The sequence below is a fragment of the Enhydra lutris genome, unplaced genomic scaffold (assembly GCF_002288905.1).
Source record: "Enhydra lutris kenyoni isolate GAN:26980312 unplaced genomic scaffold, ASM228890v2 scaffoldscaffold49, whole genome shotgun sequence".
Classification (NCBI taxonomy): Eukaryota; Metazoa; Chordata; class Mammalia; order Carnivora; family Mustelidae; genus Enhydra; species Enhydra lutris.
This window is the reverse complement of record NW_019154133.1, coordinates 9170475-9314653: the sequence shown is the minus strand read 5'-3', so window position 1 is coordinate 9314653 and position 144179 is coordinate 9170475. Positions and strand designations below refer to the sequence as shown.

General features: G+C 41.8%; 2 protein-coding genes across 5 annotated transcripts in view; one reads left to right on the top strand and one right to left on the bottom strand.

Annotated features, from left to right (window-relative positions):
• Nucleotides 1-33541: 33541 nt before the first annotated feature.
• Nucleotides 33542-114584, bottom strand: LOC111156830 (junctophilin 1). Its single transcript, XM_022517924.1, has 6 exons — nucleotides 114007-114584; nucleotides 107505-108264; nucleotides 55971-56089; nucleotides 40172-40821; nucleotides 33907-34002; nucleotides 33542-33733 (listed from the first exon to the last, which is right to left on the bottom strand). Exons 1-5 carry the CDS (start codon nucleotides 114383-114385, stop codon nucleotides 33922-33924), a joined length of 1989 nt encoding a protein of 662 aa, XP_022373632.1. The 5' UTR covers nucleotides 114386-114584; the 3' UTR covers nucleotides 33542-33733; nucleotides 33907-33921.
• A 27520-nt stretch (nucleotides 114585-142104) lies between these two features.
• Nucleotides 142105-144179, top strand: part of LOC111156832 (ganglioside induced differentiation associated protein 1) — a 17531-nt gene continuing 15456 nt past the window's right edge. For 3 of the 4 annotated variants that reach the window (XM_022517927.1, XM_022517928.1, XM_022517926.1), the window contains exons 1-2: nucleotides 142285-142320; nucleotides 143016-143208. In XM_022517927.1, coding sequence (XP_022373635.1) covers nucleotides 143103-143208 — 106 coding nt within the window. In that variant the 5' untranslated portion in view covers nucleotides 142285-142320; nucleotides 143016-143102. Of the gene's footprint in view, nucleotides 142321-143015; nucleotides 143209-144179 lie in introns of all 4 variants that reach the window. The other variant, XM_022517925.1, reaches the window with a different exon arrangement.

Below are 144179 nucleotides of genomic sequence, written 5' to 3'. Positions count from 1 at the left end.
GACTCTACAATGATTTCTACAAAGATAGGATAAGGAATATTGTTTATGTCCCCCGCAAAAGTATCTATCTGCTCTCTGACTTTTCTGATGTTTGGATCAGAATCCATTCCCCCATGTTTTAAGTCCAAGAGTGTTATAGGATATTTTTGTTCCTTTTTACTTTGTTCCTGGAATGAATGGTAAACAACTGTTTTTGAAGTATCTGCATTGTCTTTTAAAATTTCCCCCACCAAACACAGGACTTTTCTAGGTCCTAAGAGGATGAAGAAAACCACATTTGCTAATATTTTGTTGTCTTCAATGTGAAGTGTCCATCTGTCTCTTCATCCAGACATTCATCATCCACAAAGCACTTGTCACACTAAAATGCATAGTTATGAACTGAATGTTTGTGTCTCCCAAAATTCATATACTTAAGCTCTAACTCCCCGTGTGATGGTATCTGGAGGTGCAGACTTTGAGTGTGATTAGGTCCAGATGAGGTCACGAGGGTGAGACCCTCATGATGGGATTAGTGTCCTTATAGAAAAAGGAAGACTCTTTCTATAGAAGACACTAAAGCTCACTCTCTCCCTTTTCAGCCCTCTCCCTCTTTCCCTCTTTCCCTTTCTCTGCCACAGAAGACACAGCCAGGAAGAGTCGCCTCACCAGGAACAGAATCTGCCAGCACCTTGATCTGGCTCCAGAGCTGTGAGAAATAAAAGTCTGTTGTTTAAGCCACCCAGTCTGTGGTATTTCAATATGGCAGCCCAAAGTGACTAAGACAGACATCATTTTCTTATCTTTTCCCCTACTTTATTAGACTTCCTTAAAACAGGAAACATGCTTTACTATGTCTGAACGGATTAATAAGAGATACAAGTAAGCAGGCCAGTGTAATGTAGGAAGTGCTGTGTTAGATGAATATATCATGTTATGGGAACATAGCATAAAAGCCATTTGGCCAAGATGGAATTAAGTCAAACTGAGGAGAATGAAGAAAATGGAACCTTAAGATACTTTCACATACAACTGTTATATTTTTAAATTTCTACTTCCGACTAAAATCATTTGAATATTTTTTCTTGACAGGAAAAAGTAATGAGCTGATTACCTAAATTATTAAATAGGTGTACTACAGGTCATCTCCACCTATGTGGTCCTGTGGTTTGGAGACATTATACAGAATTGCACACTAGATAAGATGAAAGCGTAGCCAAGGCGCAGAAGACTGAGTAGAGAAACAATGTCTCTAAAATAGTTCCCTCTGATCTGGGTGAAGCCCTTGGATTTGGGTGGAAAAGGAAACCCATTCAGATGTTCAACTGAAGACATAATTAAGAAGGGAGAGGGACGTGTCAATGTATGCCAATACATGGGGTACTGTGGTCTGAATGTGTCCCCTCCAAGTTCACGTGTGGACATCCAAATTCCTAAAGACGATGGTATTAGGAGGTGGGGCCTTTGGAAGGTTTTAGGTCACGAAGGTCGAACCTTCATGAGTGGAGTTCATGCCCTTATTAAAGATCCCTTGCCCCTTCCTATGTGAAGAAATAGCATAGGAAGGCACTGGCTATGAACAGGGAAGAAAGTTCTCGCCAGAAGTGACCATACTGGCACTTTGATCTCAGACTTCCAGCCTCCAGAATTATGAGAAATTTCTGTGTCTAAACACTACCCAGGGTGGCATTTTGTTATTGCAGCCGAGACAGCCTAGGACAGAGGGTGACACCACTTATCAGGACCCTTACTGCCCCTCATTTCTGGTGGCTCTTCAGTGGGTGGCAAAGCCCTGTGAGCTGGTCCACCCAAATCCCCCAGAGTGAGGGACCTCCTTTGCAATCTGGCCTCTGTTACTCCTAAAGACATGGAAGGGAGGCTACACTCGATATGATTGACCTCAGCTGGTATTTCCTGCAACCAGTAGGCTTAGAAGAAAGAACTCAAAGAGTGCCAATAAAGTCACAGAAAATGGTCGGCTGCTGGAAGACTAGCTCCACAACTCTTCTCTAGAGCTGATGTGCCCCTGGGCCAAGGCTGCCCCAAGCTGATGGCTTCCCTCACCTGAAATCTTACTGGGATGTGAAGAAGGCTGAGTGAGGACAGCTCAGGGCCTGCTGCAGGATGCCCGTGGTGAGCCCTGTGTTGGGATGTGTGTGCTTTCTGCGAGGCTATTAACTCCCTGCGTTGAGTACGGCAGGGCCGGGCAGAGCTGGTACTCACACACCGAGGGAACCTTGGTGTCTGATTAGGGGATGGATCAGCTTTTAGTTCTCGGAAGCCACACTGGGCCATAGTGTCTCTCTCAGGTTGTTCTGGGTGCTAGCTATTGAAGAATTTCATTCCCGTTTTGGTTCCTTTTGTCTAGTACGTCTATTTGGGGGAGCGGCTTCTATGTGGCAGAGGTGGTCTGAGATGCAGACATCCAGTAGAAATACTCAGGATGCCAAGGGTTGCTCTACACGTGGCAGCTTTGATGAAGGCCCTACCTCGGTGCCTTGATGACTGAAGCAGTGGCTAGGGAGGTGACTTAGTGTCCTGCTCTGGGCTTGCCCCTATTCTTGCCCCTATTTCCTGCTCATTAGTGCTATGCTACCAATCCAGGCCCCCTCTAGGCTGCTTCAGCCAGAAAGGAGGTGAGGACAAGAGCACCATTTTCCAGGGAAGCCTTGTCCAATAATCTCTCCCTTGAGAGGGATGATGATTGACAGCACCTCTGGCCTCCAGAGGCTTCCCATTTCACTCTAAAACCCCGATTTCTTGCCATGGCTTCTGGGGCCCTGGGCGCTTTGGCCCCTGCAGATCTCCTTTTGCCACTGCCTTCATTACGGAATTCATGTCAGCTTTGCTGGCTTCTTTGCTGATCCTGGAAAGGGACTGGTGCAGTTCTGTCTCTGAGCATTTGTGTTTGCTATTCCTTCTGCTTGGGTTTTTGTTTTGTTTTTTGTTTTTTTTTTTTTTTGCAAACCTCTCTCTTTCAAGGGCTTCATTCAAGTGGCTGTTCAAATGTCTCCTCAGAGACCACCCTACCTAAAGTACTACCATTCCTTCTCTCCCCATCACCTCGTACTGTTTACCTGCATTTACCTCCTTTCCTCGCACTTTTCTCGCACTTCCTCGCTGTGTTTGATATAACGTGGCAAGAGCCTCCCTCTCCTCACCGAAATACAAGCTTCTCAAGAGCAGCTACTTGGTATCGCCAGGGCCTAGAACAGTGTGTGGTGCATAATAGGAACAGTCAAAAATATTTTGTAATACTTGTTGAATGGGTAAGGGTGGTTTCCCAAAAAAAAAAAAAAAAAAAAAACGAATGAATCACCGTACCTTCACAGTCTCTGTGTGCTCACCTCTGTTCACTCTCCAGCCCACAGCAATGAAGCTTCCTCCTTGCCTGAACAATGACTTCTTACACTCACCCAGCGATTTCCAGCCTTATTTGACTTGACCTTTCTGAAGAAATTTATGCTATGAAAAGAGTATTACTAACTTTGGAGCCAGATAGGTTTGGCTTTAATCCCATTTCACCGCTGGTAGCTATGTAATCCTAGGCAAGTTTTTTCTCCTCTCTGGGATACAATTTCCATTTTAGTTAAATTGGGAAACTAATACTCACTCGTGGGATTTTTCCAGGCGCATTAAGTGAGAGAACATATGTAAAACTCCTGGTACAAGGTTTGAGTACAGAATCTGAGCTCAAGCAAGGTTCACTCCATTGCCTTCTTCCCTTTTACATTTCTGTACTCTCTCCCACTTCTTAGCACCAGTTACTTCTGTTTCCTTTGCACTTTTCTTTGTTTCTCCAATCCCAGGAACTATTGTTCCCCAAAGCTGTGCTTAGCCTTGTTCTCCTTATCTGCTGCTGTGTGCTCCCTAGGTCGCCTCATTCACACCTGTGACCCCAGCTACTATCTGTATATCAATGATTCCATAATCCATAAGCCCCTTCCCATTCTCTTTCCCGGGCTCCAAACTCCTATCTCTCACCTCCTATCACCTTTCCACCAAGTATCCCACTGGCGTCTCCAACTCAACACATTTTATCCCGTCTCATTAATTCCCTTCCTCCCCCAGCCTCTGCTCCTCCGTTGTAGAGAAAGGCACCTTCTTCCCAGTTGCCCATCAATTGTTAAATCCAATAATTTCTAGTTTCTAAATATCCTTCAAGGATTTTCACCCTCCTCGCTTCTCTCTGAATTCTAGCTCTAACCATTTCTCACCTACTTGGCTGTCATTGTTTTTAACCAGGCTTCCCATGCAGTCTCCCCTCTTTTCTAAACAATCCTCTGTGTAAACTTTCTAAAACAGAAGCTAGATACATCACTTCCATTTAAAAACAACGTCACTGAATATTACATGTCACTTCAAGACCAAGTTCAAACTCTTTAGCATGACAGATGACTTGCCATGCATCGGCCCCTCCTCAGACATGTTGCCCCAACATGTGGTGCCATCACAGGCTTCCCCCCTGCCCCGCCTCTGCCTGTAGCCACTCCCTTTGCCTGGAACACACTCATCTTCCCCTCATCCAGTTGGCAAATTCTGTTCCGCCTCACAGTGCTCACTTTGAACATCACCTTCTCTTTGAAGCTTTGTGGACCTTGCCAGGCTGGGTGGACCTGCCTGTGGAGTCCCTCCCCTCCCGCATACTCTTACTGTGAGACTCACCACGCGGCACTGTAACCCATTGATTCCCCTGTTCCTCCTGGGGTCCTGTGGGCTGGAATGTTGCTGAGGCATTTACCTCCACTACCCCCACAGGGAGCCCAGTGCCTGGCTCTCAGTAAGGAATGGCCGCTGAATGAATGGTGGGGTTAGTGCTAAGCAGACTGGCAGTGGCCTAGCTCGTCCTTTAGAACGTGGAAGCTGTTGGTAAATTCAGCTTTGCCCTACTCCTCAACCACGGTTTCCCAGTCACCTATAGCATGTGTCCTGGTTCTAGACTTGCTTTATGCTTCAGCTTTTTTGTTTTTTAGAATTAGCTCAGGTTTTCTCCTGAATCAAATTTGAAGGAGTATGTTGGGCTAGTTCATCTGCAAATTCCTCTCAAACTCTGATCTGTCCAAATTACTTTTAGTGGGAATAGAAACTAGGAGGCCCAAAGTCATGTTCCACATCTGCCACTACGTGGCTTGGGCAAGCCTCCGTGAGCATCACTTCTCTCCTCTGTAAAGTGGAAGGCTATTCTAAACATTTGAGAATTAAAGTACATGAAAGCACCAAATGCAAGGCAATATCATTAGGGTGGTATGCCACATATTTCTACATCTTATGCCCTCTTGAAATAAAGAGGGACACATGCCACATGGCTGTCTGGTATAGCTATTTTGAATGAGGAGAGACTGTATCAAAAAATCACGGGTGAAGTCGTGAAGAAATAATGCAGTCCTTAAATAACCCAGAGCATTCAGAACATACCAGAAGACTCTCAGAGAAGTGGTCTAAGAATCTCTTTTTTTGAAACCTGGACAAGCTGAAATGGAATTTCCTGGGGTGGAGCTGTGAAGACTGGGATGTGTCTGTCTCGCTGGGCCTCTCTGAGCTCTGTGCTAGACGAGTTCAGGGCGTTGTCCTGGTACATTCTGTCGATGCCCTCTTCTGAAACCATTGGCAATCACCGATGAAGATGTTACTGTTGCAATTTAGAAATCCAGGAAGCCCCAGAGAATGTTCCCAACATAAACCCCCAGAGGTTGTCTGGCTTAATGGTGACAGAAATGAACCGGGAGGCAGGAGGCCGGAGCAGGAATGGAGCCATCTATGGACAGACTAGTCAATTTGAAAAGACTTACCAAGTAACTAGCATGTGTCAGGCCCACTGTCAAGCTCTGGAAATACAAAGATGAATCAGAAATGGCTTGTGCTTACAGTGGAAGAGGTTGGAGAAGGAGCTTGGCCATCACTAGGGTCTATAGGAAGACATCCACAAGGAGATGTCGCACTTCCCTCAATGGCTGAACACCATTAAACACTGCAGAAAGGGAACAAGGCTGCTCCGGGATATGTCTGAGGATGTCTGGCTTGGGACCCTCTCTCTGCAGCCCCTTCCCAATCACTGTGTGAGTGACAGGATACCTATTCTTCCATCTCTATACCATGGTGGCCTGCCTGAGTCCCAGACGTTCTCCCAGCAGCAAAACTACCGGTATGGTCTGAGCTTTGAGCGCCCTGAGAGGATTCTTGTTCACATATATGGTTCTATTTGGTAGGCACCAAAGCCCCTCCCACTTAGAAGAGAGATTTGTACCGCCTGAACTTCTACTATTACAAATTCATTCCTTCAGATTCTCAATGAACAATCATTTAGAATATGAATAGTTTTGCAAATAATAGCTAACACCTACTGATATTTCCTCCATGAAACTCTGGTGTAAAGGTTTTATGACTATTAACTCATTTAATTCTCATAGCAACCTAATGAGGTCAGTATTTTTTATTATCCCCATTTTCCACATGAGGAAATAGAAGCACAGGAGCAATTAAGCAACTTGTCCAAAGCAGGTCACACAACTCGAAAGTGGTGGAGGCAAGATTCGAGTCCAGGCAGACTGGCTCCAAATTCATACTATTAATCACTATTCTATTCCAGAAATAGCAGCATCAAGCTTTATTAATTTGTTCCTTAATATAAATTCTAGTAGTCAATCTTTTTTTTAAAATAAAGATTTTATTTATTTGACAGAGACCACAAGTAGGCAGAGAAGCAGGTAGAGAGGGGGAAGCAGGCTCCCCGCTGAGCAGAGAGCCCGATGCAAGGCTCGATCCCAGGGCCCTGGGATCATGACCTGAGCTAAAGGCAGAGGCTTAACCCACTGAGCCACACAGGAACCCCTAGTAGTCAATCTTTAATGAATATTTGTAGTGTTCATGAACCACACTAAGTGATTTTTGTTTATTCCATTTTTTTTGTGAATAAAACCCAATAGGGTAGATATCATTAGCATTAGTATTTTACAGATGAAGAAAATAAAGACAAGTTAAGGTCACATTAGCAGGAAATATAGAGACAGGACTTAAAATCAGGCAGTTTAATTTCCAAATCCATGTGTCCAGCAATACATTGGACTGTGGTGTATAATTTGGTGAGAATAGACACCTGTGAACTGGAATGCTTGTGGGAACGTTTTCTCAAGGAGAGAGCGGTTCCTGTGGGGAAGGCTAGTTCAAGAGCCTTGTGGCACTCTTGGGAATAAGGGCGGGGGAAAAACCTCTTTTACCCCTCATTTGCACTTGGGACTAACTCTGCTCTATGTACAACTCAGAATTGGGGGGATTACCTTTATTTACTGAAGGCTTACTTAATAGGCCAAGCATTTTATCACTGAACTTTAAGATTTTATTTGTTTATTTGACAGTCAGAGATCACAAGTACGCAGAGAGTCAGGTAGAGAGAGAGAGGGAAGCAGGCTGTCTACTGAGCAGAGAGTCCAACATGAGGCTTGATCCCAGGACCCTGAGACCATGACCTGAGCCAAAGGCAGTGGCTTAACCCACTGAGCCACCCAGGCGCCCCTATCACTGAACTTTAAAATTGGAAATGTTAAGGATCTTCTCTCCCACATCCCATCCAAGGCCATATAAGTCCCCTGATAGGTACTAGCTATCTCTCTACTTGTACATTCTCATTCACAGGGACTCACGGCTTCTCAAGACAACCACTGCTTTGTGAGAGCTCTCTGTCACTGCCAAATCATTAAGCTGAAATCTGCCTCCCTCTAACTCCCCACTTGGAACTAGACAAACTAGGCCCTCCTGTTTTGCATCCATCACTTTGTCCCATCTCACACCAGGCTCCCCCACTCTGAGGCTCCCAGGAGGCAATCAAAAGAGCTTTGCTTTCTGCTGCCACAGGACTTTTGCTCATGCTGTTTCCTCTGCCTCTCTCTTCTGTCTTCCAATCGACTTTATGGATTTTGACTTTTTCTTTCACTTCAACTCAGTCATTTCCTGGGGAAAGCGTTCCCTATCCCCCTCTGACTTGATGAAATCTCCCAGTTTTATACTTTCAGAATATCCTCGCTTAGATTAGGTTCTCTAAAAGCAGAGCCTGAGGTGGGAATGTGTGTGCTTATAATTTATTGAGGGAGTGTCCTTAGGAAAACTCTAAGGGAAAGAAGGAAGCAAGATAGGGCGGGATGCTGCACAAGAATGTGATTTTGGGCAAAATCTTGATTCAGCCCAATCTGGAGAGGAGATCTGTAGGGCACACTGAACTTCAGTCTGTCCTGCTTTGCGGCAAACATGGAGGCATCTGTACTGCACTAAGTCAGTGATTGGCCATGCACTCCTGGGGTGGGTTATCAGCTTTTGGACACTTTCATTTCCCTTCTGATCTACAGAACTTTTCCTTTCTGACTTTCTTGAATTATATTCTCCATCCTGTCTAAGAATCCTGCATCTTGGTTATTAATAAGCCGCATGTACAGAGACATTCCTCAGGTGCCTGTTCTCAAGAATGGGGTCAGCCTTCCTTATAACAATTCGTTATTGCCAAGAGCCTCAAAAAAACAACAGATAAAATTTAGATCAAGGTTCCCATATGTTCCCTCAGTGTTCCTTTCTGGTTATCTAGGGAAACGGGTGAATTACAACTTTTTTGTTCTCTAGGCAAGTCCCATGGTAACTTCTCACTGATCTTTTGTTGTATCTTGCTACCCTGCCTTATACTATTTAGAATTTCTGAGGATTTTTATTAATTCCTGCCAATCTGTCCATTGGTTAATTTAATTAATCAAATCCCAACAATTGCCATATAGGTAGTTTGTGGGTCAGGGCCCAAAGGCAATGGAATGAGAAAAAGCTAATTTTTGATGATAGAGAGGCCTAAAATTCTTTAGGGAGTTGAAGGTACTGGACACTGGGCAGAAGAATTGCTAGGTAGTGATAGAAGGTTCTGAGGCTCAACTCATCTGGCTTAAATTCTAGGACTGACTCTGTCTAGAGACTAGGCACTAGAGTTCCCATGAATGTTCTGCCTTGCAGAAGTGTGTGTGCAGGTGTGTCAGTCAGTCAGCCAAAAATATTGCCTGGGATCTACTCTTTGCCAGGCTGTGTTCTAGGCACTGAAGGTGTAGCAGTCCATGAGACACAAAGTCCCTGGCTCAAGGAGAGTTCTTAGTGTGTGTGTGCATGTGTGTGTGCACGTGTGTATGCATGGGTGCCTGCGTGCATGCTTCCAGCTCTAAGATTTGCAGCTCTCTAAATCTGCTCCTGAAGGATGCATACTCATCGGCTTTTCCACAATTCTCCTAGTACAAGTCAGAGCAGCATGGTATAGGGCACAGAGCTCTAGTCCAGGAGTGAAAAGAGCTGGTATCCATTCTTAACTCTGTACTGTCCAGCTGGGTCACCTTGGGAACACCACTTCACCTTTCTGACCCTCAGCTTCTTCATTTATGAAACAGAAATGTTGGAGCAAATGGTCTCCAGTGGTAGAGTTCTCTGGGTACACTTACTGGGGGTCTACTATGTGCTGGTCACCTTTGTGATAGCTCATTCAATTTCCCTTTTTCACTTAATTCTTTGTGGACTGCTGTTATCCTTAGATTTATAAATGAAGAAACTGACCAGAGCCATTTGAGTTACTTGCCCAAGGCTGCTTAGCAGCTAGCATCAGAGGAGGGTCCGACCTATTAGACCTGAGTCAAGTCTGGTGCATTTGCAGTCACCACATCCCCCCAGGCCATTCTTCAGTCCTTGTCCCATCATTACATCTCCTTCTCTTCTCACTCTCATGCTTGCCATCAGCAGGGGGTGTAAGCTGGCTTTGGTGGGGAGCCAGGAGATAGAAATGGATGTAAAATACCATGTGGTTTGCTACTGCCATCCTGTTTAAAAATCTCTGACACTACACCTTATTCCATGCTGGTACCTGTGGATCAGCAGTATCAAGGAGAAAAGGACAACCCTTGATAGAACCACTGAGCATGCAGGAACACGATTTAGTGATGTCAGCAAATGTGACATACACCTAGTAACAAGCACCATAGTTATTATGTTCTGTAGTATTGAAGAATAAATAGTAAATAGTTCCATAAGTATGATTAGTGTTAGATTTTAGAAGTTAGGCTAAGCACTGATAGTTTCAGAAGGAAAGAAGACTTGGCCAATGTAGAAAAATCTTGACATTCAAAGGTCCCCTGGGACCTATTCGAGTCCCAGCCCCAACTTTCCTGATTGTGTATTCTTGGGCAGTGTTTCACTTGGCTCCCTGACCTGCACTTTCACTATCTATGAAATGGGAACAATAAGGGTAACTATTTGCTGTTGTTTTGGTAAATTTTGATAAAGACTTGCAAACAGCAAATTGCCAAGCAAATGTTAGTTGTTTTCAGTTATTTTCTGGTAGGCTCTATACTATCCTGGTTGCTGGGAATGTGAAAATGAAGAGGGCACAGGCCTTAAGTCCTGGACTTAAGAACGCTGCTTTCTAGAAGCCCTTGCGGCCAGACTACACTTGAGTTGAATGTTTAGTTGCTGCAGGCCACATAGTTTCCTATTTCCCTCACCTCCCACAGTTAATGTTACGTATAGAGTAGATTGAGTTGATTTAAGGGACTATCTCCTTTCCTCCCTTGCAAACCTTCAGTCTCCTAGTATAGATTTTCCTAACAGCAGCATTATTTGTCCATGGCTGATGGCACAGTACAGAGGCACAGTGCAGAGTGGATTGCTGGCATGAATTACTGGTGGGACAGAGAATCTCCCCAGAGAGGCCTGACCCAGCAGAAGGTCCTTGACTTTGTCCAGATAGAAGGGGTGAATGGACCAAGACTGTGCATTGTCCATTCATAATGACCTCCCTTCTTCCGTTAGCCAGAGAGTCCCATTATGACTGCTAAGCTCCATTATAACTAGGTGTGCCTACACAACTGAGTTCTATAATGGGCACAGAAATGACCTGTACAACTTCTGAGTTGTGGACATAAAGGGATGAAGTCTTGATTCGGTCTTCTCACCTTTCTGTAAGCTAGGATGTTAACATGATGGCTGGATCCATGGCAGCCATCTTAGACTACACGATGGGAGCTGTATATTAAGAATGGCAGAATAAGATCAAAAGTGCCTGTGTTCCCAACACCACAGAGTTGTCATCATCATCATCATCATTACTTTAAAGATTTTATTTATTTATTTGTCAGAGAGCGAGAGCACAAGCATGGGGAGCCGCAGACAGGGGGAGAAGCAGGCTCCCTGCTGAGCAGAGAGCCTGATGTGGGACTTGATCCCAGGACCCCGGGATCATGACCTGAGCCTAAGGCAAATGCTTAACCTACTGAGCCACCCAGGCATCCCTATTGTTATTTTTTTTAAAGATTTTATTTTAAAGTAATCCCCAAGGGATGTCATTATTAGTAATGGACTGGTTCCACATTACATGCTACATAAGGGAGAAATATATCCTTTTTTGATTGGGCCTCGGTTGTTTTGACATTTGTTTATTCTAACTACTCCAGTCCGAAGGGTATTTTTGTGTCCTCGTAGTGACTGACGCCACCATACACTATGATAAGGTAGTTGTAATTTTGTGAAATAAGCTTGGACATTGGTAATTGCTAGACTATATTAGCATTGCCACATGCTAAGAACTGTTGGGCAAGTTATTAACCTCTGTGACTCAGTTTCCTCATCTGTAAATAATAATAATAACAGACCTAACAGTATCAACTTCCAATATTTTTTTGAGCACCTAGGTTGGTTCAGGTGTCATGTAGTTTGGGTTAAACGAAATAAGAGATTAAGTAAACATAATATTAATGATTTTAAACTTTATTATACATTTATAAGTGTTATTTTTTTCCCCCATGCTCATTTCTTGTTAATGCAAATGCTTCTGGACATTGACCAACTATGAGGCTTGGCACCCCCAGAAGACCTAGTTCAAAATTGAGCATATAATAGCTACTTAACAAATGTATGTTAAAGGCATAGCTTATTTTTAAAACTTCCATTTACAGAATGACATTTTTATCTTGATTTTTAAAAATTTAATTGTGTTATTCTATAGCAGAAAACTGACCATTTTAACCAATGTTAGTGTACAGTTCGGTGGCATTCCATCCATTCATTCATCCCATCCATTCACGTTGTTGTGTGGCCATCACCATCATCTATTTCCAGAAGGTTTTCATCATCCCAAACAGAAATCCCAACCCGTTAAACAATAACTCCCCATCTCCCCGCTCCTTCCAGCCCTTGGTGAACTCTGTTCTGCTTTCCATCTCGATGACTTTGTCTCTTCTGGGTACATATAAGTGGAATTATATAGTGTTTGTCCTTCTGTGTCTGGCTTGTTTCATATGGCATATGGTTTCCAAGGTTCGTCCATGTTGTAGCACATGTCAGAATTTCCTTCCTTTTTAAAGCTGAATAATATTCTGCTCTATGGATAGAGTACATTTTGTTTATCCATTCATATGTTGATGGACGCCTGGGTTCCTCCTACCTTGTGGCTGTTGTGAGCAAAGCTGCGGTCAACATGGGTAGACAAGTTCCTGGTTTGTTCTTCAGGTAGCAGTGTTGACTTCCCCTCTGGAGGGGACGACTCAGGCGGCTCAGTCCTGGGACCTGCCTGCAGCGTTTCTGCTGGAGGCGTGCTTGGAATATCGAAAATGCCTTTTTGGTGCCTAGATACAACAACTGGTCCCTGGCACAGCCGTGAGAACACTTGCACTATGTTGCCATCTCCTCACTTGGCACGGAGGGACTCTAAGGGACAGAGAGAACACGGGGAGGGTGACATTGGTGTGTGTGGGCACAACATATAATTGTGCAAATGAATTTCTGTCTGTTCCTGGATTGTAATACGTCCAAGCCGATATGGCCAACTGCGTGGAGGGGCACCTCGATCTGCTGAAGGGAGGCGGAGGCTGGCGTCTTGGAGCCAGAGGTCAGGCTTCCATACCCCGGTACTGTAAGTGCTGTATGTGTCCGGCTGATAATCCTGTGGTCTCAGTGCTGGCTCCCTGTTGTAAAAACAGAAGATCATGACTTTGAAGCTGTGTTACAGAAGAAGAATGCCGGAGGAATGTGGCCATTCCTCCAAGTTCTGAGAAACGCAATCATAAGGATTCTCACTTAGGTCATCTAGCTCCAAAGACATGGCTCCTGAGGCCTGCACTTTTAGTAACTGGCTAAAAGTGAGTGTTGGAGGCTCTGTCAACATAGAAGCCGCTGCAGGGCCCTGGAGTCTGTCACGTTGATCCTGCAGTCTCTGATATCAGATTCCAGGATGATGGGATTTTGACGGTCTCTAAGTTTCAGACGAAGTCAGATGAGGACAGCACAGGCAGGTGTTCTCGTGTGTCCTTGGTTTTGGGATCTGTCCCTTTGGGTTTCAATCATTCAGTAAAAATTCAGATCCTTTTATGTACTGTGGTTTTAAACGTTCTGTTTTTACTATTTGCCAGACTGTATAAAAGGCCTAATAAGATGCACTAAGAAAAATAAGGAGGTTGCGTTGTGTTGGGGGGGGGGGGAAAGGCCTTACATTTAATTTTTTGGTTTAATGGCTGCAGTAAAAGAGTTTATGGAACAGAATAGCTCCAAATCCACTGGCCAGGGTCCAGTGCCCTCATTTATTTTGCTTGCTGGGTTTCTAAAAAATGAGCTAGTTCTCTCTCTCTCTCTTTTTAATTGAAAAAGAAATATATGCATATTGCCTTAGCCTAGGAAACAGAGCTTGAAGAAATGCTTAAGTGCTATTGGTTAGTTGGGAGGCACAATGACACGACGCCCGGAGTGAGGAAAGAGGTTGGAGGTGGGGAAAGACGGGAAGCACACAGAAGGTGCTGTGTTACTTCACGTACACCCAGGTGGTGGCTGCTGCTTCACAAATGAGTGGAGACAACTTCTCAGTCTCATGCTGGGTGGGGCGTGGGGGTGGGCAATAGGACGAGATGCAAAGAAGCACCATACCCCGGAGCAGTCCAGCAGGGGAAGAATGAGGAAGAAATTTATTTGCTGGCTCTCTTCTACCTCCTGTCCTTCCATAAGTTGAAGTTCACCCCAGGGATGTGATGGCCCCTCCCCTCTCCGTGGTTGCATCACTTGATCCCTCAGCTTGGCGGAGGTCAGACTCTACCGTGTGGTGTTTCATCTGAAGCGGTGGGAGGAGCCAGAGACACTGGCCACTTGGCCTGTGTGGCGGAACCAGTGTGTCACAGTGATATCAGGCGAGCAGAGTAAGCACCAGGTCTAGGAGAGAGCTGAAGCTACAGAATCAGGGAGTCCCCTAAGATATGTTGATACAGACATAGGAGACATTCAAGGAGTACAAGAGTATCTAATAAATACATTTCCCTTCTACCACAGACCCTCAAGTCACTGTCTATGGTTTGTCACAACTTCCCACATATACCAAATATTCATCTATGTTGGTAAGATCGTGTCATGATGAGATTTTGCTGCTTGGAGTAGAAACCTCACATACATGGTTTCGAAAAGACAGAGATTTATTGTTCTCCATCATAAAGAGTCAGAGGAAGGCAGGAGGAAGGCAGACAAATGGTAGCTTCCTGATTGTCATTCTGCTCTGTCAGCCTAGTACATTTTTTTCCTCAAAATTGCTTTTTGTTCTAGAATAGTTACCAGAGCTCTAGCCGTCACATCCATGAACCAGGCCAAAATTATAAAGAAAGAGGAAAAGGGTGTGCTCTCCTGGCTGAGTCAGCTTCATTTCAGTGGTTTTGTCAGTGGCCTTCCCCAACAGTGTCCACTTATGGCTCATGACCATCTTCAGAAGCAAGGGAGGCTGGGAAATAAGGGTATTTGTCAGGTGCTTTGCAGCCCAGAATACAGTCAGGGTTCATGTCAGTAAGAATTAAGGAAAGTCAGTAAGAATTAAGTCAGTAAGAATTAAGGAAAGCATGAATACTGGGTAGACAACAAGCAGTTTCATTTTACACAAATTCAATACCTTGCTTTTTAAAATTTAATGTGTATTGTGATGTATATAGACTTCAACAGTTTGAATACCTGTATTGCATTCTAGTGTGTGGAAATATCAAAATCTCCTTAACATGTCCTTTGTGGGTAGATATTTAAATCATTTCCAATATCTTGGCTGTTATAAACAGCATGGCAGTTAACATCCTTGTACGTATGTACTTACCCATTATTCAAATATGTATCTCCAGATAAATTTACAAATGAGGAATGGTTGGGTCAAAAGGATAACTGTATTTTACCTTTTACCATATATGGTCAAATGGCTTTCCAAAGTGTTGACATTAATTGACATTACTCCACAGTATATAAGAGTGCTTATCGTCTTCTAGTAAGCGTTGTGAAGAGAACACAGATAACACTGTGTATCATTAAACCTTATGACTTCCTTCAACTTGGTAGGTAAAAATGGTGTCCTGTCAGTTGAATTTCATTAACTGCCTCATGAACTCTTTAAGTGATCATAGAAAGCCATCAACTCTACTTGTTTCCTGGCCCTAAACAAGTTTAGATCAATAGATCAATAAGTATTTATAATACTCTCCAAGATTCAGAAAGAAAGATTTAAATTCTCAAATTGCAATCCTTTCTAGTAATTAAGAATTGAAAAGTTTTTTTAAAATAAAAGTTTTATTGATACATGATTCACGAACCATAAAAATCATCCTTTTAAAGTGTTCAGTTCAGTGGTTTTTAGTATATTCAGAGTTGTGCAAACATCACTACTCTCTAATTTTAGAACATTTTCTTCAGCCTCCAAAGAAACCCTGTTAGCCATTAACAGCACTCTTTGTTCCCTCCCTTCCCACAGTCCTTGGCAATCACCTAGTCTACTTTCTGTTTCTGCGGATTTGCCCATTTGTCTATTTTGGACATTTCATATAATTGGAATCATCCAATATGTGGCCTTTTGTGACTGGCTTCTTTCACTTGGCACAATGTTTTCAAAGTTCATCCATGATGTAGTAGGTATCAATACTTTGTTATTCATTTTATTTTTAGTAAGATATACACAGCAATATTTATCATTTTAATAATTTGTGAGCATACAATTCAGTAGCATTAAATATATTCATAGTGTTGTCAACCCATCTCCACTATCTATATCCAAAACTTTTTCATCCTCCCCAATGCAGATTCTATGCCTGTTAAACAGTAGCTCTCCCTCCTATCTCCCCTAGCCCCTGGTCACCTCTATTCTACTTTCTGTCTTACTGCTTATTCTAGGCACCCCATATAAATGGAATCATACAACGTTTGCTCTTTTGTGTCTAGCTGATTTAGCAAAGCATAATGTTTTTATTTTGTAGCCTATATGAAAATTTCTTTTCTATGGCTGCATAGTATTCCATTGCACATATAGCTCACAAGGTGAATCAATTTCATATGTGTGAGGTTGAGGTGAAACATCTTTAAGACTGTTTTTATAAAACAAGGAGTTTTTCATTATATTCAAGCCTCATACATCTTCCTGTAGTTTTAGCTCATTTTCCTTCAGGAGAGATTTGCTCATTCGTTCACTCATTCAGGTGGTAATAATGGAGCGACTTCCTTGTGCCCAACTTAAGTGTAGAATGCAAAGGGGGACAAGGATAAGGAATAGTCTATTTCCAGTGAGCCAACAGTGGAGAAAGAGAAAAGGCAAAGCAACTAACAATTACCGGTAGCTATGGCAATTGGAAGGGTAATTCATTCTGAGGAAGTTAGGGGAGTGTTTCTCTGGAGAGATAACGATTGACTTGAGCACTGGACAAGTGTGGTGGGATGGAGATGACATTCCAGGTGGGGTGAAAGCACAGGTGAAGAAAGTCAAAGGCACATGAGGACGCATGGTGCCTTTACACTTGTGCCTTGAGGTTGTTATCATGTGAAGTATCATTTTGGGGATCTGTACAGTTCTGGTAGCAAAAATGAAAGGGGAGCGCACCCTGTCCCTGGAGGCCTTTGCTATAATATGGATGAGAAATTTTGAGGGGCTCAACCAACACAGAGATAGTAGAAATGAAGTGGGAGGTAGATTGAAAGACTATTCAGTGACATAGAATAGACACGAGTTGGTGATAAATTGGCCAGCCGAAAGGAGGAAGTACCTAGGATTATAGCTTCGGAACCTGGGGTGGGGGGCAGTATAGGAGTTCAGTCTGTAAACACCTATCCCATTTTAAGTCAACTTGGGCCAGGTCAAGAGCTTTCAAAAGGCTCCAGGGAAGGTAGTTTAAGTGTTCTATTCTCCCTTCAAAGTCCAATTCGGTTTTTCCATTGGGCCTCTTAAATATGGACTTCCTTGTGTTGCTGCTGACACATCCCTCTATCGGGCTCATACTCTTCTTCCCTTCCTCTTCTTTCTCCTTGCTCCCTCCTCTCTCATTTCTTATTTGCCTCCAATATTCTTTTTTTTTTTTTTTAAAGATACATTTTCGTTGAACCAGCCTATTGCAGGCCAGGACAAGAAAGAACCCAGGACTTCCTCTCCAGCACTGCTTTCCCTCCACTGCCTCCCCATGCTATGGTTCCTCTCTGTGTTGGAAAACTCACCAGAACCCCGTGGATACAAAGGAATGCACTTTCTGGCGGTTCCCTTGGTGAGAGCGCCGCGTGGAACTAGCAGATGCCTCACGAGGAGGGAAGGCTGTTGTTAGGCTAGGAAACGCGGGTAATTGGCATGCTCTCTCTCGTCTGCCAACGCCACTCTGAAAACAAGCTGCCACAGGCAGCCGCTTTTCCTCAGTGCAGCTGTGGTTTCCAGCACACAGGATCTGTTCTTTAGGGATTAGAAACACATTGATCTGAGCTGTAAAGGCTGATGGCTGAAGACCGTCCAGTTGCCTATGTCATGGGAGAAGCTCTAACTAATGTATTGTTCGGTCAGCTCTCTGGGGCTCTCTGGGTGGTGACTCAGCCAGCGCTTGGGCGCTGCTTTTCCTTTGCTGTGACCCAGCATCTCAGCAGCACGGTGCTGGGCCTGTGTACCTCATCTTCAGGCCCAGGAAACTCGGGGGAGTCCCAGATGCGTGTCCTTTGACTCCTGCACTCCTTTGCTAGAGTGCAGGCTCTGTGAGGACAGAGGATGGAATTTAGTTCTGTGTTTCCCAAAGCAGCCTCATCTTTTTCCAGAAAAAAGGTAGCTCAAGTCGACTTACCTAAAGTGGCCTTGTTCTGGGAAGACGGCAGCTTGGCTGCGTCATTGCCTCTCCCTTTTCCCGCCCATCCTCAGGTGAGCTGATGGGGCTTGGAGCAGGTGTTCAGGCTGCCACTTTCCCAGGATCTCTCTTAAGAGAGCACACACAGGATTTCCTTCTCTCTGGTGTCTGGAGATGGCTGAGGGCCCAGCTCAAGAGGAGAGAGTTTGCCTCCCCGTGGGGATTGGGGCACACACTGACATTTCATGGCTGCCCATGAGGCTGAAGGTGGAGAACGTGACTTTTACTTAATGACCCTGATGACATTCTCCTTGATGCCTGGTGGGATAGGCAGAGAGCGTGTGTGGGGGTGGGGTGGGGGGGCAGTGAGTGGCAGCAGGGGTCAGGGGCAGGGAGCAGTTTGAGTGGAAGCACTCATCTTCCAATTGCCTCTGCCACTACTCCGTGGGATGCAGAGAGGTACAGAGCATGGGAAAGGAAAGGTGGGAGGGCCTGGCTGGGAATGGGGGAGCACATGGAGCCGGAAGGAGAATCAGATTCCAGGAAGGGCTCTTGAACGACCTCAGTCTTTTGAGATCCTTTCATACTGAAAAGGATTGCTGATGTGCAGAATGGAGAATCCAACCTCTGTAAACCTCTACGGGGAGAGTTCCACGGGATGTACTTTCTATAGTTAAGGTGATGAAAGAAGCAAGTTATTCTTTATTCCAATTTATGCATATAAAATTGTAATTTTAAAAAACAGACATGGCCCCTCCCCCCCTCCCCCCACCCCTGGCAGCGCTGTCTTAGTATTAAGCACAGCAGCCTGAAGCTGTGTCAGGGTGAACCTGGAAAATCTGGCTGGCCAGAGCTGCAGAGTCCCTTTAACTGCTAAGCAGCTCCTGGAACTCAGGGACCCCAGGAACTGTCCTTGTACCTCAGTGACAGGACGGGGCACACCTGGCTGGCCTGTGGTTGTATAAACTTAACACTCAAATTTCCAGTGAGTTTTTTGTGTGGCTCTCTGCCCCTCTGCTGGCTAAGTTCTCTGGCCAAGTGCTGGCCAGTTGGAAAGTCAAGACTTGGCTTGGATCTCACTAGGGGAGAGCCTCTGATCATCCTTCTTCAGACACGAGGGCTTTGTTCTGGAAAGGGTCTGGCGTGGTCCTGTGAATGCCTTGGGGGGGGCATTCCCCTGTTTCTTCTCATTTTTAGGGCAGTGAAGAAGTGTGTGTATATTCTATAATAAGGAGGTCACGGGTTTGGAGCTTTGGCTTTGTCTCTCTGGCAAGTCCTAGCAGGAGCAATACAAAGAGCAGACTGGGGGCAGGGAGACCAGTTTGGACGTTTCTGTGATACCCTGCCTGGTAGTTACCAGGAGCCAAATCAGAATGGTGGTGAGGGTACTGGAAAGGAGGGGATCATTTAAGAGACACTGGAGGCAGGATGTGTGGGAGATAACAATGGCTTCCACAAAGAGAAGTCAGCTCCGATGGAACAGTGGCAGATAATGCCATTAAAACAAACTGGGAAGTGAGTTCTCACAAACCCTATGAGACAGACTTCAAAAATAGACCTGGTTTCAAATTCTAGCTCTGTTACTACTAGCTGTGAGACTGCCATTGGCTATGTATTACCTCATGGAGCCCGATTTGTTGTTTTTCACTTGTAAATCTGGGGTAACGATGACTGCTTCCTACAGTTATTTATTATAAAGAATGAATTTAATGAGAAAATGTCATGAAGCATTTGCAACAGGCCAGTACACAATCAGCACTCAAATGGCAGTGACTGGGTAGAGACTGATTAGTGCAGTATATGAGCTTGGGGGTATGGGTGGGCCGGATGGACGTGCAGAGGAGAGCAAACCATTCTGGTTGAGTTGTCAGGGAAGCCCCATGAAGGAGTCAAGGGTTGGTGCTGATGTCTCTTCAGGTCTTCAATGTGATTGTTAGTGAACATACAGTGCAATATTGGTTGCAGGAGTAGAATTCAGGGACTCATCACTTCCATACCACATCCAGTGCTCATCAAAACAGGTGCCCTCCTTAATGCCTATCACCCATCCAGCCCCTCCCCCACCTCCTCCCTCTATCAACTCTCAGTTTATTCTCTGTCGTGAAGAGTCACTTGTGGCTGCCCCCCCTGACTTTTTTTCTTTTCCCCCTTCTCATATGGCTGTCTGTATTGTTTCTTAAATTCCACATATGAGTGAGATCATATGGTTTTGTCTTTCTCTGACTGACTTATTTCACTTGGCGTAATATACTCTCTAGCTCCATCCATGTTGTTGCAAATGGCAAGATTTCATTCTTTTGATGGCTGAGTAATATTCCATTATATACATATATATATATATAATATAGGTATTCTATATATTGCATATAATATGTAATGTTACATATGTGTGTGTGTGTATATATATATAGCATATAATATTATACACACACATTTGTACATATATATAAATATATATACCACATCCATTCATCAGTTGATGGACATTTGGGCTCTCTCCATAGTTTGGCTATTGTTGATAAAGCTGTTATTAACATCGGGATGCATGTACCTTTTGAATCTGTACTTTTGTGTCCTTTGGGTAAATACCTAGTAGTGGAATTGCTGGATCGTAGGGTAGTTCTATTTTTAACTTTTTGAGGAACAGGTCTCGTGTGTTTTAGAAGTCCAATTCTCTCAAGCACAGAAATAAATTGATTTATAAAATTGTCTCTTCTTTTTAGGGGAGATGCAAACAATAAGCATAAATACTGTTGATGATCTCTTTTATATTCATACAATGTTGGAATCATTTCCCTCCTTTTATTACTTTTTTAGCAGCAGCTGAGAATATTTTTTGAAGGGGGATTAAACCATAATGACGTTTCTAATTTAACAAGAAAATTTCAAGAATGTTATTAAGGATCCAAACTTTTTCCAGCTTTCTGCTTCCCCATTCTTGCTACGTTTTCGTTCTTATGCTTGTTACCTCATGGTTTCAAGGTAGTTGCCATAGCAGAAGACATCACACCTACGTTCAAATCAGAAAAAAAAGAGGAAGGTGGGGCAACACTGAGTTCTCTGCTACCTATCCCTTTTATCAGGAAAGTAAAAACCTTTCTGGAAGATTCAGCAAAGTTTCATTGGCTAGAATTAGGTCACATGGTCACCACCAAGGATTGAAAGAGTCTGAGAAAGCGAAAATCTGGCAGAGGAATGGGATTGCCTGATAACGAGTCCCTGACCTAGAGGTAGATTTTTAGGTAGCTGAGATCTCAGCATAAGATTTGGCAAACTTAAGAGTTCTGGTTTATCTAGTGACTTATCTTTTAACTTATCTTTTAACTTTATCAGTGCACATTTTCATGGATGAGTAGGTAATCTCTCTGTAGAAGAACTGAAAGACCATTTTAGTAGAAGAGATTTATTTGCCTTTTTGGTTCCCAAGACCTACTGAAGCTTTAATTCTCTTTTTTTTAAAACTTCTTCTCCACCCCATTTTTATTTCAGTAAACAAATAGTGGATCTTTCCATCTAGATAATAACTAAAAAATACTGGTGAACTTCAAGATCAAACTTTGTTGTTTATTCTTAAATTTATCTATGAGTTCAGTGGTAGGCTCAGTGGCACAGGAAACTGAAACAACAGGAAGGAGGACAAAGAAGCCAGTCCCACCTCGTGCAGGAAGGGGCTTGTGCAGTAGTGATTAGCAGCTGGTCCACGCTCCTCCTCCTCCCCCTCACGAAGGAAAATTTTCTTGACCCTTCATGATTCATCTAAAGAATGGTTAAGTATTCACAGATATACGCAGTAGTTTAACTGTCAAATTCTTTGTTAAACAATGAGTTAGAAAAATTGTACATTTGATGTGATACTCAGGGACCTCAGACTCAGGCATAAAGGAAGTTATTAGAACAACTTCAAATACCTCTGCAATAATTAAGCCTGAATTAGTGAAATTCATGACAAAATAGTTACTTCTATGAAGAGAGGCAATTAAAAAGTATCAATTACAAGAATCTTGTAGTCTTGTGGAGAGACCTGCTCTGAAGAATGGATAGAAAATTTGTAAAGAGAAAAACAAATCCTTGCTGGGTGTTTTTCCTTCACGACGTGCCTGTATACCACCTGGTCACAGAGTTCTCTGGGACTTCGGGCCCACATACCCAATGGCATTCTCTCCTCTGATCCCATCTCACAAACCCCCCAGGTCCACTGTGTCTCAAACTTTAGTTTTCAGTTTTCTGTGTCTTTGGGATCCTGTGCACACCTCCTCCCATCTCCCCTATTAGGGACTCTTACAAGCATTCAGTGGCTCAAGCCTGAACTTGACATCATTCTGGAATCCGACTTTCCCCTTGTTCTCCATACTAAATCACCACTTTGGGTTAATTCTCTCTCCTCAGTGTTGCTCTAATCTGTCCATTTTTCTTCTCCTCCATAGTTGCCACTCTGAGGCAAATAAAGAATCAGGAACTCTGAACTCTGAATGAGCTCCTGGCATCTGTTCACCATCCATGTAATCCCAAATGCCTGAAAACATTTCAAGGTGTTCAGAAATAATTTAAATTTTTATTGTGGTAAGAACACAACATGAGATTTACCCTCCTAAAAGTTTTTTTTTTTTTTTTAAGATTTTATTTATTTGACAGAGAGAGAGATCACAAGTAGGCAGAGAGGCAGGCAGAGAGAGAAGGAGAAGCAGGCTCCCCACCGAGCAGAGAGCCCGATGCGGGGCTCGATCCAGGACCCTGAGATCATGACCTGAGCCGAAGGCAGAGGCTTTAACAACTGAGCCACCCAGGCGCCCCCTAAAAGATTTTTTTTTAAAGGTTTTATTCATTTATTTGACAGAGATCACAAGTAGGCAGAGAGGCATGCAGAGAGAGAGGGGGAAGCAGGCTCCCCACTGAGCAGAGAGCCCGATGTGGGGCTTGCTCTCAGGACTCTGAGATCATGACCCGAGCCGAAGGCAGAGGCTTAACCCACTGAGCCACCCAGGTGCCCCTAAAAGATGTTTTTAAAAGATTTATTTATTTGAGAGAGCAAGAGCCGTTGAGTAGGGGGAGGGGCAGAGGAAAAGTCTTCAAGCCAACTTCCTGCTGAGCCTGGAGGTGGATGTGGGACTTGATCTCAGACCTTAACCGAGTGACCCACCCAGGACCCCCTCTTGGAAGATTTTTTTTTAAGATTTTATTTGACACAGAGAGAGAGAGATCAGAAGTAGGCAGAGAGGCAGGCAGAGAGAGAGGGGGAAGCAGGCTCCCCGCTGAGCAGAGAGCCCGATGCAGGGCCTGATCCCAGGACCCTGAGATCATGACCCGAGCGGAAGGCAAAGGCTTAACCCACTGAGCCACCCAGGCGCCCCCCGTCTTGGAAGATTTTTAAGAGCACAATACAGTACTGTTATCTACAGGCACGATGTTGTACAGCAGACCTCTAGAACTTACTCATCTTGCTTAACTGAAACTTTTCTTACTAGAAATCATCTTCGTAATAAGATAGACGATCTGTTGGCCTCTTTGGATGTATTATCAAATTGCTTAGCAAACTACTTTTACAAAGGCTCTCAGTCATAATTTTTGCCAAATAGAAACGAGTGATACCTGAACAGGATTTCTACGTATACTTAAAACTTCTTACTCTTCCATAAATATTCACCCCACCCCCACATTTAGCATAGTAATATTAATATTACTATGACAATAGATGTAAGAATTGGGGGTCATGTCCTCAGAGCATGTTGCAGAAGATAGCTTTCTTTCAATAGTGAGTAAGCTGTTCCAAGTGGGCAAGGTTATTTCATTTTTTTAAAAAGATTTTATTTATTTATTTGAGAGAGAGCATATGAGCAGGATGAGAGGCAGAGGGAGAAGCAGACTCTCTGCTGAGCAGGGAACCCCATAGGGGACTCGATCCTGGGACTCCAGGATCATGACCTGAGTCAAAGGCAGATGCTCAACTGACTCAGCCACCCAGGCATCCCAAGGTTATTTTGGTTTTATGAATTCACTCATCAGTCTTACTGGACATAGGCATGTGCCAGGCACTGTTGGGTAGAGACCAGGGACAAAATCCCCACCTGTGAAGGGAGCACAGCCTATTAGTGGAGACAGATTTGAAAAAAACAAATGGTTCATGCAGTAAAGTGCTAAAAATCAAATTAGGTGGTTTGCAGTAACTGAAGAGGGACATTCCTTGGAGCCTGGGAACATTTCCCAGGATGAGAAAGTAGATGCCACGGAGTCGAGATCTAGCGCTGATTCCAAATCAAACTCCTCTTCCATCTCAACTAAGAATGTGGTTAACGTGGAAAGCACTGAATTTTGAAAATCTAATTATTTTAATCTGCGTTTCCCTGGATAGCAGTCAGACTGACCGTCTTTTCACGTTTATCGACCCTTGTGTATTTCTCTTCTGTATCTTGTCTTTTCTTGCCATTTGTGGAAAATCTCAGTGTTGAATATAGACTCTCTGAAGCAGATAGGGAACTTGTCTGATGCTCTTTGACAGATTAATTTCCTCAATCCCACACTTGTCTCTTGACAAAAATAAGGACCAGGATGTTTTCCTAAAAGCCCCCTTGCTTCCTGGCAATCTCTGCCCTCTCTCTTCTTTGATAATCAGGCTTCCTCTTGGAGATGGGTGATTGCTGAGGAAGGTCAGCAGGACGTGATAGAATCTGTACGTGCAGATACTGTTGTCATCTTTAATGACATAGTTTTTTTTTTTTCCTGCCAAAACTAGAGGAGAAAGTCTACACAGATGGAAGAGTTATGTGTAGGCTTGCAAACATGAACACGCCTGATCAAATGGAAGTATTTGAGTGTGCGAATCATAGAAGAATGAGGTCCAGTGTCCTATGTGGTTTGAGAGAAATGGCTACAGAGAAACCACTGTGTGGATTTGAGAATGAGTTTCCTTCAAGAGATGGGCAATGCACTACCTTCAATCTTAGACATCAGTGTTTTGTTCCAGTGAATCTAAGGACTCAGCCTTCATGCTTTGCCTGACAGTGGTCAGAACAACTTGGCCATGGTCTATGTTCTAACCTTTTGGTGGCCAGAGAACAGATGCTGAGCTATTGAGACATAGGAGAAAGACGTAGGACTTGCAGCCAGACACACCTGGGTAGGAGTCTTGTTTCTGTTAATCAGCTGTGTTTTGTTCAACAGTTCTCTTCACCCCTCTCAGCCTTGGGTTTCTCGTGGCAAAATAGGGAAGTTACCTAAATTCTAAGTTCAAAAAGTTATCTAAGTCCTTGGATCTATTAAAAGGATCAAATAATTTGATAACGGATGCTAGTCTGTTGTGTCCGTATTGTTTTCTACTCTGCTCTTTGGTCCCAGAGCCAGCAGCATCAACATCACTAAGGAGCACGTTAGAGATGCAAATTCCCAGAACGATTAAATCAGAAACTGACAGGGTGAGGCTCAGCAATGTTTTTACTGTTCAGGTGATTCTAATGCTCATTGAAGTTTGAAAACCACTGAAATCTTCTCCTTCCTGTTGTGGTTGATACAGAATGAGATTTGGTGAGGGGGCGGGGGTGGGAAAGTGTGTGTTTTAATGACATAAAAGCTATTTAAAGTCCCAGGAGGTGACTTTCTTCTAAAGTCAGGTTTTCCTTAAAACAGTCAATGAAATATGTTTCAAGCAGGAGAATTGTTTCCTGTTTCCTATTGAAGAAAAGCACTCAAGTTTAGCTTAATGCAGGATTTGAGATAAGCTGTCAGGATGTCTACATTGAATGGAGCAGATAACTTCTTAGCCTCTTTTCTGTTCTTTATAAATACTAATGATGAATTTATAAACTAATGGATGTTACACTAACTACTCAGCTCTGGAAGCTCTGACATGATGATATTTTTGCCATGCTATGATTTCTGATTAGATGTATTTTAATTTTCTTTAAAGCCAGACCATTTGCCTATGTTCATAACCACCGTGACTAAAAATAAGACCTGGGAAATTAACACATTTCTGTGTATCAGTGAACATCCTCCTGCGTCCTACCTCAGGAAGTTTGTTCCTATAACTGAGAGTCTAATCATTATGGCAAGTCTTTGTCGGGCTCGTTTCTCATGCACCTTAATTGTATCTTTTGATCATGCAGTGTTTGTGAGTAATAGACATTAATGAATAGTTGTGCTAGTATGAGTGTTCCGTATTAAGTATTCCTAAGCTTCTAATGAGAAATGCATCCATGCCCACTAGTGTATCTTCCAGATGGTCAGTAAGAGCTTTGATTTTTATTGTCTTTCCTTCGGGTTTAAGAAGGAACTCATTTAACTCTTCAAAGTACAGCTGGTTTGCTATGCAGAAGGCATAGTTCAGGAGGGCCTGCTGCTTCATGACCGAATAATTTCATTTCGGTGAATTTAAAGAAAAACCAATTAAGTACTATTAAAAATAGTCAAGAAAACAGTTATAATGAACTACTTGACACTTCATCAAGTGAACAGTCTCCTTTTGGAGACCTGCAAAATGGGGTAGAAGGCAGGAAAAGAATAAAGAAAAAAAAATAGAAATATCTGATTGGTTGGGGCCACACCTGTTTGGGGCAAGCGACCCAGAGTTGGCTTGGGGTGTGGGGATTGGCTGATGGGATATATTGTGTTTCTGGTCAAGATGTAATGCATTCTTTGGCACTTGCTTTCTACAGGGACCCCAAAAGTTATTTAAGTCCTAGTTTGCTGTTAAGGCACCCCAGGAGAGGGCCGCTCTGTCTTGGGCCGAGAAAGTTATTGCAATGGTACCTAACAAATGTTTGAGGAGAGAATAAGTAAAAATTGCTGATAAAGTTGAGACAATTAAGTGTAATAGTACCTACTATATGTTGAGAGTCTGTCTACCACATGTTGGGGAGCTAACTGAAGTTCTCTCTTTGATTCTTATAAAAACGCTATGGGGGTGCCTGGTTAGCTCAGTTGGTTAAGTATCTGATTCTTGGTTTTGGCTCAGGTCATGATCTCAAGGTTGTGAAACTGAGCCCTGAGTCGGTCTTTGCACTCGGCATGGAGCCTGCTTGAGTTCCTCTCTCTACCTCTGCCCCTCGCCCCACTGTGTGCAGACATGCTCTTGTGCTCTCAAAATAAATCTTAAAAAAAAAAAACAACCCAGACACTATAAGGCAGATACTATTGTTCCCATTTTATAGACCCCGAAACAGTCCTTAGAGTATACCAAAATGGACTTATAATGTCCATTTGACATTGAACCTCCTCATGAACAGGAGGATAATTCCAAAGGAAGTGTGTGGCTGGTTCTAGAAACTCGTGTCTGAGAGAGTGGCATGCCTGAATTGAAGCCTTTTTATGCTTCTCTATTTGCATTCATATTCTCAAGGAAGCTGACATGTTGGTCAAACTGCACTGGGAAATTGTTTGTCTCTAAGCATGCTGCTGCTGTGGGGACTGACAGGGAGCCATGGTTCCGCACAATGGAGAGCTCAGGTTTTGCCGGGCACTAAGGCATCAGGCAGGGTACTAAACACACAGGCCACATTAAAATTCCTGAAAGTTCATCTTTAAAAAAAAAGAGGGGAGTGGGAGGCAGTGCCTGGCTGGTTCAGTAGGCAGAGTGTATGACTCTTGGTCTTGGGGTTGTAAGTTGGAACCCCATATTAGGTGTAGAAATTACTTAAAAAAATAAAATCTTGAAAAAAATTAAATAACCATCCCCTCTCTTTCCCTGAGAGCTCAGAACAGGGTCACAGATAGGTTTGCAGTCCTTCCTTTATAATTTACTCAAATAGTCTTTAGAATGTCAACACAAACTCAGGTAAATTGTTGATCGTTGGAGTGAACCAAGAGAAACCCCAGAATACAGTCCAGGGTCTTTGAGATTAGTATTACTCTTTTGTGAAGGAAAGAGTGGAAAAAATAGAGATTCCTTTGCACAACATCCTAATGGAAGAAATCTAAATTGTAAAGTACGTACATATTGGGAAATAAAGTGGACATTGAGAAGTGAAAAATCATGCTGATCCTCCACATTACATGTATCATGCCAAACAAATGAGACGTAGATAGCATCAAACTTTATTTTGGGCGCAGATGTAATGCATTCTTCGGCACTTGCTTTCTTGTGTTGTGATTACAACCCAAATTCTTGCTTGGTTTCAGTGGGCTGATGAGTAACCACAGATTGAAATGATAGCTGTCTACCTTTTAAATATTATGCGGATCTGGATGTGTCCAACCTCTGCTTTGATTTGGCCCAATTATCTGATGTAAAATTGCTTTTAAAATACAAAATCTATGGGGCACCTGGGTGGCTCAGTAGGTTAAAGCCTCTGCCTTCGGCTCAGGTCATGATCCCAGGGTCCTGGGATTGAGCCCTGCACTGGGCTCTCTGCTCTGCGGAGAGCCTGCTTCCTCCTCTCTCTGCCTGCCTCCCTGCCTGCTTGTGATCTCTCTCTCTCTCTGTCAAATAAATAAATAAAATCTTAATAAAATAAAATAAAATAAAATAAAATAAAATGCAATATCTAGTCCTTAATGGATTCCACCCCTGTTAGCTTTGCAACAAGGCTATGTCTGAGCATCCTCTTGGCCTCTATCAGAAGCAGCTACCTGACTCTAGGCATCTGCTCTGGTGGTTGGAAGCTATTGTTAGAACATGGCCAGAACATGAGAAGATTACGGAACCTTTGGCTTTTTCTCACCTTTGCTTCTGCTTTTATTGCATGGGGGACATGATATTCATCAGATTCTTTTCTTCCAAGTATGTGCCATAATATGTGGCAGGAATGTGACATGTGACATACATTCCTAAAACCAAAGACCTCCGTTGCTTTCCCTGAAGCAAGTATTATCATAATTCCATTGGACCTTTGATGTTCTTGATATTTCATGAATGAGCTTGTGTGGGGCAAGGATGGGAAGGAAAGACTTGTCCAGGAGTACCGTAATCTTCCGCTGAGTCTGTCTCTCCCTCCAGATCGTTTCGCCAGAATTCTCTTCAAAGATTGCTATATTCTTTATGTTGGTATATGAGCTGCTTTCCTAATCACCAGCCAAACAGACCTTAGGGCTTTGCTTTAGAGTTAATTCTAATAGTTTACTTAAATCAGATTTGGGATCAAGAGCATACCAAGTATACTGTATGGAACATGGATGATGTCACAAAAGAACGTCCTGGTATTTATCTAAATCTTCTAGGTCTTCTGGATGCAACGGGCAATTTCTGGGTTAATCCTTGAAATCAAGTTCAAACACACACATAGTTCATGTATAACATGCTTCTCACTCCAAAACATCATTTAGATGCTAAGCCTTTGTTAATTTTGAACCTTATAAAATACTAAATATTATCATAAATACCTTACTAGAAGTCATTAAACAGGACTGTAAATACATTATTCAGAACTTTTAATAAACTCTACTGTAGTTATTATATTAACCAAGTGACATCAAGGGACTTACGGAAATGGGTTCATTCAACCCGTACTATTACCTGCATTTTATCATGTTTTCTGGCCTTTTATGGTTGGTAAGTATGACAGTGCGGAGGAATATTAACCAAGAATATGAAATGAATAAGCACATTTAGAATCCGATCTGGGACTCGGATACAAATTTTTATGACTTTTTGGCTACACAACCTTGGGCAAGTCATTTAACTGCAGGAATTCTTCCCAAGGGATCTTGTAGGAATCTAATGAGTCACTGACGTGAACATTCCTTGTAAAACAAACGTCTCACACCACACTATACAGAAAATTGCATTTTAGCATAGAGAAGGCACTCTGTGGTGAAGTATGGCCTTTGATTTTTACAGTCCTCACTACTGAAGAAAGAGCATAATATGACCTGTGGCATAATTAACTTTTAAAAACAGGCTTTTATAGTGGAATCTCACTCTATTTGTTACTGTGTTTGAGACAGTTACAGAAATTAAAAATTTTTTTCTTTGTTCTTCCAACTGGCAAAGCCTAACACAACAGTTACTAAGCCCTTAACTTAAATGAGCTCATTTCACCTTCACAACCATGCTGTGAAGGTCAGGGCTCTAGTTACACCCATTTTATACATGAGGAAACCAGGGCACAGACGAGAGAAAAATCCATAATCAGCCATGACCGTAGCCGAGAATTTCATCCATATTCACTGCATTCAAGACTGTTCATTTTATTCTATGTATTTTGTTATTTCCCCTCCTATTCCCATACATGAGACTCCTATAGGGGCTAGTACAGAACACGGAGGTCCTTGTCAGTACCTTCGGGGTAAGAAGTAAATGGTGGATGTAGACAGTTTACAAACCCAGGCTAATCAAACTCAGCCCGACGAGCCGCTGGTTATGCTGTGCTGATCGTGAACAGGCCACGTGTGCAGCCACATACTGAGTGGGAAAGACGAGGCTGCTCAAGTTTCCAGAGTGTGGGAGGAGGGCTGCGAGTGCCGTCGAGCGTATGCCTGGGGAGCCGGCTTACCATTGTTCCTGAAATAGTTACTGCATTCAAAGGGCATGGAGAATATTTTCCAGATTTCCCAACCACAAAGTCTTCACCCCAGCTTTGGCTTCCACCATCAAAACGTGTGGTTTGGACCTGAACCGGGAATCGATAATCTTTCTAGCACCCTGTGCTTTTCCTGCCTGCTCCGGACAAGTCTGTGTTCCATTCTTTCAGGATTTACTGGGAGATGAATCACTTAAGTTGTTCAGTCTTTGACTACTTAGAGGTGGTAACTTTATGCATTCTTTATACAGGGGTCTGCAAGACCTTAGCCTTCAATAGGAATGGGCTCATTTGGGAAGGTGAAAACACCATGGCGGCTCCCTGGGAAGCTGTTTTGGAGGTGGGCCTTTCAGTGTCTTTCATAGGCAGCTTGCTAGGGGGTCGGGGTGTCCTGGGCCGGTACCGAGGGCTTCAGAGGGAGCCCAGTGGCTGGAAACTCTAGTGGCGGCAAGTTTATTAGGCACAGTGTGCCCGAACTTCCTGAAGTGTGTCTCAACAGGGACCATAGCAACATATTAACTTACTTGGGGCACAATGACCCAAAAACTTTAATTACTTGAAAAGTATCCTTGCAGGAGGTGGATTTACTCCAACTTTGAGTTTTCCTTAAAAACAGGAGCAGGCTTAAAACCCTGGCTAAGGAACTAATCCCATTAATGAAGGCACTAAACAGATAAAGGAATCTTATTTTACCAAATCAGTTGAAAAGCCCAGGATGAAAGCAATGTAGAAAGAAATAATGGTACAGCTACCTCCTCCCGTGTGGCTGCTTTGAGCATTTTGTACCCAATTTCTACTGTCAGTTTCTCAGCAGATCTTTCTTTTAATACAACCCACCAACCCCCAAATTCCATACAACTCAAGACAGTAATTTACTCACAAAGGAAATACACCTGCAACTTTATTAATAACCAACTTTTTTTTTTTTATTAGAGCGGATACAGTTGTGAAAACTGTACATTAGACATTTTGGTTTCGAGGATTATAAATAAAGGAACTCACACGTAGGGAGTTCTTTTTCACAGCAAGGAACTTTAAATAAACAAGGTCATGTTTTATTAAGTACATTGGCAGACTTCATGTGCTGTCCAAAATGTAGAGCACAGTATAACAACCCATTAGAAAGAGCCTTTCATGTAAAATACAGCTGTGCACATTTTAGAAAAATACCAACAATTTGAGCTTTGTTTTTAAAAAAGCTTATAAATCATACATATATTTATAAATGGAACCAACATGCTTACTTTATAAACATATCCTTTAATTATCTGTTACCCATTATTTCCAAAGCATTACACATTTTAAACACTTAAGAAGATTAAATATTTTATTTTATTTTTTTAAAAAAAATCAATTTTCCCAGCATCAAGAGCTACGGGGTTAGGAAGGCGCAGTGAGAGTACGGAGACTGACACAGGAGCTTAAACGTTTCTTGGCTAAAAACGTACTTCCTAAATTTAAAAGTCAAAGCAAAATGTAAAAAATAAATAAATATACAAGTTGTAATTTTCATTTGCTCTCTTTCTGCTTTCTTCTTTATTCCATATTGGTCACACCCAGGATTCTCAACATATTGCACTTCTGCAAAAAACATCACTGGGTTACTACCCTGCAGGTGACAAAGCATTCAGTCCACACCTGTGCTAACACGTGAGTGGTCTCTTCTGCATTGAAAAGGTAGCAAATAAGGTAAAAAGAATCCAATTAAACCATGCAGATCGTGAAAATATTTAGGAATAGCTAGCTCCTTCTCCACAATGTAATGTCTTAGAGAGATTTAAGGTACCTTTCCTCCCCTGATTTCTTTTTAAATAATTATAAAGACCACATAGTGTCTCCAAGTAATAAGCATGCTTCTGAGTAATAAAGGATGAATTATAAAACAGCAAAAAAAATCAGATTATGTCAGAATAACAAAGGACCGACTGCAAAAGACAAGTATTTAAATAAAAATGTCTAAGCCTTTAAAATGTGAAATAAAATTACGAAATGACTTTGAAAAACACGAAAGGCATAAAATCGAGAAGCAGGGGTTTAACAAAGCTTTATGCTCTACCTGAATGTATTCAACAAAAATTTAAGTTGGAGGGAAAAAAAAAAGATCAGAGCAGTTATTAATAGCATCTTGCTTAACTTTCATGGGAATTAACATAGTCACTGACAAGATTTTATTTGGTTGTAAAGTACGTCAGCAATGAAACTGAATCCTTTAAATGCTGATTACTGCAATCCATGCAACATTTTGACTACACTTCTCAGAATTCTGTTGTCTTTCAGCTTTTAAAATTTAGCACCACCTAAGTGCATAAAAGATTCATCTCAGTAATGTTTAAAAATATTTAAAATTATTTCTTAGGAAGGTATAATGCCTTCAACACTGCTAAATTTTAAACAGCCTATTACAGGTGTAGGATGACTAAAGGGCATGAAAAAAAAAAAAAAAAGATGTACTGCTATCGCAACAAACACGTCTTCTCTAGAACTAATTGTTGTTTCTTTTCCTTGAGATGCAACAAGTGTGTTTCCTCTGGCCAGGACCACACGCTGTAGAGGACTATACATCCTACTTCAATAAACAGCAAAAATGAACATAGTCGTGCACAAGCCAACGAAACGTTCTCTCCCGGAACATTCCAGGAGATGTTAAAGCAGCAGGTCGTGCCATAAGACTGGTGAGTGATGCTGCTACCTATTTCTTCGAATGAGATAGGAGTGAATGTTGGAACCATGGCCACAGCAACACAATCCTCCGACCGCGTTCCTCGGGCAGTCGTTTGTTTCCCCAGCTCCCTACTAAAAACGTCAGATGGTAAAATAGTAAGGCAGCTGTTGACTTCCATTAGGGAAAAAAAAAAAATGCAGCTCCATACATTTCCAGTTTAGTCACACTCCGCTAGGACAGATGGAGTAGCCAATGCCAAGAACTTCGCTGGCTGGGGCTGGTTCAGCAGAGTTTAAAAAAGAATGATTATTAAGTTTTGCTCTCCGACATGGATGCTTGCTTCAGCTCCCAGAGGACCCCCAAAGCCACAAAGCATTCCCAGGGGGACCGAACAGGTCCTCTGGTTGAATTTTCCAAGTTTCATCTCTTTCGCGATCCCATCCTAATTCCAAGCCTCCTTCCCTGAGTCTGAGTCTGACTGGGGTGTGCCATTTAAAGGGCTGACGATGCCACGGCAGAGAACAGAGAACTGCGGGCTAACACCGCTAGTTGTCATGACTTCACTGAAGGGTCAAAACAGTTATATCATTAAGTAACTATGTTGAATCACATTCAGGCACAGCCAAAATTAAAGTGAAGGACAACATGCAGTTGTTAAAAAAAAAAATGTAAATTCAAATATGGGAGAAGAATATTATATACAGTGATTTTATATAGAAATTAAGGCTATTCTTACCTCTCCTAATTCCAGTCAAGTCAGAAAGTGAACAAAGAGAATGGCCAACCCGATATTCAACAGCATGACAAGGACAATCATGACTGAATTGGGGCCCTGGAAATGAAACAGAACAAACCAAGCATAATGTTTCCATGTTAATATCCACATATAAGCTAGATCATAAAATCAGTTACCAAAAAAAAACCCCGTTGCAGTAAATAAAGTGGGAGCGAATGACAGCAGCTCCAAAAGGTATAAACTAAAAATAGCAATGCCACATTTAGATGGAGCCGTCTCCTCACTTTCACTATGAAATGAATCCAGTCTTGATTAAATCTAAAAAAATAGCTATCAAATAATCTAGTTCATTTACCTCAGAACATCTGACAATAGTCTGGGTGAGAGTTTGCCGTAATGGGGTGAGGAACTAATGGAAAGTGGATAAGCACTTTTTGTTAGGGTATAATTTAGACGAGGAAGAATTATTTCCTCAGGAAGGCAGTTAGAAAGACTAAAATCTTAAAGGGTACGGAGGCCTCTCAGGAAAAAATTTAGGACTCTTGCTTTTCCTGGTCAGAGTTTTGGACACCAACCCACCCAGGAAGTAAAAATTATAAGCAGGAAGTTGAACACTTGCAGAAATGATCTTACAGGTCTAATTCTTCACGTCTTTGCTCACAGCCACCACGTTCCAGAAATCAAGTTCTATTTAACAAACTGCAGAATCCTCTTTTTGATAAATATGGCTATAATAAATACCAGCTAGCCAAGGTACCCAAACTTTGTTTACTTGTTCAAACAAAACCCAACCTTATTGACCCAACTGTTTCAGAGCTGCTCATGCTTGACCATTCTTCTTCCAGAGAACTGATCTTGGTATTTACTATTCAAATAGTGTCTAATTCTTACGTAGCATTAACTGTGTTCTAAACTGGCCTTACGAGGTGGGTGGGGTGGGTATTTCAATGGTAATTTTACAGGTGAGGCAACAGTTGTACTAGATTTGAATATGTAACGAGGCTGCAATGCAACAGGGTAACAGAGTCCTCAAATGTGGTACTGGTGTGATTCTGGGGCAGAGGGAAGGAAGACTGAAGTTTCAATTGGTCCAGTGCTCATGATGTAAGGTATGGATCTTGGGTCTCATCCTTATAGGAGGTCTCCTCCTCAGATGGGCCACAACGTCCCTGGCAGGGGTCAGAGTGCCCTGGTCTTCGTCTAGCCTAACACTTGGCATGTTGTCACTTCCTGTTAATCTCCATCTTTGCGCTAGACTGAGTTCCATGGCGGTGGGAGCCGTGCTCTGCTCACCGCCATGCACCTGCACATATGGGCCGCCCTGTTCATCCAGGTTTTTGTTATGAACACCTGTTATCATCTGGTACTTCTCCAGGTGTTGTGGACATGGTTGTTGACTTTATTAATTCACTGCCTTAAATGAAGAACAAGGTGATTACTAAAATCAGAGTGGGGGAGAAAAGTAAAAATGTGTATCCTTGAGATGGGGACTGTTAGGAAGAAGAAAAACCATAGTTTCCAAATCCCAAGTGAAGGGGAGGAAAAAGCACATTTATTTCCGGTGTTTATATGCCAGGCAGTGGGCCAATAATGACCATTTTTGGGTACATGGTTTCTTCTTCACAGGTGATTACGAATTACAGAGCTCTGAGAGGGTAAATGTCCTGTCCAAGGTTACTCATCCATAAACAAATTACAGAACTAAAATTAAACTTTGTCTACTTCAGAGCTGCTAGGTTTTTTTCCCCTACATCCCTGTAATAGCCACAAGCCTTAGTTTAAAAATAATAATTTCTAATCATGTTCTTGAAAATGGCATTTTCAACTATATGCTCGGATTTCGTGGTAGCAGAAAACATTAAATCTTGATATGACCAACTGTTTTTAGAATAGTTTCCTAAGTTACTGGGAGGGTCCTAATCTATGTAACTCTTCAATCATGAGCAACTTAAAATGTCTACTGTAGGAAATACTTATAACTCAGAAAAAATTGAAATAATCTTTCAACATCAGAACGCAGCACAGAAATTAAGGAAATGCTATCACAAACTTTGATTAGATTTTGCCCACGAATATGTTAAGTTTGGATTCATGTTACTGTTCTGGGTCATTGGATTTAATTCATAATTCCCGAAGACAGTGATATGAAAGATGAGGAGGAGTATATGGTGTCAGAACAACACTATGTAGAGTTCAGTGTCCTATAGTGGACCAAGGAAAAGTAGAAAAACAGAGAAAGTGCCTTCAGTGAATCTAAGTTCAAAAAGTCTAAGGTGTGTCTGGACCTTTAACTCCCATGTCATGAATCCTTACAAAGTTCCACGAATTTATCTAACTTTTTGAATTCATTAGCATTTTAGGATGGAGATATATAGATACATGTCCATTTTATATTTATATATATATTTATATATAAAATGGACATATATCTATATCTATATATATCTCCATCCAAAAATATATATAGATATATGTCCATTATATATATATTTATATTATATTTATAAATATGTAACATATATCTATAGATCTATATATTTATCCAACTAGTACAACTCCATTTATGAAGCTATTTTTTAAGATGACTCAGTGAAGATGAAGGTAAGGCAGCAATAAAAAGTTCCAACAGCAACCAGGTGGAAAATACATTCTGGAATGCTATGTTTAACAGGCAGATATCAAGATGTGCCTCAGTGTTCTTCAGATACCTAGGCTGGGCACAGGATGGGAAGCTTTAAGGTGAAGTCTTATAAACATGACCGTGGTAGCCAGTTGTAGCTTAAAATAGCAAAATGGAAAAAAAAAATCAGTCTTGCTTTTCAAGACTGACTGAGACAGGTGTAATAGAAGAAGCTGCAGCAGGACAAAGTGCAAGTCTGGACTGGGAGAACTTGCAGGCGGTTAGAAAATAAAGAAGTTCTACCTCAGGAAATATATGTTTTTTTTCTTCAAAAGACTACTACTCATTTAAAGCTGAGGAATCTTCTGAGAAGTTACTGCAGTCTATGTTAAATCTAAAACTTCTCTAAAAACATGAAAAAAAGGCGGAGTATAAACAGACAAGTTTATATGTATTTACTGTTTGTAGGGTTTTAATGTGTGTGTATACGTGGTTCAAAACTGACACGATACGGATGCCTTAAGTTTTACAACAGTTCAAAAGAAAGTTTAGGTAAATTTCAAAATAGACTTGGGAGAGAGTAATGGCTAAGAAAAAGGGCAGGCAGTTCTCAGGAGTCAGTATTGCTAGTCAGAAGTCCCCTTGCTGGTCTGATTGATGATAAGGGGGCAATGATGTCTGTACTGGCTCCGACCCAAGTTGCTACGTTGCAAAATCCTACAAAAACGTGGGTTCCACGTAGAATATGTTTCCATGGCACATCAGTCTGTGTGCAACCATGGCCCATAGAAGGCACACGTTTCTCGAGAAGGGTCATAGAGTAATAGGGGCATATTCCCTCGTCTCTTACCACTCATATCAAGTACCTAATTTGCTAAGTGTTAGCCTGTGTCTCAGAAGATTTTCTGTATTTCTAGGAGATGGACATCCAGGGTGATCTTGAGGAGGGGTCAAAACCTATTGGAATATTTATGAACCATTTTATGCTTCAATTACTACCGTGTTGGAACAATAACGGCCTTTGCTTTTTGAGCACTTACTATGTGCTATGTACTGTGCTAAGAGCTATGTAAGTACTACTCATTTAATCTTCAAAACAACCCTATGCTATAGGTAGAGATGAGGAAAACAACTCACAGAGCAGTTACGAAACTTGCCCAAGGTCACATGACTGAGAAGCAACACAGCTGGGATTTGAACCTAGGAAGTCTGGCACCAGAGTACACACCCTTAGCCACCAGCGTATCCTGTGTCAGTCATTAAGCTGGTGACTAAAATTCCAGATCCCACTGTATTCAACCACCCTAAAAAGGACGATTCTGACTCATAATAGATCTCTCGGTTGCCCACAACGAACACTGCTTCAGTCTGGTCCTTCCTCCAGTGTGTGCTTCATTGTGAATATTCCTACGAATTTTCAAGGTATTTATAAACCTCTAACTTACACAGTGTCTATCTCAAAATTGAATGCGGTACTCCTTCGTTTGAAAGATGGTTCATTAACTACCTTTATGATGATTTTATCACTTCTAAACTGTCCAGAAAACAGTCATCAGGAGAGTGAAAGGCAGCTTTGTGTTATCAGGAAAAGAAGGTTAACTGTTAAAATCTTCACAGGATGGGGCACCTGGGTGGCTCAGTGGGTTAAAGCCTCTGCCTTCAGCTCAGGTCATGATCTCAGGGTCCTGGGATTGAGCCCCGCATCGGGCTCTCTGCTCAGCGGGGAGCCTGCTTCCTCCTCTCTCTGCCTGCCTCTCTGCCTACTTGTGATTTCTGTCTCTCAAATAAATAAAATCTTAAAAAAAAAAAAAATCTTCACAGGAAGGTGCCAAGGCGATCTTGACTTCTGGTTCCTGTAATGACAAGAGCCTGTAGAGTGCTAGGCCTCCTTTCTCATGGGACATGGAAGGGAGCCCTAGAGACCAACTTACAGGTTACCTCCAAGAACCAGATGGTTCTGCGTATAAGTAAAAAAGGTACTGTCTTAAAGGTACTGTCTTAAAAACCATTTATCTCCACAGATGATGACTCTCAGGAAGTCAATGTAGTTAATCTGATCAATTTATATTTAGATGATAAAAAAGATGAGAACCAGTGTTTGTTAGCAAAATAAATCTAAGAAATATCAAATATAAGTTAACAAAAAAAAAGAATTTCAACTGTTTAACACTGTTACTGTTTACCTGTAAACAGGTTCACCCTGCTGAACAGACGAAAGAAAAAAACTTAAATATAATACAACTGTAGTAATCCACACCTTTATGCAAATGTCTTAGAAGTTACTAGTAAATATTGGGTCAGCTGTGGCTTCTTTCTTAAGCTACACTTAATGTGCAACACCCTCTGATCCAAAAACATGTGACCAGGTCAACAGATCAGTTGGTCGATTTCTTATTAATACTTAGTTTTAAGATTTTGTCAATTCTATAGAATTTGATAAAGTATGAATTCCATATATCATTTAACAAATCTCTACATGCTCATCAAGTAACACTTACCAGTAACATACAGCTTTCTGGTTGAATAATTAAAAACCTTAAATGCTCAAGGCTAATTGATAATAAAACTAGCACTTACCAGAAAACTAAAATTTTAGAAGCCGTTATACTTGGGAAGTTAGAAGACCAAAGTAATTTTAAACAGTGGAGAAGAAAGAAAATGTTCTAGGGGCAAAGCTTGACTGAGTAAAATCCAAACAAAATATTTAGGAGAATAACTCACAATACCTAGAAAAGATGCTGACTGAAGTATCTTTTCCTTCACTTTTAGCTTGTCTCTTTAGGTCTGAAGTGAGTCTTATCAGGCACACAGATGTAGACAGGTCTTGTTTTCCATCCATTCCTTTACACTGTGTCTTTTGTGAGGCTCAAAAGCAGGGCCAAGAACCTAGCAAATGGTGATGGAATCCTCTTCCCAGCTAGAGCTCTGTCAGGGCCCATGATTCCCTTCTAGCCAGAGAGTTAGCTACCATGGATGACGTGTTCCTCCCAAATTCATATGTTGAAACCCTAATCTCCAGTGTGATGGTATCTGGAGGGGGCTGTTTGGGAGGTGAGCCCTGGGTCATGAAGGTGGAGCTCTCCTGATGGGATTCGTGCCCTTACAGGAGACAGGAGAAAACTTGCTGTTTCTCTCAGCCGTTTGAGGCTACAGCAAGAAGGTCTCTGAACCAGGAACTGGGTTCTCATCAGACATCACCAGACAAGACTTGATGTCTGGTGAGAACCCAGTTCCTGGCACCTTGATCTTGGGATTCGCAGCCTCCAAAATTATAAGAAATAAGGTTTTTTGCGTAAGCCACCCAGTTGACAGCACTGTTGTCATAGCAGCTCAAACTAAGGTACTCCAAAACTTACCAGAAGTGTGGGGAAAGCCTTGCTAACATGTGGTGCAGGAACAAGCCGGCTACCTGAATGATGTCTGAGGTGGGTGGTGGAGCGAACAGGGACTTGTTTCTGCCTGGAGAGTTCTTTGCTGTCTCAGGGTACAAATGTGCTAAGCTCTATCTTATGTAGCCTATGTATCTTCCATGGCCGACGCTCTTCGAGACTTTTGCTAGACAAGCTGTCATCAAGATGTAAGTCACCCTTACACTGCTATCTGAAGGAACCAAAAGGAAGCAAAATCACATCATGCACAACTTACTGAATTGGCTTCTTTTTCCAAAGAAGGGCATGAATCGTTGTTTGTTGGATTCTTTGGTATAACAAGTTCAGACTTCTTAGCTTTTGGCTCAGCTTTGCTTTCTTTGGCAACTGGTTTTGTCACAGATTTAGGGGGACTCCATTTGTTGGGTGACGGCTTGTGCACCAGCGCTGAGGAAGACAGGCTTGATCCTTCCTCTTCCTCTATGTCTTCTGGGGGGTGCTGGGGAGCGTTCAGTTTCACATAGTAGCCGTGGTACTGAGAATGCAGTTCCCCATTACTGGGGTTGGGGATGTGGTGGCGGCCAGAGTACTTGGACGTGGGCACCATGACTCCTACTTCCTTCGTGGGAGCCTTTGACATCAAAGGCTTATTGACGACGGGGGTCACATGCTCATCAGCCACACTCCGTTTGTCTTGGTTGAGTCTTGCCCCTGAGCTGGGGTTCTGCTTCTTGGTGGGTTTTGGGGAGGAGGGCTGGGGTGAGTGGCTTTGCTTGGGACTTGCTTCAGGAGACCTGGGGGGTGTCGTGCCTTTGCGATAAAAATGCGGAGACTCCTTTGGTGTAGGTGGCTTTTCTGGTACTTTTTCTTCTGGATTCTCTTTAGCATCTACACCTTCCTGAAATCTCTGTTTGATATAATCTGGGCCTGGGGAAAAATTGACAACAGAAGGTGATAAAATTAAGATAAGGCATAAAGGCTCCTTTGTTCTGGCTATCTATATGTGTTTTTGCTACATCAGATGAGCCATTCCTCTTTTTTCTTTTCTTTTAAAAATATTGCCAAGGCTTGGATTGAGCCTAAGCATACTTCATTTCAGAGGGGAAAAGATTATCTGTTGCAGAAAAAATAAATATTTACCATTACTTATACTATTTTGCTAGCCATAAAGGTTAAACGGTTCTGATTCCCTAATAATTGCAACATTCCTGCCTGCTTGCAGAACATTGAGGTAAAATTCATATTGATGGAGCACTAGTGATAACACCATAATTAACCTGCATATTCAAATTTTGCAGCATAACCAAAACACAAAGTGCCCTTTCAAATAACTGACTCATGTATGTTCAGGATATTAAAATATTTAAAGTATTTAATTAACATTTAACAGAACATCTACTCTGTAAGTAGGAACAGAACCTGCAGATGACATTTGTAATGCTACTTCACCCAAGGATGCTTAACCGACTGAGCCACCCAGGTGCCCCATCAAAGGATCATTTAAACTTTCTGGAGTTCTTCAAGGGCTTCTGCAAGCATCAAAATCATGACAAGGAGCATTTAGACCATTTACATTTAAACTAATTATTGACAGATACATACTTATAAAAAGCTGGGGTAGCAATACTTATATCAGACAAAATAGACTTTAAGACAAAGACTGTAACAAGACACAAAGAAGGACATTATATAAAGATGAAGGGATCATCAATCCAACAGGAGGATCTAAAGATCTAACTGTAAAGATCCATGCATCCAACACTGGAATATCTAAATACATAAAGCAAGTATTAACAGATATTTATTTTCTGCCTGGATGGTCTATCCATTGATGTAAGTGGATGTTAATGTCTCTTATATATTATTGTCATTTTTTTCCCTTTAAAAGGGAGAAGTGTCTTTGAATGCTACATTAGACCAGATGGACTTAACAGATTATATACAGAACATCCCATCCAAAACCAGAATGCACATTCAAGTGTGCATTGTACATTCTCTAGGCTAGATCACATGTTAGGCCACAAAACGAGTCTCAATAAATTTAAGAAGACTGAAATCCTATCATGCATCATTTCTGACCACAACCATGTGAAACTAGAAATCAATTACAAGAAAGAAAACTGGAAAAAAACACAAACATGTGGAGACGGAACACCATGCTACTCAACCAAAAATCAGGAAATAAAGACACAGTGATCCAAATCTTATGGATGCCCCAAGGGACATCTAAAGGGAAATTTATAGCAATACAGATGTACCTAAAGGAACTAGAGAAAAAGGAAAAAAACTCAAAGTTGGTAGAAGGAAGGAAATAATAAAGATTAGAACAAAAACAAAGGAAATATCGAGTAAAAACACAATAGAAAAACTGACATTTAGCCAGACTCATTAAGAAAAATGAGGACAAAATAAAATTAGAAATAAAGGAAAACAGCCAACACCACAGAAATATAAAAGAGACTACTACAAAAATTATACACCAACAAACTGGATAATCTAGAAGAAATGGATAAAATCCTAAAAACGTACAGTCTTTCAAAACTAAATCAGGAAGATATAGAAAATCTGAACATATCAATTGCTAGTAATGAAACTAAATTGGTAATCAAAAACTCCACAACAATAAAAGTCCAGGACCAGATGGATTCACAGGTGAATTCTATTAAACATTTAAAGAAGAGTTAATACCTAGTCTCCTCAAATTATTCCAAAAAATAGAAGAGGAAGTAAAGCTTACCAGAGAATTACAAAAAAACTATAGGCCAATAGCTCTGATGCACACAGATGCAAATATCTAACAAAATATCAGCAAACCTCGTTAAATAATACATGAAATGAATCATTTACCATGATCAACTGGGATTTTTCTGGGGATGCAAAGGATGGTTCAATGTTGGCAAAACAATCCATGTAATACACCACATTAACAAAATGAAGGGTAAAAATCATATCATCTCAAGAGATGCATAAAAAGCATTAAAATTCATCATTTAATCATAATAAAAATTCTCAACAAAGTGAGTTTAGAGGGAACATACCTCAACATAATAAAGACCACATATGACAAGCCCAGAGCTAACATCATATTTGGTGGTGAAAAAAACTAAGAGCTTTTCCTCTAACATCAGAAATAAGATAAGAATGTCCATTCTTGCCACTTCTATTTAACATGGTTCTGGAAGTTCTAGCGGCAGCAATCAGACAAGAAAAAGAAATAAAGGCATAAATACTGGTAAGGAACGGGTAAACTTACTATATATAGAAAACCCTAGGGGAACCTGGGCGGCTCAGTTGATTAAACGTCTGGCTCTTGGTTTTTGGCTCAGGTCAAGATCTCATGGGTCATGAGATCAAGTCCTGCGTTGGGCTCTGCACTCAGCAGGGAGTCTGCCTGAAGATTCTCTCCCTCTGCTCCTCCCCCTGCCCATGAGCTTTCTAAAATAAAATATTTTTTAAAAAAGGAAAACCCTAAACACTCCACCAAAAAACCATTAGGATAAATGAATTTGGAAGCTGCAGTTTACAAAATTAATATACGGAAAGCTATATTTGTATATTAATACAAAATTATTATACGGAAAACAATATGGGATTGTTTTCTTAATTTCTTTCTGCCACTTTGTTATTAGTGTATAGTGTACTAATAACAAAGTGGCAGAAAGAAATTAAGAAAACAATCCCATTTACAATTGCACCAAAAACACGGATGAAAGAAATTGAAGATGACACAAATGGAATGACATTCCACGCTCATGGATTAGAAGAATTAATGTTGTTAAAATATTAAAATGCCCATTCTATCCAAGGCAATCTACAGATTCAGTGCAATCCTTATCAAAATACCAATAGCATTTTTCAAAGAACTAAAACAAAAATAATCCTAAAATTTGTATGGAACCACAAAGACCCTGAATAGCCAAAGCAGCCTTGAGAAAGAAAAACAAAGCTGGAAGTGTCACAATCCTGGATTTCAAGATATACTATAAAGCTATAGCAATCAATATAGTATTGTACCAGGGGCACCTGGGTGGCTCAGTGGGTTAAAGCCTCTGCCTTCGGCTCAGGTCATGAACCCAGGGGCCTGGGATCGAGCCCTGCATCGGGCTCTCTGCTCTGCAGGGAGCCTGCTTCCCTCTCTCTCTCTGCCTACTTGTGATCTCAGTCTGTCAAATAAATAAATAAAGTCTTTAAAAAAAAAATATATAGTATTGTACCAGCACAAAAATAGATCAATGGGACAGAATAGAGAGCCCAGAAATATATCCATGATTATATGGTCAATTACCCTATGACAAAGGAGGCAAGAATATACACTAAGGAAAAGACAGTCCCTTCAATATGACATACAAAAGAATGAAAGTAGGCCATTTTCTTACATCATACACAAAAATAAAAATGGATTAAAGAACTAAATGTAAGACCTAAAACCATAAAGTTCCTAGAAGAAAACATGGGCAATAATCTGTTTGACATCAGCCCCAGCCAACATTTTTCTAGATATGTCTTCTCAGGCAAGGGAGACAAAAGCAAAAATAAGCTACTGAGAGTACACTAAAATAAAGACCTTTGCCAAGAAGAAACCAACAAATCAAAAAGGCAACCTACTAAATGGGAAAAGATATTTGCAAATGATATATCCAATAAGGGTTTAATGTCTAAAACATTATGCCAGAACTAATGCAACTCAACACCAATAAAACCCACAATCTGACTGAAAAATGGACAGAGGGCCTGAGCAGACATTTTCCCAAAGAAGGCATATAGATGGCTCACAGACACATGAAAAAATGCTAAGCATCACTAATAATCAGGGAAATGCAAATCAAATCCATAATGAGATATCACTTTACACCTGTCAGAATGGCTGGTCTTAGAAAGATAAGAAATAAGTATTGGCAAGGATGTGGAGAAAAAGGAACTTTTGTGCACTGTTGGTGGAAATGTAAATTGGTGCAGTCACAATGGAAAACAGCATGGAGGTTCCTCAAAAATTTAACAATAGAGATCACATATTATCCAGTATTCCACTATTGGGTATTTACCCAAAGAAAATGGCAACACTAATCTGAACAGATCTATGCACCTCTATGTTTATTGCAGCATTACTTACAATAATCAAATTATGGAAAACAACCCAAGTATCCCTTGATAGATGAATGAACAAAAAAGATGTATATTCAAACAATGGAGTGTTACTCAGCAATGAAAAAGATTTTTGCCGTTTGTAACAACATGGATGGAGCTAGAGGGTATTATCCAAATGAAATAAGTCAGAGAAAGACAAATACCATGTAATTTCATTTATATGTAGGATTTAAAAAGCAAAACAAATAAACAAAAAGCAGAAACAGATTCTTAAATGCGGAGAATTGATGGTTGCCAGAGGGGAGGAAGGTGGAGGGATGGGCAAAATGGGTGAAGGTGAGTGGAAAGCACAAGCTTCCAGTTATGGAATGAATAAGTCATGGGAAGGAAAGGTACAGCACAGGAGATACAGTCAATGGTACTGTAGCAGCGCTGTAGGGTGACCGATGGTCACTACACTGGGGTGAGTAGAGCATGACTGGATAACCTTGTGCAATCACTAAGCTGTATACCTGAAACTAAAGCAACATCTGGTGGGGCATCTGGGTGGCTCAGGCAGCTAAGAGTCCAGCTCTTTGTTTTGGCTCAGGTCATGATCTCAGGGTCTTGAGATCAAGCCCCGCACTGGGACCCATGCCCGGCAAGGAGTCTGCTTAGGATTCTCCCTCCCTGGGGCCCTCCCACCCCTATTCCCACTCTCTTTCTCTAAAAAATAAATAAATAAGCTTAATAAAGTAACATTTGGTGTGTCAACTATACTTCAGTGTTATGTGGGAATTTTTGAAGGAGCAAAGAGTAACGACCCAGACCACGCAGCACAAGACGGTAGTGGCCTTGAGGTTATGAATGTCAGTGGTCCAGGCAGTGGGAAACCCGGGGCTGTCCAAGACAGCACTCCAAGGTAGTGCCCTCCCTGTAGGCACTTCACCTCTCAGTTCCTCCCCTATAAGCAGATCACCTATATCCTCTGGCCACCACTCTACCTATCAGTCACTTTCATCCCATGAGGTCAAGTCGAGGTCACAACGCAGTGGCCCTATTCTCTGCAAATGGGCAGGAAGTGACAACATCATCTCTTGAGTATACAGGGAGAAATCACCCCACCAATTTGTTTACAGAAACTGGCATCTGTTCACTTTCCTTCCTGTCCCCTACTCCCACCCCTCTCCCCAGACTTAGAAGATTTACAGAGGAGCTGAAGGACAGTTATCCTCAATAGTTAAAATACATACTGCCTACTTATACTTTTAATTGCTCTTCCTCTGGTGGTCTGAATAGTAACTTATTGTTCTGAGACTGCTGTTTATACAAGGTATTTCCCAAAATTTAAAGCTTCACCAAAATCTTAGGAAGCAGGCATTATTTTCCTACTTTACTGATCCAAAAATAGCTGTAGTAGCTGAAAACCAAAACCACACAGCTTCTGTGCATCCTTAAAATAAAATACAACAATATATATGTAATATTTTAAGCCAAAAAATGAGAATTCCCAAAGACCCGCAATTGTAGTTCATATTCAGGGCCCAAAACATAACAATATTATCTCTCTTTCCAACCAAACAGGATAAGATCATATGGCAATAATTACTGAACTTGAAGGCTCCCCCTAATGCTACCACCACCCCTTTGAAATTTGGTGATTTTCTCTGAAAGTATGAATTCTTGGCCCAAAGAAAGGTATCTCTGTGCCCTAAAGGAAAAGAGGCATCTACAAATCATTCAAAAGGTAATGAGCTTCCTGTTTCTGACTTCTCTTTTGGTGCTGAGACTGGCATATACCAGAAGAGAAATAGCAGCAGCACCAGAAAGTCCTGTTCTTTCATCAACAGACTTACCCCTACTTAAAAAACCCATTAAGGTAATTTACGCTGGTCTTCCACGGAGAACCACCTCATGATTCTATGGCACAAAAAGCCTTCCTCCCCTCCAGTGATAACAGATAATATCTGATACAGTTTGAAGCAGTGCTTTGCTTACGTATTTTTTTCTCTTAACCCTTCTACCCCAAATTTCATCAGAGTTGGTTGATTTTATTTTACTTTCTTGTGAATCCATTTTACATCAAAGTACTTTTAATGTCTTCAATCTAAGGGGTAGGAACAAAAGCTATTTTTGCAAAACTAAAGATAAAGCCACATTAAAAGCTAATATTTAACTTAAGTGCCTACACGGGGGCTACAGGGGAAGGGAATGAACACTGGAGAACATGATTAGTTATACATTCTTAAAGTTGTGCGGAAAAGAGACAGTCACTGAACCCTGAGAAATAAAGCTGTCACAGAGCCCATGCACTTCATTTTGAAAATGTGAGACCATAACAGTGCAGCTTACAAATTCAGGATTTATCCAAATTTGTAAGGAAAAAGTAAACGATCCGTATTTTCAGATAACATGATGCTATGTAATAGATACATAAAACCCTAAGACTCCATGGAAAAACTATCAGAACAAGTAAAATGAATTCAGTAAGGTTGCAGAATAAAAAATTAATATACAGAAATCTGTTGTGTTTCTATACACTAATAGTGAAGCGGCAGAAAGAAAAATTAAGAAAACAATCCCATTTACAACGGCGTCAAAAATTATACAATTAGGAACACACCTAGGAGGTCAAAGATCTGTACTCCGAAGACTATTAGACACTGATGAGGGACACTGAGGATGACAAAAATGTAATGATATTTCATGCTCGCGGAATGGAAGAATCAGAAGCATTAAAATGGTAGTATGGACTACCCACACGAATCTCTAGATCCCTATCAAAGCACCAACAGTATTTTTCACAGAACCCAGAACAGCCCTAAAATTTGTGTAGAATGACAAAAGACTTCAAATGGCTAGAGCAATCTTGAAAAAGAACAAAAAACCTGGAGGTATATCACAATCCAGATTCAAGTTAGAGTAAGCACAACATAATGGGACTGGCACAAAAAAAGACACATAGATCAGTGGAACAGAATAGAGAGCCCAGAAATAAACTCATGCTTATGTGGTCAGTCTATGGTGAAGGAGGCAAGAATACCCAATAGGGCAAAGACAGTCCTTCAATCAATGGCTCTGGGAAACTGGACCACCATTCTCTTACACCATACATGAAAGTAAACTCAAAATGGATTAAAGATCTAAAACATTACACTTAAAACCATAAAACTACTGAAACAGGCAATAACCTCTTGGACATTGGCCTTAGCAGAAGTTTCCTAGATGTGTCTCCTCAGGCAAGAAAAACAAAAGCAAAAATAAACTATTGGGACTACACCAAAATAAAAAGCTTTTGCACAGCAAGGAAACCACCAACAAAATGAAAAGGCAACCTACTAAATGGGAGAAGGTATTTGCCATTGATATGTCTGATAAGGGGTTAGGACCAAAATATATAAACTCATACAACTCAACACCAAAAAACCTAAATAATCTGATTAAAGAACTGGCAGAGGACCTGAACAAACATTATTCTGAAGAATATATAGAGATGGTCAACAGACACCTAAAAAGATACTCAGCATAACTAATCATCAAGGAAATACAAATTTAAATCACCATGAGATATCACCTCCCACCAGTCAGAATAGCTAGCTGGTATGAAAAAGACAAGAAATAATGAATGTTGAAGGTGTGGAGAAAAGGGAACCCCTGTTCCCTTTTTGCTAGAAATGTAAATTGGTTCAGTCACTGGGAAACAGTATAGAGTTTCCTCAAAAAATTAAAAATAGAACTACCGGGGCGCCTGGGTGGCTCAGTGGGTTAAAGCCTCTGCCTTCGGCTCAGGTCATGATCCCAGGGTCCTGGGATCAAGCCCCGCATCGAGCTCTCTGCTCGGTGGGGAGTCTGCTTCCTCCTCTCTCTCTGCCTGCCTCTCTCCCTACTTGTGATCTCTGTCAAATAAATAAAATCTTTAAAAAAAAAAAAAAATAGAACTACCAAACATTACTGCAATTCCGCTGCTGGGTATTTACTACAAAAAACCCAGAAACACTAATTCAAGAAGATTTGCACCCCTGTCTGTTTATTGCAGCATTTATAACAGCCAAGATATGGAAGCAACCCTAGTGTCCATTTATATATGAATTAATAAAGAATATTCGTTATTCACAAACATGCACACATACACATGGGAATATTACTCAGCCATAAAAAACGAGTTCTTGCCACTTGTGACAATAATGGATAGACCTCGTATTATGCTAAGCGAAATAAGTCAGATTTGGAAAGACAACCACCATATGATTTCACCTATATATGGAACCTAAAAAACAAATGAACAACCAAAAAAAAAAAACCAGAAACAGATTCATAAATACAGAGAACTGGTGGTTGCCAGAGGGAAAGCGGGTTGGCAAAACAGGTGAAGGGGTTTAAGAGGTAAAAACTAAATAAATGAAGAGGATGAAAAGTACAGCACAGGGAATATAGTCAATAATATTAATATTATAATTAATATGACTAATATATTAATTATATAATACACTATTATAACAATATGTATTAACTATATAATATATAATAATATATAATATCAATAATGTTTAGTAACTTTTTATAATAACTTTGTATGGTAATGGATTGTAACTGCACTTAAGGTAAGCATTGCAGAACGCTCAGAGTTGTCAGATCACAATATTGTATGCAAACATTGTATATCAGGCATACCTTAATTTAAAAAGAAAAAAAAAAAGGAATTTGGGGCGCCTGGGTGGCTCAGTTCGTAAGCAACTGCCTTCAGGTCAGGTCATGATCTTGAAGTCTCAGGATCAAGTTCCGCATCTGGCTTCCTGCTCAGCGGGGAGTCTCCTTCTCCCTCTGACCCTCTCACCTCTCATGTTCCTTCTCTCTCACTCTCTACCTCTCTCAAGTAAATAAATAAAATCTTAAAAAAAAAAAAAAAAAAGGAATTTACTAGAACAGTGGACATACATTCTGGTACTAACTTGCATATTAAAAAAATTTCTCAGCTTTACCGTACATTAATAAACATCTAGATAAGAAAATAAATGTACTCTACAGCAGTGGCTCCATATTTGCTGTCAGGAGCACCAGGAGTGCGATTCCCAGAGACTTAAAGTATGTATCGAAGCCTGAAGTCTTGATGTTTAACAAGTGCTCCAGGGGATCCTAAGGTACCCAGACACAGCCATTTAAAAGCATGCCAAAAAAAGGGGGCCCTGACTCCAGCTGTCAATGGTTCCAACATGGGGTAGTCATGTAGTCATGTAGGGACTGGCCAGCTAGGGGAGAATATACAGTTCGATTTCCCAGAGAACGAATGAATGCTTTTTGAACAAGACACATAACGCAGAGGACAGAAGTTTTTCCCGGACTCTCTTCTTGGAAGGCACATGTTGTGCTTGCTACTTGTTCTGTGTAGTAATGTGTGTCAGCGGAGGCATACCAGCAACATTAAACACATGAGACGTAGCAGTTCATTACCAAAGACTAGTCAGCATACTGCCAGCGAGCAAAATTACCATGTATGATGGTAGTTGTTGTAGAAAGTGTTTTCATTGATCTTTACAGACTGTCTCTGTGAATCCTAAGGGACTGGGGAGTTCCTATTAGGAAGAAGTCAGATACAAGTCCCCTGCTCACTGGCATGCCACACAACACACAACAACGTTCAGCACATGCCATCCACCAACACTGAAATGTTCCTTACTACAGTTGGCAGGAAGGCTCTGCACGGATACGGCAGATGGTGACAGCAGGGAAGGCAACTAGTTCCTCCTAGGTGAGCCTTGGTGGTCTGGCTATGGGCAGAAGGAGCTCCATGAAGATTCCCCACAACAAATGTCTATGAGGGCAGGGCTGATGGCAGGGGCTTTGTAGTAACGTCGGAAGTCATTAAACAGAAACTAGGTATCTTCTTTGGAGACTGCCAGTCAGGAGAAGAGGACCAAATTGAAAGATTCTAAAAAGGCGATATAACCCGTAGCACGATTACTTTTATATTTTACGTGGAAAGAATGCCCCTTTCCTATAGGACTTTAGAGTCCCATCTATTAAAAATACTCACTTTTATGAACACAGCCACAGGGCTCTTGCCTGCAAGCTGGGGGCCCTCCTTTCTGGTGTCCTGCATAGGGCTGGCACTCAACACCCATTTGTGGAACTGAATATACTGAAGTAAGTGGTAGGAATAACCAGCAAACTCATGAATTATTAATTTCATGTCAACTAGTGGATTATTCCATTTCTCCTTTTCCACGAAAAAAAAATGTATCCTGAATTTTGGGTTTTGGAAAGTGAGTTTAGAAGTCCTCTGTTCCAGGATACTTCCCTGAACCAAAAATATTACATATTAATGATATGCAGAGACCATTATATAATGAAAATATACTTTGATTTCTGAAGATTTCTAATTCATACCAGGAATGTGAGCTTTGTTAACACTGGCCCATAATACCCTAAATACTTCACTTTTACTTTAAATGACATACAGAGTCTTATGTGAGTACATATACATGCTGTTATGGACTGAATGTTTGTGTCTCCCCCAAACTCATATGCTGAAGCTCTAATCCCCAATGTGTTGATATTTAGAGTTGGGGCCTTTGGGAGGTGAGTAGGTTTTATTTATTTCTTAATAATTAATTTTTAAATTCAATTAGCCAACATATAGTACATACTTAGTTTCAGATGCAGTGTTCACTCATGTATCAGGGCTCACCACATGGTAAGTCGGTTAGATTGGGTTATGAAGGTGGGACCCCATGACAGCATTTGTGCCCTTATAGGAAGAGGAAGAGACAGCAGAGTTCTTGTTCTCTATCCACACACATGCACCCAGGAAAAGCCACGTGAGGACACAGGGAGAAGAAGGCCACCTCTAAGACAGGAAGATGGTTCTCTACCAGAACACAACCATACTGGCACTCTGATCTCAGCCTTGCAGCCTCCAGAACTGTGAGAAATGAACTTCTGTTGCTTAAGCCACTCAGTCTGTAGCATTTTGCTTTGTTATAGCAGCTGAGCTAATACATATGCTCAAACACAAGAGGACAAAACTTGCTGAGGATATTGCCCACGGAAGTGAGCTGGCTATATCCTAGGACGGCTCAAAGTAAACTTGTTTACCACATGCTGGGACAGTGCTTTCCAGTCTTTTTTTTGGCCCAGTCACTCCTACTCTTGATAAATATAAAAGTTTTGCAGCCTACTTAATATGACTTGAAGTTAAAAACAAAATAAGTATCTTGACGGTTTCTGAGGGGAGGGAGTGGGGGATGGGTGAGCCCGGTGATGGGTATCGAGGAGGACCCGGATTGCACGGAGCACTGGGTGTTATACACCAACAATGAATCATGGAGCACTACCTCAAAAACTAATGATGTACAGTATGGTGACTAATGTAACATAAAAAAAATACATTAAAAAAAGTAAGTATCTTGACGGGAAGGAAACTAAAAGTGTGGGACAAAAAACCATACCATTTCCCAATCATCCTCCCCTCTGCTTCCTTAGCGATCATCCAAAATCTCCTTTCAGCTTTCCTGGCTTAGAAACCTGATTTCATCAGCACTTTGAAGTACAGCCATCCCTTGGGGGCAGACTCACATCACCAGAGCTCACAAGACTGATGTCAAACACCAGAAGGTCAATTCATGAGTTCCCCGTGAGCAATGTAAACATCACGGGCCAGGGGCCTCGCACAGAGGGTGCCGGCCCATGCTGCTCCTTTCGGGAGACCTCTGTGAAAACTCAACCAAAATTAGAAGGTTACGGTGAACATGGAATCAGGACAAGAAGCAAGAGATGAATCAAACATCTAAAGGCATCAGGCTCAGCCAGCCTGATGCGTCCATTTCCTCAGTGGGATGGTCTTGCCAATAAAGCCATACACGGTTGGCTATGGTTCCCTACATCCTCCCCCATTTCAGAAATGTCCTTGCCAGTTCAACTGCAGTACTCCAGGGTTTGGCCACGGCTTCTCTCTCCCCTGGACGGTGTTTGGATGGTCACTGCCAATATTTGCCTCTGTGGCCTTTTTTTTTTTTTTCTATACTACTTTGGGTAACCAATTGTTTAGGTAGTTTTAATACACTTAATCGGGTTATAAGGAAATCTTACTGTAAATATAGCTGTGCTATCATTTATGATCACTTTATATATCTTTGTGCAGTACCACAGGCTCATTTGAAAATTTAACCCTTGGAGGGAAATGTCATTTCTAAGTTCTTTGGTGGGGGGTGACCTGCTGTGTCACTCATACACATGACAGTGATGGTTTGTGTGTAAACGTGTAATTATCTACATATACAGTCACATCCCTCTATTTGTATGCTTTTCATTATTTGTTAGAACTTAACCCTTTGGGTGACAAAGCCTTCCCATATGCTTATATTTTTTCCTTAGTTTTTAACTGAACTGTAGAATAATGCAGTTTTGAACTAAAAGCGTTAGATTTAATTAAGATGGCAACTATTTGAAAATACTGCCAGCTCTGGGAAAAGCATTCAACAGGTAAGGTACAACAGACCTCCTTTACCCCAGGGCCAACAACGTCTATGCATGACACATGCCTTTCAAACAATGGAAATATTTATATCTAAGATATGTAAATTAAATGAGCAGCCTGACCTCAAAAAAAAAGTACTTGAAAGCCCTTTTAGAAATGTCTATCTGATTTGATCACCCTATAAATGCGGAGTGGAAAGCTTGAGTTATGTTCCCTTGAGAAGATCAATAATACTTGGTACAGAAAAGTCTTTCTGTCCAGTTGTTGCAGGAAGAGTTGGCTATGGGTCAAAGGGGATTGCAGCCTTCCCCTTAGCCCGTGTCTTAAATAGACTCGTTGTCATCTTGTGCTACTGTGCTGTATTCATTACTGATGGACAACTTGCTTGTATGAAGCTGGTATGTTAGCTAAGAGGGTGGCATTACATTTTCCCACAATATTTTCTTCCCTCAAATGCTTTTATGCCATAAAAGGCTTTTAAAACCATCTAGTCTGGGAAACTGAGATGACCTTCAGTATCATTTACCTCTTGGTAACACCTAATAGAAATCTATAGCCCCCCCCCCAACTTAACAACAGAACCTAGAAACTACCCTCTGCAGACAACAATACCAAGTTTGTTTGCTTTCAAAGCAGCCCAAGCCTAGGGCTACTTCATGGAGCAGCACTATCTTCTGACTAATGAGCTGTTTCCCCATGCCACTGGGGAGGGAACAGGACAGTCCTGGAACTCTGTGGCTGAACTCAGTGTGCAGCTCTTACACCCAACAGGTAGCAACCAACACACTTGGGCACCAGGAAGTGGGTGTTCATTTTAAACCAGAAAATAGTCTCTTCCTAGCAGAGGTCATTGCAAAGAGTTCCACTTTCTTAATAATATATGTATATGGTAAATGATTGAAATCTCATCCAGAGGTTTAGAAAGGAGGCACATGAAAAAAAACACCCATTATCACAGTTGTCGCCCTGGAGTTGAACTATTACAGAAGTCACTCTGAAAGCTCTATCACTCAGCAACCAGACGGGGTCCCTTTCTAGCGTTTCTCCTAAAAAAAGTCTTCTTAACCCCATCTTTTACTGTCTTCCTTCTTTGTAGAAAAAAAAAATCACCATGTCCTCCTTTCCTTCTAATTCCTCCATCCTTTATTACAGTCGTTTCTAGCTTTTGTATGGATCTTGCAATTCCGTCCACTTTGACCTGCCTTGTTCATTTGGTGGGTTCCAGGATTATTTACCTTACTGGAACCAAGCACAGCTGAACTCACATGTTGCGCAGGATGCTAGTTCTCCAGCTTGAGTTATAGAAACCAGTGTGGAAAAATTCCTTATCAAGAAAATATAAAGTTTGATATTTATAGAAATTTATAGAACATTCATTTTGATCTCTTCATCTAGAAATCTGTTCATCCCTCAATCACTGGGAAGATGTTGCTTCTAAAACAATGAAGAGGGTGGGACGCCTGGGTGGCTCAGTTGGTTAAGCAGCTGCCTTCGGCTCAGGTCATGATCCCAGCGTCCTGGGATCGAGTCCCACATCGGGCTCCTTGCTCATCAGGGAGCCTGCTTCTCCCTCTGCCTCTGCCTGCCATTCTGTCTGCCTGTGCTTGCTCTCTCTCCCTCTCTCTCTCTCTCTGACAAATAAATAAATAAATAAATCTTAAAACAAAACAAAACAAAACAATGAAGAGGGTGCCTGGCTGGCTCAGTGGGTTAAGCCTCTGCCTTCAGCTCAGGTCATAATCTCAGGGTCCTGGGATCGAGCCCCACATCGGGCTCTCTGCTCAGCAGGGAGCCTGCTTCCTCCTCTCTCTCTCTGTCAGCCTCTCTGCCTACTTGTGATCTCTCTCTGTCAAATAAATAAAATCTTAAAAAAAAAAAACCCAATGAAGAAACATATATAAAAAATAGTGGCTAGACTATTATAGAAAGGGATGGAAACAATGTACTAAGAAACCACGAGGCAGTCAGTTAAATATTTTAACCTATTGATATTTTATAACATTTGAGAGGTAGATGATCTGGATTGATTTTTTTTTTAATGAGGTTGTCATTTTAATTTATTCTACCATGACTTGGATTGTCCTGTTAATAACCACAGTCCTTTGAGCTTTAGTTCTGATCGATCAAAAAAAAAAAAATAGTCGTAGTAGTTATTGGTTCATGTGTTACTACAGCTAATGGTATGGTTACAGGTGCCTCTGAATTTGGGATGTTTGTTACACCACGTGCAATAGGCACTAACATGCTAACACCATTTCTTAGAATCAGAAACTTCTGGATTCCCATCTCCTTCACTGGTATCAGCTCAGAGTTTACTGCCAAGAGTCAGGAGGCAGGAAGGGAGAGAGACCCTGGGGACTAAGCCAAATCTCCAGCACTTAACACTCAGCCTTCAAACACTTAGGACTTTTTGTACCTACTTGTTTTGTAGTATTGCTGGTATCCACGAAGCACAGACCTTTAAGGAAAAAGGGGAAAAAAAAAAAAAAGGACCAGAGGCAGTACCCCTGCCTCTCCCATCTCGGGACAACAGTCTCACCTGGTTGGTAGAAGTCAGGTGACAGCTCCCTGGCCACCGCTCTTGCGATATCACACTCCTGGCGGGCGGCCTGGGCAGCCTGGTCGGCGGCGTCAGCTTTCGCTCTTGCGTGTGCGGTCCTACGGGGGCACAAAGGGCGAGTCAGCAAGGGCGGCACCTTGTTAATTACCCACCGACAAGCACGCTGTCTGCAGCCTGGGGCAGAGAAACACGACTGCGCTCATGGCCCCGTGCCTCTGCCTGCAAGTTTTGGGGTCCTAGTGCCGCGAGCTCTCTGAGGCCCACATGGACGGAGGCCCACCTGTATGTTGCCTCCGTCCTTCTTTCAAGGGAAATGAAAGGCAGAGCAAGTTCTGTGCAGCTTGATGCAAAGCCTGGTTTTCAAAACTTGCTGGGTCAGATCTCCTGCTGACTTTGGTTGGCAGCCTCCCCCGCAAACTGGGGAGACTAGAGTTAACAGCTTATGAATATGGTGTTCAAGAGTTTAATTTCTGTGGAAGGATCTATGTAAGAATATGATTAATAAGGGTCTGCCCAGTAGCAGGCTGAATAAAGTAACTCTGGAGAGAAAAGTAGTGAAACTCTTATCTGTAGCCTTGATCTCCATGGTTAAATACTCCCTCTATGACTGATTCAAGGGACCAGCATGACATCACTGTGTGGTTGGGAACAGATGGCCACAATGGGCTCTCGCCAGCCTGCAGAAGCCAAGTGCAGGGTCTGCACTTAGGAATGTGCTCAGGAGATTCTAAGGAGTCCACAGATGTCTTCCAGTCTTCCACCAGCCCCCGGCCCATCCTCACTCATGAAACTTCTCTTTCCAGACGACTAGGGTGAGGGAGGAGAATGGGGTTTCTTATGGCAAGACACGAGAACTGATGTCCACCCGCCCAAGAACAGAGGATTTATAGGGTAAGACAAAGAACTCTAGGTCATTCACTTCCAAAGAAGACCTTGCCCAGTTAGTATTTAGATGATAATAATGGGCGTCTACTTCTTATGATTTTGTTAACTTTCTATGCTCTTTCACTAGCACCAGGCAGGGCTACAGATACCTAGTAGTAAAAGCTCGATGAAGGTTTGAAAGAGGTGCTTACACTTATTTCAGAAACAGCAGGAGAGGAAAAGTTGGGAAATAAGGTTGTGCCCTAGCAGTTCTTAAAGGGGGAGAAAAGGCAGGTGGCAGCTGGAGGAGGCTGGCAGACCGAATTCCTGGGACTAGCTGCTGGAAGGAAGCAGGGAAGATGGGGTCTGACCTGAGATTGGGGTCGGGGGCTAACTGCCTAACTGGCAGGAGGTCCCGTTTCCAAATTCTCCAACTACCTCCTCTCTTTCTGTGTCTTTATGGGACACCTCTCTCCTCCTTAGGACCTAGCCAACACTGGGGGCTGGGTGCACTAGAATGTAAGATTCAGGAAGATTGGCCCTCTGCTATATTCCCAATGTGTAGGACATTGCCTGGCTCCCGGGATTTATTGAGGGCTCATTTTATGAATAAAGGAATGAATGATGCGTCCTTAAGAACAGCTGGTTAGTTACTTAAAAACAAACAGACTGACAAAACGATAGAGCTAGTAAAAAGATTGGGGGTTGCAAAGGGTTTGGGGTCAAAGTGGCGGAAGGATGAATATAGGTGGAGCCCGGGAGAAACTTGGAACAGCGAGACTACTCTATATGACACTGTAATGGGGGCTCAATGATATTGTGTATATATCAAAACCCACTAGACAGTACCACACACAGAGTGAGCCCATTAGTCAACCATGGACTTTAGCTAATACTGATGTAGTAATCCTGGCTCATTAATTGTAACAAAAGTACCCACTAGTGCAAGATTTTCATTATAGGGGAAATTGTGTGGGTGTGGGGAGAAGAGGGAATGACTCTGTACTTTCTGCTCAATTTTTCTGTATATTTAAAACTACTCTAAAAAATGAAGTCCATTAATGAAAAATTAATGGATCGATTTTCCAATCATCAAAATTGTTATTTCTGAATCACAGAGGATGTTTCAGATTATAAGATATCATGAAATGGAACTAAAACCAAGAGGGTAAGACCATATTCCCGAATAACGGGCTCCCTTGTGAGAGCCATCACTGGTGATGGGGGACACTTCAGTCCCTGTGGTGTGCCTGAGAACCAATGGATGCTCTCTGTTATGTTCTTTCACAGTTTCTCAGAATCTCAACTCTTTTTTCCCAGAATGATCTTCCATTTTATCTGCTATTTTTAGATAGAGCCTAATTATGTCTAGGCATCAAAATTAATGAAGCCAGAGAGTACAGTTATGCTGCCTTATAATAAAATCTGCTAGTCCTTCCGTGATAAATTTATAAAACCAAGTACAAACAGTTTATTCTGTTAAAATGACAACACACCACCACATCCTCAAATAAGATGCTATCATTTATCTCTACCGCTTTTTACAATAACTGGAGAATAAACAAATACAGCTTAATCTTTCTGCAAATATATTCTGGAAACACAGTGTCAGTCAAGCCATAACCCCTGTACTCTTTTACTTGTTCTTTCCTGTGAGACCCAACAGGGAGGGGGGAACCTTTCCATCTTGTGCCCCTCCCTGTGTCAATGCTCCTACGCAGCTGGCAAGATGAGTCAAAACCACATTCAAACCCTAAGACAAGAGGTCTGCACGAGAGCTTCTGGTAGCCCTAGACCCAATGGCAGGAAGTAGAAGAGAACAGGAACCCATCTGAGTTGGCTGTCGCCACCAGCTCTGTGTGGCCAGGCCACTGATAGGTCTGGATTTTGCCTGGGGGGAAAATCTGGGCTTAACTCTGGCTCCTATTAGTGAATTCCTGTGTTCAAATCCCTGGCTCAGCTCCAGAGCAACCCACGACCCCTGTATTCGGCCAAGTGGCAAGACATGCCTTTGTTCATGGGTTGGGGTGTGTGTGTGTGTGGGGGGGGGTTCGGGCTGGTCAGTCTGGGGAGGACAGCTGCAACAATGCAAACCGGATACCCTGCTGCTGTAGCTGGTCACGTGGAAAACACACACACACACACACAAAGTAGGAACATGCACGCCCAAGAAGCCTCTCACATATTCAACACACTGCTGATATCCACGAGTGATCAGACCCTCATGAATCTCCAAATATCATTATCACATACACTTTCTCCCACAAAATGCAGTAAAAAGTAAGTAAACAGCAACATCAGCTGTCAACTTTCTGTCAGGGCCATATATGTATTTATATATTTATTTTCCCCCCAAATAAACCCAAGTTTTAGCTTGTAGAGAGTTACTATGTATGGGTGAAGAGGCAGGGAGACCTGAGCAGCTGGCTAAGCTCACACAAGCAGCTGGGTGAGTCCCCCCGCCGGACATAAGTCCTACGAAGGTCACTTGCAAACAGCCAGAGCAGTAAATGTGGAATTTCTGGGTGTAAGGCATTCCCTGTACACAAGAACTTAATTTCAACCTATTTTTCCAATCAGTAATTTGATGATGAACGCCTAAAATTATTCTTTAATAACTGAAATAGTTTTTCATGAACTCTCAAGTCATCTTACTCAGAAATAAAATAGTCTGGCTTTTCTGATTTTTCTTTTTTCCTTTAAAGATTTTATTTATTTATTTGAGAGAGAGAGTGAGAGCATGAGAGGGGAGAAGGTCATAGGGAGAAGCAGGCTCTCTGCAGAGCTGGGAGCCGGATGTGGGACTCGATCCCAGGACTCTGGGATCATGACCTGAGCCGAAGGCAGTCGCCCAACTGACTGAGCCACCCAGGCGCCCCTGAGTTTTCTTAAACTTCGTAATGCTTTTACAAAAACGTCTATCGACAATATATTGAATATGCCTGGCATATACTCCTGCTAAAGTAACAAGCTGGCTCTTAGCTGTCTGTCGCAACTTCCAACTTCAATCATTTTTTTAAAAGATTTTATTTAATTGAGAGAGAGCAAGTGAGCAAGCAAGGGGGGTGGGGAGCAGAGCAAGAGGGACAAGTAGACTTCCTGCTGAGTAAGGAGCCTGAAGCAGGGCTAAATCTCAGATCATGACCTGAGCCAAAATCAAGACTTGGACACTTAACCCACTCAACCACCCAGGGCGCTCCTAACTTCAATCTTCTACTCATCTGTCCACTGACGTAGCTGATGAAGATTTTAATTTAGAATGGACAATATATCTGTTAATGGTAAAACTGTATATGATATTTACAGATTTTGCTATTTCTGCCTTTTTATATGTTTTCTTCCCAACAATTAACTGCTTTTAAAAAAATGTGGATTTTGATGTCTTTTTAAATTTGTTATATTAAATCAAAGTCAGTTTACTGGCACAATTTAAAATCTGACAGCAGAGCTGATGATCTATTTGGTTAGGAGGCTATACACCTGATTTGCTTTGATGTCCAAATACTTAAAGAAGATTATTAGGAAAATTTAAAAATAAGCTCAATTGTGCATAAGAATACAAATCTCTGGTGATGGCAACGTCATTTTCCAGTTCCTCAGGCCTACACCCTTCAAGTCATCCTTGATATCCCCCTTTCTGTCACATACCACATCCACAGTCAGCAAATCCAGTTGGCATTACCTCAAAAACCAATCCTTAATCCAGCCAGTTCTTGTTATTGTTGCCGTGTCTGCCCTGATCATGCTGCCACCACCTCTCATCGTGTTCTTGCAAAGGCAGAACTGACCTCCCTGCTTCTAGCGTCTGTTGACCATTCTGTTTCCCTTTTGGGTCTCCTGAAAATGCCTGACAATAGCTAACATTCCTTCCTGGGTTAAGGCATCATGATAAGAAAATGCAAAAAAAACAAAAAACAAAAAAAACAAACAAAAAAAAACACGACCTCTTAGTCTTCTGAAATAAGAAAATGCCAAAAAACAAAAACAACAACAAAAAAACCAGTTAGCCTTCCTTTCTGACTGTGACCTTATTCGTTTATGAGAGACCCAGATTTGTGAAAGCCAATCACCTCGTGCATACAGTTGCCCTTTTAAAAAAGAAATCAGTCTGTGAAGCAAGGAGTACTCTTGACAGGACCAAGAGAGGAGTGGCTGCACAGATCTCGGCTAAAGAACAAACATGATTTTGAGTTCCTGCACCCGGAAGAAACTGTTCTTTCTATCTTGATCTGGTTCTCTGATAAGTCCAGGCCGGCAAGGCTCAGCATGTGTTCCTCCTGCTAAAGCAAGGTACAGGCGGGCCCTCAGATGTTAGTCTCGACTTCTGAGTTCCAATCTTCTATAGCTGATGCAGCTGATGAAGATTTTAGTCTGGAAAATGGTTAACATGTTACAGATTCTGTTAAATCTCTATTTTCAGTAAATTTGGTTTGGGAAGATTACTTGTTTTAAGTCCAGTCCTTACCATTTTACCAGTTGTTTTTTTTTTTTAAATTAGTTTTTACTAGTGTTAATTTTCTCCCTCAGTTGCTTTCTTGTTTATTAAAAGACAGGACCTGGAATAGTAACTTCAGGATGGAATTCTTAGGTCCTGGTTAAAAACAAGTTACATCATTAATAAAGAGTTGTCCTTTTCACCAGGTAGGAGTTCATCTCTTCCTTTTCTGAAAGTGGTATCAAATTATTTAGATATAAAATACAAACTAAGGAGCATTATATCCCCATTGAAGTTTGGTATTTGATCTTTCAAGGGCCCAAACTTTCACAGAGGCGTGATAATATACTGGCTTTGAAAGCATTACCAGTCAGAGACGAGGCTGAGGCCAGTCTAGGCCACAGATGATTCTTGTCTATGAGATCAAAAGTCAAACCACATTACATTAGCGATCATACAAATCCCTTTGTAGAATCATATCATACCCTTGGCTTTTTATCAACGGGAGAGAGGAAGAACCAAGATTCATACGAAGAATGTTTACAGATCTTTTGTAAAATGCCATCCCTTAGGTGTGACATTGTTATGTTTACGAAGGTCTTGGTGACCCATTCCTCTTAAAGTTTAATGCCAGAAAAAAAATGGCCTCTGCTGATAAATTTGTGTGCCTCCTTGGATTATACAAGGAGACCTACATAATCTATTATTTCTCTTTTTGTTAAGGCTACTAGGAATCTTGGAATAAAATTATCCTCAATCTATGTGCACGGTTATCTTCTGTAACTACACAGCTTTAACATTCTCCAGTGTCAGGTCAGGAATGCTGTTATGTGTGTGAATCATAATGCCCTGCAAATCCTTTTTGGAAACTGGCAGGATATTGAAAAAAAAAAAAAAATCACCAGATCAATAAGCTCTTGTTATACTGAGTTTTCTGAAGTCTAGCCCCTCACTGTGTATTAAAGCTCAGGAACACAGGTCATAATTTACGGACAGCAGATCCTATTTATTTTCAATTTCCTTCATAGGATTTTTTCTACATCTGTTTCCAGGCTTGAAACATAGGTCCTCATTCTTAGGTACTTTACAGATTTTATTCCATAACATTTGATCAAATTTAATAAGCTTAAAAGCTATGTAGTCTCTGGATAGCCAGGTCAAAAGCCCATTTGTAATCCTCAGTTGGAAGAGGCCAAATGACTGGCTATCTACTACTTTATTCTGAGTTCTATACAAAAAAACATTTAAGGCATGTTTTCTTCTTGAAATAATTTTTTAAAAAGTCCTTTTTAATGAGGGTCATTCTAAAGTTCAAAAACACTACCATGAAATAAGACTAAAAATTCTCATTGAAATATAATCACCTACAACTCACTGAATGGGAGAAAATATTTGCTGATCATTTATCTAATAATGGGTCAGTATCTAGAATATGTAAGAACTTCTTCAACTCAATGACCAATAAATAAATAAATAAATAAATAAATAAACAAATCCAATTAAAAATAGGGCAAAGGACTCGAATAGACATTTCTTCAAGGAATATCTACATACAGCCAATAAGCATGTGAGAAGATGCTCAACATCACGAATCATAACAGAAATGCACATGAAAATCACAATGAAATACTACCTCACACTAAGATGGCCACCATCAACAACAACAACAACAAAAAAAAGTAAACAAGTTTTGGTGAGAACGTGAAGAAATTTGAAACCTTGTGCATGGGTGGAGGGAGTGTAAGATGGTGCAGCTCCTGTGGAAAACAGTATGGGGGTTCCTCAAAATATTAAAAATAGAAATTTCCATATGATCCAACAATTCTACATGTGGGTATATAGCCAGAAGAAATGAAAGCAGGGTCTCAAAGACATATCTGTACACCCACGCTCACAGCAGCATTATTCACAATGGCCAAATGGTAGAAACCCAAGCGCCTCTCAATGAATGAGTGGATAAGCAAAAATGTGGTGTACACATAGAATATTATTCAGCCTTAAAAAAGAAGGAAATTCTGACACATGCTGTAAAACATGGATGGGCATTGAGGGCATTGTGCTAAGTGAAGAGGGCCAGTCACAAAAGGACAAACATCCAATGACTTCATTCATATGAGGTCTCTTGAGAAGTCAAGTTCATAGAGACAGAAAGTAGAACGGTGGTTGCCAGGGGCTAAAGCAAGGGCAACGAGGAGTCATCATTTAACAGGTACAGGTTTTGGTTGTGCAAAATAAAAGGTTGCAGAACAAAGCAAATGTACTAAACACTACTGAACACACTTAAAGATGGCTACGATGATAGATTTCATATTATGTATATTTTATAATTAAAAATAAAAAAATCTAGTACATGATATCACCTGATGTACAAGTATTTATGGAGCATCCTATGTGTCAGGAGGAAGTGAGGAGAAAAGACCAAAGGTTAGATTCTCAGATGAGAAGCTGCCGCACTAGTCTATGCCAGGGCACGGTTAAGTATATAAGAGGGAAAGAGCTGGAAGGAATGACCCACGGCGTTTTAAGGGAAGGACTATCAGGACTTTGAAACATGAGGGCAGTCTTTATGTCTGTTTTGCCAGCTCTTAACAAAAATCTTGGAACAGGGATGTCTCAACAAATGCTTGTAAAATGGATAAATGGCTAAGAAGAGAAACATGCAAGATAACCCCAAGAACTCTAACTTGGTATCCAGATGAATGGCTTACTACAGCTAGAAGGAGTGCAGGTGGTAAGGGAAGACAGCTGGAAGGTGATGACAAATTTAGTTTTAGATGAGCAGGATTTTACATGACACAAGCATTTCTAGCTAGAAATACAGGGCTGCGATGCAAAGTAAAGGTCAAGGTTACAAACAGGAAGGTGGGCGTCATGATCACAGAAGACAAGTTCATGAAAGAGGGATGAACTCATCGGGTAAGTGAGAAACAAAAAGCAAAGAACTGAGGATAGAGACAAAATTGTCCTAGGGACTTGGAGAAAGAAAGAAGTATTCCAAGTTCTTGTTCTTGGGTAATTCCTGTGCTCTTCTTAGGAGTTAAGTGGGGCCGGATGGGAACGCGTCTCTTCTCTGGGGCAGAGGCACTGACTAGCTGATTTACGTAGTAGTCCCTGAAATAAATGCAGTTGGAATCTCAGGAATGGATGAGTGGTCACTCCTGTCCTGTGTTAGAGAAAGGTGAGGGCAGGGGGGAGGCTGCTGAATTTGATAAGAACCTTTGAGAGGGAAGTACTAGCAAGCAGACCACTGTAGAAGCCAGACTGAGGGGGGGCTGGCGAGGAAATGGGCAGAGGAAGTAGAGGAAGCAGGTGTGGGCCACATGCTGGAGACTTTTGTCCCAGAAAGGAAGGAGGAAATGTGGACAGTAACCAGAAGGATTAACTGGGCCAAGGGAAAAGATGTTTTACTCTAATCTTAAGAAAATGAGAGCTGATCTTATCGCTAGGTGGGAAGAAAGATGTTCAGACAACTAGGGAAAATGAAGAAGCCTTGAGAAGGTGACAATTGTTAGAGACAGGTCCTAGATGAAGCAAAAGAAAGGAAACAGGACAAAACATAAGAACAGTGATGGGCTCATCCAATATTTTAAAGTTACTTGAAAGATCCTTTGAAAGCTTGGAAGAGACTGAGTGCTGTGGGCTTTCAGACCAGACATACCTGGATTCATGTTCTAGTTTATCACATACTGACTGTGTTCCTTTAGACTCAGTTTCCTTACCTATAAAATGGGGAGGACATTACCTTGTAGAGTGTTTTAGAACTGACTGATGTGAAGTACTTAGTACTAACTTAGGGTATATCGTCAATAAATTGTCATTATTAGTCTTGTGCTAAAATTTAGGACTGGTGGGAAGAATCTGGGGGGTTAAGATTTGGAATCAGAACGTACAAAAGTTCTAGGGAATGGAAACAAGGAATATTGGAATCGCTGAATAGGACCAAGAGGACCTGACTTCAGGTCTCCATGATGCTACGTCTTCCTCTCCCAGGGATCTCTCTTCTGGGAGAAGCACAAACAGAAGGTAGCCCGGATGCAGGGTGGAGACGTGAATGAGGAAGACCAGGATGGAAGCTCGGGTAGGGAGAAAGACCACACAGTCAGCAGTGGACTTTGGGCCAGGGGAAACAGCAAGGGTTAAGTTAGGATCAAGTGAAAAATGTAAAGGTGATTTGATAACTGTGAAGTCCCATCAATGCAGATTACTGTAGTTGTAGGTGCTTTTGTAATTGAAATAAGGCATCTGTCTTTCCTATGACAAACTTGTAGAAACTGACTTATTCTGACTAAATCTGGCAAATTACTAAAGGGTCTATCTTTAATTCAAATTATCAGCTCTTGGTTAAAAAAAAAAGGTGGGGTAAATTTTTTTTTTTTTTAAAGATTTTATTTATTTATTTGACGACAGAGATCACAAGTAGGCAGAAAGGCAGGCAGAGAGAGAGGGGAAAGCAGGCTCCCTGCTGAGCAGAGAGCCTGGCACGGGGCTCGATCCCATGACCCTGGGATCATGACTTGAGCCGAAGGCAGAGGCCTTAACCCACTGAGCCACCCAGGTGCCCCAGGTGGGGTAAATTATTTTAAAATGGATGCATGTTCCGTAAAACAAAACTAGATACAATCACAACTATATTTTCTATTTAGCGCTGTAACAGAAACATCCGGATGTGCATGGTACGAACTCTGCAACCCTCAGAATAATGAAGACCTGGGTAATGCCAAGAATTGGCATGTCAGCACTGTTTTTCTCTCTCCATCAGTGTTATTATGGTTCTTATCCTTTACCAGGGGTCCATTATGGGTACAAATTAAAGTCTGACTAAGAATTAGAGCAACTGCAGATGATCTAAACACATGATAGAAGTCCGTGGTGTCTGGCCGAGTGACAGACTAATGGAGTGACTGGCTCACTGGTGGACCTAGTCTCCACTTACTGCTGTCACTGCCCATTACATATACACCCTGGTGCTCAAACTATTCCATTAGATAAAATTTGTACTTTAAAAAAAAATTAAGTGAACATCATTCACTCATAAAAATCACAGTCTTTAGAGTTCGTCTTTGAACTCACAGTTGAAACGCATTTCCTTAGGTAATAAAATATCCGTTTTTTATTTCCTATGACCTAAAATGGTTCCCTAAATATCCCCACTCTACCAAGTTTCCATTTCACTTTGTTCTATTCAGATATGCTTAGAAAGGGAACAATAAGGGATCTATTCCTCTGTTGAACATCTGAGGCAGAACCGTATGAGCAAGAGTGGGCTTGAGACTGGCCACGCAAAACTGTTCTGCATCTTGAGCTCCGTCATGTTAAATGTGCATGTCTTGAAGCTGCAGAGTTTATGAGAGGCCTGCTTTGTGAGGAATGCTGGAATAGTAGGGATAAACAGCAGACCCTTTAACAACGCAGGGGTGAAGGGTGCCAACTCCCTGCGTGGTCAAAAATCTGTGTATAATCTGACTCCCCCAAAACTTAACTACTAACTGCCCACTGTTGACCAGAAGCCTTACTGATAACATAAACGGTCAACACATTTTTAAAAAATAGTACATGTATCGTATTCTCACAATAAAGCTAGAGGAAAGAAAATGTTAATAAGAAAACCATAAAATATATTTACAGTATTGCACTGCATTTGTAAAAAAAAAAAAAAAATCTGTGTATAAGTTCAATGGTCCGCTGTGTTGTTCAAGGGTCAACGTAGTTGTACTCTCAGCATATTGGTTTTAGTCACTTCATGTTTTCTTGTAGGATTTGTAATTCAGTTGGTCCATTTATTTCATGCCTGGTTCGTGTCAAGGAATCATTCAGTAGTTCAACTGAGAGTCCTTGACTGTTTTTACTTCAAATCTTTAGCTCTTGCTCCAACAGATACTGGGGACAATGATATAAAAAGCACAAAGGATTTGCTCTGATTTATGTTAACCTTCTGGTTTTGAGGAAGTGACTCTTGAGAGCTCTGCCTTACCAGACAGATGAAAAAACACAACTGTTCACTCGAAGGGCCTCTGAGAACTGGAAGGTACCCAGAAGGTAGTGGCCAGGCGGAACCCACCAACTCTCCTAATCTTTGGGGCAAAGTGGGTGACTATGTTGTAAAAAGGTTTCTGTATTACTACCTTTTTTATTTTGCTGTAGCAAACATTCTGTTATTTAATTGTTTTGTCTTCTAGTTATAAACTTTTCTTTCTGCTATTTTCATTCATATCCATAGTTTTTATATTCATGCTTTCTCTTTGAGTCTGTTGCCCTCCTTATTCCTCTGATTCTTTAAACTTAATAGATTTATGTCTCCCATTGAAAAAAAATGCTAATTTTGAGCTTTCTTCTTTAAATATTTTTTTAAAAAATCAGTTTTGGCTGACTTTCAAATGAAATAACACAGCTCAGAAAACATCTCACTACAGACTATAGGAAAGATTTGGTTTTCATCAAGGGTATTCTTTAGCAGGAACATTTTTAGGTGGTGTTAAAAATACTACAGATTCATCCAACTCATAGTTGCCTTTCCCCAAATCACGGAATTAGTAATTAACGCCTCCGACTTTAAAAGGAGATATCAGAAGATCATCCAGTTCTTCCAGAATTCTTAAAAAGTTTTCTTCATCCTCATGAGAGTCTCAAAAAATTTCTGTTGTAATTTTACCCGTATTCAGCATTTGCTGTGTTAAACTGAGAACAGCAATTTTCATCCCAGTATTCGATAGATAAAATAATGGCTTACCCAAGGACATAGAAAAATGGAGACAGAAACAGATATATAAACCAGGGTAACTGGTTTTCTGTGTTGGACTTTCAATAAAAGTAACAGTACAATTTGGGGGGCGGGCGGAGAGAGTTTTGAAGATGAATATGTGTATCAAGATAAAAAATGCATACTTCATCAGAGTTAGTGGTAGAAACACAAGGCAGGATTCAAATAAAGGAAAAAAAAAATCACCTTATATTCTAGCTCAAATAGTAGGAATCTTTCCTTTCTGGTCCTGATAGAGTGATCTGCTTCAACCTGACATCCCTGTGGTGCTTACAATACTTGGAATATTCTGGACCAACAGCCTGTTGTTTGCCTATGCCTACTCTAGACACATTTTGATGAACTTTTAACCTTTATTTTTGTTCTGAGAATTAATTGACTCGAGGGCCTGGGATGCCATGCCTGTCAGTAGGATGGATGGACCCCTGCTGCAGTCACCAGGGAATGCACGAGCTGCCTTCCTTCCGGAACTCCATTCCTGAGGAGACAGATGCATTAACCCAAATGGAACTACTGCTCACCAATCCAAGACTCAGATCAAGTCCAAAGAATTTGAAGAAGAATTCCAGGCATGGAAGGAATGCCACACATCCCAAGAACAGGGGAAGATTTAGGAAGTGATTTGCATGAAATTAAGGATTTCCTTTGAGGCCCCCAATTCGAAATCTACTAATTGCTATCTTACACCTGGGGAAAAGAGCCTGAACTCTGGAGGGACGGGGAGAGTGACCTGCCAAACTCTGCGGCCTGCTCACTGACCCCCCCCACCCCCCCACCCCTCAGCAGAGAGCTGTCCAGGTTTAGCACAAAGGCCCATAGTTTTACCTGCTGCTTCACTACTTCCCGACAGCTGCTTCAGCGGGATGCCGGCTTCCCTCAGGGCACTGGGCTATACTTTCCAAGTGAGACTTCCTGATTGTGCTAAGTTTTAGGCACAGCAGGAGTACTGGAAATACTCCTTCCTGCCTTTTCAGTACAATCACAGTACCTACCGAAATGACAACAGAGTGGGTGACAGTAGGACGAGTTCTTGCCTGAGGGCCGCTCTGCCCTATCTGAAGTAGGAAATGTGTAAAACCTCCTTGCACCTAAGGCAGAGAACCCTGTGGCCCTGAGAGGCTCTGTAGGATTCTGCGAGAAACTGGCACAATGTATTTATAATTTTGGACCCAAATAATGCCACAGCAGACACAAATGAAGTATAATACTTCACGTTCTTTGTTTAGTTCTGGACAGAAATGGGGACACAGAAAGTCCTTTGACTGCTTCATATACAGTAGCTTTGGGTCCATCAGTTACCCTGAAAACATGAAGAACACCAGAGGAAGGAGATGCCTACGAGAGTCAATCATGATACACAAAACACGCCCAACCTCAAGAGACCTCCGTTCTCTTAGGAGTACATGGGGACTCCAGGGCCCTGTAGACAGGGCTGCTTCCAGGGGGGAACTAGAATGCCCTGGAGAATGGCAATTGTTCCACGGAGTAAGAAGAAGTGTCAGAAGCTCTTTCCATCTAAGACAAGGAGAGGGCAGCGCATGGACGTCTGAGGCTGGTGAACGGCCTGCGGCTAGAATCTAGGCCCTCAGGAGCTCTTCCCAACGTTCAGAATGTCCTGCTGTTCCTCGTCTTCCTACTGACACGTTTCCAGGCTTCAAATCGCTTTTGGATTTGGCTCCCGAATATAATCACCCCTGGCTTGTCTCTCCTGACATCTTTCCACGGCAATCCAAATCCTCATTTCATGATCAACTCCTAGTATTTTTGACCTCTAATAGAACCTCAACATATTGTACAAATGTCTAGAAATGCATTTAAATTATTTGCCACTCCAGGCGTGCATAGTTCTACTAAATTCTAAATATCATGTGCACTTTTCTTTCCCTACTTACTATATTTGTAGCGTATACCCCACCAGCCTGCTCTGACCCTTCTGCCATTCTGGCAATTCTGGTGGTGAAACTGAAGCTTCATTTCCCTTAAATTTCTCTCTGGCAGATGATCACTGCTGGCAACAGTCAACTGTAAATATGAAGTTTCTCTGCAATGTTTTTCTGAGCTGTCACAGCAACAGCGGCTCAAACGAGTGGTCTTGCCTGGCACAGTGAAATAAAAAAGATTGATGCTGGTCTGAGAAAGAGGCTTCTGTCATATCCTGAGCTCTGAGACGCTACATAAAAAGTTAGCATAAGTGACATGCTTTAATACCATAAGTAACTTCACGCAATTTACGTTAAAATAGCTTTTCCATGGTGCTGGCATAACTCCAGAAAACAGCTTATCCACCTTAGTTCTAGAAGTCTGAAATGAACTTTTGGAACCAATCTTTTTCATTTTAGACATAATGGAAAGACCTAGGATTATTATTTTTTTAAATCTGCTTTGTAATCTTAGAAGTAACTAGCAATTGTAACTATCAACTATCGATTTAAATGTCGCAAGACCAGGAATCTCTTGTATCACTAAACATTTCTGAAGTAGTGGTAAAGGTTTGCTTGGTAGGTTTAACTGGATGGTGAGTTTTAGGGGAAAAATACACAAATATATAATATACACACATTTTAATATGTGGATGTCATAGTTGACTGAAATGTACCTCTGTACCAACAAAGGGTGACCGTTACAAATGAACCGCTTTTTTTGTTGTTGTTGTTATTCTCATTTGGCGCAAATATCTAACTGTGCTTACTGTCTTCTAATAAAACGTTTTTTGTTTTATTGATCCGTGGGAACCTGACAGTTGGAATTAAGAAAAACTAAAAACAACCAAACAAAAATTTTAGGAATAAATAATTTAACCAAAACACTAGCTCAAACTCTTATACTGACTACTAACACTGCCCCCTGGTAACTAGTTAAGCCAGGGCTGCTTACATTTTTAAATTATAATCTCATTATGTCCAGCACCAGGCTCCTTTGTCAAACTAAGGCTTTATTACAGGGTTATGATGTAATTCAATTCATGGTTTAAAAATGTTCCTATGTCTGGAAAACCTAATTGCAATGGTATTGTCCTTGACTCTAGAGGAGAAATCATGGAACTGGAATCCAGTAACTAGATTTTAATTTAACGTTAAGAATACGGCACATTTTAATCAGTCAGAAGCCTTACAAGCTTCTGAGTGTTTTTACCAGTCTTCTCTTTTACGCTCTGGGAATTTACACTGACCTGAAATTTAAGTTATGAAGTAGGACCCCGGGGTGTCCTATTTGCTGTTGTTATTCGAGCCTGTAGGATCCATCTCAAAAGCCCATTTTCCCCGTCCCGTCTCTTGGCAAAGAGCCCCATTGCCTGCCATTTGCCACTTGTTCTGGGCTATTTTAATTCTGGACAAGTTGTGGTCGTAGGCTATATTTAAGTTGGTCTGCTCTGTGAAGAAACACGGCAAATGCACGTGGCACCTTTTCCCTTTTTGACGTAATCCAACTGTGCTCTGGCTTGGAGTCAAGCTGTGCGAGACTCTGTATCATCCAGGTTAGCTTAGCGCCCACTCTCCACATCCCAGGTGCTTCCCACCCATGAGGTGGGGTGGGGGGGGCCAGGACGGGGAAGGGATGAGGCGTGGGAGGGACCCATGGAGCAACCACTGAAAACTCAAAAGCAAACTGAGAAACAGCAACAATGACGAAAGGAAAAATAAAGACACCTCCAGCTCTTGGCTGAGTGCTACTGGCATATTTGCAGAATAATTTCTCAAAGACGAACTTCCAGATATGAATTTTGTAAAATATTATGCATCTATTGAGAGAGACTTAAGAGAAATTACATGCACCTTCTAAAAAGTCAGCTTTTTCATTTCTGAGCCTTTATAAACATATATTCAAAGAAACACTTGGTTCTAACCTGCCTCTCCTAACGGACCCCCACCCTCTTCCGCTGTCATCAGTTTGTGCCCTTTCTACCTAGCACTGAGCGGGTAAGTTTTTACTTGGAGTTATGCTGTTCCTTCAGGGAAGAAAAATAGGTCGGAAATTCACACTAATCATTAAAAATTAAATACAACGTAAGACACCTTTCTAGAGAAAGAGCCCGCTGAGGTCTTGTAAATTTTGGAAGTTCAAAGCTAGCCTAAAGGCAGCATCTGTGATGAAGAACCGGAAGACACTTAACTTTTAAGGAAATATTTTACAAGTCCGGGAACTTTCGCCTCGAGCCCTTAATGTACAAATGCTCTGACATACTCGTTTTGCTGACAGTGGGATTCAAATCTGGATTTGAATATGGGATGGATATGATCCCATCCATCCAGCCAGTCTAGGGAGCTGAAGGATAAAAACCAAATTTCTGCCTATTTACTTGAGAGGTATTTACTCTGACTGCTTGGGCTCTTAGAAATGACCAGATTACTGACTGGCTGTCAGCTAAGACACTACTTATTTTTTTTTTTGTTTTTGTTTTTTTGTTGTTTTTTTTGCTGAAAAAAACTTCACTATCCAGGCAGGGAGGAAATAAGACTGGGCTTTTGTTTTCTGGAATGAGCAGGAAAACCATTTCAGAAATACTATGTTAAGAAAGCATTCACTCACACAGACTTGTCAATTAATATGAAACCACTTTTAAATGTCCCTAACAAAGGAAGGGCCATTAGTAGACTATTTGGTTACATGAAGTTAGGGCTACCCGCTTTCAAATTCATCTACACAGTAGCAAAAACAGAGATGAAGAAAATGGATCAATACAGAGACGCCTGTTTTTACTAGAAGGCACCCAAGTGTTACTGAATATCATTATGTTCTGAATATCATGAAAACACATCCCGAAATAAATTACCCTTTAGTTCTTTAAGCTTCTTTCCCAAATGCATTGCCAGCCTCCTTGGTAGTCTTTTAGGAATGAAAATTACCTAAGGCTTTCCCAGTCTATCTTTTCTTGTCCTAAAATACGGTCCAAGCTCATTCTTAAAGGCAGCGTGACCAAAAAATGTGAGCGTCTCTTCTACCACAACCACATGTAACTCTTTAGGATAAATCATGTATTTACAAGTCTGGATCAGGAACCTGCCATGGAAATGCTGCCAATGGGAGTATAATTGTGGCTACAGCACAACAGATAATGGAAACATAATGTCCCTAAAGGAACTTCAAATCCCTTAATGTAACTGCAGTTCCATCACCAGGATTTTCCTCCTATAACACGGACAGGAAGTGGGCTCTTCTGCACTCCCTGCTCTGAGAATACAGAGACAGAAAGGGCTTTATGAAAGTCACCTTCTTAGGTCAGAATCAAGGGAGGGAAGAGACGAATTGTGGCTTAAACAACAACAACAACAACAACAACAAAACAGGGCATCTGGGTGGCTCAGTGGGTTAAGCCTCTGCCTTCGGCTCAGGTCATGATCTCAGGGTCCTGGGATGGAGCCTTGCATCAGGGTCTTCGCTCAGCAGGGAGCCTGCTTCCCCCCCTTCTCCCTCTGCCTGTCTCTCTGCCTACTTGTGATCTCTGTCAAATAAATAAATAGAATCTTTAAAAAACACACACACACACACACAACCCCCCCCCCAAAACCTTAAATGATTATTAGCACTTGAAAAGACATTTTTAAATAACATCTTTTTTTTTTTTTTTTTAAGATTTTTTATTTATTTGTGAGAGAGAGAGAGAGAGATCACAAGTAGGCCGAGAGGCAGGCAGAGGCAGAGGGAGAAGCAGGTTCCCTGCCGAGCAAGGAGCCCGATGTGGGACTCGATCCCAGGACCCATGACCCGAGCCGAAGGCAGCCGCTTAACCAACTGAGCCACCCAGGTGTCCCTTTAAATAACATCTTAATTACTAGTTCAACTTTTATTATATTGTGTGCTTCTGGTATTATCAACTAAAACACACACATAACAGATCACACATGTCCCAAGCTTAAAACAAACAAAGGGCTTATGTGTCATTGTTTCTAGGAAGGACGGGGTAAGGGAAAAGAGAAATTCTATCATATTTCTTGAAGAGCTAGGGAGAGAAACAGATATTAGACAGACAAATCCATAAAGCTATAGGTGGTAGAAGCTGAAAACAAAGAGGCACAGGCCACATTTCTGGGTTTGGGGGACTGTACAGAGGGGTGAATGGATGGGATGGGACCAGGAGGTTTACAGCAGCCACGGGCCCGTGTTTCACGCGACCTGAACAAGGCCACACTGAGCTATTAAGTCGTGGGCAGGGCAGTGAGCTGTCGTCTGTGGTCACTGTGGCCTGGAGGTCAGCCCTGCCTCTGGTCATTAGACAGCACTGATGGCGTGAGACACAGGACAGGAGCAGAATCTTTCTAGTCAGCTCAGTGACATATACTCTGGAGAAATAGAAACGCCTGGGATGAATTTGCTGTAGTAAGTTAATCAGGCAAGTGTTATGATGATGGAGACAATGATAATTTCCATTAGCATTTCCCAAGTGCTTTTTATATGCCAGATTTAACTTGCATGATCTGTTCCAAGAGCTTTATCTACCCCGGGTTATGAGCTAGGGAGTGGTGGGAACAAATCTGAATGGAAGAGAATTGTGCATGCAGCCTCCATACCCCGAAATCCTAGTCAAGCCATAGATTTCCCCCACGGTAATCTTTTCTTTCTGTGAATACTTGTTTTTCCTCCTTGCCCGAATTTACTAAAAGATATTTTTTTCCAGCTATGCTCTAAATTAGCATATATGTTTCTTCTTTTCACATGAGTTGATTCTTAAATAGAATAAACTTTTAGGGACAATTTTTACTTTAAATAAGAGTATTTCAGTGCTATCAAGGAACAAGTGATTATTAGCTACACCAGATTCTCAAGTGATTTTGCTCCAAGACACGGTTTTTTTTTGAACCAGGTTGCAGGGCTCCCTCAGACCTTTATAAGATGTTGAGGTTACTGTCTTTCCCTGGGGTTTCAGCGAGTGACACACAGCAAACCCCCTACAGTGGTCATTTCACTGCTGTGGTAGTGGCATGGGAAGCCTTCTACCTGCTTGATCACCCTGAGGCCACCCTGTCGTCCATCCTGCTCCCTGCTGTCTCCTGCCATCTGGAGGCTCTCACTATTCCCTCCCCACCTACTGCCCTCAGCCTGTCCTTGGGTGTCTCAGCATTGTAATACTTGGCATTGAAAACCCAATACCTCAATCCACAGCGCGCTGTTACAACCACAGCATAAATGTAATCCTTGGATTAGATTAGCATAATGGAAATTTCACGGTCTCTCTGGACTTGCTCTATAGATGTGGACACATTATTTAGGATTCACAGACTTCAAAAGTGCTAAACTAAAAATATCTCTTACCTCATATTGGAACATAGTCAAAATTGAGTTTCTTGCTGTCTGTCTAATCCCTGCCTATAATGGTTATGAACATGAGTTCTCGAGTCAGGCTGCCTGGATGCAAATTAGCCCTCACCTTCACTAGCCTGTAACCCAGAGCAAGTTACCTACTCTTGATAGGTAACTGAATAGTGGTAGGCCCTACTTTGCAGAGTTAGACCCTAAGAACAGAAACTACAGATAAAGCTGGGAATAGAACACTCAACATCATTATAGATAATATTTATCCACTTAATTAATTGAATAACTTAAAAATATATTAAGTTGCTAAATAAGTAATATATTCGAAAATAATTCAATATGAAAAAATAATGGGAAAAGTCTCCCTCTTACTTTGCCCCTTCTTCATATCCTGGTATTAACCCAGCCACAGCTAAACCAGTATTGCTGTTTTTTAAAGACTCTTCCAGAGTTTCTTTGAGTGTATAACAAGACTGGAATGTGAGTTCCTATTTCCTCCTTTTCTACACAAAGGGAAGCCATCTATATGCTATTTCTGTACCTTTGTGACATGCAACCAGAAAATAGTGATCAGACAGCATCAGGCATCAGACTGTGCCAAACTCATGTAATCCTTAACCTTCACGAGAAGGACAGCAAGTGTGACTATGCAAGTGAAGCAGGGGCAGCAGAGAGCTGATGAGGGCTCTAGTCAGAGGAACTGCATGTGCGTCCTGGTCCCACCATGTGCAAGCTATACAACCATGGGCAGATTACTTAAAAGTCTCGGGGGCACAAACTGGTTGTCAGTGTGTTTGTTGTGGGGATATCATGAGATCTGCAAATCTGAAGACACGCCCAGACACACCCACAGAATTGTTACCAGTTAGAAGCTACCACAACCCACGGGCCACTCTTTCTACTCTGGAAGCCCCCGTATGTCGATATGGAGACAAAGTGTCTATTTGTGACTGGGTATGTGGCCAGCCTGAAGTGGTTCCTTGCCTAAGGTCACAGAGGTCTAATTTTCTTTGAGCAATGAAGAACTGGTATGGGCTATACTTGTGATTTTAGATCTACCTTGTTCAACTTCTCCAACATGGTTCCAATTTTGTTGAGAGCTGATCTAAAATTGCATCAACAAAAATTTTTACCTGACAGGAGGCTTAAGTTTTGAAAGTAAACCACAGGGTAAATTTGGAAGGCAAGTAGAAGATAATAGTGAAGGCCCTAGTGGTCTTCACTTCCTCAGACACAGCCACATGCATTCAGTCCTCTGAAGGCATGGCCGATGGGCTTTATCACTTTGTGTTCCTGATCCTGGCTGCCGCTGGGTCTGTTGCTTCTTTAGGGGTCTGAGCACTTGCAGAGGAGAAGCTTTGCATGGGGTGTAAGAGATTTGGCTTCTATTGCTGATTCCTTACTATTTATGACCAGAGGCCTCTCACCTCCCTCTGACATATCGGCGTCCTCATCTATGAAATGAAGAAGTCAGAATGAGAACAATTCTAATTCATTTTTTTTTTTTTTAAGATTTTATTTATTTGTGAGAGAGAGGGAAAAGGAGCAGGGGGTGGGAAGGGTAGAGGGAGAGGGACAAGCAGACTCCCCGCTGAGCAGGGAGCCCACCATGGGGCTGGATCCCAGGACCCGAGGGTCATGATTTGATCGGAAGGCAGACGCCTCACCAAGTTCCTTTAATTTGCTCTTATAACCAAACTTAACCTACTTTCCCCTACCCTATACAAAACGGGATAAAAGTGCTGATGTCACAGCTTACAGGTGCCTATCTCCACCTCCTCAGCTTTCCCCTGCCTCCTGTGTAAGATCTGAGAAACTCTGAGGTGTGCGACTCCCTGGGAAAAGTAAGGCATTCTAAAGTTCTCTTCAACTTGAATATTCAGAAACTGTGCAGCTACACTTATTTCTAGAAATCTGCTTATTACATACAAGTAAAAACTAGACCTCTTTTTCTTTACTTTTTTTTTTTTTTAAAAGTGATAATAGTCTTCCTGCTAAATCTGAAGAATTCTTTTGCTTTGGTAAATAAAGTCAGATTCAAGTAGGAGAGGGAGCTGTACCTTCTAATTAAAACTTTCCTACAACTGGAATGATTAAGAAATAATGGCTTGTACACAGCAATCAGATCATCTGTGGAAAGTAAGAACTCACATTGTATATATTTTATAACAAACAGATAAAAAAAATCTAGCAGTAGGTGTTTATACCTATGAGCAAAGCCCAAGTGTCCTCAAGGATTCATGGCAGATTATTTTTACAAGTCGATCTCTAATGTTGGCCACAGTCTTTAAATATCCTGTGATCTGCTAATTAAAGCTCAAGTTATTAATCATTACATCAACATATTTTACAAAATCTGGAAATGGAGAAAGACCTCAAATCATTTTGTTCCAACTCATTTATATGTGGACCAGGAAGGTCAGGCCTAGAGGGGAAATGGTTACATCACATACCGCGCGTGCACACACACACATGCACGCGCGTGCATGCACACACACACACACACACACACACACACACACACTGGGGGGAGGGGTCTGTATTATGAGACCCCAGCCTCCCTAGGCTAGCACCCATGGTGATGACATGGTAGGGGGTTCTATAACAGACATACAGGATGCAAAGTAGTCATATTCCTGCCTAGCTGGGGAAAAGCTATCGCTTCACCAGCGATATGGTGTGGTGAAAGTCAGGGGACCTGCCATCCTTAGGGGACAATGTGAGGATGTGCAGAGATGGCTGTTTCAAGTGTGACTGCCAAGAACTGGGATACTTTTCAGCAGACAGATGTTTCCCATTTATTTTTTTCAATTAACTATACTACTATTGCATTCACCTTTTAAAAAAACATTTATTTGAGAGAGAGAGTGAATGAACGAGCAGGGGAGGGGGCAGAGGGAGAGAAAGAACCCTAAGCAGACTCTCCTCCACCCCCTGCCCCCTCTACCCTGCCCGCTGCTAAGTGCAGAACCTGACTTGGGGCTCAATCCCAGGACCCTGAGATCATGACCTGAGTCGAAACCAAGAACTGGATGTTTAACTGACTGAGCCATCCAGGCGTGCCTCACCTTTCTTTTTAGCATTGAAATGAATGGGACAGAGGAGAGGCAGGGAAGAAATAGCCCACACAAAAGGTAGGAAGGCGTCGGGGAAAGCAGGGTGGGGAGGAAAGACGGCAATGCACTGACTACTGACTACTAACTACTATAGGTTCTATAAAGCATAGCGTAACTATGCAATAAATATCCTAGAATTAAGTTTGACATTGAAAAATGATCTGAAGTCCCTAGAGAAATGCAAAAATCAACATTTTCCTATTTATATAACTACTATAAAGTGTGTGTACAAACACACACAATGATAATATATATATACTCCCATGCAATTACTCGGCATATATATTCTAGGAACTTTGCTAATAAACACTTTGTGAACGAAATTATTGCATTGGACTCTTGCAGTAGTCCTTCAAGTTTATTATTCTATTATGTATAAGGAGTCAAGCTCTGATATGTAGTGTTTTGCCCAAAGTACACAGCAGAATCAGGACTGAACCCAGGTATATTTAATGAAAAAGCCCATGCTCAAGATTTCTTCCACATTATGCTGCCTATCAGCTGGAAATAATTAAAATGTTATGGCGGGAAATCTGCCAACTTGTAATAATTATTTACTTATTACACTGATTTTTGTATTTAAGTCAAATATAATCCCAATAAAATGAACTTTCACTAAGTTGATCATTCAGATAAAAGGTTCTTATCAATCCTGTGAGCTACACTTAAAACTAGTAATCAGCTGGAAATTCACTGCTAACCCCACTCAGCTCACCATTGTCCTCCCCAGATCAGAATGTTACCAGTGGTCACTTGGGCATTTAAGGCTTGCCTTAATATAGTAGGAGCAAAAACCCTACTGATCCCTTGGTGAGCCAAACTGGTTAAGAGAGCTGAAAATACTAAGTGGACAGATGTGTTTATCCAATTATTTCAGGCAAACAGACCCAGTCTTAGTAGCTAACACACTGAAACAACGCCACTTTCTTTGGAAGCAAGTCTCGATGGACAGATTTCTAACTGAAGCCTGAGAAGCATACGCTGTTTTCATGAGAGTTTGTAGAGGATGCTCAGTGTTCTGATCGCCAGAATCCAAGTTCCCAGCCCTGGCTCCCCAAGATGTGCCAGACCTGTTCTCATCTGTCCACTGTGCTCAGTGTGAGCTACCCAATCCTGACCTCACTCAGCCCACAATTATCTCCTCACATTCATACTTTGATGATATTAGGTCATGGGATAAATCTTAAACACAGTTGGATTTCCCCCTCCCACACCCTGTCCTTTTCTTATAACCACTGGTGCCGCCCACTGCCAGCCTCTCCCTTCCCAGGAGTGCCAACCGTCAGCCATCTTTGACATTATAACAGATGGAAGATGGGGAGAGGCTACAGAAAAATGACAATGCCTGCTCTTGGAAATATGTGTGAGAGGCTGTCTAATTCAATCTGAGGTGGGGAGACTTTTCTAATGTTCCACAGTTACCCCTTATGAGAGGCTTACTATGTGTCAGACGTTAAACAAGGTCCATTTCACCTATTAGCTTATTTAATCCTTTTGATGGTCCTATGGGGAGAACTCAATAATCCTAATTTTATTGACGAAGAAACAAGGGCCAAGAGAGATGAAATAACTTGCTCAAAGTAGACTTAAGACATTCCCTGACTGCAAAGCCTGTGTTCTTCCCCCACTTCATGACCTTAAATTACAGAGTGTGAATAAGATCAGTCCCCCATACTAGTCTAGAATGTTCTGCCAAGCTCTGCCTATCAAAGACTCAAACTATTATTAGGGAAGATGTGTGAATATTTTAATTCTAAAACAGAGGACCCAGAGGCTATCTGTCCAACCACAGAATGCATTCCATACTCTATCAGAAAGTTTTATTTTTTTCTGTGCCATCAGGACAGAGATGCCAAGAATACTCATTCTGTGGTGGGTACCAACATTATTCCATACTACAGAAGAACTTTTAAAGAACTTTAGAATGTATACATTTGCATTTAAACAGGTACTAGGTACCCCAAGATTTCCCGACAGGCACTTTAATGAACTTCATCTTGGCTTTTGAAAGAGAGTTGAACACAACGTTTATTATAGTGGTGTTTGTGACAGTGGGGTGTTAGAGGCAAACTAGGCATCCATCACTGGGGGAATGCTACATAAATTCGGACGCATGTATACTTTAGAATACTGTGTAGCGGTCAGAGCCAACAGCCCAGGTGTACTTAAGCCTGCATGGAGGCCAGATGTACATCTTAAAATAGTCTTGAGTGGCAATAAAATAAAATAAACAAAACTTTAGCATTATATAAAAAATAAAAAATGTTATTAGTATGTTAAATGATTACAAATAGAAGAAAATGAGCGGCGTGACGCAGTGCCATTCATATAAACTAAAAATATCTAGAAACAACACTATGCTTTTCTATTTACACAGAATCAATGGTGTAAAATCAACATTTATCACTGGGCGGTCATGGAGGGGAAGGGAATGGGCCTGGGGAAACCGATAAAGGGGAAAGAGGGAAAAGAAGAAGAGAGGGCCCTTCCACTGAGGGTTGCAGACAGAAAGCCAGGACCTGAGAAATGGGATTACTTTAACCTTCTAAGCTAAAGGGTTAGGAAAACAAAAGGAAGGAGGGAGGGAGAGAGGGGAGGAAGGGAGGAAGGGAGAAGGCTGGGGGAGGGACAGTGAAGGGGGGCAGAAGACGGACACCAGTGATGAATCCAGGCCAGCGCTGTGTCCCCACATGGACTGTAATCTCTCAGCTCTGTCGTAGAGCGCTACAGCACACAACTGCGTGCTCCGGGAAGCTCTTTCACACATCCACGTGGGCACAGCCAACCCCCCAAGCCCCAAGCACTGTACAACCAAGCCTGGATCAGAAGCCCAGTTTGTAGGCTGGAATACTAATATTAACGGAAGATCTGGCATTGCTGGCATTTGAATTGTACCTTTGGATTGATTCCTACAAAAAAAAAAAAACCTGCCCCATTTTCTTTTTATAAATACACAGAATGGCAAATATAGACAATGCGGGACGGACACCGGAGAAATGAAAAGCAAAAAGGCAAGCTGATGGACTAGATGGGATTAAAAGTTTCTTTCCCCCGCTTCTCCTCCACTTCCTCGCTTCCTCCTTTCCCTGCCCTGCAGCCTGCACCCAAGGAGTCTGAGGGGTGGCAGCGGCTGCGAGTCTCCTGCCTCAGGGGAGGGGGGGCGGACCCCAGCCTGGGGAGGCGGGCTGGGGCGGCGCTGTGGCGGCTGGGGACAGAGCTGTCGGGAGCCAGGAGTGGTGAATGAACTCCTCAACAAAATCTCCCCTGACACATCACTAAAAATAAGTATGCTTACATGCATAACACATTTTTGGAACAGTAAGCTGAGCTCTCTTTCAGCCTCTCTAGAGACTTTTAAGTTTCACATTCAGTTTTATAGAAAATAAAAAGACAGGTGGCGACCACTTGGGGCTCTGCAGGTAGGAACTCCAGGGGGAGGTGATGAGCGCACCTCTGCCAGGAGTTTAAGGGACTGCCAGCGGGCCGACAGGCACCGCTCGGCAGCTGCCCGTCGTCACTGCGGTCAAGCACTGATAAGGCTCACTTGGGCATTGCCTTATTTAGTCAGACTTCACTGCTGAAACACCGGTGCACGGTGACAACAGCGCATGCTATTACCAGTCTCTCTCTTTCAGTCATTGGTGCTGACGCACCAATTAAAAAGAGTGTCTCCCTTATTGAAACAGCCTCTTGCCTTTCCTGGTAGCAAGGAGGCTACAAAGAATAATGGTAATGATGTTACAGATAAACCTGCATATGTTTACTTGGCAAAGAATTCTCCTAAGGAATACTGAAAAGTAAATTCCAGTTCCCCAGGCTTTTTTTTTTCTTAAACCCAACACCGAACAAATTAGAATGTTGTATATTGTGGCTCTGTTGGGTTTGGCTCAACTGTGCATGTCTCTGTGTGTGTGTGTGTGTGTGTGTTTCATAAAACGGTATTATTATTGTTTATACTTAAAAAAAAAAAAAAGGCATTATTGTACAAAGCCTTAGAAAAAATTGACCGAGACCTGCTTTTGCTCTAAATTGCACCAATACATATGAGTCTCATATATCTATATACACATAAATGTATAAGTACACGAAGGACTACATATGTACTTAAGTTACTTTCTAATAGAAGTCTAGTATATGAATCAATTCTAATTGCTTATAGGATAAGGAAGCTTTTTATGTACTGATATGGAATGACTTCCAATATACACTACTAATTAAAAAACAACAGCAGGGTATAGAACAGCCTGCATTCTAGGCTACAATCCTTTATCTGCACAATTCCAACATCTAAAAAGCCCTGTAGATATTAAGTAATTTATGTTATAAGTGTCATTTTGCTTTTCTGAAATCCAATAAATTCTGAATTCTAAAACATATCTGGACCCAAAACATCTTGAAAGCAATTATGGACTTGTGGTATGTAACCATTTATTTTAAAGGGGACAAAATGTATATTTGTATGTATATGTGTTAGAAAAATTTTTTGAAGATACTAACAACATTGGTGGTCTTTAGGAAAAGGAACTGATTAGCTGGAGTCAGGAATGGGAGAAAGACTGATCACTCAGTCTTCCATTCTGTAACTTTAAAATTTTGAACGACGAACATGCATCATTTATCCAAAAAACAGAATATTAAAATTTAAAAAAATCACCACTGACATAAGCATAGGTCAGTAGCATGATCTGTGTAAAAAGACATTCTGGGGGCACCTGAGTGGCTCAGAGGGTTAAAGCCTCTGCCTTCGGCTCAGGTCATGATCCCGGAATCCTGGGATCAAGTCCCGCATCAGGCTCTCTGCTCAGCGGGGAGCCTGCTTCCTCCTCTCTCTCTGCCTGTCTCTCTGCCTACTTGTGATCTCTGTCAAATAAATAAATAAATAAATCTTAAAAAATAAAAAGACATTCTGTTAACGAGTCTTCAGTAGGCAACGTTTACTGCCAGTGGATCCCCTTGTCTAGTCCTCTTTAGTCACCATGAACTTGGGCTGTTCTTGGCTCTCACGATAGGCGTGCCCAGGTCGTTACAATGCTGCCACCTCTGCCTTCAAAATGCCATTTACAATTCATTTCTTAAATGAGGCTTTTGTCTGCCTAACTCACCTGTGGTTACTTCAGGTCTATCTGTTCCTCTATAAAACTCATGGTATTGGCTAACTACACGTTCCCTTATTTGTCCTATCTTCTCTATTACACTGGAAATTCATAAAAGGGGTGATAAAATAATCTGGTTTTAAACACTTTGCTTGGCAGTTTTTCTTACATTGGCGGTTAATTGTACCACGTATTTGATCTTCCTAATGAGCCTTCCAGGGCCTGCCCAAATAATAAATGATAAATACTAGCTAAACTGAATTAAACTTATAAAACAAAACCATCTCCCGGGAAGGCTTTATAATGAAAATGAAATAAAAAAAATAATCAAGGCAGACTTCTGAATACTCAATACCACCTGTAATGACAACTTGCCGTAGAGCCTGGCCTGACAGCAAGTGGTTCTGAATTTCTAAATTTCCAAGTGCTGCTATGTGCACTGATGGTGGAGGAAACCCAGTGACATTTTGGTGCTCTTGCACACATAAGAAGTGGTCTAGTAAGGCTTACCATGAATTGCCCTGTACTGTTAAAGAAATAAGTTTTCTACTAATGGTGATGTATCCTGAGGACCCAAACTGAGACTCAACATCTTTAAAAATCATGGGCTACTGAATTTAGAAACAACCCAAATCCTTATATTTCCTAGAATCTTTCGAATCACTTCAAAATGATTTTTGGAAAGTTCACTAAACTGCATTAGTATACATATTCGATTTAACAATCAGTTCAGCTTCTCTTTTTTAAGAAAGAAAGCAGAGACTTTTAAGAGTCAAAGTCTATCCAAGAAAGTAGAATTTCCCTCTGACCATACATTTCCTTCAAGACTACTGTTTTGGCATTGGTAACAAACTTTCATATTCAGAACTATTAAAAAAAAATTCTCTTTATCCTTAGAAATTAATTCTACTAAAGAAATTCACTTTTATATCATGTCTGCATCATCACAGAATAAAGGCAAAACATCTATATGGTTTTCCATATAAATATGTACTTGTTTTAGCTGATAATCATAAGGTTTATTTTTTTCAAACCAGAAAAACGATGGCAGGAATTCTAAGTCTCCATTCTCACTTTACAGATAAAAAGACCAAGCCCGGGGAAGTCACAGTTTACAGAATGTGTCCTACCCGCTCTCCACTTCGAGGTGTACAATTACTCATAGGAACTGGCTGGACAGAATAAGCACAGACCTATAGCCTAAGAAGTACTGAGACAGGGGTCTTTACGGAATGCCAAGGAGCAGACAGGAAGGTGGAGGGGGCTGGAGAAGGCAGCCCCAGGAGGGCCTGGGCTGGGGCAGGTTTCATCTTCCAATCCTCCTCGGTCGGCCCATGGGTCGCTAAGCCTCCCGCTGCCCTCTGCAGCAGAATTTCAGCTGCACCAGCACTTCTGTCCTGTAGTGGGCTGTTTACTTGCCCGTCTCACCTCATGACATTATGAGGACCCAAAGGGCAAGTGCTGCCTTTGAAAACCCATTTCTTGGACCGCATCATGTCAGTAGGGAGGAGGCTCTCAATTAAATGAGCTGGGTCTACAAATGACTTCAGGGTCAAAATGCGCCAGGCAGAGCGGGATATCCAGAAGGATGGTAGATGGTTAAGTCCAGAAGAAGTGGGACAAGTTGGCAGGGAGCAGGGCAGAAGTGGGCAGAAGACAAGCATGAGTGAGAGGCAGAAGGAAAGAGAGTTACGGAGCATATGAGCATTCAAGGAAATGCTTTAGGAGGCAGACGAAACAAAAAGAAAGTAGAGCCCACGGACGGCTTCTCGGAAGAGATCAATGTGGTTAGTTAGTCAACACTAAATAAATAGAGACCGTGAAACCGTAGACTCACATAGTTATAATGACAGGATTAGGTTCTTTGAATAATCTTTTGTTCACATGTTTCTGTTAAAAGCTGGTAAATATTTTTGCTGCGCAGAGCTACTTAGCCTTAAAGGTGACTTTCCAATTATGCATGGCTTTTGTCCAGGGAGGGAGGATTTTACTTGAGTCTGCTGCTTGGCAAACATGGGCTCGCCCATATGTGAGGGGAGCAGCTGGACTGCTGGAAAGGAGGCTGCTTTGTAAACTCTGAAAGACACCAACCAACCAGGCCCGAGAAATACACCTGCACTCAAGCCACCAGATCCACGAAACCAAGCAATCATCAAAAAGGGGAAAATAACATTTTCTATAGAAACCTCATCTGAGAGAGTGGAGCCAGAGTTCAGTTATATCTGATTTTCATTTCTTTACAGGGTTAAAAGGAAATAAATGACTACTGTGGTGAACATACCTGCCTTTATGGCAATGAGGGCACCTACCACAATTACACCACCAGCTACAGCTACAACACGGCCCTCTTCAGAGAGAGACGGTAACACAGATCTGCTCAGCAAGAACAAGATGGCCTAATAGAATGGTAACTAAAGCTTTGATTTTTTTTTTTGAAATAAGGAGATAACCTCAATGGCATTTAACTGAAAAATGCAAATAATCTCAGAGCTTTGGGAGCACACCAGGAACTGGGTTCCTTGCAGGATGTTCCCTGTTGTGCCTCTGTTCCCCCGACCCCTCCTTTTGTGCTCTTTCCTCATGCCCTTTGCTTAGAACATGCTCTCTCCCATCTGTATTTGCAGAAATCCTTCCCAAGGTCCAAGATCCAACCTAGCCCCTTTCCCCTGAGGCCATTCCTGATGCTCCCACATGGGAAAAAAAAAAAAAAAAAATCCCTTGATTCTTTTGAATTTCATGCAAGACTAAAAAGATTCAGGCAACGCAACTGACTCCGTCATAGCACTTGCTTGTCCCCTCACGTCACGGCGATTTGTTGCAATGCACTCCTGGAGGACACCCTGCTGGAGAGCCAGGATGATCTCAGACTCACTTCTGAACTCCTAGCAGTGTTTACCCCTAGAAGCACCAGCAAGTACTTAGTGTAGGAAAGGACGGTGTTCTCGGTCTTCCATAATTTGTCACAATGGCCTATGGCATTCGGGTCTGTATGTACGGATTCTGGATCCTTACTTTTTACTCTATTCTTCTGATGTCATTTTGCAGATTGCAAATCTACCCAAGTGCAAGTGCGGGGGGGAAAGGCTGGTTTCAGTTATTTCCCGAAAGGCTAAACAGACACGCCTCAGAAAGGACATAATGAAGATGTTGTAATCGTCTTACGGCACTGGCATTTTACAGTGCGTCGTTTTTAATCAAACATAAACATAGCATAAAGAGGATTTTTCTATCTAATTTTCAGGTTATTTTCTCATCCTTTCAAGTCTGGCTATTTCTTCTGAAAAGCTGATTGAAGCACTATGAGGTAGGGATGCAGAAATGCAGGCATGGAGGTGGGTAACTGGGTTGAAAAGAGAAGTCCAATCAAATCCTGTTTTGCAAGGCAAGAGCCAGGACAAAGACACAGGTGTTCAGCTCAAAGCTGTTTAAATTTTCACAGCACACAGCACACAATGGTGAATGAATCAGGCTGGTCCCAGTCTCAAAAAGGAAACCTGCATCACAAAAATCTGTCTTTATATCCACAGTTTGCACACACCCTGAAGCGGCCTACAGGCACCTCAAACAGAGGTGTGGCTCTGCATACCACAGGCTGGGATTTGTCTTCATGTTTGCATGTGATGTATTAGGAAAAAAGATCGTTTATGCTGTTCTAGAATTTGGGGGAAAATCTCTACAGCAATCTTTCTCAGAAGCCTCTGAATGCCAATGAACTTCCACTAACCCAGTAATTGAACATGCATATTACTTGAACTTCATCAAAGCCTTGGATAGGGCCTCAAGAGACATTAGATCCTCAAATATGCCCAATGAGGCATCAGGAGAACAAGTTCACCCCAAATTTCTCTGTGTGCTCCATAACAAGTGCAGGAGCTCACACCTACACAATGCTGCTGGTGCCAGGCACTGTTTCAAACACTCAAACACATACCAATTCAAGGACTCATTTTAACCCTGTGAGGAGGCACTGTGAATTATCATGTCCATTTCACAGACGATGCAGTTAAGGCTGAGAGAGGTAAAGTTGCTCACTTGAGGCCACTCAGCTAAAAATGTGACAGAGACAAGATTTGAAGTTGCTGTGGCTTAGACATCTGTGCTCTTAACTACTATATCACATTGCAGAAAGAATTCCCTAAGCCACTCTGGGCAAAAATCAGGCTGTCAGTTAAACATTTACTGGAATCGTGTCCCTCTTTTGTCCTTTCCACAACTCTGAGATACAGCCCGCATTCACCTTTTCCTTGATTTTCAAAGGCAGAGATGACCGTGTTAGCACTGACTTACAAGCCTCTCTTCCCAGGATCAGAATGACCAAAAAGGTGGGTTGGCACACTATCAGAGCTCAAACTGTGGGGCAGAGTCAGGCACAAACCAGCTTCCATGAGATGGTCCTGCCAGAAACAGGGTAGCTTGGACCCAACTGCTAAAAGACACTGGGGGGTCAGTAGACACCCAGCTCCTTCGTGGGAGCTGGTAGACCCTGGAAGACATGGGGACCCCTGTAGAGCCTGGCAGGTGCAGGAGAGGGTGCTGCTCTCACTTCTCCGATTTCTCAGATCCGGCTTCCCAAGCACGGTGCGGGCCTCGCAATGCCCTGGGGGAGCAAAGGAGGTGGCACCCTGCAAGTCAGAGGGAGCTCCTTTGAGTGCGGGCAGTTGGTGGAGTCCTGGTGGAGAACCAAAAGCAACAGAACAGGAGCAGCGCAGGGGCTGGAAGGGGACTTCTGGGACAGGGCTCCAAAGCCTAGGGCCTGGGGACTTCCCTGTAACCTGCCTTCTTCCTGCTGAAGAAAAAGTCCCCAGTTCCTGCCTGCTCTCAGCTCCTGCTCTTCCCACATCTCCTTTAGGCCGATGGTAGAAACCTACTGTATTTACCTTCCAGCATCAGTTTGAAGGGAAGCGTCTGAATGCCATCCAGGTAAACAAATGGGATAGGAGCCAAGACAAAGTTGGCCACAGGGAAGGAAATAGGCGGAACAATGCTCCTGGAGGGACCCGCCCGGAGTCACACACGACGGAGCCAAAGCAAGCCAAAATGAGCGCTGGGCGAAAATTCTACACCAACCTCACTTCTCCCAAGAATTTCTCCTCTTCCTTGGAACAGATTTCTTTCCTAGTGATGCTCCCACACGTTGCTTCAACCTCCACGTAGCTCTACTTTAATTTCCAGCTGCACTGCAAGTTGTTTACCTATCCATCTCTGCCACTAGGTTACAAATTTCCTGGAGCATAGGGACCTATCTCATTTTGGATTCTCCCCCAAACACCGACTGTTTCTGCTCTACACAGAGCAGGTATTTGGGAATCGCTGGTTGAAATAATTACAAAATTTACTCTAACATGAAACATGAAGCATCCCCTTTCTGCCTCAAATCTATTACCTCGTTTAACCCTCAGGATAATCCTGCAAATAGCTCTTACTGTTCTTTTCCCACCATGCAGATGAAGGCACATGAGGCCCGAGTCCCAGTGCTGACGGCGCCAGGATCGGAACCCAGACTGCAGCCACGGTGTGTGTGTTCTTGGCCACAAACTGCACACACTGTCTCTCCATGCCCTGGAACTCAGGGAGGATAAGTAACAACAGCATCGTAGCAGGGAAGGGACAAAGAAGAGCTGTTAACCCTCCATGCTTTTGCCCTTCTTCCCTGTTCTGTTCCTGGAAATGCCTACTTGTCTCCCCACGAATGCCCAAGAGTTTCCCCCTTGAAGTCTCTCTCAGTCCCTCCAGGTGCTTAGGGATCCTCTGCTGGCTTCTTATATATCCTGTTCTTTCCTGTGTCACCTCATTTAATACCTGCTGCTTTTCTCCTCAATCTCCTGTCCTGGAAATAGGAGCTCTCAGAGGGCAAAGGCTGCCTTTAGACAGTACTCAGTAGCGAAGTATTCGACAACTGCTGGCTGTTATTGGTTTATTTAGTACCTATTAAATGCTACTTACTATGTAAGGGGCATGCAGACACTAATCAAATTTAATTCTTTCAACTCCTGTGAGCTGGGCGCCAAACCACCCCCTTTTTTGGACAAGTAATTCAAGGTAAGTAAAAGGTCACATGGACACTATTTGAGTAAAATCTCCCCCCTCGGCCCAGTCTGGCAAGCTGCGAGAGTCTTTCTGCCATCCTGGCCCCCAAATGTAAGGCAGGGCCAGTACCATGGGAAAGAGTGGCCTGTTCTTCGGGTCCCCTGTGAATGGGTCTCTCGGGGTCTTGCTTCTGGGCGCTGATCTGAGCCTGTCTGGGAAAGGGATACAGGCTCCAGGTAATGAGTGAATTGGACCTCTCAAACTTCAACACATTCACTTGGGTTTTGTGAGTGTTACAACTGAGCCCCAGGAGATCAGCATCACTAACTACAAAGGACTTTCAGTAACAAATGATCATTTTCGCTAAACTTCAAAACTTTTATGCAATGACCTCAGCATATATTAATGTCGTATTGAGCTGATAAATGAACTGTCAGAAGCCCGATGAGATCTTCGTTTCGTAATGGATTCTAAGTCCCCAAGGAAGATTGCGAACTCAAAAATGATAAATGAATCAAAAGCAAGTACTTAGAGTGCCTATTCGGTCTTGATACCTGTGCTGGGTCCCATGTGATGTGTAAGACAATTATTTTTATTAGTTATATGGTATACATAAACATAAAGTAGGCCACTGAAGTTTAAAAATGACCTCTTATTCATGATTACCATTTTCTTTCTGGTTATAAGAAACATTTTATTCTGGGTTTTACTCCTGTGGTTCTTACTAAAAGTGATTCCAGCTAGCTTTTAGATTTGTGCCCAATTATTTGGAAAAACTTGTAGTAACTCTGTGTGGCTTTATAGCTTGTTAGGTCAATATTAATTCAGATCTCTAAAAATTATTTAGAATTTAGGTGAGCAGAATTTCATACTAATTCTAGAGCTGCAGTGGATGGGGAAAAGGATGAACAGAAAAGTTAAGAGAAAAAAAATCTTGAAAATGTCATGAGAAAAACCAGTTACGTACAGCCTATTTTAAGCTCCTAAAAGTCACTACACTTGCTTGGTACAGGGACTGTAAATATACTTATTTGCCCACAAGTTTTACTTTTTTTTCCTACAAAAAAATCCCTTCTTAATCTCCATGACTTGAACACTTCAACTTTTACATACCTGGCTAATTCAGAGTCCTCTTCTAAACAAAAATTTTAAGGCATGACTCAATGTAATCCATACTTTTGAAAGAGCGACAAATTTTATATTTTGACTTATTTAGTAAGTGTTCATTGTTTAGTAAAAACATTTTTTTCTTTTCATATTTTCTTATTTCATGAGAATAAGGAAAACTGTTGATGGACTAGACCAGAATACACATGTAACTAGTTTCTTCTTAATGGAAAAATCAGACTGCTCAACAGAGACCCCTTTACCTTATCAAGCATTCCTGCACCTGTCTGATTTCCAGCAGGAGGGGGGATTTCTCAGGGGGCCGGTCAGAGGCGGCTTGAACAGGAGGAGGGGGAGCTGCTTTTCAAGCTGGGACTTGCCACTGCCAGAGTCTGCCAGCTCTGGGAGGCTAGGCAGACTCTCTATTACAAACCAGAGAGGGGTCAAACAAAATAAACTTGCAACGAGTTAGAGCAGAGACCAGGGAGGGAAAAAAACATGGATGGCCTTGTGGAACACCATCAGCACAAAACAGAGCTCTGGTTCTCTTGTGATTTTGATCTTCACCTGAACTCAAATGCTCTTTGCAAGACTGCTAACTTACTACTCACTGTTCTTGGTCCTACCTACTCCATGTACGTAAAGCACCTACTAATGTCCTTTTGGGGGTAGGTCCCAGGGGATAAGGTCTGGGGCCTGAAACTAGCCTCTGCAGAGTTTTCACACTTTAATTAGTAAGTCAGGCATCTTCATACAAGCCATGTGCTTATTCTCTTAATCCGTTTCGTACATATACTAACTAAGCAAAAATGAAAGATGCCTTTTCCAAGGCAAAGAAAATCACAGATGTCAATTTCACTCTTTTATATGGACTTTAGCCAAAGACAACAGGCAGCTAAAGAGTTAATGAAAGCTCTGATTACTATATGGCTGACCATCTAGATACAGGGATGGCTACTCTATTAATAAAGTAAATAAGAAATGAAAAGGATTTGCTAATTTGACTTGATTCCAGACAATGGAATTATGCAAATAGAGATGTTAGTTATAACCACAATCAAACCTTGGTCAGTACCTTGCCTAAGCTTAGCTTATCTTGGTATAAAATAATTCCCTCATTTCTGCACATGGTTTACGATCTCTGATGATTCCTTATGAATTTCTCAACCGCAGCCTTCTCTCATTTTCCTAACAACTCTATTACAAGCGACTATACAAATCTTTGATTTTGATGTTTTCAGTTCCTTTGGAAATACTTAAATGCGCAAGGCTTTTTGGTTACTGTTCTTATAGGAATCTCTTTTTGCTCTGTTCCTCCCTGAAAACCCACGACTCAAAGATTCATTCTCCTTCTCCGCAAAGTGTCACGGCTATTATTTATGGCCCCTGTGTGCTCTTAGCGGACTATGCTCAGATCCTTAGGGTTTTAACGCTCTTTCTACACAAGCTGTGGTAGACAAGATGAGTTCTTTGCCGCTCTCAAGAATCCAGTTCTTTATGTGTGGATTGATATGTTCATGTCCTTGATGGTCCTGTCCCAACTTTTGCTGCGTCCAATCCACTGTGTGCATGACAGCTAAAACTATTCTCCTCAGATGTTGTTTTGCTCATGTTACCAACTTCCTCAGGACTCTGAAACGGTTTCCACTTGTGTATTGCATAATGCCTGATTAGTGCTTTTAAGATCCTTCAATAGTCAGCACCCTTATCTAATTGTCCTCTTCTCTGACCATGACTCAGCTGTACTCTACACCACCTGCCGCAAAGCAAAACACCGTGCGTCTTACATTATCCACATCAGTAGGGGGGCGCACAGTCCAGACAGGTTTTGAGTACGTTTCTGTACGCACACTGTGAGACTTCTCAAAAGAGGATAAAGCTCCGGAGTGAAAATCTAACAGAAATGTCAGATCCAGTGTCTTATTTTTATTCTTTTCTACAAAACAACAGCATTAGCCTCCGGGAATTTCAGACCAGCCCCACTACTGCTATCCCCCAATTTACTAGCTTTCCGGATCGTTTTCTTCTGGGTGGTAGGATGAGGGTGAGAGGGAAGTATCTGCCTATCAAAGACCCTTGTTTTCTGTTGGCCATGGGAGTCAGCAGGGAATACCAACATGGAATATCAGAAGATTAATAAGATTTTGAGGCCAGAAGTAATAGCTACTCCAGCGAACCACAAGGACAGTATTGCCCATAGATAATGAACACTGGTGATCTTTACTGCCTTGAAGCATTTTTCATTCTCTTCAGGCTGTGAGTCATCAGACACGCTATTCTTCCCCCACCTGGCAAAATTTCTGTTGCCTCTGTGACAAACCATGCCTTAGCTTCCCTTCAAAATATTGCTCAAGGCTCAAATTCCTTATGAAATCATTCTAGACCAATTCCACCTGGCACCAGACACGCCAATTATCCCAGGAACCCCTTTATTCATGCTGCCTCTCTCATCTCTCTCCCCTTTCTCATTACTCGGCATTCCCTCAGGGCCAGCATCTTACACGGACGAATTTACGTAGATTCATATGCATACGTGTTTACACAGACACTGTTTATGGAGGGGAGATGCTGGAGACTTTTTTAAAAATTTCCTTCCCTTTGTTGGCTTACGCCTTCCATTTCCTTTGAAATTTCCCTTATTATCGGGCACTAAATAGAGTAGAGGCTCTGTTAACTGTTACAAATTTAGAAGCTGTAATTTAAAGAAAACTTTTCAAGAGTAAAGTTTAGTAACTGAACTTTAGCACCACAAAATTAACACAGTGCTGAAAATTCCAAAGGAAGAAAAAAAATGAAGACTTACATATGCTGTTCTTTCCCTTGTTTTCATTTATAGATTTAAACATTAGGGACTGTCGGCTCGCTCTAAAATTAGGCTTTAATCATTCCAATAATGGGTTGAAAGTTATTCTGACTTAGCGAGGAGTAAGAAGAATAACAATTTTGAAAAATGCTTTTACTGTCAAGTTTGTATGGTAACACACACACACACACACACACACACACACAAAAGACCTCAAAATAGTAGTAGTGGCCAAGAAAACGGTCTTTGGAGGTGCTTTATGGACAAGTCAATCTTCTTTTAATTCCCGTAAGACTGACCGTTTAGACATTTACATGAACTACTTCAAAACCCGTATGGAATGCGATGGTCACTAAGAAACAGTTGACTGAATGAATCGCTTTGTGTTATTATTTAACTACTCCTTGTGGGTGTAAGTTCTCTTCAACCAACCCGAAGCTCGTGGATGGGTCAGGCACATCTACCTTTCTCCCACTTCAGGATCTCCTGTGGTACTAAGTGTGTCAATATTTAACAATACCCCTGAGATGATAAAAAACAAAAACAAAAACTGGTATGTGAGCTGAGCTCCTGGAATGCTTACAGGTACTTTGAAAATGGCTTTAATTTTGGTTATAATGTCCCTAACTGTAAGCTTGTTCTTAACAGTTTACACTGTTAAGTGTCCTGTTAAAGGGACATTTTCCCTTTCAGTCCACCACCATCTGATAGATGATGAATCTGGAGATGGGCAAGTAAAACATTAGTGATGTTTTACTGTGTTTACGAGTTAAATAATTTCTGTAAGAAATATTGTTGGTATGGCTAGGTGAAGTCAAGTTCAAAACAGCAGCAGAGGCCCAGACCTGGGCTCTCTCTGACAGTGTAGTCCACTGACTCCCACTTCCTCATCCCCACTGATGAATTTCTCCCTCATCCCACCTATTGATGAGAGATCCAGAAAGATGACTTTGCTTAGTATGTCTAAAATAAATGACCCACATTCCAGGAATGATGAACCTTTTCACTAATCTTATTTAGAGGCATTAGAATATCACACAAACATCTTAGATTTGCCTCTGTTCCTCACCCAACACTTCGATCCATCAATTCCTGCAAATTTTGTCTCCTGCTTCTCTGCTATCCATGCCCTTGACTGGGTCTTTACCGTCTTGCTACAGACCAGGCCTCCAATTCTGGCCCCACTTAAATCCGTCTCAGAGGCAGATGGTTGGTTCTGGGCTCCACTTCCTTCAAAGACTTCCCAAGGCCAACAGGAACAGACGATCCAGCTCCCAAACCTTCATGACATCATTTCCTAACCTATCTTAACCTACACGTACCAACCTTCAGTGTGCCTCAGAATAACCGGGGAAGCTTGTCAAATGCAGACTTCTGAGCCTCACCCCAAAACACGAGAACTCAGCACGGGGTGGGGGCCAGAAATTTCAAGTGCCCCTTGTGATCTGCTGCAGGGGGTGTGGATGGAGAAGCCCTTCTAGCCAACGCTGCCAGGAACTCAGCCTATGCACTTTCATCCCACTCTGCCCTCCTCAGGATATTCCTTCTGTCCGGACTACCCTGGCCACCATTTGCTTTCCGCTGAGTCTCGATTCACTCTCCAGAGCACAGGCTCAGCCCTTCAGCCCCACGCGTGTTTAGTGTTCTTCCTTCCTTTGCATTTTCAGTTTTTCTTAGCATTCACCGTGCTAAATTGATATTATCTGTTCATGTCAGCCACAAGATTTGTGGCTATTGAATGAATAACATTGGTTAAATGAAATGGCAAAATGAAGCATATGACGAAATAATACCGCTCCCAGATGGAGCTTCCTTTATGAACCTAAGGCAAGTGCCTGGGTAAAAGGAAAAAAAAATCCTACCCCAATTCTCAAAACCTAGTGGACATTAAAGGTTGGGGAGAGGAGAAGGGAGTTGAGGGAAATGGGAAGGGGAGGTGAACCATGAGAGACTATGGACTCTGAAAAACAATCTGAGGGTTTTGAAGGGGCGGGGGTGGGAAGTTGGGGGAACCAGGTGGTGGGTATTGGAGAGGGCACGGATTGCATGGAGCACTGGGTGTGGTACAAAAACAATGAATACTGTTACGCTGAAAATAAATTAAAAAAAAAAAAAAAAGATTTGGGCTCTGATGCTATGCTGCCTGGAGTCTGCCCTACATAGGTCATCTGCTTGTTTTCTGACCTTTCTATGTCTCGGTTTCCTACTAATGGGGTGGCTGTGCGGATTAGGTGAGGTGATAGTTGCCAAGTTCATGGCACGGGTTCAGGCACCAGGTAACCACTGAACCATGTCAGCTCCGTTTGTATGTGGCCCAAAGGCATCACCCGAATTGCTATCCTCAGACCCAAAGGGGAAGGGAGGTTGCACTAGTGTGTCACATACATGGCGGAAATGTGTAGCACTGTCTACACTGCTTCCCTATTTGGAAACATGGCCAAAAAATCAACTTACTGCAGGATAGCTAACTTTGATGTTTCTGTATCCAAATGATGCTGAGATATGCTACTGTCAAAAATCAGATCTCAGACTCTAAGCAGAGATAGTTTTAAGTTAAAATGTGATTTAAATTAAAATTATTTAGCTGTTGAAAAAATTTGTTTTTTTTTTTAAAAGAAAGCACCAGTCACCTTCTCCTTAGCACTATAAAATTCTTATCTATGTATATTCTGTTGATAGCATTGCTACTGTCCGTGATAAAAGTCCATATATGAAGAGACATTCCGTTAGGTTTTCCTAACTCAGTGCTATACAGACCTTGTGCATGATCACAAAAGACTAACAGAGGTTAGGCAAAGGAAAGGGGCCTGTGTGTGAGGGTGGTCTGGGCAGACAGGGCTTGCTTGTGCAAGAGAACAGGCAAGTGACAAGCTCACCCAGGTGGCTTAGGTGCTTCCCGGTGGGTCTCTCCACCTCCCAGCCCCACCTGGCTCACAGCACCGGCCCCAGCACAGGAGTGCTGTGAACCCTCAAGATATTTGCCCTCCATGACAAGTTCTGTTTCTTATTCATCTCTGTATTCCTAGGGCCTAGTGCCATGTTTGGACAGAGCTGGCACTAAATAAATGTTTGCCAAAATGAGGTTTCTTTAGCTCAATAATTTGGGAGAGTGATATTTTGTTCCTATATATTGCCAAGAAAGAAACAGGCCAACAGATCTTCCTCACTGGGTAGGTCCTTTGAGCATAAATCTTAGAAAGCATAATTTCACAAATTCAGGAACAGACTTTCTGATACCTACACAATTGCATTGTCCTAAAGCAATGGGTTCCTCTTACTGAATGTGAGAATTGCTTTATTTGTACTTCTTAAAAAGAGCTGCATCTAGCATCACGTATGTGGAATTCCTCTTCTGCCATGTGCCTCATCGATGTCTTTGTTCCTCAGGGTTTGGGTCTGAGTTCTATGTGTGGTACAAGTCTGAATTCCAGACCCACATTCCCTTTTGTCTTTGGGGCCAGCATCTCAAAATTCAAGAAGTCAAAATCCAAACATCTTCCTCTCTAAACCAGTATTTTCTTCTCTGGTCCCTTTCTGAATAAATAGAACTAGCATCCCTCTAGTTGCCTGAGCCTGAAATGTAGGGGTCCCTCTCACTCTGCCTCTTCTAGGTTTGCCACATTTATCCAACCAGCCATCAGGTCCTACTGAGTCTGCTTGTGAGGCTGTCACCCATACGTGGGCTTCTTTCCATCCCCACGGTCACTGCTTAGCTCAGCCCATAGGTTCTTACCCAGATTACTAGTTAGCAGAGTACTACTTAATCAAACTCCAATTTTACTGCCCCTTGCTCTTCCCAGTCCCTATACCACCTGCATCCAGAGTGATCTTTCTAAATTTGATCATGTACTTCTTCTGCCTAAACCTACCAGTAGCTCTCCCCGATCTTTGTGATAATGTCCAAACTCCCCCTTACAGGTCAGTGAGCCCCTACTTACTCCTCCACCTCATCTCTCAACCCCCCCCCCCCAATTTAGTAGTCTTTTCTAGCCATGTTCTCCAGCCATACCAAACATTTTATAGTACCCCAAATATAAGTGGACCATTATCCTTTGCACCCTTCTCTTTCTGGAAAACACCTACATATCCTTTGGTTTTGAAGCTGGATACCACCTGTACAATCATGCCTCCAGCCCCAGGCTGTGATAAAGCTTCTCCTATGTGCTACCTATGCTCAGACCAAGGGGCCAATCGTTGGAGTGGTAACCGCATTCTTCTCTCTCCTAACATGTGACAGAAAGGACTGGATCTTGATCATTATTTTACATTTACATAGTATGTCATCAATTCATGGGCTTATAAATTGGGCTGGTAACCTAGTGTCTTTTCTGCAAGTCCAGACCATGGTGTTAATCAATGTATTAATTAACGACCCTTCCACAGCATTTGCATCTTTGTAAGGTAATCTATCAGTCACAGCTCAACTAATTGTCAAATCACTGGGATGAGCAGGAGAGGTGGGAAGGAGAAATAAGGGCTGGTGGAGGGCAGGTATGGCTCCTCCATTCCTACTCCTGAACCTGGAACTACAGTTTTTTTTTTTTTTTTTTTTAAAGATTTTATTTATTTATCAGAGAGAGAGAGGAAGAGAGAGCGAGCACAGGCATACAGAATGGCAGGCAGAGGCAGAGGGAGAAGCAGGCTCCCTGCCGAGCAAGGAGCCCGATGTGGGACTCGATCCCAGGACTCTGGGATCATGACCTGAGCCGAAGGCAGCTGCTTAACCAACTGAGCCACCCAGGCGTCCCTGGAACTACAGCTTCTATGGGATTTCTCCTCAACACGTTTTGACTAGTAGGTTCCCCACATGAATATTAAACCTTTCCCCTAATGGATGGAAGTGAATGTAGGAAATCCTGAAATAATAATTCCAAAAGCTCCAACACCAATGTAAAAAATTAAACAGAGAGGGATCTCTGGACTAAGCCAGTTGAGATCAAAGCTTGATGGACCCGAGACAGCAAAACTCAGCAAAATTTTAACCTTATTCAGAAGTTTTTAAAAACTAACAAAAATATAGAGAAGTTATCTGTTAATCTCTGGCACAATAAATTATTTTAAAAATGCTAGAAAGTGCATTAATGTATTTTACTTGGCTTGAATAAGTTTCTTTTGGCACACAGGGAAATCCTAAGAAGATTTGACTTCAAAGAGTTGCACTCTTTTGGAGGTGATCTGATTCCTTACGTATTAATTAAATTCCTGATAAAGAAGCTTAGTTTGAATTGAGCATATTATACAAATATTGTGAAACACCACCTGACATGGAAGGGGCAAAATTATTAAAAGCTTATTTGGTTTTATTCTCAAGAGGCTGTTGTACTAAAGCTGAATGACTTACATAAATACCTTTGGCATTTGTTGGATCCTGTTCCCAAACACAATGTTCATATTTCATCTATAATAAGAAAAGCATCTCAAAGATTTGCAAGGCACTAGTCTTGCAAGCGTCCGGTTTGGTGTCTTGAGTGAAGTGAGATTGGCAGAGTCAGCTTAATCCATAATGGAAAGTTGTGAGCGGGGTGCTTTGGCCGCCTGGCAGCTGTGGCTTGGAGAAGTCCCCCAGCTGTGTTAGCAGGCCACAGAACTCTGCCACTTGCCCGAAAACAGAGTATCTCCAGGTCAAGGCTAGAAGTTGTATGGGGTACACGGATGGAACATGAATGCTATCTCACACCTTTAGCTTTCAGGGCAACACAGTAGGGAGGCTTTCATTACCAAGGAAGCTATACTGGAAAGTAACTGCTGCTTTAATTCTTCAGATTTACAGAATCTGGAAACATGTCATGCTTCAGAGATAAATGAGATCGAACCTGCTGCAGTTTGTACTGCCTAAGCAAACTCAGATTTCTATAGTTAAAACAAGGCCAACATGTGTCCCAAAAACCTAGCTTATTATCTCCCTGGAACATTGCTTTTTCTCTCCAGTCTTTGCAGCCAGTTTTCGCCAAGTAGCTTTCTGCAGAATTCAACATTACCTCATATCCCATTCACACCATATACAGACGGCATCTTCTCCTTATGCTCTCCGCTTAATCAAAGTGGAGAGACATGCCTACATGAACGAGGGCTTAAAAAAGTATGTTTTTAATGGCCCAGAAGTCTGGATAATTGTGACTCTCCCACTATTATGGCATAAGACCCATTTTCATTGAATTTGTACTGCTTGAACCTACTTGTTCATCATTAAAACACAACCCCTCCCCCAAAAGGCCTCAGTTTCTGAATGGGTCTGGACTTGGGAGGGTTGGATGAAGGGTTTTTAAAGAAAGGTCTTCAGAAACAAGATACCCTAAAAAAGTTTTACAAGGCTCCCATAACACAGTATGTTCCCATGTTATGTGTAATGACCTGCTAAGCATGAGGTACCGTGACATCAGAGCTGAAGGACAGAAGCAGGGCATGTTCCCATCATGCCTCTGGAGTACCATCTCATCCAAGCTTTACCTCTTCTTTGGGGGCAGGACAGATCAGATGCCTCAGTATCTTTCTGGTTTCAGCTGCTCCCTCTGCACACCCACACAGAAAAGCCTCAGTGACTGCTTGGCCCATGAAATCCTGGGCCCTTAACACAGAGAAGTACAGCTCTTTTTAAACAGCTGGACAAGAATGCAAGGAAATTAGAGCAGACGCTTCACTCTCACCTGTGGGAAATGGGCATTCTTTGGTAAAAAGGAGAAACACGTGTTCAAAATTTTTATGTGCAATACAAAAACTGTAATATAAAAAAGACAACGGTGACCTATGCTAGTGTACCTACACAATAGGAAGAATCTTTATTATCCTACATTGTCTTCAGAACATTACCCCAGCATAGCTTGATACAAACACATACGCCATTTCTTTGCTCAGTTCCTTTTCAGCCTTTAAAAAATATAATTGCCCATTGATAGCCTATTGACTTCACACAGATCTGAGGCTGGAAATGGGGTGAATCTTGATATACATTCACATCTAAATACAGGTGGTCACACTTGGTGGATTTAATTCCCTTCCTTTTGCTTATCCTTATTTCTGCTTCCCAAGCCTCCTTCCCTTTTTCCTTCTTCCCTCCATCTTTACCTCTACTGCAGTCTGGCTTCTTGGTCATCTATCAACTGTCAGTCTTGGGAATGATACTTGTATGATGGACACATTTTCCAAAATGTGAACTGGATATGGTGATTCACAGTTCACACACAAAACCCTGGGATACCCACTTTTTCATTCAACCCTTAGGATAACCCTCCTGTGAGGAAAGGGGCAACTATCAATCCCCATTCACAGTAAGTTCTCTGTGCCTCAGCCTGAGCTTTATTAACCGAAACCCTGGAAGCCTTTTGCAGAAGGGCTGGTGATAGCAGGTGGGAGAGCGCGACAGGTAGCAAAGGCCCATACTGGAAGAGCACAGGAGGCATAACTAAAGAAAATCGTTAATGCTCTCAACACTGAATTCCCACATTTTAGGTGATTTTCCTCCAGATTTCTTTACCTATTTAACAGCTTCTTCATTAAAATGGCTTAAAAGATATTACACAAAAATTCACCTTCCCTGCAAAAGTCACTTATGCTAAAAACTGAACATTCACCAGAGTCCCAGTAGAAGAAATAAAGAATTAATGGAAAAGATAATCTACAATTGTTTTTAAAGATAGGATAGGACTACTAACATTAAGGAAACAGGATAAACCAGAATTTTGATTTGCAAAAGACAACTAGAACCCATTTGTCCAAATGAATTTAAGAATTTCAAATTTCTGGCTCTTCACAATAACTTGGCAGAGACTGAGATTTTTCCCTAAAATTGGTAGTAGTTTAATTTGGATCTGTAATGTGCACTGACTCATGGTTGACTCTGGGTTTTAATTACTAATAAGTGAAGTGTGAATCAAGTCAAGTAATCTTGTAAGGAACCGTTCTATTGAACACTGTTATTTGAGCTCAAGAAAAATGACCAAAAAAAGGGGGGAGGGGGTAAGACAAGAAAAACCTTCAAAAGGGAATAAAGATATCTAAACACTTAGAAAACAGATTCTTAAAAAAAAACAGTAAGCTCTTAGGTTCTGACTGATCACATATTTTGGTGATGTCAAAAAGGTAGGATGAGCTAATATTTTTTTTTTAAGATTTTATTTATTTATTTGAGAGAGATCACAAGTAGGCAGAGAGGCAGGCAGAGAGAGAGAGAAGGGGAAGCAGGCTCCCCTCTGAGCAGAGAGCCCGATGAGGGGCTAGATCCCAAGACCCTGAGATCATGACCTGAGCTGAAGGCAGAGGCTTTAACCCACTGAGCCACTGAGGCGCCCCGAGCTAATACTTTTATAGTGAGTATAAGTTGGCTTCCTGGAGTTTCTGTATCTGTTTAAGGGAAGCAGTCACAGGTATCACTGGACCAGCTCATCCCTATGAAGAATGGAGATAAGAGTTCAGCTTAACCTCAAGTTCTTATTCCCCAGCCATGCTTTGGTAAAGACTCTTCACTGATGTTGACGTAGCTAAGGAAAAGCATACCTATAACACCTACTTTTGCATTTTCTCTACTTCCTTGATTGTTACCAGATTATAGCATGATGATTTATAAGAGCTGTTTCTTTCCTTTAAAGCTGGGTTTATAAATGCCCAAGAAAACAGAATTAGAAGCCCTGGGAATGTTTACAGCCTAATTAGTAAGAATTTAATTCACTCATTCATCAAATATTTACTAGAGTCCTTACGAAAGCGCCCTGATCTAAACTAGCTGCTGGGTGAGTAAAAGCGAGCAAAGCTGCCTTCAGGGTCTAGCTTTCCGATCTAGTTGGAGAAAGAGATACCAAAAAAAATATACTGAAATACAATGACAACTTAGACAAATGGACACTTAGGTGGAAGGGGGCGGCAGTGGGGTGGGAGGGTATGGGCTTAGGGAAACCTTCCTTGAAGAGACTTGATGCCTAAACCTTAAGATGGAGCTAGCCGGAGGGGCTAGCTGGGGCAAGGGCCCCAGGCACAGGGAAGGGACAAGCAAAGACTTCCCTTAGAACTGAAGGAAAGCCATTGTGGCTGAATCATTCAGGCCATGGAGGAAAGAGGTTGAGTGGAAAGGAATTATATCTTTTTAGAAGAAAACTATGGTACATATGTAGGGTTTTTGGAAAAAAAGTGTCATTTTTAAATTTTTTTAATATTAAACTCCAAAACTGACAACATGGAATCCAATCTCTAGTTCTGAAAATAGGTACAGCAGGCTCACCTGTGTCCCAGATCCCTCGAGCTTCAGGCCTCCATATTCAATCTGGTGCTTCCATCCCCCTGTACAACTACATCTGTGCTGGGCCCAGCGGGGTTGGGGCTGGGCTGGATACACTACAGGGCTCCGTCCCAACATTACCTGTCTCAGTGCTGCTGTCAGAGCCTGAAGTCTGGGGGAGACTGGGAGCAACCACTGACACTTCACAGTAGTCTCGAAGCCAGTCCAGCCACACACCCTCCCAGCTTCAGTGAGGCCTCCACAGAGTCAGAACGGTGGTCCAGTCTATCCTCCCAGTTTATTTTCTTTCTTCTAATCTATGTGATACAATGAAGCCAGCGTGTGGTTCTCAACTGCTTGAGGCCAACTCTCTCCCATCCCTGTCACCAGCCTTCTTCCATCCTTTAGCACGATAATCATGTCCTCTGGGGCTCAGAGTCTATAAAGCTCTTCTTTTGTCTACATCCTTTTCTAAATTATCTATTCTTTTCCACCAAAGTATGCTTCTCTAAGGGCAACTTACTGGCTAACTCATCCAAATGCCTCACCTTAAAATTCTTCCTTAAAATATGTTTCTCAAGGACCAGTATTTTGAACATCTCTTAGGCGATGACTGGAGACAAGAGTTCATGGAGTAAGAATGACCAAACGAGAAATGTACTAGAAACAGGCAAAGTAGGGTCATCTTGGGCAGAGCTGTGGTCTTTGCCTCTGAATGTGAGGGGCCTGAAATAGAGTTGCTCCCTTACCTCTTGAACATTTCTTTTAAAAACAATATTGAGACATTTTCTCAATTCCAGGAGATGATTTTTACCCACAGGCCCAAGACAAGAAGGGAAGAAAACATTTTGTTACATCTAATAGACATAATACTTGATTAGAACAGAAACCTGAAGAAAACTTATAAAAGACAGCAAATTATTAGTCTCCCTTAGAGTTTTCACTCTTTAAGAGCTAACCTGCTAGTAAATGATCAGTATCTACTAATGCTCTATCTGCTGCATTATTTCCATTATCTACTAACTGTTATGCGATTCTCACATTCCCTTATTGGTAAGAATTAAACAGGGGTCCATAATACACCTTCTGAAATAAGACTCCTGTGTGTTTCCTGCTGAGACACACCACTTTCTCTTCAAAGAAGCAAAGGAAAGGTCCACAGACCTTCTTGAATCTCTTGGCCAAAGGTGGTTGTTTCCACGTCTCTTGATTTCCCTGAGGAGGATACCATTGTTTTCTCTCAGGGCTAACTTGAAGCTTGGCTTCAAGATAATACAGGGTTATGGCACAAAAATGGATCCATTTTCCTGAGACTTAAGCAACAAAAACTCTCCACAACCTAAGAAATAACAGCAACAGAATAATGATTAGCACTAATTAGCAATTAGTGGCAAACTGAGCTGGTCAGTGACTATGACCATCTCCTTCTGTTGCTAGTGGCAAATGCGTGATTTTGAGTGCTGCAGCTGCCAGAAGCCTGATTTTATAGTTGTTATTCTGCCATTACTGGGGCAGGACCAAGAGGAGAGTGTCACCTACATTCTTAAACTTTTGCTATTTTTTAGAAACAAAACATTAATGGTAACTACTGGAGGGTCCAGGAAGGACTAAGCAGATCCTCAGGTATTATCAAGAGTCATGGTTTATGACAATAGAGTAAGAAGTCCATTCCCTAGCCAGCAATCTCCAAAACCTTAAAGGAAGCTTTTTCTCTCTTAAAAAAAAAAAAAAAAAGAAAAATAATTTTTAATAATTTATTAATTTTTTAAAGATTTATTTATGAGAGCGGGGTTGGGGGAAGGGGGAGAGGGGGAGAGAAAATCTCAAGCAGACTCCCTGCTGAGGGCAGAACCCACGGGGTGGGGTGGGGGAGGCTTAATCTCACCACCCCAAGATCGTGACCTGAGCCGAAATCGAGAGCCACCAACTGAGCCACCCAGGTGACCCAAAAAAGTTTTTAAAAGAATGTAGAACTTGGGCGCCTGGGTGGCTCAGTGGGTTAAGCCGCTGCCTTCGGCTCGGGTCATGGTCTCAGGGTCCTGGGATCGGGTCCCACATCGGGCTCTCTGCTCAGCGGGAGGCCTGCTTCCCTCTCTCTCTCTCTCTCTGCCAGCCTCTCCGTCTACTTGTGATCTCTCTCTGTCAAATAAATAAATAAAATCTTAAAAAAAAAAAAAAAAAAAAGAATGTAGAACTTTAAGCTCAGAGCTACCGAAGGGGACGGTCAGTCCTTCAATTACTTTCTACAAAAAGAAGTAGCAAAAATCTGTATCTGAAGTATTTATTAAAGCAAGGAATCTGGAAAGAGGAGTAACATAGTGAAAGACAGACATAAAAGGTTAATTGAGTATTTTGTCTATTGCATCATCCAAATAGTATAAATTTTTTACTGTGGTTAAAACACTTCACATGAGATCTACCCTCTTAGCGAATTTTTATGTACACAATACAGTATTGTTAGCTACAGGCACAATCACCTTGCTTAACTGAAACTTTAGAGCTATTGAACAGCAGCTCCACATTTCCCCCTCCCTCCAGCCTCTGGCAACCACCATTTTACTGTTTCTAGGAGTCTGACCATTTTAGAGACCTCATTTAAGTGGAATCATGCAATATTTGTCCTATGACTGGTTTATTTCACTTAGTATAAGGTATTGAGCGTTTGCAAAATAGCTAAGTGAAATATTAATGAGGCAGTTAACTGGCTAAAAGTGCATTTGTTGGGGCGCCTGGGTGGCTCAGTGGGTTAAAGCCTCTGCCTTCGGCTCAGGTCATGATCCCAGGGTGCTGGGATCGAGCCCCACATCAGGCTCTCTGCTCAGCAGGGAGCCTGCTTCCTCCTCTCGCTCTCTCTGCCTGCCTCTCTGCCTACTTGTGATCTCTATCTATCAAATAAATAAATAAAATCTTAAGAAAAAAAAAGTGCATTTGTTGATTATCAACTATGCAATATAGTACTGTCAAACTACTTTACTATCCCTGAAAGACTTTCAACAGAGGGGATGTGGCTAGGACTTGGGTTAAGAGTTTTATGATGCTAGTATAATCACAGATCCTTGCATTACAAGCATTTCACTTTCATTATTTAGATTCTTCCAATTTAAACCATAAAAGTCAATAATTAAAGCAAGTCTAAGAAAGTCATTTGCTCGTGTCCTGTGCAGGTGCACTTCCCATCTGCCAAGATCGAACTGCCTCTACTAGATCACCAGGCTCTAAGGGGAAAACAAATGGAAGAATCCAGGAGTACATTTGAAACGAGAGGTCAGGACATAACCAAAGGTATATCACTAGCTCTAAAAGTTAGCTGAGAGCCAGAGAAGCCAGTCAGATTAGATGTGCCAAGAATACCATCTATAAGCAAACTGAAAAGCAAGTAATACAATGCTTGGTGATCTGGGAAAACTGTGATCTAAAATAAAGGATGCCCCGCAGAGAGGAGAGGTGAGACCCTTCCTGAAAGTCTGTGCTGATCAGCAAACAATATTAACTTTAAAGCAGGATGAGTTTGGGATAAAGATGGAAATCCTGAAGACTTTTAATACATACCTCAGTATAATGCAAAAAAAAGAACAAGTGGTGCTTCAGATACTAAGAAGTAAACAGCAGCCATAAAAGTTTTTTTTTTAATAGAAACTTCCGAAGTCTGAAAGTATTGAGTTGAACCACATGAAATTGCCATTTTTTGAACATCAAAAGGTCCAAATATCAATAATTTCATATGGTTCAGCCAAAGCAAAGGAGAGTCCATTTATTCAATGCTAAGAATAAAAACTGAAGACATGCTAATATTTTGTGGCTTTGAAAGAAGGCTTACTTCTACGAGAAAATACTACTGAAGCAGGAAAAGACATTTGCCTCAAGTTATACAAAACTGTGGCCAGTCGGTGGCTCGTAAATAAGACCCAAAATAATATTTCCCATTTATAACCACCTCTTTTGTCTACAATAAGACAATTCTATTCCCAATAGATTTCTCCAACCCTCCTGCTGGATCCCTGAACCCAGCTATTAATGGTAAAACTTCAGGCACATAATCCTTCTGTGCCCACATACACCCCACTTCTCAATCTATAATTCACCGCTTTCTCCTACTCACTCCATCCCTTCTCTACTGCTCTACTTTCTTCCAACTTTGGCACACTGACAGTCCCATCTGTCCATGTCAGGTTCCTCCCCACCCCTTTCCTTTTAGTACGCCACTGATCTAATCATTCCTGCATAGAACGCAGAGCTTTGTATGAGCCTTAATCCCTCTGCCACTCCCACAGAGATGAGGTTTTTTGTTTTTTCATATTTTTGGAGTGATATTTTACTTATTAATTACTACTTTTAAAATTTTAGGCAGTTAACATACAGTGCAATATTGGTTTCTGGAGTAGAATTCAGTGATTCATCACTTACATACAACACCCAGTGCTCACAAGTGCCCTCCTTAACTTGGACGGGAGCTTTGTCTTAAAGAACCATGCAAGATTTGGTCTTGTAACTTTCCATTTCTGCTGTCTTTAGATTTTGAGGCCTTCTCAATAAAACAAAAACAAACAAAAAACCACCCCTGGAAGTAACTTTCTGAATTCCTGAAAATGTGCATAGGGTCTGAGCGACCAGCCATTAAGTATTAGGGAAGTAATCTGCATCAAGAAGGGGATCTCAATGTGCCTTCAACATTTTGTGATGATGACGTTTCAGAACAGTGCAGGTACTTTTCTGACCCACTCCACTGCACTTCCATCATTCTCTAACTTTGGTTCTAGCAGCTCTTTGGTGACGTTACCAGCAGAATGACAAACGTAATATTTGATATCCCACTTTTTTGAAGGACCAGGCACAACCACCCACCCTGCAATTTCCATACCTTGAATTTGCTATTTCCACCTTGGTTCTCGCCATGGCCGCTGCCCTTTGCGCGCCTTCAATTGCTCTGTCCACCTTCTCCCTAGTTTTTGTATTTCTTATTGGTATAAGCTGCTTCCTTATTCCACGGACCAGAATATTATTTTTGTATTTTCCCTCTTCTTTGGAGCCGTCAGGAAACACGGTGCAGCCATACCCGTGCCTCTTGTTATTTGCCCACTCGCCTTCATACTTCATGCCGTTGGAGCGCTCGCTGATGCCGAAACCATTGCGCTTGTCGTTCTTCCACTCGCCCATGTAGGTTTCCGTGGTGGTGGCGTCGACGTGGTCTTCCACGGGGCAAAAATCACAATCTACGTCGCCGAAGCTGATCGTGGAGTTGGCATCGCTGGAACTGATTCGGCTCATGGCCGCGTCGCTGCGGACCGAGCTGCGCTTACTGGAGATGGAAGACTTGGATTCGGACTTGCGAAGTTTCATGCTTCCGAGAAGGGAGCCCCTTCGGAAGAGGCCGCCCTTCTTCTTGCCCGCGAGCTCCGCGTCGGCATGGAAGTTGAGCACGAAGCCGCCGCGCGTGCCGGCGGGGCTGTCAGCAGCGGCCGCGGCGTCGTGGAGCACGCTGCCATTGCTCTGCTCACTGCGCAGCGAGGCCATGGAGGTGCGCAGCGGCGAGCGGATCACGGTGGCCATGCCGTAGGGCACGCTCTGGCGCACGCCGTAGCCATGCCGCATTCCGCCGGCCCACTGGCCCTGGTAGGTACCTTCGAGAGAGACCGTGAGAAAGCACAGCGTGAGTCGGGGGACAGGGGGGTGCCGTCTGGGCTGCAAGCGCCCGAAGCGCCTGGGTGCGCTCTGGGAGACCCTGGCGCATAGAGCAGGCAGGCCCTCGGTCAAATCCCACACGTTTCCAAGTCAACTCTAAGCGCTACTTTTCATCCATTTGCGAATTCCTGCCCTGTAATTTTGTGTCTATGGCTTTAATGTAATTGTATAGCATTTTCCAATAGTCTGGTAACTTTGCTTTTCATTAAAAAATTTATCCGAGTGTTTCAGATGAAACCACTGCTTTCTAATACAAAAAGAGTGATCATTAGAAAACAACTTTTCTCCCCTGAAATTAACACATCAAAATCCCCCAAAGGAAGGCAGGCAGTGTCACAGAAGATGAAATGAGTTCTATTTGTGAATTTTATTCTAATTTTACTCATTTAGCTGAAAACCTTTAAAAACTCTAGGTCTGTCACTATAACATTCCAACAGGCTCAAAGACTTAAAATTATTAGTGATCTGAGTACTCAGGACATGGGCCATCAAATTATTTTACATTTTTTTCTTTCATGTTAATTTTTTTAAGATAGGGAAAAGTGTGTATTTAGGCTTATTATTTAGATTTGGAAGAAATTTTTGGTGCTAAGGTTGATTTGACAAATACTATATGTATTCTGAACATAGCGAACCATTACTAAAAAATGGGCAATTTATTACAAGATTTTGTACTTCCAGGTGAAACGGTCAAGATTTGTCCTGTACTACTTGCCAAAGTTTTGCTTTCTCCTTGCCATTCTCTTCATTGACTTCCCTAGTCTCTGACACAACAGAATGAAACATGTGGACTAGAAGCACTCTGAGGGCAGGAATTACCTTCAAAGCAAACACAAAATTTGCAGTCTTATAACTTATGTGCCCTGTGATCTGTAGGTGTTTGATGACTTTATAGTAAATAGCTATGGTGGCTCAAAAGAATATACTACTTACCCCTAGAAAAACTGAGAGAAGACCAGAGTAGATCTTCCACTCCTAACAGTATATAATTCATCTCAGAGCAAAGGCATCTCTTAGAAGTTTGGTGATACCAGATCACTTTTTCAATGAATATTATGCCATTTTAGGAATAGGATAATCTCTAAAGCATTTGTGTTTGGTAAGTTTTTCTATTAAATAAATTAGCTAAATAACCTGGTGTGGCTTTTTAAATCACATGAAACACTGAATATTAAAATTAGGGAACTTAGACTTTTCAAAATCAGGGAGATTTCCTTTAATTAAAGGTACATTTTAAATTATAGTATCCCCCCAAAAGGAGCTATGTGGAAATTTTAAGATGTAATTACTTCTGTATTATCATAGTAACTCACAATATAATAGAAAATAAATCATGATTAGTCTTTTTTGGCCTCTTTCAGTTTCTGATTATATAGATCTAACTTGCAGTCACTTTTCATTTAGATTTCCATTTACTTTTTTAAGTATTTTTTTAAAGACTTTATTTATTTGACAGAGAGAAATCAGAAGTAGGCAAAGAGGCAGGCAGAGAGAAAGGGGGAAGCAGGCTTCCATTGAGCGGAGAGCTCAATGTGGGGCTTGATCCCAAGACCCTGAGATCATGACCTGAGCCGAAGACAGAGGCTTAAACCACTGAGCCACCCAGGCGCCCCTCCATTTACTTTTTAAATACTTGAGCTATATATGCTAGTGGTTTTATATCATTGTATTAATATGGGCTGATTATTTCAATACATTTAAAACTGTAATGGCTCCAAAGTCAAAAGTTTTGACAAATTTCATGACTACCTTCTCTTTCTGTTTAGTTTGATATACTTATGTCGTATAAACCGACAACAGTGGGACAACAATGAAATTCTAAGTAGGTCTGGTACTATGAATGTCCTATTTTGGGTAAATAGGAATCTTAACCTGACATGTATGAACTTCTGAGGAGGTAGGTGGACCATAGTTTTCTCAAAAGGATTAAACCCCAAAGGATAAGATAGTCACATAGAACATTCCAGGTTAAAAAGGTTCCTACTGAATATTAGCCATTTCCAAATACCACCGCCTTAACAGGGAAGGGAATGAAATTAGGAGATTTCAACTTTGACTTTCCCTCTGCCTATATGGGTAAAATACAAGTTCTAGGATAAAAGTTCTACAAACTGACTTATACATACCAAAACAACCTTGTTTTTAAAATATTTTGTTTAAATAAACAAGTAATGCTATAATCATCTCTACCTTTCTACACAATGACAAGTTAATTTTGCAAGAACAGTTTCCAAAGGTGCTATTTGATAGGTTTTATATTTTGAAAATGCAACCATACCATCTTAGCAAATGTTTAACACTGAGAGAAAATTAATAAGTAGTTTCTGTAACTGGTATCTCCAAAAGTAAGAGGAGTATTTAGAATTTCCAAATAAGTATTGCTTGAAAATCCAAGCAGTTTAAGGCAACAGCAGTAATTAGAAAGTTTAGGTCTCTGCTTAACTGTCAAACAGGGAGGGGAGCGGGGGGCAACTGCATTGGAAATGTTCCTATCTTATTTTGTTAAATCACAGTATATGGAAGACTACTTCCATGGAATTGCTAAACACCAATTTATAGTCAAACTGTTAGTAGTTCATCTGAAATTTAAAATGGGTTTAGTCAATGAACTTTGGGGAAAAAAAGGGCTTCTATTTTTTTTTATGAAGCAGGTGGGTTCCAGCTTTTCCCTGCTGTCCAAATAAAGTTCTCATTAGTTCGTCTCCATCCCTCAAATAAAGATGCATATTTCACAAGTGTAAAAATTATTTTTACAGGTTTTGTTTTAAATTATGTTCTATGACTTTTTCATCTGGGCACTGCTTTCCTAGATATAGCCATTTTAACTACATAATCTTATAGCATAAGTCACCCAGTTCAGAATGAGTCCCAGTCAAATGTAGATTGCACTATGCCAAATTTATATTCATGTGCTATGAATGGGTATATGTGACTATGCACATAATTAATAAAGCAATGTGCCTTCCTAGATATTTTCAATAGTTTATGACTGGTGAAAAAAATGAGATGCAGCAGATCAGAATTTATGCCTAGATTTTGGATTTCATTAGTACTATACTATTTTATTCTTAATTAATATTTAGGCAGTTTTGGCAACACTTTACACACAAATCACTAATAAAATAATCAGGTGATACATTCCTTATGGAATTAATACTCCATCTTCTAGTTAAATGTCACAAAATACATGGAATCAGATTTTCCCTAAGTTTGACAAAGGGTGCACAGGGATGGACAGGTGGTAGTGCAGAGACAAAAAGAAACTCATTCTTAAAAATAGGGAAGGTGGTAATTCCTATTTTGACCAAAACTTTTGCATAAAATAAGTTATAGCAATACACTTCTACTTAGATCCTCACTTTATGATTAGGGACTTTCTAACGAAGTGACATATGAAAGAAAGCAGGAAAATCAACTAGCATAGAGCAGACATTCAAAGTGATTTTTAAGGTTTTTTTTTTTTCTTTCCTAACTGGGATCATATTTGAATTTTTTTTTTTTCTTTTTGTAGAAGAGGAAAACCACATGATGCCAAATTTTACGGGTTTAAAAAAATTTTTTAAGGTAGTTTTAAATCAGGGGTGCCTGGGTGGCTCAGTGGGTTAAGCCTCTGCCTTCAGCTCAGGTCATGATCCCGGGGTCCTGTGATCGAGCCCCACATCGGGTTCTCTGCTATGCAGGGAGCCTGCTCCCTGCCCACCCCCCCGCCTGCCTCTCCGCCTACTTATGATCTGTGTATGTCAAATAAATAAAATAAAATCTTTAAAAAAATAGTTTTAAATCAGAAGGCAGATTATCCATAACATCATCCTGGTCACTTATTTGAGCTTCTACAGCACATACATAGAGGACCTTCACTGATAGATATATCTTTCTACCTATACATAAATAGAAAGATATATCTATATCTATGTATTTGCTAAGTGTAATGAATCCTCTAAACCAAGAGATTTTGTGTAATGAGTAGTAACTTTAAAAGATTTATTTTTTTATTTAAGACTAATTTATTTTAAACCTTCCCAAACTGAAGAGAACTATCCTCGGCCTTCTTAAGAGGTTACAAAATAACATGCAAATTTAAAAAATAAATTTTGCCTTCTACTTTTGAGCATGGAATTTAGTTATATTACAGACCTAGAGGCTCCAATAAAATCCAATCACAAGCTAATATATTTACAGGGCTGTCAACCAAGGCACTATATGCCCATTCAGAATATTTAAGGGCCCTAATTAACTACTGTGAAACTCAAGACTGGAGCCCATATAAAAGTATTAGAGAAAGTTCCCCTCCCTCCTTTTAATCCATGAGAACCGTATCCTTTATTTATACTGTAGGTCCAAGAGATGTCTTTTTATCAAATTCTACCATTGAATCCTACTATTTTGCATTTGAAATACAGCCCAAGTGTGCTGAGTAAGTGAAGTGTACTAACTGTATAAGCTTTTATGCAGTGGGCTGGAGAAACTTTTAATTGGATCCTTTTAATTCCCTTCAACTCTGAGCTGTGTGACGACAAAAGTTGACACTGCCTCCCCTAACCTTTTTCAATTAACTATGATTATGTTTATCATCAGAAAATGCATTTTGCCAAAGCATAAGCTATTCATCCTTCTCAGCTTATTACACAAGAAAATTCATCAGGTTTTGACACCTGTTTCAGTAATGGATACTTTTCCTAATTAAAAAAAAAAAAAAGGAACTCTGCCCTATTATATACACAATTTATTTCACAAAGTTGTTAAATAGTAAAATCAGGTGAATTTTGTTCATATTTGTTCATATAACAATTTTGTTCATTGCGTGCTAAGGTCATACAACCTCAGCACAATTTGGTGATTCCATACTGCCATTCGCTGGAGTGAAGTGGCTGCTAACTTAGCAACTGTAGGAATGTATCTTTTGAATATATTTCTTAAAACGTGGCCTTCATTGTTCATTTCTAAGCCATTTTCCTAGTAACTTGCCCAAAGATCTCCAGGTCAGCAAGGACTACCATTTTTCTGATGGAAAACTACTACTTTAGGGAACCGAATGAAAACCGGGAAGGGAAACTCACACCCTCTGAGCCGCACCTGCATCAGGTGGCTTCTCCACCTCCATAGCTACGATGTTTCCAAATGCACTCCAAGTAAGGTACAATTCCCCTACATCCTAGTTATGGGGTTCTGGCTTCTATCTTTAGGCTACTAGAGGACCAGAAGCGAAATACGACTCCACGTGAAACCAATCCGGGGAGCGGTCAGCGCCGACCGCCAGCCTCACAAGCCCAGGGCGTTCGCTCTAACTCCACCGGAGTGGCGTTTTCAAACCCGGCCGGGAGAGGGAGGGATCAGGAACGTAATGTGACGGGCTCAAGTGACAGCGTCCTCTCCCCTGCCCAACCCACCCGGGCGGCGCTCCCTCCTGGTGGCAGTGCAGTGCTGGCGCCGGCCAGGTATATTCACGCCTTGCTCCCCCGGGTGTGGACACACTGCCCGTTCCAGGAACCGGGTCAGAGCAAACCCACCCGCGCACTAGTCGCGTCTCCACGCTGGCGCGGGAGATGGGTGGGAGGCTTCCCCAGGTGTTTTGGCGGGTTTCCGGACACGTGCGCCTCTCGTCCTCCCCGCTTCCCCGCAGCCTGGGCAAAGCCCACCGCACCAGCTCACGGAGCAGCCGAGCCGCCTGCGACGCTGCTCACCTCCGTCCCCGTAGGTCTCCACGCCGTACCCGTCCTGCAGCCCGTTACTCCAGGTACCCTCGTAGCGAGCGGGGGTGCACAGGCTCTGCCGGACCCCGTAGCGCCCCTTGAAACCATGTGACCACTCCCCCCGGTACATCCACTTGCCCTTCGTCTCCACCCCCAGCCCGTGCCGCTTGCCCTGAGCCCAGTAGCCCTGGTAGGTGTTGCCGCTGGGCCAGGTGTAGCCTCCAGCCACCTCGAAGCCGTGCGACCAGGAGCCCGAGTATTCGCCCTGGCCCTTGGGCCCCGTGCAGATGCCATGCCCGTGCGCCTTGCCCTCCTCCCAGCCGCCGCAGTAGGTGCCGCCATCGTCGAAGTCGAACCTTCCGCCCGTCATTCGGGGGGCAGCCCCGGCGCGCTCCCCGCGGGGGCACGGACGCGGGCAGAGCTGGGCACGGCAGGGTGTAGCTCGGGGATGGGGGCCCGGCGGGCGAGCTCACTACAGCGCCCCGGGCAGCTCGCGCCGCCGCTCGGCTCCAGTCCGACGCCGCCCCCGTCCTCCCCTCTTCTTTCGCCGCCGCCACCGCCGCCTTCCTCCTCCTCCTCCTCCTCCTCCTCCGCCTCCTTCCCCGCCGCCGCCGGGGCCAGCGCCGCGCGCGAGAGGACAGCCCAGGCTCCGGAACAGACCTTCAGCTGCTCCCGCCCGCCCACGTGAGCCGGGCGCCACCCCGCGCCCGCCCCTTGTCCCCTCCCCAGGCGCCGAGGCCCGGCCCCGCGGCGCTCCGGCCCCACCCGGCCCTGCCCCCAGCCCCGGGAGCCAACGCTTCCCCCGCGGGCGGGCGGGCGCGGGGAGCGGTTGGCGCGCGTGTGTTCGCGCAGTGGGATGCCGGTGGGAGGGCGAGTGTACCCAGGGACGCGCGCGAATCCCTGCCTGTAGACGAAGGCGCGGCTGCATGTGTGGGGGCAGCTCGCGAACTGCGGAGCCTCCTGTGTTTGTGTTTGGGGTTTATCAAAGTGGTTAAGCTCCTGTAAGTGCGACCACGTGTGTGTTGAGGGAAAACTCCTGTATGCTTGTTTGTCTGCATGGGGTTTGTAGTTGCATTTTTTTCCGGCATTCCAACTTGTGTACTGTTGCATTTGTCATGCTCAGCTGTCATCATGAATTAACATCTCCTAGATATATGTGTGCGTGTGATATAAATCTCTGGTAGCCTAGATATAATTGTGCAGAATGTTCTTTTACACCTACCCATTTCTAAGCACATGTGTTTGCATTTATTTAATGAAGATACAGGGGGAGAGCAATGTAATTTGAAAAAGCACAGATTAAATCGGTCAGCTTTTCATTTGTAATAAGGAACAGGATGGTTTTAATCTATCTTTGCAGGGGTATGTGCAATTTCCTTTCATATCAGAGCCCCTAATGCCTCATTTGTTCTTCTGACAACTTAGAAATTCTTTAGCCAAGAGCTATGTACCCAACAGGCAGACTGCTCAGTCTGTGGATATTGTGTAAATGTCTGGAATGTACACCTGGTACCTCTCCCCTGGTATCCACAGTTTAACAAAGTAAATAGAAGATCTCAAGGAGGAATATCGTAAGTAAAACACTGCTCTAAACTTACAAAAAGCCAGTGACCTAAAAAACTGGGGACAGGTGTCAGCTGATCTACTTTCTAGCTACAACACTGTTTTGTTGAATTCAATTTAGGCAACTCTTTTAAATTTGAAAACCTCTATTTCACCATCCGCCAAATGGGAATGACAAGATTTGTTTTTCTCTTCCTATGTGAGATATTAACTTGAGTATGTCGTGGTACTGTTCAAAGCCAAGAATTAGAGATTTGGTAATAGGCAAGTTGAATCAGTATAGACTCCGCATTGGTCTCAACCACCAAAATACTTACGGGGGACACCTTTCTGTGGTTCATAGTCTCGGGGTCTGAGGTTGCCTCTGGAGGACACTGCTTTGCGGGTTATTCATGACATTTCTTAGGCTGAGAGGCTTTTGGATATTAGGAGAGCACCGGAGGCTGCCAAATTTCTCTCAGTAGGTATTTGATAATCAGAAAAAAATGATCTGATGTCAGGATAGGGAGCAGGGAAAGAATAGACTCAACTATGCAGAAAAAGGAACAGAAATTGACCTTGATTGGCTCTATCTCAGGACTGGAGCTGGTCCTTCCTGCTTCTCTGGCTGAAATACTGGAAGGAAAAATCTCCGTTTACACAGAACCAAATCACCAAAGAGAATTAGAAACCCTCACCCATGGCACTGCCTGCAGAGTTGCCAGGAATAGTGCTTACCCTAGTGGCCTGAAATAATTACGCATCTTGCTCAGCATCTTGTCCTGGACTAGGGATTGATTTAGGCCACTGGGAAAACGAGGGCCCAGGTCTTTGCTGCTGAACCACAATTCCATTTCTCTACTATGGGATATGCCAGGATCAGGAGCTAGCATAGATGGACACATTGCCATCAATTTTTGGGGTTCTATTTGGTATGAAAAACAGTGTGGTTGCTCAAACCCAACATGTTTTTCCTCTTTCTAAACTGGCTTTTTTCATGAAGTAACCTTTGTTCTTTCCATTTTTCTTTCTTTCTTTCTTTCTTTAAATCTATACCTGTATGTGTTAGGATCCATATATGAATATTTCAGGGTTAGGTTTTTGTTTGCAAGCACAGTGGAAACTTTTTTTTTTCTTTTCTTAATGAGCTCTCAGTGCAAATGATAGATTTTCTGAAACAAACTAGCGCAGAGAAAGTGTCTGGCTTCTGTGATGGATGTTTATTCCATCTGTGGTGGGTGGACAAAGGGCGAGGATACACATAACATTTGGATAGAATGTAGAGGTTTGGGGAACCAAAAAGATAGGGCCATTTATCTCTTAATCTATCTCTTGCTATCCATAGTAGATATCTTCCTTGGAAGGCACCTTCATTAAAAGAAGAAGATATCGGATACACCAAACATCTAATACAAAATTTCATCTAATCGTAATCCTAACCTGAGTCTGCCATTGGCTTTCTTCATGGAAGAAAATTAGTATTGAGTTTTGGTAGCTTCTAGAACTTTTTGCAAAGCAGCCACGCAAGCCATGCTTCCATTTGCCTGCTGCCATCACAGTGGAATGTTTCCCCAATCACACTGATCTGTTCATTCATTTAAGTGTTCAGGTTCAATAGCAATGGTGGGAGAAGACTGAGAAAGAGAATGAGGAGGAGGAAGAGGTGCTGAAGATGATGGCAGAGCAGGTAGTAGGCAGTGGAATAATGTTGCAATTCACCAGTCAGAGTTAGTCATGTCCTTATTTTCCCTCTTACTCTGAACCTTTGCCCTGGATAAGGGGGAGTTGAATTTAGCTTTAAGGAGGGATTAGTAAGAAGAGAATGTGAATGTTGGTTTGACAGGTGGGGTGGGGGAGGCCATTGGAGCCCAGGGGCTGACAACCACTAGAGCAGTTTCTTTTTCCCCATGCTCAAAACTCAGCTAGTCTAGGCTTCCAGTCGCCCAAATTTTGTAACCAAATGTAAGCGTTTGAGTGTAAACGTCTAGTAGCAACCTCTGGTGAGGATGTTTTGTTTAGAATTTAGTATTTTCTAATGAAGGCGTGTTTAAAATTGTATCGGTGACTTCATTTTATTTACATATTAGAATTAATTATTGAAATACTTGATTAAAATTTACAAATGACGGAAGCTAATCTGTAGGTGTTTATTGTCTAAAGTGTGTTTGTTGCTTCAAGGTGTGTTTATAAAAGCACATACAATTTAAATTACTGGATTAAGTAAATCGAAATGATTATTACTAGCATATTTGTAATAAAGCATTCGTAATGATTTAAGAAGTTCATCCACAATAAATAAAAAGAAATATGGTCATAAGCTTTGCAGATTACTTGATTTCAAAAGAAGAAGAAAATCCCCAAATTAATGGTCTTCACAATTTAGAAGGCATATTAGATGCCAGATTCAGTGCTCAGTTCTTTAAATGCATTAATTCATTTAAATCTCATGATAATGGGAGTAATACTAGTATTATAACCCTTTTACAAAGAAGAAAATTAGGTTTAAGACACTCATGTGCCCAAGATCATTCCAGGTAGAAACGATCCATCTGGGATTGCAACCAGGTCTGTCTGACTCTGGAGGTGTTTCTCTTATTACTGTTCTTTATTGGAACAAGGATGAGAGCTTTCAGATGGGAGAAGAAAGCAGCCTGGGTGGAGAACAGGCAGGGCTGGTGAAGGTGAATTTTATTTCTTACTTTTTAGAGTAGCTGGCCACATGAATGGTGATGTTACGGTCTAGAATTAAAGAAATGGAGAAAGAAGAGTAAATTAGAGAGGTGGGAAGATAGGTTCACTCGGGAGAAGAAAATCTAGCAATATATCCCAGAGAAGATGCCCAGAAGGCAGTTGGGTAATGCAGGTTGAAAACTAAAAATAAATTATTCAATAAGTAAATAATCCTTGATTTTCTCCTCTCTCTGGCAGCTGCTCAGTAGCGCTTCTTTGGAGACTTGCATGGTGCACTCACTCCCCTGTGGTCCACTCTCATCTCCTACTCTATAAGTCCCTCCCCCATGTGCATCCAGGACTGGTGGCTCATGCTCTCTTTGCCCCACACACTATCCCCTGTCATTGACCTGAGCAGGTTCATCCTGCTTCACAAGCTGTTGTCTTTCCCAGTGCCATGACCTTTATCTTAAAGTCCTCAGATGCAGCCTGGACCTTACTTGGACCAAGACATGAGCCAACTCTGAAAACTGGAAATTTACAATCCTACTCTTTGGCAACACTCTCTGGTCTTTCCCATTCAGGAAAAAGCCATTGATTTGCCAAAGTCTCTACTCCTTCAATATGTTCTTAGCCCTTCCCAGCCTGAAGGCCCTATCATACTGTGTTTTCCATAGTGACTTCCTGGTGCCCACCCCATCTCCAACCTCATTCCCTGCTCCTAGGAAGCCCCTTCTGGAGGCAGTCACCTCATGTACCAGTTGCCATTGCGAACCCTGGGGACAAGACTCAGGTCAATCCCTCCACACATACACAGCAGATCTCTTCCCAGCCAACTTCCTGTCACCTGAGCCCTGCTCAGCCCCAGCTCTTTCCTACTGAGCAGAGGCCTTGTCTTCTCCCTCAAGAGGAGGAGAGCTAACTCAGGAACATCTTCCCTCTTTCTTCCTCTCTCCAAAGCTTATCACTGGTTCTCATTTTCTTCCTTTCCCCACCCACTCCATCCCAGAGGAAAATATATTCTTTTTCCTCTCCTTGTTCTGGGTAATTCCTTCTCTCATTTGAATATGTTGTAATTTCTCTTCTTCCATCCAACAACCATGCTCGTGTCTTCCACATAAAAACGGTCCTAATTTCTTGGTCCTGTTTTCACCTCACGTCCTCTGTCTGTTCTTCCCAAAACTGCTGACCTCCTTGAAAGTGTACTATATTTGTATAACATATATATTAAAGTATCATGCATATATATCATATACATTCACATATCTCCCCTCTCATTCTCATGCCGCTCAATTTAAGTTCTATCCTCACTAGTCTGGTGAAGCTTATCTAGCCAGGAGGGACCTTCTAGATGACAGATATAAGGGCATCTCTTCAGTTTTTTTTTTTTTAAAGATAATATTTTAAAGATTTTATTTATTTATTTGTCAGAGAGAGATAGAGAGAGCAAGCATGCGCACGCACATACGGGCAGGAGGACCAGCAGGCAAAGCAAGAAGCAGGCTTCCTCCTGAGCAGGGAGCCTGATGCAGGACTTGATCTCAGAACCCTGGGATCATGACCTGAACTGAAGGCAGATACTTAACTGAATGAGCCACCCAAGCACCCCGTCTCTTCGGTGTCTATCCTGCTAGTGGCGGCTGTGAATTCGAAACTTGGGAGCAGGTCTCTCCCTCAGCTTCTGAAAAACCCGTGTCATTTGCCTCTGCTCGCTCTCCCGTCACTCCAGCCATCTCATTCCCTGTGTGTTCTTCTTATCCCTTTCTAGTCTCCTTGATTTTAGGCTGGCTTTTGTGTTCTAAGCATCAGCTTCTTGGTACCGGGATTTTGTATAATTGCTGGATACTTGTTGGCTTACCTTTCACAAGTAGGCAATCCTGCCCTAGGGGCTAAGAGTCTAACTTAGAAATAGTCTAATTCAGATATAAAAACACCAGCTGAGCCTTTTTTAAGTCTCAAGGGCAGTGCTTTGGTTTCTTCCCATGACTTGTCCCTTGTGGCTCTTTGCCTGCTCTTCCTAACGGGCAGAGATCCACGTGGGCTTAGCGTACGTGTCCAAGGATGAGGCTCACAGAGGGTTTCAGGAAAGTTCTCACAATGACAAAGATAAAAACAGATTAAAGGGAGACTTAGAAGAGGCAGTAAGCTTGAAGACACAGGGTGGATGGCAGGTCTGTCCCGAGGCCCCAGGACCCGAAGCAAAATATGAAGTGTATGTGTACTTGTCTCTGTGTGTGTCTGTCTCTCCGCATGTATCCATGATTCCTGGGTTAGGTTTGGAGACGTAGAGAAATATAAGGCCCGGACCTTGCTCCTAAGGGAATAAAGTATCTCTAAAGAGGCAGGAGATGAAAAAAGAAAAATAATAAAAGGACAAGGGAGGCAGCTACAAGCAGTGAATAAGTGCCAAGTGTCCTAGGAGCTCAGAGGACAGAGGGATTTTGTGGGCTATGCTAGCCTATAGGAGTCCTGTGGGTAGAAGTGCCGTCTTTCCAGACATCGATGCAGGAGGACCTTTTTGCATGAAGAGCCACCCTATAGAGGGAGGGAATGAAGGGAACGGGTGTCTGTGATTGTGAGACAGAGGAGACCTCCTGTGTGGACTCAAGACGACGGGTGCAGCTCTCTCGTGTGACATCAGAGGTCAGAGCACTTTATTCTGAACATGGGAAGTCACGGAGGCAACTCATCACTGGAAATAGCACAGTTGGGGGTGGCAAAGGAATATAAAAGCATATTTGAAAGTGTTGGTATTTTGGTAAAGTTTTTATTTAAATTCGTATGAGTTAACATGCAGTATAATATTGGTTTCAGGGGTACAATATCGTGATTCAACACTTCTATACGTCACCTGGTACTCATAGGACTGTTGGTATGAAGATGTTAAAAGTTGTGCGAATGGATGAGCTAAGTTTTTTGTAACAAGTTGAATAAAGAAGGGAGGCACACAATTTGCTGAAAGCACAATTAAGGGGTAAGAAGCAGCTAAATGCATGATAGCTGAAGGAGAGGGGCAAAAAATCAATTATTAGGCAGTAAAAGAAAAGGGGAATGAATAGTTCCAAGAGCTCTGGAATGGGATTTGAAACAATAGTAATAGGAAAGGCTGTCCTCTGACTGACTGATACGGGGAGATGGGTTCTCTTTGCCAAGCGTTGCTACTCCAATCTACAGCCTACCTCAATGGGCACAACTTGAAGCCTCGTTGGATTCTTCAGATACTGACTGCATTCCAGATAAATCTTCAGTTCCTTGTCCTTTCCTTAAACATGCTCTAGCATTTTTTAAAAAGATTTTATTTATTTGACAGACAGAGATCACAAGTAGGCAGAGAGGCAGGCAGAGAGAGAGGGGGGGGGAAGCAGGCCCCCTGCTGAGCAGAGAGCCCGATGCAGGGCTCGTTCCCAGGACCCCGAGACCATGACCTGAGCCGAAGGCAGAGGCTTTAACCCACTGAGCCACCCAGGTGTCCCCATGCTCTAGCATTTTTGTCACCTGTTGCATTTCATTTATTACTTTCACATGGCAAGCACTTCGTAAAGCTTATGGAGAAGTAGGAACACCTCATGGGGCGGCCATGCGGGGCACCACTCTGATCCCCCCTTAGAGAGACCCTGCGGTGAGAAGGGTACCTGGCAGCCAGTCTCCGGCTCCCGCAACCTCGAATCTGCTGCCGTATTCGCAAGGAGCCCTCATTCTGCCTGGGACACCTCCTCCAAAGTAAAAGTAAAAGACAAACTGCCGCGTTGTCTGGCCTCTAATACAAAAAACACAGCCTTCTTGGGTCCCAGAAGCAGCAGAGATCACACTTAGAAACTGCTGCAGGCTCTATGATGAGTACCACTGATGGAGGCTACTAGCTTTGAAAGGCTTAGAGCAGGAGACAGTTTTGTAGGAGTTGTGCTGCAAACAGCCCCACCTCTTTGACCAGATGATCAGACAGATCCTTTCGCGTGGGTGTTTGGTGTCAGTGGTGAGGAAAGATACAATAGGGAGATTATGGCAAGCCCCAGTGGAAGAATCGCAATGCAGGCCTATGGGGGCTCTGAAGCAAGGCTATTATCATCTGCAAAAGAGAACTGTCTCTCTTTTGAGAAACGGTTCCTTGGCAGAAAAGGAATGTTTGACCATAGGGCACCAAGAGGTCAGTCATCTAGAATTTCCCATTATAAGCTGGGTCTTGTTGAATCTACCAAGGCAAATTCAGAAGGACCCAAATCAGTCTACTGTAGGTTGGACATGGTGTATCCGGAATTAAGCTGAGTGGGAGCAGAGGGCATGATAAACTATCAGAAGAGGTTGCCCAGACCCCCCATGTCTCCTAATGTTGCACTAAGCACCCTTCCTTGGCTCTTACCTGTGGGGAGATTGAAGTTCCGTACAACCAGCTGAAAAAGGAAGAGAAGCCTGTACTTGGTTTATAGATAGATAGGCACAGTATGTGGCAGAAGCTGAAAAGGAATGGAGGCTGCACTTGGGAGTGGTCTTGAAAGCCTCTAGAGAGGGAAAATCTTCCTAAGGGACAGGTTGTGAGTGGTAAACCTGGTCATCTGCTTTGTATGGAAGAAAAAGTGGCATGAGGTAGAAATGTATGTAGATTTCTGGGTAATGGCCAACAACCTGACCATCTAGTCAGAGGCCTGGAATGAAAAGGACTGGAAGATTGGAGACATGGAGCTCTAGGATGGAGACATGGGAATGGGAGTGGCATGTGAAGAGTTTTGTGTTGCATGTCACTAAATTCCATGGGGAGGCACTGAAAACACAAGCAGACAAAAGGACTCAGCCAGTCCATGTCAGCCATCCTTCCTTGCCAACCATCCCAGAACTGGAACAAGGGGCATGTGAACTTAGTGGCCTCAACAGCAGAGATGGAGGTTATCCATGGACTCACACTTATCAAGGTCAGTTTAGCAACTGCTGCCTCTGAATGTCCAGCCTGCCTGCAACTGACATTAGTCCTTGAGAATATCTTGGTGACTATATATTGGGCCCCTTCTAGCCTGGAAAAGCCAGTGGTTTATCCTGTCTTGGGATAGACACCTATTCTGTGTATGCTCACAGAACCTCGGCAGTATCACCATTATCCAAGAGCTTACGGGATACCTGATGCACAGGCATGGAATTTCACATAACATCACGAATGACCAGGGGACTTACTTCAGAATGAATGAGGTCCTAAAGTGAGCCCTGACCATGGGATCCATTCATTGGTCTTATTACTGCTGCATTGCATATTACATACAGCATGCCTCTAGCCCTTAGCTGTGAGGAGCCAGCCTCACAGAATGATGAAATGGTCTCCTAGAGGCACAGCTGAATTTCAGTTTGCTGGTAATAATCTGCAAAGATGGAGTCATGTCCTTCAGGACGAAGTATATTCACTAAATCAGCGTCTGCGTAGCACTATATGCTCAGTAGGTTGAATGCATAGGTTTGGGAACTAAGAGGTAGAAGAAAGAATACCTCATTCAACATCATATCCAATGACCCATTCAAGGTCTTTGTTTTTCCTGCCCATGCAATTCTAGCCTCTGCGGGGTCTCCAGTGTGGAAGTACTTTTGTAAAAGGACAAAATGAGAGTCCTGTTGAACTGCGAATTCTGAGCAGGAGGAGACTCCTACAATGGAGACAGAAGGGAATATGTGTTGGAACACAAGTGGTCCATTGGGTACTTCCCGGTACTCGCTGATCCCTTGTAACTGTGGATGCACGCATATGGCTTAGCAAGGTTTGGACCCTCCAGGAATGAAGGTTTGGGTCCCACCACAAGGTAAACCACCAAAACCTGCTGCTATGGTAGGTAGCTCAGGGTGAGGAGGATTTAGAACAGTGAGAGGAACAGGGAGAGATAATCATTCACAGCCCCAAGACCTACTACAGTCATTTGCCCCATTGACTTCCTTTTCCTAAGCTTTCCCTTAAGAAGAGAGCTCCCCAAATGTGCGTGGAGATGATGACTGTTGCGATGCAAGGAGAGGTGGTAGTGGCCATGGCTGTGTACTGCTCAGATCTTCCTTCAAGAGAACTTGCTGCGAGGAGGGAGATTGGTCAGCAGCCTCGAGCTGCTGAAAATTTGGATCACGGCGTTATCCACGCTGTGGCCATGCTCCACCTACACTGTCACTAGCCGATAACTGAGAACAGTGGGATGGCTATAGAGCTGGACATTCCTTCTCAACACAGCCTCTGCCAGGATGATATTTCCTGCGTTCCCTATTGATGGCTGAAACTTTCCAGGGCTACACTGCAATCTGAGACTCCTCTACCGAAATCTGGTTCATTCCTTCTTTCCTTTCATGGGTTTTGGACCTACATGGTGACCTCTAAGCTTTCCCTACCTACTCCTGCTTCTTCTGGCCTCTAACCTTCATGTATGTTCCCCCAGTAATTGTCTTGTGTGTCTAATTCTGTCCCAGCATCTGCTTCTTAGAGGCCCTGAACTGACAGGTGAACTGATCACCCCAGTGATCTTTTAAAAATAAACACACAAACATGCACATGCACACACACATACACTTACTACAGGTGGGCCTTGGTCAAAGGAAAAGGAAGGTCTGACTCCAAGCTTAATAAAACTGAACTGAAATTCAGGTTTCATGGTCTTTAAAAAAGAATGAGGATGTTCTCTATGAACTGATATGGAAAAATCCCCAAGATGTTTTAGCTGGAAAAAAGCAAAGTACAGAATAGTGTATGTAACATGCTGTATTTTTCTTTGTTTGTATGTGTGTAAAAACGTATACAGATACAGAGAAAAATAAAGGGAGGGGATGGCAGTCCTCCCTGAAGAGCATTTTGATTTGCTTTTATTTTGAAACTTGAGATTGTACTACCTATTGATAATCAAATTGCAATCAATCTTCGCGTCTTAGCATGTTACCTGAAAAATCAATACTTTATATGTGATTTACTAGAATCATATACTCTAGCTGGCACATGATGCAGTAACTGTATGGCTCTGATTGGACCTAATGAATTTTATGATCCTTAAAAACAGTGTCTCAAATGGAAAAAGACCGTCTGGGTAATCCAGATGGCATGAGTGATTTCTGACTCACCAACCAACTGAATAATTCATAGACTGTCTGCCATACTGGGGCAGAGTGGACATTTAGAAACCTCCAGCTGTATACTGGTGTGTCAGTCCTGCTGTGTTTTCTGCTCTGAAAAGTTTGCCACTTCTAGAAGGAAGTGTGCCCTGCCATTTTCTTCTTCAGTGTTACAGCCTAGGCTAAGTTATGCCTTATTTCCACACCTCAGATCCATGTTAAATATTCCTTTAGGACTGATACTTCATCAAAGCGCAGGTAAGAATCCCTTGGTAAACATTTTCAAAAGATGCTTATTTAGGTTCCAACCTCCCCTAGCAAAATCTCTGAGGGAGGCCCCATCGCATACATTCTGAGAGCTTTCCCATTATCCTAATATTTCTCTGATGAACAAGAATTTTTGTAGGGCAGTTTTCAAAACTCCCCTCATGGCAATTACCAGGAGATACTTGTGAAATATTCACATGTCCAGGTCTCTCCCTTGGTGAAGTCTGACTTAGTGGGTTTGAGTTGAGGCTCAGGAATCTGTTTTTTTTTTTTTTTTTGAGATTTTATTTATTTATTTAAGAGAGAGAGAGTGCAGGAGCAAGAGCGAGTCAGAGAGATAGCGCACAAGCAGGGGGAGCCAGAGGGGCAGGGAGAAGCAGGTTCTCCACTGAGCAGGGAGCCTGACATGGAACTGGATCCCAGAACCCTGGGATCACGACCTGAGCCAAAGGCAGATGCTCAACTGACTGAGCCACCCAGGCATCCTAAGAATCTGTATTTTTAATAAATACTCAGAGCATTCTTCAGGGAAGCATTATTGTAGAGTAATCCCTTCCTGTGGGCTGCCTTACAGCACATCCATTGATAAAACAAATTCAATGTTCCCTGACACTAGAGATCCCAATATTAGTTCATCTTTCTTGCACGAATTCTCTTTCAGAATGCTTTGATAATTAAAAATAACATTCTCCTCATCATTGTAAAAGCCAAATTCAAAAGCACTGTGTAAGAACATGTCTCCGGAGAAGTGTACAATAGATAGTGAGTAATTCTAAAATAAAGCAAGCCGTTAATGGGGTGGCCTTGAAATCTAGACCTTAGCAAAAATCTGATAACTCTAGACCAAATCAGCTGATGGACTTGTACGGTTTTCATTCCCTCCCCAGCATCTCTGGAGCATTGACTCAGGGAGTTATGCTGTCTTTAGGGATCAGCCTGTCTCCTTCATCCATCTCAGAGAAGCAGTAGGACGCAGGGTCTGGGCTAAGCTGAGAAGGCCTGATGGTTAATATCTTCACTGGGCATCTATCTGGCTTTAGAAATTGACCAATTCATGAATTTCCAGGGTTTAGAATGCTTCCAAGTCCTAGATGCATCTGATGGGAGGTTCTATGCCACCATCTTGTTCTTGAGGTATAGGATGGCCATGTTCCCCCTTACATATGTTATAAAAATTGAAATCTTTAACATACAACAGGACCATTTTTATGGGCACCTTTAGTCGCAGTATGGCTTAAAAACAAAATGACCAACACAGTCACAATCTACCAAATCACTAAAGGACATCAGAGGCCAATGCTATGCCAACCCATACTGTCAACATCATACAGTGTTGACAGTCACCGATGTCTCTATGGGGAAATAGCAAAGTGTCCCCAGCAAAGTGTCCCCAGCCCCAGCTCCTGAGGTTTCCAGACAGTTTAGAATTATAGCCTTACTCCTGCTGGCAAGTTTCATGTGGCCCTGGACTAGCTGGGCACTGTGGTGGCAGGACACACTGGCCTGCCCCCTCCTCACTCCTGATGATTGGCACCTCGGCTAGCTGGTTTTTCTGTCTGTCACTCCTGGGGGTTTAGAGCAGTGTTGAGACAGGAGGGGCTTAGGGTTAAACACACAGGAAGAAAATGTGTTGAGATGATCCTGGGACCATCTTTTTAATTTTTTTTTAAATCATTATGTTGGTTAAATGAGAAAAAAAAGAATCTACTTTATGAGAATATGGTTTGACAACTACTGAATCATACATATCTGAAGAGCCATCGTGTCCAAGCAATAACTGAATTTCACTAAAAAATCTGTAGCCTTTATAGTGACTCTCATACTGATTATAGTATATATTTTGTCTTTGATTAGAGTTTCAGGAGGCTGGCTGCATGCAAAGGCTGTTTCGGCTTGAGATTTTTTTTCCTTTCAAAGGCCAAAATGTATCATTGTCTTAAAAATTTAATCATTCTTTGGATTGTCCCATGTTAACATAATCCATTAATTAAAAGACTTTAACATGTTTACAGTTGCTTAGTGATGTGAACGTAATCTTCAGTTGTTCCTTTTGCTCATTTACTCAGTACACACACACACACACACAGTGAGCACCTTCTGAATGGGATGCCCTCTAATGGGTATGAAGTCATTAGTAACCTGCCCTCATGGAATGTACAGTCCACTGAGGTGCAGTGGGTAGATACTAAGTCAATATATCATTGAAAATTGCTGATTTATAGAAGAAAAAGTAGTATTATAGAAAGGAATATCAAGTGATACTTTTATTTAGATTGCAAGATCAGAAAAGGCCTCCCCAACCATCCATCCATCCATCCATCCACCTACCCATCCATCCATCCATCCATCCATCACTCCAACATATACTGCTTAGGCACTTCTCTAACAAAGTGGCATTTGAGCTAAGCTCAGAAGGATGAGTAAGTTATAGCCTGGAAAATACGCAGGAGGTCAGCTGGAGAAGAGGAAACAAGTGTGAGGTAGAAAAGAGCTTTCCACATAGAAGGAACTGAAATGCGACAATATGCTGAGGCTCACTGAGCAAGGGAGAAGATCTTGGTGAGAGATGATGGTGGGGAAGGAGGCAGGGATGAGGGCTATTTGTGATCTTATTCTAAGAGGTCAGTAAGAAATGGTGACTGTTTTAGAACTTACCCCATAGCTGGGGGTAGGGCAGAGAAAAAAAGAGAGGAAGAAGGGTAGTATTGGAAAGAAAATATGAAATCGGTCAAACGCCAGCCTCTCCTTGTTGATTGTGATACACACCCTGAAGCAAGATGTGATCCCCTCTTACTCCAGACCAGTGTTTTTCAATCTTGAGAAATGTGCAAATAGCTTTGGAAGGAAAACAGAAATTTAAATAGACCTCCCTTCCATGGTGGTTTAAATAATTTTATTTTTATTTGAATATGTGATCATTGTTATGTGTCCTTAAATGTATAAACCATAAAACAAGGCATACTTCTATATACTTCAGTTTGGTTACAACATAAGCCAATATAAATTTAAAGTAATATTGAAATTAACAACCTGAATTTAATGTGACAGATGATGTTTTGATGAATTGAAATCACTGCTTGCATTTTTTAAAAAATAGAGCACCACCCACAGCGGCATAGCTTCTCCTGATTCAGCACGTGCTGATGCCTTTGGAGATTCCTCTATGGGATCTATTAGGAAGCCTTTCTTTGTCCAGTGTACTGGCATACCATTTGACTATTGCTTGGTGGAGATGCCCCATTTACTATTGGGTCTGCCTCTCTTCTCATCCATCAGAAACAATTAAAGTAGAAAGACTCAGTGCCAATGTTAACCTAAAGGTTAATACAAGATCAGCCACTGAAACCAGGTAATGGCCATGAAGAAGGAAAAATCTGGAATTACCAGACCCTCTGGAATACTTGGGTGACTTGCTATGGCTGTGTGGACTTCTGTTTGGAAGACGGTTCTAAATGAGAGTGGATTGCTCCCAGAGATTTTCTAGAGGAAACTATTTCTTCTCATAGAGCCATGGGGACAGGATGAATTTTTTTTAATCAGTCTCAAAAGGGATCATTGGAATCCAAGGTTTGGTGTGGAGTCAAGAGGAATCATTAAGATTTGAGTATAAGGAGAGGCCAATTGGAACATGGTTACATGTCCCCGTGGTTCCTCCCTATGGCATTCAGGACAGACAAGATCAGAAAGAGGCAACACAGAGATTTCTGCTTCCTGGGACTTGTGGCTGAAAAAGGCTTATAGCACTAGCCTCCCAAGTCAGGTACACAAACCCATCTATTGGAGAGTGGGAAGAAAATATTAGGGGTCCTGCAAAAGCTTAGCCCTGCCCTCATGCACATAAAGAACAGTTTTCAAAGAAATTTGAGTGGGGACTCTGTAAAACTAAGCAGTTTGTATAATTTTCCAAATACAAAGAAGAGCCAGCGAAATCAATGTGCTTTTTCTGATGAGGCAGAAGGTGATGTAGTCTACAGGTATTAAATTTATCAGGTTAATATATGTGGGATGTCAACTCAAGTTCAGGGTTCAGTGTTGTCACAACTCTTGCAATCCATCAACAGTGGGATAAATGACACTAAGAGCAGGGACTGGATGGAAGATGTGGTTGAATTCCAGAGGAGCAGTTAGAGCCAAGATTGAGTCAGCACTGGGGAGGGGTAGATGGCCACACGCTAACTGGACTGGACTGGACCGTGCTGGAGGGACCAGCCACAAGTTACCTTAGACATGAGCCCTTTAGCATAAGCGGCAGGGCCAGAGCTCAATTCCCAAAGATCCAGCTGGACAAGACACTTCAGGGGAGGCCAGTAAGGACCAGAGACTGTCAAACCAAATGTCCCTTTTATTTATTTGTTTGTTTGTTTATTTGTCAGGGAGAGAGAGAGAGAGCGCGAGTGAGCGAGTGTACAAGCCGACAGCGTGGCAGGCAGAGGCAGAGAGAGAAGCAGGCTCCCTACTGAGGAAGGAGCCCGATGCGGGGCTCAATCCCAAGACCCTGGGATCATGACCTGAGCTGAAGGCAGCGGCTTAACCCACTGAGCCAGCCAGGCGTCCCTTTTTTATTTTTTATTTATTTTTTAAAGATTTTACTTATTTACTTGAGTGAGAGAGCACAAGAGGGGAGAGGGTCAGAGGGAGAAGCAGACCCCCTGCCCAGCAGGGAGCCAGATATGGGACTCGATTCTGGGACTCCAAGATCATGACCTGAGCTGAAGGCAATTGCTTAACCAACTGAGCCAGCCAGGCACCCCCAAGTGTCCCTTTTATTGAGGTCAGGTGAATACTAGGGCACCAAAAAATTAGACCTATTCCCCGCCTGCACTCCAACCACCAGAGAGAGGGAGAATGGAGACTTGACTATTCACCCCAAGGAGATTTGTATTACACTGGGAGGTGCCTGAATTACCAGGAAAGGGACAAAATTAAGAGGAAATGGGTGGAAATGGGTCTCCATTTAGTTATTCTACCGTCAGTGGAAATGAATGCAGAAATACAGAACCGAAAAGAGGGAGGAAAGACAAAAAACACAAATCAGGGCAAAAAAGCTACAGATACAGATATTTCTATTACTTTCTTAACGCTAAGAATCAGGCCTCATTGTAGGTTCTTCTATTGAAAAAGTTCTATAATGCGTGGACTTTTCAGGTGGAAACCCCGAAGCTGCCAGCTGATAGTACACTTTAAATACTACTCTGGGTATTGAAAAGGTATTTCCCCGGCTGGTAGCCAGAACATCCAAATCTGGAGCACAACTCCTGCGTATTGACATTCTCAGAGTGAGCAGCCCAGACCGGAGGTGAACCACAACTCCTTCAAAGGAAATGTGCTACCGTGATGTTAAATTCCTCCACTCTAACATGAAAACAAGGCTCCTGTTCTCTTTGAATCTTTCTGTTTCCATACAGTTTTCTCATTGAATTCTCACAGCAACCCTTGAGGGGGCTACTCCTATCATCCTGATTTTATAGAGGAAATGGAAGCTTGAAGGCGCCTTGATGGACCAGGGCTTCAAGCCCAGGCAGTTGGCTCCAGAGCCCACTCCTGCCGCTCCTGTAACCCACTGCCTCCCCTCCATTTTCTGCTTCAGTGTCCATTACAGATGTGATTTGTGTCAGGGCACATGAAACCTGAAAAGTCATGTTAGCAAAGCTAGAGACGTAATGATTGCCAAGTGCAGATGACTGGTCAGGTGAGCGCTAACGTGGAAGGATTATGAGCCATGGAGAAGACTTGACTGACTGGTAATGAATAGGGGCTAGTGGTAAAGTCAGAGTCGTCACTCCCTTTTGGGGCATCGTGTAATGGATGTGGTAGGTAGTTATTTATGTGTCTACGTTCTTCATTTAGAAAATCTGTATATAGTTACTTTCCAGGAGCTGTCACCTGTGTCCTGTATCATTGTATCCTTAATAGGAATTTCTGTGGCTTGTCATGTCATCCCTTTCACGTCACAGAAGGGGAATGTCTTAGTAGGAAGAGTGAAGGGATGGAGGCAAGTGAGAATCTTTAAGTATTCTGGTAACATTTGGACCGTCCCAACACACAGCAGTGGAAACTCAACATTTGCCAAATTTCCAAGCTGTGCTTATCAGTCAGGGTTTTTCCCCCTGTCCCTTTTGCAAAGTTTTCTTTCCTAAGCAAAGTTACCACCAATAGCAGTTTATGATAATAGTGGGATGTGAACAGCATACATGTAAAATTTAGGACTATAGAATTTAAAGCTTTTAATACCATAGCATTAAAGCGAGTAGACTGAGACTACTTAAGAACTTCTCATTATAACTCTCCTCCTGATCGAGTCTATTTGTATCCCCGGTTTTAGCCTTGCAGACTTGGAGGGAGTGGTGAAAGATGAACGGGCAGTGCTCAGCCACAAGGGGAGAAAAACGTCATCCGGGCCCCAGAATAGCAACAGCAATAAATATGGTCATGTCGCTCTTCTGCTGAGGCTGTAACGACAGACAGGATCACATTTGCGGCACCAAACAGGCCTGCTGGCGACCAAGGGCTGGCTCAGGAGTTGGGAGGAAACATGTACAGAAACCGATGCTGACCAAGAGCCTTGATTTTGGAGCTGTGATGTAGCTTATGAAGAAAAGGGCACAGAACCCACTGCAGACCTAGAGGGGGCTCTACACCCTCCTGGCCACTGGGGAGTAAGTTCTAAATCAGCTTTTAGGACAGCTGGCTCAGGGCTCTTGAGAGCTGAGCCGTGAACTTCCTTGCACGTCTGCCTGAGAACTTGCTGTTATCTGCAGCTGCCACAGCCATCAAGGCACATGTGTAATGAGGAAGGTGAAAAAGAGGGCTCTTGTTGGTCATCAGTTATTTAAAGAGGGCCCATCGGATTTCAGCTACTTCATTGTACGGAATCAGCACCTTTGCTCCGGGGAGGTCTTAGAGGAAGGGGCACCTCCCTCCCTTTAAAACTACTCAAGTCTCCCTTTCCAGACCAAGCTTCCGGGCTCCAGCCATTTCTGGGACTCCTGGTGCTTCATCTCCATCTGTCTCATTTCATGTATATTTCAATTTCATATTACTATATGGCCATGTCTCTGGGTGGTGGTGATTTTACCATCTTCACATTCTTTTGCCACTTGGAATTAGCAACAGTGGGCTTTTACATTTGCAGGACTTGCACAGAGCAATAGTTTTTCAGGCTGAAAAGTTTTTAAGTTGATACATATATTTGGTTTTTTGGAAACGGAAGCAAGCATCACCTGAATTTGACAAGTTTTCCTTTTTCTGTTGAACTGCCCTGCTCTAAAAGGACATGATTGCTTATAAAGGCAGGCTCCTCTCTGTGATCTTTGTGGTTTACTGGTCTCCCCAACCAGTCCCCAATGTCACTTAGGGAGTCACTGGCAACAGTTCATTGTGGTCACATGTCACCCATTTCTCTCATGCAGCATGAACAGTCACAGATTCAATTTCATTTTTTCATTTGTCTCAGTTATATGCTTAGGATTCAAATTAATCTTTTCCCTCTGAACCACAGTATGGCTTTTATTTAAAAAATATGGTATGTGAAAAATTAAAACACACTGCTTTAGACTTGGGTATCGCAATGTAAAATTCAGCACTTTGTTCTATTGTCACTATTATCTTATGCTTCTTTAGGATCTTATTAAGACCAACAAGATAAATGAATTAGTTTTTGTAGCACTAGCTCTCATGTTTGTTCTCTCAACATCCCTGGTGAGATTGGGTAGTTAAGGAAAAAAAAAATCATTCCAGTGTGTTGAAGTTGGTGCCAAAGAAACATAGACCACTATTTAATGCCCAGGATATGCGGCTGCCCAGAACCTTATCTTGTCCTATTTATAAATTAACAAAGCAAAATCTGACTTAGAGCAATCCTTGCAACATTAGCATTTTCTTTCTTTAAAGCTTATGTCTCTGAGTTTTTAGGCCATTTTTCTTATGTGGCCAGAGACAATGTAGGCATAAATTAACTTTTCTACTTATTATTTAGTGACTAAAAGAACACAAGAGCAAGGATATTAGAAAAATGAATTCCAGGGTATTATTGAATATTCTAATTTGAATTAGAAAGATAAGTGCCTAATGATCTTAAATCCCTGGAAAGATTCCTTTAAACATTAAAAGAGAATGATAAAAGGTGTCTGGGAAAACTACCTAAGTCACCTTTTGGGAAATGGGGAGAAAAAGTCACCTTCCACTGAGAGAATGGCACTCTGTAGTTGTGATTAAATGATAAACTGTATACAAGCACACTGTAAGTTAGTAAGAAAGCACTTATCTTAGGAAACACAACTAATAAAAAGGTACAATTTCACACTCAAGTTTTAAGTGTCTTCTATGGAATATGTTTCCTTCAAGACTGTGTCTGAATATTCTAGAGGCTTTCAGAGTTGCAAACATTTATAAATAGACCTTTTATTAATGTAACATTAAGAAAGACGCATTAGTGATATTATTCAAATACTAGTCGAGCACACTGGGAAGTGACTCTTTTTTTTTTTCCTTGACTTCTCTTATCTTCATATTATAATTGACGTTTGCCTAATATTAACACAATCAGCAAGTATAACAAATCAGCAGAGCATAAAGCCTAGAAATGCATAGTATCTAAATATTTTGTTGTTATTTCTTTCGTTAGGAATATTTAACTTCTAAAAGAAAATAAATATTTAATTTCTACCTAATGCTGATGCTTTCATGTGTGTTTTTGAAGTTTAAATGGCTAAAATTTATATGAAATTGTTAGAATTGCCAAAAGTGAAGTTCCAAGGATCAGCCGATCTAGCAGCCAAACTCCTCTGATTGGAGAACATACCATACGAACAATAAACATTTACCCAGGATGTTAAAAATATACCAGTTACTTTTACCATCTTATCATTATTATCTGTTATAATTTTCATATATCCTATGCTGAACATTCTGTTAAATACTTAACATTTTATAAATCATGACCAATCCTCAATCTATCCCAATCAAAGTGGTACGATTATTTTTCCTGGTTTGCAGGTGAGGAAGCTATGCCTACAATCAAAGAGCTGGTGAGTGGTGGAGCAAGGATTTGTTCCCAGCTCCAACTTTAGAGTCTGAGCTCTTAGTTGGGCTATAGTCTGCAGTGGAGGGCGACGCTAAATTAAAGTGGACAAGTTACACAGTGAAGCGTAACCTCAGGCACTGAACTCAGACAGTGAAATGATCCCACAGCACTGGATCATTGTGTCCAAATCCTTCACTGTAAAGTCAAGAAAGGGGACTGAAGTCAGACTGTGATGTAATAAATAATGGAGTGTTCTCGGGTTGGCCTGTACCTAGGCTGAGGCAAGTGCTGAGCCTCTTGAGAGCTGCGGGATGGGGTAGAATGTCCATAGGATTTGGAGATGGAAACTTTGTGTTCCAGTTCCTGCTCTACCACTTATTAGTGGGGTGCTATACGTATCATATCTCAGTGCTGATTCCTTGCCTCCAAAAGGGGGTTTGTTGGGACAATCAAATGAATACTATTTTTAAAGCACTTCGTAAACTTTTAGAAGGATATTAGATATTACTAGGGGAATGTTGATTCAAATTTATAATAAGTGTTGGTTTAGTTTTAGGAGAATATTCTTTCCATCCTGCTATTCCCTGTTTTTGTTTTTTCTTTATGAACTCTAAACAGTCTTGGGCAAAAAATTCCTGAATTAAAACAATTAGTGTCTGAAGAAAGAGGTAATATTTGCATATGAGACTAGTGAAATCAGAGCTGATGACCCTATGGTTGTCCCTCATATACAGAGGCTGCATCTTGCAGTGGTAAGAACATGAGCTCTAGATCAGGCTTCTGGGGCTAATAAGTGTGAGTGTGGGAAATTTTCTGACCTCTCTGTGCCTCAGTAACCTTGTCTATAAAATGGAGATATTTCTCATTTTAAGGGATTTTGCAAGTGTTAAATACAATCTACACATAAGGGCTCAATATAGTTCCTGACACACAGTAAACACTCCAAAAAAATATTAGCAACCATGCAGGGCACATGAAACCTGCATATATCTTTGCTTAAATTATGTATTAAACCATATTCATGTGTTTATTCTGAAATGTACACCTTTCATCATAGTAGAGATAGATGAGAGAGGGTGGACATATATGTCACATTTTTTTCTACCAGAAATATAGCTCAAAGTGGATTCTCTAGTTAAAGAATTTAGTACATTAACCTGAATAGTCATTCTTTGAGAGACTAGAAAATTAATCAAAGTTTTATAAGTATACAGTAATCCCATAGCTAGAGCCTCCTGAATTAATAAGTAACACTCCATATTAAATATGAGTATTTGTTCTGGGATGCAAGGAAGATCTAATATTTTAGAGTTTCAAAAGTACATCTGGGCTATTCTGAGGTCATTGAGACTTTTGCTTAGAAATCCACAGGGGGTAATCCACATTTTTTTGAGGGGAAAGTGGAGGTGTCTTGGCATCTTGAGCCTATAAACTGTAACTGGTGACTTGGCACCATGGGGTTTTACCAGACTGTTTTGTGGAAGTGTTTTCAGATTATTTGAACATTTTCCAGATTACTCTAAGTCAGCCAGATACTGTAAGTTGTGTTTTCAGACATGATTCTGCTCTATTAATTTTACAGATGGGGCAAATAAGGGATAGAGAATTGGAATGGTTCATCAGTTTTACACTGAATTGTTAGTTCTCAAACCCCAAGTGCATCAGAAAAATCTGGAGGGCTTTTTAAAACATCAATTGTTCCAGAGTTTCTGATTCAGTAGAATGTGCATTTCTAACAAGTTGCCAGGTGATACTCATCTGTTTGTCAGGGGACCACACTTTGAGAACCACTGGGATGAATCAAATACAGGAGTCATGTTCATTAGCGCTCTGGTAAACTCGGCAGAATTATCACAATTCTTTAACCAAATCAATGTACTCCATGAGCCAACTTTTATCCCATTCAATTAAATAATACTTAAGGTTTTGCAGATGCTTGAGAATGTCAGACAACAGGAACTATTCACCTTTGAGATAAAAATTCTCAAAATAATTTCTAAATAAGGATCTCCTCTCCATTTTTTCTTACGTGCACACTAATTACAAATTCCATACAATTCACGTGTATTGGATAACTGGCAAGGGTCAAAGCAGAGCAGGTGAAGTAGCTTCTGAGTGCTTAGCGTTAATGTTGCTATTATCAAGAGGAATTGGAGACCACTCTGTTTTCCTACGTATGTGTAGAGGATTTTTTTTTTTTTCATTTTGGAAAATTTGATTTTGAATGAGATAGCTTAATTAGTTAAATATATTCTCTTGAGAATACCATCATTTCTGTTTTCTAATTTTTAAAGCCAAAAAAAAAAAAAAAAAAAGAGAAAAGGACAAAAGAAAAAGCAAGCAGGTTATTCTTAAAAAAATAGAGACCTCTTGTGGTCATTCATATAAATACTTTAAAAATCAGAAACCTAGGGACGCCTGGGTGCCTCAGTGGGTTAAAGCCTCTGCCTTTGGCTCAGGTCATGATCCCAGGGTCCTGGGATTGAGCGCCACATTGGGCTCTCTGCTCAGCAGGGAGCCTGCTTCCTCCTTTCTCTCTGCCTGCCTCTCTGCCTACTTGTGATCTCTGTCTGTCAAATAAATAAATAAATTCTTTAAAAAAAAAAATCAGAAACCTAGAGTATTAATTTGTCACGAGGTTTCAAGATCTCTGGCTTAGTTGACATAATTGGAAAATATATGTATGTAAATATAATATGAATTAATACCTGCCAAAATGGATGAATAATAGGACTTTGAGTAATAATCACTTTTATAAATATATAGATCATTTTGCCATAATAGTTCTTTATGGTAAATCAAGACTTGACTGAAGCAGAAGACACCAAAGGGCACATATTATAGCTGTCTGGATCAAGGAATTTTCCCAAGCTGGTTATATCTGTGTAGCCAGAATATCTGGAGGATTTTTATCATAATTTTATAGGTTAAGTGACTCAGGCTCAGAACGGTTACGTGATCTAATATTTCTAACATCAATAAATCCACCTGCACTCCATTCTTTCAAATATTTAAATGAATAAAGAATGTCCATAAATATTAACATGAAAGGCAGTTCATTTTCAGACATGATCCACAGTCCAGATTTGTAAATAAATATCAAATTCTGTCAAATAAACTTACCTTTACGCACAATTTCTAGAGCAGTAAGCTAAACAGGTTATAATGTATTATTAATTTATTTATATAAACTGGTTATAATTTATTGTTAATTTATTATTTTTTGTTTCATCATTATTTTTTGCTATTGGTAGTGGTGATGGCTACTTACTCTTTTTCACTACTAATTAAAAAGCAGTTTGGAGCATCTTTTATGTACCAAGCACTATTTTGGGTTCCTGGAGATACTGAAATAAATGATATTGGGTCCTTGCCCTTAAAAGGCTCAGAATATAAACCCAAGAAAGAAATATAAATAGTAATTTAAAATGACAGTTTGTGCTTTAATAGAAGTGCATGTAACTACAGGACTAATTGTCAAGAAGGTGGCTATATTTTCCTCAAAATCTGTCCCAGGCTGTGTAAACTTTGCAAGTCTATAACTTTTTGTCTTTGGCTTAAAGCTAGCATACTGTAGTAGAAAATAATACCTTGATGAGTAGTCCAAAAAGTCACGTTTGAGTTACAGCTTTTTCACTTACTGTAGGATTCCAGACGAATCTCTCAGTCACCAAACCTTATTTTTCCCCAACTCTAAATTCAGGATTGTAACTGCCTCACAGGCTACAATGAGGATCAAATGAGACTGTAAGAAAGTGGTCTGTGGTCTTTCATCCAAAATTCTACATTATGCCTTTTGTTTACGAGGTATTATTAGTATTAAACAGCAGTGCAATAACCAATGCACTTTTTGTGTTTACTGTGATTCATGGTTTTGCTGCTGGAAAGATGAGTTAGAGAAAGTGCTCAGTGTTTGAAAGTGGGCTGGTCAATGTGTTTGTATCTACTTTTCCCCTAACCATGGTGAAGAGAATGAAAAAGGAAATAGGATTGTGGTTGTCTGGGAAATACAGAAGAAAGCAGAACTGAAGCTGGTTGGGATGGGAAAAGGTACCAAGTACAAATTAATATATAAACTTACACATTCAAAATATACTCAGGGTTCCCCTGATCATTATCACCTTCAAAACAATTTATTCAATATTAAATAAAATATGTGCATCCAGTGGTGTGCTGGTAAATGTTTAACAACCAACTTTCTTGAAAAAACAAACACATTATAGATAGCACTTGTCGATTTCTATAACGTCAATACCCCTACCATGGCCAATTTCAAGTTACTAACATGATATCACAGGGAGTTTGGAAGAGATGCACTGTAGCACATCCATATAAATGACTCCCACATACAAATATAATAGACATAAATAAACTCGAGTATAATAATAAAAAATGTAATAAAATAGGAAGTGGTGAGTTTTGAGTACTTGCTAGCTTTATTTTGTAAATAATTCACTTAAATATGATTCAATTTTATTTAATTTTTTAGTAATAGCTCGGTTGAACATCCAGCTTATAAAATTCCTGAAAAATTAACAATCAGTTCTCATGAGCCTGTCTGAACCAGAGCTGGCACAACACCAGATATATTGGTAATTGTACTAGTATGGTACTAGTTACAGTAAAGATCATCACCTCTTCTGGGGAACTATCTGTGTTAGGTGACTTTGTCTATATTCCTATTATAAAAATCTCCTAGATATCAAAGCAATTACCACACATGTTGAAATCTCATTTCTCTTTCTGCACACTTGAGTTCCTAGTGATTATGACTTTTAAGTCCATATATTTTGTATCTAGGTCTGTTCCTGGGACAGGTAAGGTCAACAATGCATACTGAAGAAATACATTGACCTGGATCTGGCTCCTGTTCTCCAGGAGCCCACAAGCCTATATTATGTACGAAGATATACAGTTGCAGAATACACATGCAAGTTAGTCAACTTGATCTTGGAATAAACAAGTAAATGGATAATGAGGTTTTCATATTACCTACAAGTGGCTTTTAGTGAGATGGGAAATAACAGGAATTATGGATCAATGAAAGTCGATGTAACAGTTTTTTTTTCCTACCCCTATCATGATTAAAACAAAACAAAAAACCCCAAGCACCACTATGTTTCCTTATCTGCTGAATGATATTCTTTTAATATTCAAATCTTTAAGAGGCAAAAGCAGCACATATTCATTTATAGGAAAATTACTATATGTAGAAGCATAAACAAATAAAAGTCAATTTGCATTTTATAAGATTGATATATTAGTGAAGATAGGTTAAGACAATAGCACCTGGAAATCACAAAAAATAGCAGTGGCTTAAACAGTATGCTTTATTTCTTCTTTAAGTAAATATTTGGAGGTTTGCAGACTAAGATTAGTGTGGTGGTTCTGCTCCATGTCCTTAGGGGTTCACTTTCCCTTCAGCTCATGGCTTTGGCCATCCCTGAGGTGTGACCCCATTCCTCATGGTCCAAAATAAGCAACCACCCTCCCAGAAGCAGGATGGAATAAAGAAGACGCAGAGGACTAACAATTTTCTTAAGGTAACTTCCCAAAACATTCTCTGTGGCACGTCCATTATCCCATTTATTAGAATGTAGTCATAAGGTCACATTTAGGTTCAAAGGAGTCTAGGAAATGCAGTCATTTTTCTCAGCAGTTATGTGCATAGCTAAAATTTCTATGACCATTACCATCTATTATCTAGCCAACTGCTGGAATTTGCTAAAATTTGTGCCCTTAAACTGCAAATAGAAGAATTGCTAAGCTAGAAGTTATGCCCATTTTCAAGGTTTTTGATGCATATGGATCAATTTCTCCTTAGAAGCCAGGTACACATTTGTACTCCCAAAGACATCTATGAATCTTTGATATTAGACACCAACACAGTAATCAGTCAATTCCTTCAATGTTTGCTCTAAGGCTTTGTGACTGGGAGGATGTCATAGGGAAGATACTCAGTGTTTTATATGCATGGGATTTATTGGGAGAACTCTTTCAATGGCATGTGACAGATGACTGGCCAAGAGTGTTGAGTCTATTCAGATATTGAAGTGACTGAATTAGTTAAGGAAAGGTAACTGTACAGCATATGTTGGAATCTGAAGTTGAAGAATGTAAGATAAACTTTTGCTGAGGAGGAGTGGGAATTGAGGATTATATAGGTAGTTGAAAAAAATCTTGAGGCCTTAAGAGAGAAGAGAAAGTATAATATGTTCTCTTAATGTCTTGGAGGAGCTTTCCACATATGCTTTCATCAACTGCTATATTCCAGGCAATGGCTTAAATGCTTTATATACATTCTCTTACTGAATTCCCACAGCAGGCATATATTTTTATATATCCATATTTTACACATGAGACAGAGAAGGCTCAAGAGAGGTCAAAGTAGGGGCGGACCTAGAATTTAAACCCTATTCTGTCTGATTTCAACGTTTTGCTTTTTCCTCTTCTACTCTGAAGAACAAACTGATTAAAACAAAAACCAAATTTGATAAGGGTCATTTTTTTCCTGTAGCATTTGAATTAACTTATGGTTATGAATGATATTTTTAAATCTTTAAAAATTATAAAAGAATTATAGAGAACAAATGATGTATTGTAGAGGGGAGGAAGTGCCTCATGAGATTTTTGTCTCTTTTCATCAGAGTTGCATACTACCTCTCTTTCCCCATAAAACGTTATGTTCACTCTAAGACTGACAGTTATCATCACTGTTGTGTTGTCTATTTACTTGTCTCTGCCACCAGACATATCTTGAGTGTCAGGTCTTTATTACCAGAGCCTAGCACAATGCTTAGAATGTGCTCACTTAGGTGCTCACTAAGTATTTACTTAATGAATTATACAACCATTCCTTTTATGGTCATATCAAACATATTTACTAATGGAAAATTTTTATTAATTTACTATTATGCCAAATTTTAAGAGGTGTACAATCATTAGACTAGTATAAAATTATGATTCGACTATGGCTATACGAGGGTATTTATAAAGCAACTGAATTTGTGGTCAGGAAAACCTTATGGGGGAAGTGGAATTATTACCTCCGCTTCAAAAATCAGGACGTGAACCCAGGTAATTCTGTCCTAAAAATTCTGTGTTTCGCAGCAAGGCTATTTTAACTCGTCATCGTTTATAAGAGATGTTATCATTTATTATTTTGCATGACTCCCTGAGAATATCTTCTAATGAAAACTCATGGGTCCTTATTCTGTTTTTTTCCCCAGGAACTTCCCTTCTGCAAAGGGCACAAATCCTCCAAAAAGAAATTGCTGCTTTTATACCTCAGCAACTTCTACTCCGCCCCCGCCAAACCATTATTTATTACTTAGTATTCAGGGACTCTTTTTAGATGGTTTCCTCTAAGAAAAGTGCATTTGCCCCTCCTATGTGACTTCCGTACATCAGTGGCTTTCTGGCGCGAAGACACCCCCGCATCTTTGCAGACACTGCCCTGCAGCTTTCTGGTGGTGGAAACTACATTTCCCAGAGGTCTATTCGTCCGCGCGAAAATCTCTTTCCCGGCTCCTGGAGGCAAAGCGGAAAAAACTAACGACGTTTCGCGCGGCAGTGTGGGTGGGAGAAATAAAGGGCTGAACAGACTAGGCCCTGCAGCGCTCGCGTACCCCAAAATGGCTCGGAGTCAGGAGGAGCAGAGAGGGGGCGCGCCCTTGATGGCGGAAGGCAAGTCGGACGCGGAGGTTAGGCTCATTCTGTACCACTGGACACATTCTTTCAGCTCTCAAAAGGTAAAGGCCTCTGTTGGGGCGGGCAGCGCGGATCGGGTTTCAGCACCGGGACAGCTCCCTCAGGGCTCTCCCGGGTCCTCCCGCGGGTCTAGAACCAGGCCTCCAAAGCCCTAAACCCGGGGGGCGCTCCTTGGAGGTCTGGGATGCGCCTTGTAGGGGAGCACAGAGAATTAGTCTGAGATGGAAAGGCTATGACTCAGACTTTACCACTCATGATATGCGACAAAAAAGCATCACTTTAGGTATTAGGGCCGGAGGCCTTGTCCCCTGGGCTTTGGAGAGTGAGGCAGAGGGAAGCGCTTTCACGCAACCGCATAATCTACAGTTCCTTCTTTTTCTTGTACGCATTCGTTCTCTTCAACAAGGCCTAGCACATTTATATATCAGATTCTTGTCTGGGGAGGAAACATACTTAGGTTTAGGATGGAAAGAAAGTAGTGGTGATAGAGAGTCACTGTGGAATAAATTTAGCCAGAATTATTTACAATCTTTTTTTTTTTTTTTTTTTGGCCTTTCTAATTTATATGATTAAGACGCTAGAATATATCTTACTTGTTAATTCCTAGAATAGGAATAGTTAAAAAGAATGTTGATAATAATAATTCAGGGAAGCACAGAAAGGCTGTTTAACGGTATCCAGAGATGTCATTTACCTGAAAGCCTACATGTGTTGTAACCAGTGTGAACTCTTTCAGGTGCGCTTGGTAATTGCTGAAAAGGCATTGAAGTGCGAGGAACATGATGTAAGTCTGCCCTTGAGTGAGCACAATGAGCCTTGGTTTATGCGTTTGAACTCAACTGGAGAAGTGCCTGTCCTTATCCACGGGGAAAACATTATTTGTGAGGCCACTCAGATCATTGATTATCTTGAACAGACTTTCCTGGATGGTAATGTTAAGGCTATTTGTGATTTTTTGGATTTAATTTCAACACAAATATATGTCTCCTTCCCTCCCTTCCTCTTCTTTCCCTCCCTTTCTTCTGTCCTCCCTCCCTTCCCTCCTTCCTTCCTTCCTTCTTTTTCCTTTTGATTTCATGATGATGGTTTCATGCTAAAAACCTTTTCCATTTCCATAAGCACACAAATATAAAATAGGTTGATGCCACAAATTTTGTGTAAGCAAATTCTAATGTTGGAATATTCCTTTTAATTCAGAGGTTTTCCTCTGCAGGTGTGTGGTTGTTGGTGGTGAATCTTTAGCCTTGAAAATTCCTAACAATTTAAAATGTACGTGATGAAAATCCGTTTTCTCTAGTCTAACAAATAGTTCCATCTTAAAAATAATAAGAGGGAAAAAGAGGAGTAAAACTTAGGAAGAAAGAATAGAATGTTGGTATATTTAGAGATCTTTTTCCTGTGACTTCTCTATAACATTAATTTTGTATCTTTTGTAAAGAATTATAGCACTTAAATTTGTATGGTGCTTTTAAGTAATAATCATTTATTGACAGCCTGATTTATGTTAGGCACTTTATAATTTCTATTCTATTTGGTCTTCAAAAGAAGCCATCTGAGACAGGCATGATAGACTAGTTATTCCCATTGTACCTGATGAAAGAGAAACGGGTTGTCTAAGGTAATACAACTATTTTATGGCAAAGTAGGGCTAGAATGGAAGTCTTTCAAACCCGTATCTTCATATTTATACTAGCTGTCTCCCATAGTCATTGCTACCTATATATTATCTCACTTGCCCCTAATGACAATCCTTTGAGGTGAACTATAGCTTCAATATTTGCCCACGATTATACAGCTTATCACTGGCATAATTGAGAGAACAGAAGTCTCCTTTCAGCTGAGTACTCTTCTGAAATAGAAACTGCATGAGATCCAGTTACTTTTTATCTGCCATTAGTTA

What these genes read in the sequence shown, in the direction of transcription:
- LOC111156830 (XM_022517924.1), bottom strand. Translation starts at nt 114,385, where the DNA reads ATGACGGGCGGAAGGTTCGACTTCGACGATGGCGGCACCTACTGCGGC. An exon ending in GTGGAAATAGCAAATTCAAG is followed by an intron (nt 56,090 to 107,504) that starts GTATGGAAATTG and finishes GTGCCCCCGTAG; the next exon opens with GACCGCACACGCAAGAGCGA. An exon ending in TGGAAAAAGAAGCCAATTCA is followed by an intron (nt 34,003 to 40,171) that starts GTAAGTTGTGCA and finishes TTTCATTTCCAG; the next exon opens with GGCCCCAATTCAGTCATGAT.